The 128,222-nt window shown below is 32.2% G+C and overlaps 6 protein-coding genes, 4 long non-coding RNA genes and 1 pseudogene across 28 annotated transcripts; 4 read left to right on the forward strand and 7 right to left on the reverse strand.

The window, feature by feature from the left end:
• Positions 1-20,983: 20,983 nt before the first annotated feature.
• LOC107932774 (probable magnesium transporter NIPA6) lies at positions 20,984-24,946 on the reverse strand. Of its 2 annotated transcripts, XM_016864878.2 has the most exons (10): positions 24,816-24,946; positions 24,425-24,654; positions 23,793-23,849; positions 23,574-23,664; positions 23,321-23,481; positions 23,101-23,228; positions 22,855-22,992; positions 22,366-22,458; positions 22,132-22,249; positions 20,984-21,524 (listed from the first exon to the last, which is right to left on the reverse strand). In XM_016864878.2, exons 2-10 carry the CDS (start codon positions 24,546-24,548, stop codon positions 21,430-21,432), a joined length of 1,005 nt encoding a protein of 334 aa, XP_016720367.1. In that variant the 5' UTR covers positions 24,549-24,654; positions 24,816-24,946; the 3' UTR covers positions 20,984-21,429. The 2 variants fall into 2 exon arrangements, with proteins under 2 accessions (XP_016720367.1, XP_016720362.1); XM_016864873.2 differs by having other exon boundaries at positions 24,425-24,894.
• A 3,136-nt stretch (positions 24,947-28,082) lies between these two features.
• On the forward strand, positions 28,083-30,201 carry LOC121211358 (probable protein arginine N-methyltransferase 1). The gene is made up of 3 exons (XM_041084112.1): positions 28,083-28,197; positions 29,795-29,878; positions 29,996-30,201. Exons 1-3 carry the CDS (start codon positions 28,083-28,085, stop codon positions 30,199-30,201), a joined length of 405 nt encoding a protein of 134 aa, XP_040940046.1.
• A 2,668-nt stretch (positions 30,202-32,869) lies between these two features.
• LOC121210846 (eukaryotic translation initiation factor 3 subunit I-like) lies at positions 32,870-35,156 on the reverse strand (annotated as a pseudogene).
• A 2,302-nt stretch (positions 35,157-37,458) lies between these two features.
• On the reverse strand, positions 37,459-54,110 carry LOC107927750 (uncharacterized). 3 transcript variants are annotated; one of them, XM_041082602.1, is made up of 33 exons: positions 53,813-54,110; positions 53,538-53,714; positions 53,154-53,249; positions 52,812-52,881; positions 52,564-52,697; positions 52,156-52,296; positions 51,916-52,073; positions 51,461-51,611; positions 51,258-51,356; positions 51,007-51,084; positions 50,865-50,924; positions 50,610-50,767; positions 49,562-49,763; positions 48,573-48,692; positions 48,169-48,254; positions 47,963-48,067; positions 47,297-47,395; positions 46,406-46,494; positions 45,856-46,004; positions 44,972-45,115; positions 44,779-44,886; positions 44,207-44,317; positions 43,756-43,854; positions 43,536-43,646; positions 43,004-43,182; positions 42,434-42,875; positions 41,985-42,092; positions 41,709-41,767; positions 40,972-41,356; positions 38,741-40,285; positions 38,263-38,470; positions 37,971-38,162; positions 37,459-37,814 (listed from the first exon to the last, which is right to left on the reverse strand). In XM_041082602.1, the coding sequence occupies exons 1-32, from the start codon at positions 53,921-53,923 to the stop codon at positions 38,080-38,082; spliced, it is 5,865 nt and encodes a 1,954-aa protein (XP_040938536.1). In that variant the 5' UTR covers positions 53,924-54,110; the 3' UTR covers positions 37,459-37,814; positions 37,971-38,079. The 3 variants fall into 3 exon arrangements, with proteins under 3 accessions (XP_040938536.1, XP_040938535.1, XP_040938537.1); XM_041082601.1 differs by having other exon boundaries at positions 51,443-51,611; XM_041082603.1 differs by lacking the exons at positions 37,459-37,814; positions 37,971-38,162; positions 38,263-38,470 and having other exon boundaries at positions 38,878-39,353; positions 39,634-40,285; positions 51,443-51,611.
• An 11,441-nt stretch (positions 54,111-65,551) lies between these two features.
• Positions 65,552-68,261, reverse strand: LOC107939135 (translocon-associated protein subunit alpha). The gene is made up of 8 exons (XM_016872417.2): positions 68,127-68,261; positions 67,592-67,741; positions 67,446-67,496; positions 67,210-67,298; positions 66,747-66,824; positions 66,438-66,641; positions 66,014-66,085; positions 65,552-65,846 (listed from the first exon to the last, which is right to left on the reverse strand). Exons 1-8 carry the CDS (start codon positions 68,191-68,193, stop codon positions 65,799-65,801), a joined length of 759 nt encoding a protein of 252 aa, XP_016727906.2. The 5' UTR covers positions 68,194-68,261; the 3' UTR covers positions 65,552-65,798.
• A 17,760-nt stretch (positions 68,262-86,021) lies between these two features.
• Positions 86,022-86,498, forward strand: LOC107920697 (uncharacterized). Its single transcript, XM_016850522.1, has one exon. The coding sequence runs from the start codon at positions 86,022-86,024 to the stop codon at positions 86,496-86,498; it is 477 nt and encodes a 158-aa protein (XP_016706011.1).
• Positions 86,499-87,460: 962 nt separating this feature from the next.
• On the reverse strand, positions 87,461-88,158 carry LOC107927770 (uncharacterized). Its single transcript, XM_016858883.2, has one exon. It carries the CDS (start codon positions 88,029-88,031, stop codon positions 87,645-87,647), a length of 387 nt encoding a protein of 128 aa, XP_016714372.2. The 5' UTR covers positions 88,032-88,158; the 3' UTR covers positions 87,461-87,644.
• Positions 88,159-95,583: 7,425 nt separating this feature from the next.
• Positions 95,584-97,898, forward strand: LOC107927779 (uncharacterized). Its single transcript, XR_001692511.2, has 2 exons — positions 95,584-95,853; positions 97,427-97,898. It is a non-coding gene; the product is annotated as an uncharacterized lncRNA (long non-coding RNA).
• Positions 97,899-99,918: 2,020 nt separating this feature from the next.
• Positions 99,919-107,295, forward strand: LOC107927785 (uncharacterized). Of its 16 annotated transcripts, none has more exons than XR_001692514.2 (4): positions 99,919-100,081; positions 100,348-100,707; positions 100,790-101,151; positions 103,898-104,746. It is a non-coding gene; the product is annotated as an uncharacterized lncRNA (long non-coding RNA). The 16 variants fall into 16 exon arrangements; XR_005906085.1 differs by lacking the exon at positions 103,898-104,746 and adding an exon at positions 106,613-107,295 and having other exon boundaries at positions 99,924-100,081; XR_001692512.2 differs by having other exon boundaries at positions 99,924-100,081; positions 104,699-104,884.
• LOC121210847 (uncharacterized) lies at positions 100,868-103,891 on the reverse strand. The gene is made up of 2 exons (XR_005906093.1): positions 101,802-103,891; positions 100,868-101,737 (listed from the first exon to the last, which is right to left on the reverse strand). It is a non-coding gene; the product is annotated as an uncharacterized lncRNA (long non-coding RNA).
• An 8,470-nt stretch (positions 107,296-115,765) lies between the features above and the next one.
• LOC121210848 (uncharacterized) lies at positions 115,766-119,706 on the reverse strand. Its single transcript, XR_005906094.1, has 4 exons — positions 119,639-119,706; positions 118,984-119,075; positions 118,781-118,877; positions 115,766-115,817 (listed from the first exon to the last, which is right to left on the reverse strand). It is a non-coding gene; the product is annotated as an uncharacterized lncRNA (long non-coding RNA).
• Between the last annotated feature and the right edge of the window lie 8,516 nt (positions 119,707-128,222).

Genomic DNA, 128,222 nt, shown 5'->3' on the forward strand with positions numbered 1-128,222 from the left:
CTAACTTCAAAACAAACCCTAGAATTTACCAAGCAAATTTTCAAGAAAACATCCTTAAAATTCTCTCTCCCAAACCAATTTTCAAAGCCAAAAGAGTCAGAAATTTTCAAAAACATCCTTCAAGAATATCTCCAATCTCCTTTCCAAACAAAAGGTTTTTAAAGTCTTCAAAATAGGTGTGAGATCTAAACCTAAATCTTATATATAATTGAATTTTATAGGAAGTAGAGAACTAGTATATGCAAACCCAAAGAAGAAACCCCTAGTGCGTGAACCCCTGAGTATGAGCCCTTGTGCAAGCCTTTTAAGCAAACCCCCATTTTGCATGTGCGAACCCCTTACAAGCGATACCCCCTTTCCATGTGAACCCCTATAGGTCCAAGCCCATATGCGAACTTATGAGTGTGAACCCTAGAATATGCGAGCCCATTGTATGTGAACCCTCTTTTTGCATGTGAATCTGTACGTGCGAACCCCTGTTAAGTGAACCCATATGTAAAACCATATAGGATTGAAAACGCAAACTCTTAGAACATAGATGCTAACCCTAATTGTTTATGACATGCGAACCTCTGCTTATGCGAGCCACTTGTATAGTTGTGACATGCGAACTGCTTACATGCTATTACTTGCAAGCACTTTACTAATAATATATGTGAACTTATTTGATTTTATATGCGAGCCGTGATATCTGAACCATGTGTTTATTATATATGAGCCATGTTATGTGAACCATATATTGATTATATGCGAGCCTATATACGAACCCTAGAATTATGCAAGCCTATATGTGAACCCTAGGAACATGAGAGCCTACATGCGAACCCTAGGTACATGAGAGCCTACATGTGAGCCTATGTGTGAACCCTAGGAACTTGCGAGTCTAGATGCAACCCCTAGGTACATACAAGCCTATATGATCATGTGAACCTGTAAAAGTGTTAAATAATTAGACTGTTAATTCACATAAAATCCTATGCATGTGACACCGTGTTTTATTTGTTTACTTGCACCAATTATATGTTATGTGATAATGAGATAAATGTATGCTTAAATACATGCCTTATAATGCCAGTGTAGAATATTAAAGGCGGCATAAAATGATGATAAAAAGCATAAAACGTGCTAAATTTATGTGCATAATTACACGAAATCGGGTATGGAGGATGAAAGAGTTCTGTAGGAGATAATGGCAAATTAAGTCTACATTGAAAGTCAGTACTACATGAAGTAGGTGACAATGTCATCTAAACCGGACAAAACGGGATGGGAGATTTAAAATTCCATCAAAATTGAACCAAACCAGGATGATAGTTTAAAAAACCATCAAAACCAGGCAACCAGGATAGTAAGTTATTGTAGTAAAAGTCACTGCCACAAGCGACAAGTGAACGATCATTGTCATCAGAAATCAAACCAGATGGCTAGTTATTGTAGTGAGTTTTTGGAGTGTCGAGCAACACTCGAAGGCAGATAGGATGGACGAGTGGAAACTTAAAACATATGTTGCATCATATATTATAACAACCTATTTTCAGTTAAATCGGAACAGTGGTTTTAGGACCACAAATTTGAGTTCGGAAGAAAAATTATTTTAATATTATTTCATGGTCTGCATTAAGATATAAATGTCGTATGAAAATTTCATTAAGAAAATTTTACCGATTACATGTTTAATTTGATGAAAATGATCAAATTGCATAAAGTGCAAAAGTTGGATTCTAATAGCTAAAGGGATCAAATAGCTATGGAATTCAAAATTGGATGTCCTTATATGAAAAATAGACCATTTAGAGGATTTAGTAGATAAGTATGATTAGTCATTAATGGAAAATTAAATAAAGAAAAGGACTAAATTAGAAAGAGAAATAACAAAAGATGATAAATTAATTAAATAAGAAGTATCATCATTTTATATCATATTTCTCAAATTAAAGATATAAAAACCCTATTTATGAATGTTGAGCTCAAGCAAGCTATTTTGTCTTAATTAGGTATGAATTCTTTCCCGTTTTTAGTAATTTTTATATTTTCAAGATCGTAATAACTGAATCTAGTTATCTCGGGGATTAATTTGCAAAGTTATCAAAGTATAAAAGTTTTGACATAGATGAATATAGATGAATTATGATGTTTTATGGTAGAAAATGAAAGGTTGTAGATAGATAAACAACTTTTGTAAAGAGAATTTTGATGAAATTATGGTTTAGGGACTAAAAAAGATGTAAAATTCATGAAAAAATTTTGAATTTTATGAAATACATGGGCTGCTAGTGTTATATGTAAAAATCGGCTAGGCTTGGAATAAGTATTAAATTGCATGAATTTCATATTTCGAGCCTAGGGATGAAATTGTAATTAATCAAAAGTATAGAGGTAAAATGGTAATTTTGCCTAAGATGTGAATTGGATTGAATTGAACATGAATTGTATTAAATTGATGTTAAATTCATTCGTACAGATCCGGATTGCTCAAATACGGAGTTAAATTGAAGAAAAGAGAAAGTAGCGGATTAGTAGGTTTTGTGTACACGAACATTGTCGAGGTAAGTTCGTGTAACTAAATTGTATATTTATATATTTGAATTGAATGTTGCGTATGTGAATTGTGTAAATTTCCATGTATGAAAATTAATCATATATCCAACAATGTTCGACAAGTATAAAGTATTGATTATACAAATGAAAATTCGATAGATACAGGGTTCCCGAATTGGTTGTGGTCCTGCATGTGTTGTGGACACACCATAGCTCGAAAGAGCGTCTCGTTATTAGCTTTCATGAGCTTCTCGTTATATGGTTCTTACGAGCTTCCCGATTAAAGGCTCTTTCGTGAGCTTCTTGATTAATTGGCTCTCTGGAGCTTCCCGATATTGGCTCGCTTGAACTTCCCGTTAATGGCTCTCCGGAGCTTTCTGTTACATGGTTCACATGAGCTTCTCATTATATAGCTCAAAAGAGCTTTCCGTTTATGTGTTCGTATGAGTATTCCTGAATATGAATTGACAGATTATAGATTTGTACATTTTGTGTGTACTACCTGTGTATCCATCGATATTATAAACGGTTCAACGGGCAAAGTTCTAATATGAGATATCATGGGTCCAAAATGAATTGTTACCTGAATATATCTGAAATACATAAAAATGATATGTACATGATAAATGGACATAAGAAGTGAAAAGTTATGAACATGAAACATTGTTATTTGATGAGCTCATATATGTTTCTTGATACTCATGTGAAATACATGAATGACATGTTTGATAAGGATATATGTATAGGCTATTGGCCAAATTACTTTGGATGTATTTTGTATGCTTACCTTAAATGTAAATGAATGGTAAGTTAATTTCTCGTTATACGAACTTACTAAGCTTTAAAAGCTTACTCTGTTTTATTTCCTCTGTTTTATAATAATTAGGAAGCTCGTTGGGTTGGAAGCTTGGTAGAGATATCTCACACTATCCATCGGCCCATTTCAGTATATATAGTAAATCAATTTTGGTTATAATGGCATGTATAGGTGATGATCGTCAAATCGTGATAAGTTTTAAATTTATAATTGACCGTACTTGAAAACTAACTATTATCACGATAAGGCAAGCGCACCTATCAAACAGGAGTATAGTTTATAGCAAGACTGGGATGTCGAACCCATAGGAACTAAAAGTACCAGTATTAAATTTCTTTTTATTATCTAGCCTAAAATTAAGGGGATTTGTTTTAACTAAACTAATTAACTAAACTAAGAATGCACAGAAAGTAAATTGGGGAAATACTTTTAGGAAAAACTTATTGATTTGGACAATACCTAAGGGAAAATCCACCTAGACTTCACTTGTTATTTGACTCTGAATCAGACGATTTATTCACTTGACTTGATCCGTAGAAATCCCTAAGTTATATTATTATCTCTCTCGAGACTAACAACGTCTAACCCTAAGTTGATTAATTTAAATTTCTTTCTAAGTAAAACCCCTAGTGTTATATTAACTCGATCTATGGATTCCCTTATTAGGTTTCACCCTAATCCGAAAAAATTGTGTCGCCTTATGTTTAGGGGTGCAATCAACTCTACTTAATTATGCTAGATCTACTCTTAGACAGGGACTTTTGCTCCTCTAAATAAGTACATCAATACTTGAATCAATATCCTGGAATATTAAAGCTAGAATTAAGAACTCATAATTAAGAACAAGTCAAATATTCATCATATAATTCAGAAAATAATAACAAGATCCATCATAGGTTTCATTCCCCTTAGGTATTTAGGGGATTTAGTTTATAAGTGTAAAAGAAAACATCTCAAAAGAATAATGATAACAAAACATAAAGAAAACCCAAAAACTCCTAAAGGAAATTGAAAGGAGATCCTCAGTCTTGAAGGATAATCCGGCTTCTGAGATGGATCAGTCAGTTTTTTTGAGTAATTTCTTACCTTCTACTCCGTGTGTCTCTTTCAAGTACCTCATAGGGTGTTTATATAGGCTTTAGAATGCTTCAAAACCCTCAAGAGTGGCCTTTTTCCAAATAGGACTAGACTTGGGCTCGACAGGGACACGCCCGTGTGCGAGTGCTTCAAATCGTGTTAGAGTCTGTTGAATAGACACGGCTGTGTTGTCTACCCATGTAAGGAAGTCTAGGCCGTGTTAGATTCTACTAACACTACACAGGCGTGTGGTATACCTGTGTAAGGAAGTCCAAGTCGTGTTGATTTTCTATGTTGGCCCATTTTCTCCGTTTTTGGCCCGTTTCTCACTCTTTTTACTTTCCTATGCTCACCTAAGTATAAAATATGAAATTAAAGGATTAGGAGCATCGAATTCACCAAATATAAGGAGAAATCATCCATAAATGTGCTAAGCATGGGATAAAAATATGTATAAATGACGATTTATCAATAGGCAAAATTTGTCCAATGATGGCATAAAAATGTTTGGTTGAAACTAGCCATTGGTATAGCTTGTGTTTGGTATATTTTGATATGTATATATATATGTCCTTAACATGTTTGATGTGTGTTTGAAATGGATGAATGATGGAAGTCATATACGCATATTGGTGATGGTTTGAGATAACATGATTGAAGAATTATGCATATATGTATATATGGTCAATTAGGTAAAATCGAATACTTAAATATGTGGGGTGTATAACATGTATTAAACTTGAAATTGGCTTGAATTGAAAGTCTTATTTTGACTTGTAATTGTGCAAATTGTTGTGTTTAGGTTGATACCAAATTTGGGTGAGAAACATGGTTTGGAAATGGCCCATTTTTGTTCATACGGGCAGAGACACGGGTGTGTGTCTCAGCCGTGTGTGACACACGGCCTAGCACATGGGCAAGTGATTCGGCCGTGTGTTCCCTGCATCTTGTAAATTACAAAACAGAATACCAAAATTTATTCACACGACCTAGCACACAGGCGTGTGGCTTGGCCATGTGACCCCTACACCTATTAAATGTAAGTTGGTATGCTCACACGACCTAACACACAGGCGTGTGGCTTGGCCATGTGACCCAAGTCAATGAGCACCCTAATTTGGACATGGGTTGGGACACGGCTGTGTGTCCTACTTCGAATGCCCACATGGCTTGAAACACGAGCGTGTTGACCATGTGAGCCACACGGGCGTGCGTTCCCTTCACCTTGGAAAAAATTTGATATTTTGTGAAAAATTCTTTGAGTACCTGGTTTAGTCCCAACTTGTTTGTAATGCATAATTAGGGCCTCGATGGCTCATATAAAGGACAATATGATTGTATATGTTTGATTTCTGATATGAATGATAAATGATATGAAATGTCTAAATTTGATCTGTAAATTTCGGTAATGCTCTGTAATCCTGTTCTGGCGATGGATATGGGTTATGGGTGTTACATATATAATTTTTATTCATAGATTTATTATATGTTTCATGAAGAATGCTTTCATTTCTACTGAATTTTATATGCGTTATTTTTGTCAAATATACGTAATGATTTAGAATTTAGTCTCATACTAAGCCGTTATAAGTTCATTTCCCTTTCGTTCCCTCTTAGGTAGCACAAAAAACTAGGACTTAGAAAGGCATTAGAGGAACCTTGAATTAGGAGCTCGTTTTTCGTTATTATTGTTTTGAAGTTTTTATTAAAGTTTTCTTTAATTGTTTTCAGGATTGTAGTTATTAATTATTTCTCGCTTTTATATCTAGGGTGAAGTTGTTTAGCTTATTTATTTTAAGGCATGACACTTAGATAATACTTTGATATTTGCATGTTTTGCTTTTCCATTTAGAAATCCGTTACTTTAAATGTTTTTAAAATTCTTAAAAGCTTTGATAAGTCATTTCTTAAAAACCTTACCTTGTTTTCCAAAATCTTTACATTAATAATATTGTAATTGAATTGTTAAGTAAAACTAGTTTAAATTAAATGAATATTTTCCTAAAAACAAAAGAGTGATTTTTCATACAAATCTACGTAAGTAAGAGAGGCTTTAAAGGATCACCTCGATGATCGAATCTAATGCCTTTGACTTAGCCGAAACTCTTAGGCCGGGTCGGAGGTGTTACAATAAGGGTTAATATGCCGATTACCCCTGAACTTGTCCAAAAGTACCTAATTGGTACTTGAACCTTTTTTTGGAGCTAACTGATATTTGAACATGTATTTCGTTACCCGGATTTGTACCTTCGCACTAACACCGTTAATTTGTACTGACGTGGCACGAATGGCCAATCTGATGGTGGCACGTGGTAGCATTTTAGTATGACACGTGACAAATATAAATTAAAAATCATAAAAATTATATAAATTAATAAAAAATAATGCTTTTTCACATCAAGAATGAACCTGGACAACTAATTGTCCAAATACACTTGAAGTGTCCAGATTCATTCCAAATATATTTTTAATAAATTATCTGAATCCACATTCGATATTTGAATAACGAATGCAAATATCCAACTCCAAATTTGAGTAAAGGTTACAAAATACCTATCATTTTACTCTTAGCATGGCTCAAACTCTGACCTTTTACAAGGGAAGCTAGCTCAACCACCAACCAAAGCTAGTACTTAATTTTAATTATAATACACACAAACTACTAAATGATATATAAAAATTAATATAATTTTTTTAAAAAATAAAATAAATAATTAATATAATGATTTTAATTATGTTTATTTTTTTCATGAGAAAAATATATATTCTTTAATATTTTATTCAACTAGTCTAGATTTGTGATTATTCTTTTTATTATTTGATAACTCAATTATTTGAATCAATGCATTTGGACAATTTAGGGAATGCAAGTTTAAAAACTACAGTTATCCGAAACCAAATCGAATTCTATTTTTTATTTCATAAATAAATAATTTTGTTTTATTATATGAAATTAAATATTTTATATTTAAAATAGTGAAAATAAATTAAAAGTTCTTGAAAAAAAGTTAAAATATTCAAAACCAAAATTTAACATGAAAAATTCGACAACCAAACTGAGCTAAACCAAATTATGATGGATGCTTCAGAAAACCCTAAAACCCCAATCCAAACAAACCGATACCACCCCTAAATGTAACTAACTTTATGGTAGATAATAGAATATACCATTAACATTATATAATTAAGGCAGATTGGTAATGATGTGTAACTGTATATAGTATATGCATCTATGTTATTATAATGTACATTTTTATATTAATGATACGTAACCTCAAACCATAAACGTGCAGCTAATCTTATGTATAATTATTGTTATACTTATATCTCTAACTTATTTTGGACCTAGTAGGAACCCTCACTTACCTATAAATACCCTAAGTATCAATATAGTAGGGGGACTCCTTTCTGGCTCTCGGCTCTAAAACGGGTAAACTAGCCTTCTTCAACACCACTCCCTCTCCTCCTCCACTTCCATTGATATTGTGTATCAACAATTATAATATATATAATTAGCATTATATAATTAAGGTAGATTAGTAATGATTTGTAACTTTATACAACTAAGTTATTATAACGCACATTGTTATATTAAGTATCTTAATCCCTAATGGTATGTTTACTTCGATGGAATTAGAATGCGATTCCGGATCAATTCTGAGGACACTCATTCCACTATTTAGTTTAATTTTAGCTTTTGACTAGTTAATCTTCATTCCTATCCTATTCGTCAAAAACACTAAATTGGAATTCAGCGCCTCTCCCATATAATAACTATTCGTTAGAGATAAAAAATAGCTCAAAACTTTTTTTCTTCCCAACATACTCTTTAGAAGGTTTTATTATATATATATATGCATTGAAATATTATAAAATAATATTTTTTTATATATGTTATATGTTGAATTTTTTTTATTTTTCAATCTTGAGTTTGGAATTTTTTTTCTTATTATATAGTTTTATTGTCAAATAATTATATAGTTTAATATATTAATTTTTTTTAAATATATTTAATAATATTTTAGAATTATTGAATAAATATATTTCATATTAAAAATTATTATATTTTATATAATTTATATTAGACTTATAAAAAATATTTTAATAAAGTATATTGAATAATTTACAAAAAGTTTATCAAAATATCTTTTTATGTTATTAATAAATATAATGTATTTAAAATTTTATTAAAATATTTTTAATAATATAAAAATGAATAATATTTGATCCATTGTCAGTGCATAAATTTTATGCACCATTGTTGAATAATAACATGACACGTCATTAAATAAAACAAAAAAAATAGTAGAATACTTAAAAATAAATACTAATAATTTTATTTAAATATAATTAAATAATAATTAATTTTGAATAAATATTAATAACTCACAGATTTAGAATCTTGGGTTTAGTACAAGGGTAAAATTGTCATTTTCAACTTATTCCATTCCTATTCGATAATATTATTTTACCAACCAAACAATGTAATACTATTACCGGTTTACTCTATTTCAGCTCTATTCCATTCCTACAGTATAGCATTCCATTACAATTCTATTCCTTTCCAGCTAACCAAACGTGTTATAAGTTCAAATTTTGTTATAGTATCATTTTACTAAAAACACACACACACAAAAAAAAATCCCTACTTTAATATTTGTTAATATGTAAAGTAATGGTATTTTAGTAAATTTTCAATTGCGTTGTTGTTCAATTGACTCATCACCAATTCAATCTGGAGTTTAATATAAGATTACAAGTATAGATATTAAATAATAAACCCGTTGACAATAATATTATAAACAAAACTTATTTTAGAATTTGAAATTTAAAATCTAATTAATAAATAGTTTTTAATATGAAAATCTAAATACTATTAAGTATTATTATAATTTATACATTTTTTAATGAAAGTAAAAAAATTATTAATTTTCTTTAAAGTTGGGCACATAAGGATAAGCTCAATAAGTAATTCCTCATTTTTTAATGGTGTCGAAAACGATAATTTAAAACCTCATTTCTAATGTTCGAGTTCGTAAATATTATTATTTACCATTTACAAGTCTAATTTAGTAATATTTTAAATTATGGTCTAGTAATTTTATTGAATTGATAATCAATTAAGGTACAAGGATTAAATTGTAAAAGTGGTAAAAATTCAAGCACTATAGATTTTTATTTAGTTTAGGGACCAACTAGACTATTGGACGCATTTTTGTTATTGGATGGTGGATGATGATGCCATCCTCTCTTTATTCTTGCTTAATGATGATTAAATTAAACTAATTAAGGGTTAACTTAAGTTAATTAAGATTAATTAATTATTAAGCTTAGTATAAAAGGAAAATTTTAAAGAAATTAAATATTTTTCTCACTACTCATCTTCCCCACCATGAAAAGAAAGAAGAAACCCTTGTTTGAGCTTTCAAGCTTTAATCCTTAAATTGGTAAGTGATTTCAAGTCCTTTTTTTTGTAATTTTTATATTTTTGAGGTCTTGGGAGCTTGATTTAGCTAGCTTGTGTATCAATTTGTAAAATTTTAAAATTTTTATTGTTTATTTCTTGAAGCTTTTGGTATTAAACTCTTAGATTTTAATATTAGAAGTGAAAAATGACTAGTTTGTAAAGTTTAATTGCTAGTTTTTGAACATAGGGACTAAAGTGCATGAATTTTGAAATTGGTGTAGTATTTCTATAATTATTGTTAATAGAGGGTTACAGAAGGATGTAATTGAAATCGATTTCGAAATCAAGGCTCAAAATTGAAAGTTATGGTAATTTCGATTTTAGGGACTAAATCGAATCAAATGCAACACTTTAAGAAAATTTTGAAAAATTAATTTGAACTATTATATGCGTATAATAGGATGTTATAATATATTTGGAATTGATAAATTGAAATGAATTATCATATAGATCGGGAATTGAATCAAATGGAGGAAAATCGAGGAAAAGGCAAAATTATGGATTAGTCCTCGACATATTGTTTGCTGTTGTTTTTGTTAGGTAAGTTTATATGATATAGTTATATGTAATTGTAATATATACTTGAATTATGAATTTGTGTTGTGTGAATGTAATTTGAATTGTTCACGATTTGGTACAAAAAGGTGAAATATGAACTAAATTGTAAATGAATGATTATATGTACTAAGTGTGCCCAAATGAATGTAATAAAGGATAGGATATGATTTGAATGCGAATAAGGTTAATCACGCGCTGGTACTGAATATATGTGATGGTATGGAGTATGTGATTAACAGAGTTATTATTGATTATATCGGAATTCAGCATTTGTTATGTGTTGAAAAATATAGACATCACATATATAATAAGGGTAATTACATGTTATTATTTACTATAATGATAGGTTAGCCCAAATTAAAAGTGATCTAATTTGGTTAAAATTTTATTGGGCTTTAATTATTAAATAAAGTTAAAATTAGAACTGTAAACCAAGATTTATCATGTCTAATCATCAAGAATAAATTAAGAACAAAACTAGATGCGAAAGCGTACCTGAATCCATGAATTTCTTAAAGTTTTACCCGATCTTGGGGATTTGATCTTCCAACTTAGCACACAAGAAATTCAGAGAATATCTGCTCTCTTTTTCCTAATGATGGGATATTAGAAAGATATCTTGTGTTTAATTTGGGGACCATAACCCTAATATTTATAACATTGGCATATTAGTTCTAATCAAATTCTAATTAGCCCATCATTAATCAGAATTTGATTAGAATTCAATTACTAGAGCATCTACACATATTTGACCCATACTTAAAATTCTAACAAGTGGCATCTGAGCTTTGTCATGTTGAATCATTGAGAATGAATTGATTCTTTATTATTTTTGGATTGATTCGTTTTTTCTTTCTTAATTTTATGGATTTGATATTTTAATTATATATTATGTTGAATCTTTGAGATTACTGATAAATTTTTGGGTTTTGATTCTTTAAATAAAGTTTTAGGGTTTTATAAATATAATCTAGTTTAATATTTGCATATGCTATTCGAAAGATGAAGGTTTGTTTATTTATTTATAATCAATTGATAAAATTAATTTGTGAGATTTCTTTCTCTTCTTTTCACACAATTATTTTATAAATTTTGGTTAAAGTCATTATTAAATTAAAGTTACAACTTATAATTGGTTTTAAAAGTTAATTCACTTGATAATCGAATAAATGAATGTTGGTAAGATATTTTTTTCGCACTATTTGTTTTAAATTTTCTGTTTGTGGTTAAATATATATGGAATTATCATCTTTTATCTTTATTCATGATGAATTATATTCACCATTGAATTTAATTCATATATACGAATGATTACTTTTGTTTTCTGTTATAATTATTTTATATAAGTTTTAGTCCTTATGGAACCCGATTAAAATTAAAATATTTGAGATTTTTTTTTAAATATGGTGGCTATGAATTTTCATAAGTAGTTGCGTATGAATTTTCATAGGTAGTTGCGTATATAAAGACTTTTATATAATTTGGGATTCTTCTTATATTTTATGGTTATGGATTTTTTTTAAGTATTTGTGCGTATAAAGAAGTTTTATGATAATGTCTTTAGTCATGGATATAAATTTGAGTTTACATGAAATATGTAAGGCAAGCCAGTATTAATTTTATATTATTATAATTGTGTATATATTATGTGTGTATATATATTATATGCATTCAATGATTTTGAGGATTAATGTATGATTATAGTTTGTGTAAATAGGTGTTTATAACCATTATTCAATAAGATATCTTTTAGAGTTTAATTGGTGAAATTAAGTTTTGATGGATATCGTTGAAGTTGTTAATTTTTTTTTTGTTATGGTTATATATTCAATTTTATGGGTGTTTCGGTGCAAATTCATGTCAACTATATACATATTTAAATATTTTGGTTTTAAGTTTGGTTCTACAATCTTAGGTTTTGGCATCTTATGGTTCCAAATATTTAGTTAAATTATGATGATATGGTTTATTGTATGAATTGTGAGATATGCAAACTATTGTGATTTTTTTTTTTGAGATTTATTGGCTTGAAAATAATTTTTAAGTATTCATGTGAATATCTATTTAATCATAAATACAACTTTGGATTTACATGGTAAATTTAAAGTTTTTCAATTTGATAATGAATACATGTATATGCGTGAATTGCTTTGGTGTTTTTATCCATGCCAAAATTATGAATACATGTGCTTGTTAATTATTTGGCTTTGAACCACTACATTATTTTTGTTTGGTTTTGATATATATGGTTTTGGAACAAAAAAAAGAAAAAAGAAAAAGTCAAAAATTAAGGTTTTTTTTGTTGCATTATTAAGATAACATTGTTTTGGGTTATTTCAGAGTCTATAAAGTAATAAAAAAATAGTTTGACTATTAGGGAAATTTAAATTTGAATATTGGTATGTTTATATATTTTAAAATGACTTAATTGAAGCAAAAAGTCACCAAAGTGATTTCTTTGTATAAATTATTTTGTTTTAAAATATGAAAATTTGTGTGCATATAACTTAAGTTATGTTGATATTAATCAACCCAAATGAAGGTTAATAATATTACATATGCAACTATGGTGATAAACATGTGATGATTATTCGGCTTTACATGTGAGTAATAAATTGACCCAAAGGAAGATTTATTATTCGACATGTTCTTATTGTCAATGTTTGATTACTACACCAAGATATCACTTACAAGTTAATATTTTGTCCAAAGATGAAATATTAATGGAGTGTCTGATATCTTCAGATGAGGTTTACCTTTATTTAAATTATTTTGGTTTAAATTTGAAGTCTTATGTGAAGTTGTTTATGGTTTATGATTTATTCAACTATTATTATATTTGTCAACATCACTATATGTTGTTTTGGGATAACTATATATACATATATATATACTAGTATCTTTTAATTTGACTGACAGATGAAATTAAAAGAAATATTTCGAAACAACTAAATTCAAATTTTGGCTTTGGGTTTTAATTAAGGATGTCTAATATTTTAAATAGATTAGTTGAAACAAAATGCCGCCAAAGTGACCTCTTTTGTGTAGATTACTTTACTTAAAATATCAAGATGATTATATATTTTTGTGATTCATGCGTTTATTAATTGACCCAAAGGTAAGTTAATATTTGGCAGAATTTCAACGACATCTATGGTGATAAATGTGTGCCAATTATAAGGTATTTTATGTGAGTAATAAGTTAGTCCAAAGGTTAATTAATTGTTTTACATAATTTATTGTCAATGTTTGATTGCTACAACAAGAGTACCGCTTACTGTTAATATTACTGTCCAAATACTTGATATTAATGTTGTGTTTGGTATTTTGAGATGGGATTAGCCATTATCTTGAATTTATTGTTTACTTATGAATATTGATGTGAGCTTATTTTTATTTATTTTTTGTTCTATATTCAGCTAATTATTAAATAAAGTATGGATCAAATATGTGTAGATGCTCTAGTAATTGAATTCTAATCAAATTCTGATTAATGATGGGCTAATTAGAATTTGATTAGAACTAATATGTCAAGGTTATAAATATTAGGGTTATAGTCTCCAAATTAAACACAAAATATCTTTTCTAATATCCCATCATTAGGGAAAAGAGAGCAGTTATTCTTTGAATTTCTTGTGTGCTAATTTGGAAGATCAAATTCCCAAAATCGAGTAAAACTTCAAGAAATTCATAGATTCAGGTACGCTTCCGCATCTAGTTTTATTCTTTATTTATTCTTAATGATTATAGATCCTGGTTTACAGTTCTAATTATATATTAGATATTATTTAAAATTCTAACATTACGGATTATCAAGTTTTATATGTCTCTTTGGACACTCTAGTATGGTGGATGGACATATTTGTATACGATTTTATATGATAGTCTACGGGTCTTGCACTTTGGTGTCCTAGTGTGGTGTAGTTATTGCTTGGACCAACAATCTGGTGTGATGTAGTTACCCATGTATCTGAATTTGTTCATTAAAGTTCTTTGGGCTAAATGGTTAATGGAAAATGAAAAATGACAATGGAATGATATGAGTTTGGTTTACACATGGTTAAACGTTGATTGAATTATGCAAATGGTATTGAATTGTTGATTTCATGTGACTGGTATTGAATCGAACTGTAATGTTAAAAGTTTGAATTACTATAAGAATTGGTTATATAATGAACTCACATTGTTGATCTATGGTTGCCATGTTTAGGCAAAATTTTCAAGTTGATTAGCATATTGTATTAAATTGTAAAATGAGGTAAGTTATTGTTTTATGCCTATGAACTTACTAAGCATTCGATATGTTTATACCGTTGTTTCTTTTCCTTGTAGTTGTTAGCTTGCGGAACATGTCAATCGAATCGTATCAAAGCTCACACTATCCTGCTATCAACTCGGTAGTCTTTTAACCATTTTTAGCTCGATTATGTGTAGGAGTGTTCAAATTTCAATTAAAACAGAATTAATCGACCGAACCAATCTAATTCAGTTAATCAGTCAGTTAATCGATCGAGTTCGTTTAGAGGTCAGTTAAAGGTTTTGTAAAATTTCGATTAACAGTTAATTCGGTTCAAAATCGGGTAATTAACCAAACTTAACAAAAATATTATATATTATATGTATTAGGCTATTACTAATTCGGTTAATTCGGTCAAATGAACATTATCAATTTTTTATATGTTTTATACTTGTTTTAACAAAAAAAACATATAACTTTCGATTAATTTGGTCAACCGACCGAATTAATCGAAATATTTCAGTTTGGTTAACGATTAAAGGATTAAAACGTTCAGTTAATTCGGTTAATACTAGTTCGATTCAGTTTATCATTTGTGTAGTGGGCCAAATTTGCCCGACCCATGCAAACACAAAACAAACCAAAAAAATAAACCAAAAAAAAACCATAAACATAAAATAAATAAAATTATAACAGTCCATTAAATGTTTAAAGTCCAATTACATAGCCCAAACCCAATTACATAACCTAGGCCTATTTTTAAAACCCAGGACCCAAATACAGGCCCAATAGGCCCAATGTCTAAAACAAGAGCCAAGGCAGAAACCCTAGCAGCCTTGGCCTGCGCCGCAGCAACCCCGTACACTCCTCCTGGCACCACGCCCACACCCCGTACGCCAGCACACGCTCCCGTACACACGCCAGCGTGCACCCGTACCTGCAAGAAGACAAACGAAAACAACAGCAAATGCAAACAAAAGGAAAACATTGTATTTTTATTTATTTTGTTAATTCTTCCTCTTTCTTTTCGGCTATAAAAAGCCAGATTTTAATCTTGTAATAGGGTAGACATTTTACGAACATATTCACTAGCAATACGAAACAATACAAAAGCAAAGAAGGTGATTTTTCGAATCTGCTTACCCTTTTTCATCTTTCTTCTCATTTTCCTTATGATATTAACACAAACGAAATGAACACTCGAAACAACACCGATGAAAGCCCATCTGTTTCGAAAATATGGTGATTCGGGCGAGGGTTGTTTTTCTTTGTTTTTTTCGTTGTTGTATTTCGCTTGTTTGATAGAATAGCGTAGGATCTTAAGTTTTTTTTTTGTTAAAAGAAAAAGGAAAGGGGAAGTAAACTCACCGAACCACCGCGGGCGAGCTTTCTTCAGCAGGATCCGGCCTCCGCTTGCGCACTGTCGACCACCAAATCAAATGGTGGGTTTGGCGGCTGCTGAATGAAGCCCTAGCAGCATGCAGGCTCATTTCAAATAAAAGGGGGGGAGGTGTGTTAAGGGCTAATAAAAAAAAGGGTTTATAGAGGCTGATTTAAGAAACGGTGGCGTTTAAGGGCAAGAGGATCCGCGCGTCTGCCCATTTCCAGACCCGACCCGTGCCTTAGCGCATCAAATGGGTTAATTCGCAATGAACCCTTCCCCTTTTGTGTCGTGCTTTAATCAGCCCACATATTTTATTTTATTTTTTTTCTTAAATTGCCCCTGCGATTCGCGTGCATTTGCATTTTAGTCTGCACCTGCACACAGCGTTTTGGAGTCTGGAATAATTCCAGTTTTGATCCTTGTATATTTGTATACATTATGCGCTGGCCTTTATTTGTATTTACGAATTATCCTCCCATTTTAACGTGATTTCAATTAGGCCCTCTCCTTTATGTGATTTCAATTATCCTTTTTTTAGATTCACTTCATGTTTTGTTTTATTTTACTTGTGTTCATTCATTTGTATTCATCGTCTAACTTGCATCATTTACTTATTGTAATTTGGGTAACTATGCTTTCATATTTTGTATACTACCTCATGTAATTGTTTTCTTTATATACGCTATTGCACATATATATTTTTACTTTTTATTAAAGTTCATTTTATTTCATATATATATATATACACACATTGTTAACCTTATGTTATTTTGTACATATGTTTTCTTAAATTTATTATTGTAGTTTATTATATAGTCCTATATAATATATTTTCTAAATCATTATTATATACATATATATTTATAGATATCTGTACTTAATATATATATTATTAAATCTATGTATTTTATGCATGTAGTTTTTGTTTTTTTACATATATGTAAGCATATTCTTCAATTCATTATATAATTTATAATAAAATTAATTTCAGCTTGCATGTATTTCTATGTTTTTACAAATAATAATAATTATTTTTATTTTTTTTTTAAATTATTTATGTATACATATGCTTGATTTGTAAATCCATTATGTTACAAGAATTATATTTCATTGTACATTTTTTATTATCGTTTTTTTATATCTTATACATAAGCTAAAATTTTCTACATGTAAATTGTTAATTTTAGACCGAAATTCTTTAATGCCTTACATATTATTCGATTTGAAAATATTCCTCCTATAATATATATTTTAGAGATCGTATGTGTGCATCCTTAGTTTGTTCTTACAAATCGTTTTAAATTCATCAAGTCATATATCGTGTAATTTATGCATTCATTTATTCGTCATTATTTTAAAATCGTTTTATATATTCGCGTTGGCTTCCAAATGTTATCCTTTTTTTTCATGCATTATATAGGTTGTTTTATATCATGTTATGTGCATTATTGTGGTTCGTTATTGTTGCATATTATTTATTCATTGTCTTTTATTGTCGCGTTAATTATTCTCCATGCATGATTGTAGTCGGATTATATTCCTTAGGCTAGTTATATTTAATCCTTTTGTAGGGTTCGTTAATCGATTGTATCCCATACACATATTATCCCATGTCATTGTTTTCCGCTTGATTTTTTGAAATGTGGTTTTATAGAATCCAAATTTCATGATTAATTTCGTCTCATTAATGCGTTTTAAGTTAGTTTCACAATTATTAAAAATCCTTTAAAATGAAGGTGATATTCGATACTCAGTAATTCGTGGAATCGTGCCCTAACGTGTTGGGTTGCAATTCCTCGTTTGCTCAACGTAATCGAAGGTCCCTTTAGAATTTCACCCACGATTATTAAAAATCCCTTAAACGAAGGCAATATGCGATATTTGGTAATTCGCGGAATCGTGCCCTAACGTGCTGGGTTGTAGTTTCCCGTTTGCTTAAAATAATCAAATATCCCTTCAAAATTTCACTCATGTCTTCTAAAAATCCTTTAAAACGAAGGCAATACTCGGTGTTTGATAATTCGAGAATCATGCCCTATCGTTCTGGGTTGTGATTTCTCGTTTGTTCAAAACAATCGAATATTCCTTTAGGTATTCACTCGTGTTTATTAAAAACCTTCCAAAACAAAAACAATACTCGGTGTTTGATAATTCGGGAATCGTGCCCTAATGTGTTGGGTTGTGATTTCTCATTTTTTCAAAACAATCGAAGATTCCTTCGAAATTTCACTCACGTTTTCTAAAAAAACCCTTTAAAACGAAGGCGATATTCGATGTTTGGAAATTCGAGGAATAGTACCCTATCGTGCTGGGTTGCAATTTCTCGTTTGTTCAAAATAATCGAATATCTCTTCGGAATTTCACTCGTATTTTCTAAGTTGAGGCAATGTTCGATGTTCAGAAATTCGAGGAATCGTGCCCTATTGTGCTGGGTTTTGGTTTTTTGTTGGACCAAATAGTTGGGCATCCTTTTGTCAATTTCAAATTATAAACTTTCGGACGTCGAAACAAGAAGATTTTTGGCAACCAACTCGGGTTATTCAAATGTTATTAACAAGAACCACATTTCAAAAACGTTTTTAATTTTAGACATAAGGACAGTATTTAATCGATTTGGTACCAATTTTGGGCGTAATAAGGGTGCTAATCCTTCTTCATACGCAACCGACTCCCGAGCCCGTTTTCTCATATTTTCGTAGACCAGAATCATTGTTTTAGTAAACCAAAAATGTTTTATTAAAATAACCAAATTCTTAGGTGACCCGATCACACCAAAACAAAAGGATCGGTGGCGACTCCATATTTCTGTTTTTCAAAAGTCGATTCCCCCGTTTTTATTAAAATTAAAATTTTAAAGTAAAAGGGTGGTTTCGACAATTTGAACACCCTTAGTTATGTGGTATGTACATAGGTTTTGTCTGTTATCTAGAATGTTTGTTTTGGTTGAATGTTGAATAATGTTTGATCTTATGAAAGTCGATGTCAATTTGTATATGTGAGTTCGTAATATGCTAAGTTGTCTAAATGGTACCTAAAATTGCATATTTGAGCTTGACATGGTATGGAAATGGATGATATTGAATAACTTAAAAGCATAGTAGTATAAATTGAGTTTGGAATAAGTTGAATTGAAATGATTTGGTGACAAATTGAGGCTTATTGGTTTGGTTTATTGGAAAATGGTTAAATGCTTTGGTAATGTAATGATTTGGTATGTTTTAGCATGATTTTTGCATAAGAAAATTTGGTGTAGTTGCACTAAATGTGCAAGGTTTGTTTTGGTTTGGAATGAACTAGGTACCAAATGTAAACTTCGAAATTTTTCCTTTAAGGTATCGATACCTTAAGAAGGATATTGGTACTTTAGTAATTTTCTTAAAATTTCAAAACATTGAACTTTAAAATGGTATTGATACAAAGGTAAAGTATCAGTACCTTGATGACTGGTATCGATATATTAGGTTTTAAATCAAATTTTTTGAACATCCAAGCTCAAATTGGTATTGGTACTAGATGAGGGTATTGATACCTGATCAGAAATTTTGAAAACTTTATAATTTGGTCCCTTTCATGCTAGTGTCTATAAAAGAGCTTTTGTAAGCTCGATTTAGGCTCGGATTTAATTGTGTACATAATGTGAATGTGTCTATGACAAGATGGAATGTTTGAATGATTTATTTACAGTGTATTTGATGAGAGTTGCTCTGATAATGACTGTAACATTCCGTAACTCAGACCTGGTGTTTGAGTTAGGCGAGGGGTGTTACACGACATAAACCCATATCAAGTTAGGAAAAAAACTCTACAAAGCTTAAAATTCATTAAAAGAAAAACTAAAATAAAATTTCCCCAATCGAAGATTCTTTGGCCTCAGCCTTCGACTCTCAAGTCCCATTTATGATTTCCAAAAAGGCCAAAACCTAAAATTTCCCCAAGACCTCCCCAGCCCTTGACTCTCAGGCTATCCCAACCACTGTACAGCACCTGACAGGCACCGTCGACTATCAACCGTCAACCATTGACCACCGACCACCGGCCTTCAATTTCTCGTTTGACTAGTTAGTTTTTTTGCTCATTTGACAGTTTATGTGCATTCTTGTAACCTTGTTTCCATTTTTTTTTGGTTCTTTTAGTTTCATTACTTGTAAAATGTAAACCTATTCATGATTTTTTTAAAAGAATTTTGAAAGTTTTGTTTGGATTGTTATTTTGTTTTATTTTGTTCCTTTAAAATGAATAAATATAAAATAAATTAATTTTTTTATTTGATTTTATATTATTTTTAAAATTTTAATTTTTGCAGTTTCGAATATTCGAAAAATATTTCTATTCAATTCGGATTTGGATAGTAAAAGTTAAATATTTTGCAAATTCAAAATTTAAGACAAATTTGTGGATTCGATACTTCAAAATTTGCAGATGCCTAACCCATTGACATTCCAATGTTAACTTACTAGAAAATACCTCTAGAATGAATATGAGCAAATGAGTGTCCAAATTCAAATGTATCTGGACAATTATTTGTCCACTTTCATTCTTAACATAATTTTTAACCCAATTTTTTTATTACTAATTTACATATTTTAAAAGATCTTTTAATTTTTTAATTTTTGTTCCACATGATAGCATCGGATTGACTATCAATGTCATGCCAACACAAACTAACAATGTTAATGTAGAGATATTAACTTGGTTGATGGTAAATTCAAATACAAACTAAGCAAAAAAAAAAAAATTATGTACCAACCAAATACAAGTTTGGAGGCTCCATTTTAACCATTAGTGTTTCTTAAAAAGGACATCTATTTGCTCAGGCTCTCTTTTTCTAGAAAAGCCGACGTTGCTGCTGACTTGTAAAGCTGATTCCTGGAACCCAAAGGTTTGGACAGATAATCAAAAGCTTGATTTCAGTTCAACAAACTATATTAGTATGAAACATGGCAAAGATGTTTTGTATGCTTGAAACCTAGAAAAACACCAACTCCAAGACAGCGTTTTGAGTTATAACAATGAAAAAGAATTAACAAAACCCCAATCATTACAACACCTCAACCTCAACAAAATGCAAAAAGAACCGCTTTGTCTATCTACAAATGTAAGTGAAAATGAGATCACCACTGTCATATGGGAACCGATACCCAACTGCTCAACTCCTCCTTCCAAGTTCACAGTGATACAAAGAATTCCATATGCATTAATCCATTAACTGAATAGTTTGCAAGTCGTCAGGAAAAGGTATAGCACGAAAACTACCGTTCTGGCTTTGGCCAACACCTGCAAATTTCACAGGTTCACATATTTCTATCCAGGTCAACGGAGGGAGATCAATGCACTCGTCTTAAAAAGAATACTCATGGCTTGTAATACTCCGAACTGCGTAGAGTGATTAAATGTTCATCCTCAGGACTCTTCATCGAATCCCCACTAACATACCATGTAACTGTTCCTGCAATGTAAAAGCTCTGCCATAAGCTCAACCGAAAAGAGAAACATGCAAACAATGTACTTAGAATAATTGGAGAGGATTTTCAAATAGGTTGCGTAGAGAGTTGAATTAACTCCAGCTTTGCAGTCTCACTTTACCGTAAAAGTGCAACATGTATGGCTATCAATTATCAGGCACATAAGCGGAGTAGGATACAATTTTGCTCAAGCAAGGGAACAATACGTGGATGGGTAAATGGTGCTCTTACCTCCCATGGAATATGCCTACTAAATTGTAAGAAAGATGGATTTCTTATATACCACTTTGTCTGGCGGTAGAAATGATATACCAGATAAGATCAATAGGTCATTCTTTTTTGAAATTTTAAGGCTAACTGTAAACGGACTTGGAGCAATACCAAATCAACAATGATAACAAAACCAAAGGAAAATTACTAACAGCAGATGGTTGTTCACCAGGTATCCACTTCGTTATCTAATTAAAAGCTTAAAAAAGGAAAGGAAAGAGTGCAAATAATGAATGTATAGCTTCAAATTTTCTCACTCGTATATAACCGCCCAAAGAGAAGCAAAAAAGAAGAGAGTGGAATATAAATTTCTACACTTACCTACTGGAGGAGGTGGTTCCTGTTCTCTCGTGGCATGAAGTATGATAGTTCCAGAGAGCACAGTGATGAATCCACAAATCTCAGAGGCAATACTACTCACGTTTTGACCTGACCAATCCTGTAAAAAGGACAAGATAACACTCAATTTGTGCTCAGTTCCACTAGTTGTTGGTAAATCACAACCTCAATTAGGTGCCAGAACAAAGTTCAAGAGGGATGAATTAAATAATTTACCTTGAACATGATTACGCTAGCAATAATGGTCAAAGTTGTGAACATGACATAATATACCGGAGAAACAATCGCGGCATTGAATGTATCCAAGGCCTACAACAAAGAGACATACACATCAGTCACACACAAAAGCGAACCAGCCATCTATTAGAAAGATGAAATGCAAAATTCATTCAACAGAGGAGACTCTGGAAGAAGCTACACTTTGCATGTATATTTCTTAGTAGAAATATTTAAAAACTGTATGTAGTTCTCAGATAAAGAATAGGATATTGTCATCTAAATCTTCAATTATGAATTCAATTGATCAAGTTGCTGGACCTGACATGCAATAATTAATGCATCATATGAAAAAAGTATGCCAGCTACCCATGTAGAGGTGTGTTTTTCAGTACATGATGCATAGACCCAAATGTAGTTTTTTAAAAGGAAAGATTATATTTTAAAGGAACAGACAACCACCAAGGCATAAAAATCAATAATACAAACCTTGTTGAGGTAATTTAATTGTGTAATGACACAGATTGCGGCAACTGTAAGAAAAAACCAAGTTTGAGGATAAGCCATCTGATTTATCCCATCCAATGTAAGCTTTATAGCAATTCCAATGGCTTTGATGCTTACAACCTGTGATAGAAGCAAAGGGATACTTTTACATAGTGCATAGAACATGATAACAACTAAAATGGTCCTATTCAGAATTATCAATAGAAATTGATAGGGACATCTACATACCGTAAGAGAACCCATTAAGGAACATATTCCCAAATAAACCAATATGTTTGTCTGCCCATAACGAGGTTCAAAATGCAAAATCAAAGCTAAAACTATCGAAAGTGTAGCTGCAACATAAATTAGAAAGGCTGCCAACAGAAACATGTAAAAAGGTGCAATAATTAATTAATTGTTACAACTGATGAGCATTGAGCAATAAATAACAAGGGAAGGACCAAACCTGGTTGTGTCGCTAGAGTCCAAATTTCTTGTACAGAACTTGGGGTATGCTCTTGTGGTGCATGAATTACAATCACCACTGAACCTGCAATGCAGGTAATACATCCTAAAATCCCCATTTTCTGAATTCTTTCCTTCAACATAAAGTGTGCCAGACAAGCACTGTTCAAATTTATCAAGGTGCTTGTTAATGAAAATGGATAAATGATTTCCAATCAAATCCAAAGAAGTGACCACAAGCAAAAGAAGCATACCTCACAATTATACTTAGTGCCCCAAGAGGGGTAACTAGAACTGCAGGAGCGTACACATAAGCCACGAAATTTGCAACCTCCCCAACAATCACTATTTGTACAACAAGTTCACCAAAATGAAACTCAATAACCAATTTAAGGTGGAAAGGGATTTTTGCTTATATTGGAGGACAAAATCTAAAATAAAATAAATATTCTTATTTCAAGTAATATACTTACTAGTTATCATGCCAGCCCACCACAGTGGCTCGAGTAAGTAGGTATAACCGCCAACGCCTACGTTAAGCCACACAAATTTAAAAATAAAGTCATGTACATTGATAATACTATCTATTCTTATATTGCACAATTCAAAAGCTATGTATTGATCGACACAATGCAGTACTTAAGAATCAAAAACAAATCAAAACTTACTACTTTACACCATCAGATGATAAATATGTTAATGTTGTTGCTACAATTTTTTTTTTTTTTGAAATTTGGAGAAACTCTTTACTGATTAATGATCCAATAAAAATTGTTAAGAAATCAATTGTCATGAAAATATGAATTGATACGAACAATAGTGAATTGTTACATAAACTAACTTTCCATTTTTTTTTAAGAGCATAAACTAACTTCCAAACTGAAGGATTTGTATCTCAATATCCCAAATTCAATAATAAGTTCCTAACTAAATGCATTCAAGATTCATATCCATCGAGTTAATCCAATTAACAAAATCCTAGCGTTTCAGTGAGAAAAAACGGAGGAGTCAAATCAAAATTAAGCAAAGAAAAAAAAACTAAATTGAGTAAAAATTGGGAGCGACAGCTACGCAGAAAATCAGGGAGTAAATAGAAAAAACAGACCTGCGCGAGTACCCGAAGCCCCAGCACGCTTGAGCCCTTTCTTCTTCAAAATAAAACTGGACCCAATAAACGCGCTAGACGCCATTGCTAATATCAATCCCTTGGAATTATCGGAAAATCCCATATCTTCCACTATTTGATCACATCAATCAGTGGCTCAGTTGTTGTTGTTTTCCAAAGATCAAAATTGGAAGGTGGGGGATCCAATTCCCGCCAATCGGGTTTTGACTCTGTAAAGCAAACGTCTTAGTTGAGATTTTTAGTTTAGCTGAGATTTTCCAGAAAGAAAAAGAGAAAGCGAAAAATATAATAAAAGCAAAGGAGAGAGATCTAAAATCCCCCCCCCCCTTTCTTTATCTGAAAACAAACGAGACGAGACGACGACTCTTACATTCTTCAATTCATGTATTATTATATTTTTCTTTTTGGTCCAGCCGTGTCTCTAGTCGGAAACTTTTTTACGGCCGCCAAATAAGCAAAGTAAGTAGGTTAAATGATCCTCTGCTTCACACGTTTTCTACTAGCGTACACTTGACTTTCCTTTTGTCGCTGATTAGGATTACGATTTGATAGTAAGTTTCAAATAAAAATCTCTTTACCTCTTTTTATGTAGTTTTAACGAAAACTATGGCACTATTGTTTTTATTTGTTTATTGTTAGAGAAATTGTTGAAAATAATCATTTAACCCTTATCTTATTAATGAATTGTTAACTGAATGTATCAAATTAGCAATTTTTTTCACATAATAAGCATGATATTTTGTTGAAAAAATTATAAAAATTATACAAGTTAATCTTTTGACCCATTAACCCGGCTCGTGTGAAAAAAAATTGAAGCTTGCATCAATGGTGCCTCTGAATCCGCTCTATTAGGTGCTTCATCGGTAGGTTTTTTTATTTTTCTCAGACATTTTTCAAAGCTTTTCTTTAGCTGGATTTTGTTTGTAGCTTTAATTTTTGTTTACATTTATTATTATTAGATAATGAAGAGAAGATCAAAAAACGGTGGGTTCCGTTTTAGAGAAGATCAAATCTTTTTAAATTGTTAGCTCAAATCCATTTTTATTAATATTTTAAAATATCTTCTTCCTTTTTTTTTTTCTTTGGATATCAAAGAAAAACCGAAAAAATTAATGAAAAATATATTTCTGTTCACCATGTCCGAAACCCAGTCCAAATTGGATCTCCAGAACCTTGACCCGGATTAGTCCTTTCCAAACAATTCTCTTTGCTCAGTTTCTCAAATAACTTTGCCCGTAAATCCCTTCTCGACTCAACTCTTTCCATGGCTAGTTCTTCTTCACACCATTTTTCAAACAAATCCAAGTACCCGCCGATCCCATTGCAGGTCAAGTTCCGGATCAGGCTATTGGGGAGGCTACAAAACCCGGGTCGGATCATTATTTCTATAGGAGACCCGCACATGGAAGGGGAAGACCCGACCCGAAAATTTATAATAGCAGTTGGCTAGTTCTGTCTTACCTTTGCTGCCTCCTCCCATCAGTCTTTCCGATCCAGCGGTTGGCTAGTATGCCCATACAGATGTCGTTGAAAGGAAAGTAAAGGGATACATTGGCGACCACCATCATGGAAGATGACGAGGTTCGTTGGTTAAGCGAAAATCCCGGAATTATAGGGTGGGTGGTAGTGGCGATGGGAGAAGGAGGGCAGTGGAGGAATAGTGACGTCGGCCGCGGTTCAAGCGCGTCCAATGCAATCACAGCCGCCCTAGGACACGTGTAAAATATGTAAAAAAAAAAAAACACAAAGGTAGCAAGTCCAGTCCGCAATTCGTTTTTGAGTGAGTAATGAGATAGTTTAACCTTAGTTGTAATTTTCAAAAACAGTTTTTTTTTCTTTTTGTATTTTCATCATATTTAATTTAATTCTGTGGATTCTAAAAATATATATTTTTAAAATTTTTTAAAACATTTACACCATGTTTGGTTATGCCAATACACCCCTAATCGGTGGGCCCCATTTAATCCCACTTCAATCCTCTGTTTGGTTCAGGGTATTGGCTAATACCCGTCTATTACATTACACCTCTAATCCCCAAAATCCACACGTTCCTCTTTCTCAGATTAGGTGCTGCTTGAGTTTTAGACCCTGTTTTACCCTCCTGCTTCCCCTTTCCGTCTTCTGTTTCTTACTTCTGTCTTTCTTTTGCTGAAGATTACAATAGAATCGACGCTTGGCCTTCTCAACCTTTTATTTTCGGAGTTTACTGCAACTGGAAAGGTAAATTCATATTTCTAACTCTCTTTTGCTCTCAAATTTATATGGATTCCTGTATTTTAATTAGCTTAAGTTCCGAGTAGATTTCTATTTCTTAAAGGTTTTTGTTGCTGGTGGAAATTGGAACTCGATTGCTCTATTTGTGGACTGATGTAACCTATTCATTATCGTTTTCTTGAAAAACTCTATTATTGATAATCTGCTCTCAACTTTATCAGGAAAAACCAGTCAAGCCGAAGCCTGCACCTGCGGCCATCTCAAGCACAGCTTTGAAGCAAGCTTCAGGTTCTTTATTTTCTTAGTTCTGTATTTGGAAAGATCAACCTGCTTTTATCTTTTATTTGAAAAAAAGGAGATTCTATCCAGGAAATATTTTTTATATTTATGCCTTCTCTTTTTCTTTTTCTTTTCTTTTTTGGTAACAATAATATCTTATAGCTTAAAAGATATTCTATCCTTGATCCTTTTGTGAGCTATTAAGTATACTAAGAATTAAGTCACTGCAGATGCAGCTGAAAATGCAAGTAAGGAATTAGATCTTAGTGTACCTCCTATTCATGTTGATCCAAGTCAATTCAACAGTGTTCTCCATAAAGGAAAGGATGATGCTGACACAAATTGTTGGACTTCTCCTGGTGGTGCGGGATTTATGATAAGAGGACAGACATACTTAAAAAATAGTGCCAATGTGAGGTTTTCCTACCCTTGTTAATCATTTGACATGCATTTTTCATTGTTTTTATTTGTTCTGAGTGCACTCTTATCATCTTATATCATCAAAGCATGAAATTAAGAGTATCTGGTTTATTATAATGGAAAATTGAGATACAAATTGGAATGACAGTTGTCTGCTTCGTGTGTAGTTCTACTCATTCATTATGCTCTCATCCTGAGTTGATACATATGTTTCTATTGGTCAGTTCATATTGATTCTGTTAGCTATTGGTGTGATGCAGTTTCATTTACCTAATCTTGCCAGGTCTGGTTTCTAAATTGGATTAAGAAACCAAAATCGACTTTACATTTATAGTTTTACTGGTATTTCTGTCTTACCTTGTATTCTTTGTTTGGTTTCAAGGTTGAGACCCTCTCATTCAGTTCAGTAGTTGGAAGTTCTTTGTTTGAATCATTATTGTATTTGGCCCATTTATTAATTTTAGATTTCTTAATGTATGAGTTCTTTGATTGCTTTTAACTATATTTATCTTGCTTAATGAATTCTCTGCTGGACAAGTAAAGTTTCAAATACAGAAAATGAGGAAGCATGATTTTTCCTATGATGAAAATTTTCCTTTTACTTTATAGCTGACAGTCCTCTTCCATGGTTTTATTATATCTGTAATTTCTTCCTCGCATTCCTTGTTCTTGCCAATATTCTGTAGAGAATCAATTGAGTAACCTACAAGTCTTTTCGCAGATAATGGGTGGAAATCCCCTTCTCAAGCTCATAGCTGTTGATTGGTTCAAAGTCGATAAAGCAACAGATAAAATTGCATTGCATCCAAAGAGTCTAGCTCAGGTATTAAACCGGCTTCGTACTGTTTCCCTTTCTTTGAAGGTGTCAATGTTATGAAAGTCATGTGAAAGTTGCTTCATTCTTAGCAAATTTTCTGCTAGGATTGGTTTCTTTTTGTTATTTACATTTTTCAAATTCTTTCCAGTAATTTCTTTGCAGATTAGCCATGCTAATATAATTTTATGAAATCTTACTATGTGCATTTTACAGTCTCAATTTTGAGTGCTAAAACCTATAAAATGAACTTATGGCTTTCCTGGTTTCACTGTTTTTCATGCTATGGCTTAGCCATTGTTATGCTAAAAGAATACTCTCATTTTTTTATTTTAAGCAAAACATTATGTATTTTCTTGGTTTTGTTTATAAGATGCATCTTGTTCCTAGAAAGTCCCCTTTAGCCTTGCTTATGTTTGAATGAATAGAGATTCATGTATCAGGAAGTCAATTTGCATGCTTGTTACTCCTTTTTTACGTGAAATAAAAAGATGCCTTCAGTAGTGCTTTTATTAATTTTCCCCGAACTCGATTAGTATTTTAGACTGGATGAAACAACTATCGAACTTTTTGGTTATCTCAACAGTATTTAGTTCCTTCAATTTCCATTTCTCAAACCATTTATATTTCTTTATCTAACAATAAGAAACAAGGTGATTACCAACTTTCAACGCATCTCCCTTACCTTTTCCTTGATTTCGTTAACCCCATATTTCCCAAATCGTCTGTTTCTTGTCCTGTCTTTCTGGTATATCCACACAGCCATTGCAGCATCATCATCTGAACTGCAAACATCTTCTATATATTATGAGACTTAGCTAAATAGCTATTGAAATGCCTGGCGGATCCATAGATGTAAGAATTTTCTTTCAGTTTGCAGATTTTAATTCGAGAATGGACTGTTTCTACATAGGACAATTTAGCAAATGGTTTGCTACTCCTACAAGCTGCTAGGGACTTTATCATTTGTTTTGGGACAGCCACACTATCTATTCTTGCATCTATGTACTCCTAATGTTGCAGACAAATAGCACATCATATTCTCTATCACACTGAACAAAAATGTTCCTTCACTGTTGGAAAAGGCTGATTCGAGAATATTGGAGGCATCGTGAATGATTTTGCTTGATGGAAAAACATTTTTATGAATTATGACCTAACTGCTATTTTCATTTTCAGTCTGATGCCGGAAAAAATCTTCCATTTATCCTTGTGATTAATCTCGAGGTACGCATGTGGATGCATTTCTACCTCCTTTATCTGCATATTTATTTAAACAAAACTGTCAATACATTGGAAATTTTTACAATTGCATAAGATGGTTATGAAAAATGATTTCTATTTTAAAAGCTTAGTCCTGCAGAAAACTAACTATTAAAAGCTCAAAGTTGTTTGCTTAGGACAAATAGGTTTGGGATCGTTATTGGTAATGACACTTAAGCCATATTTCTGAACACAAAATGATGTTTTCATATGAAGAAATTCTAATCCTGAAATAGCCATGTAATTAAGTGGATGATACGAAGATTAAAGTTGAAAATTTTTAACAAATTGTATAGATTAAAAAACATATAAACATAGTATCAGGATCTATAAAGTCTTTTGATATCTCTATATTGCAGAGCGTGATGATTACATCCATGCTTTCGTTGCATATTTTGATGTTTCGTTTACCAAATGCCACAAATTGATGGGTTTCTCTACAGGTTTGTATCTACATCAAAATTCTCCATCCTTTGTCCTTTCCATTTTATCTACGAATAGAAATCAGCAAGCCAGCCTAGAAGAACTTTGCCTTGGCTAATGGCAAATACAAAATGCAGGACCAAGATCGCGAGCTACCCATTGGAAGCAAACAGTCCTATATCTAGAGGATGTGTTAACCATCTGTGAAGGGGAGACAATAATTGGGAGCATGACTGTTGCACCAAACAAGAAGAATCCCCGAGACGTTGATATAATGGTTAAATATTCATTGAGCGGACGACGTTGTGTGGTTTCGAGAGTTCAATTCTATAAGATGCGCTGATTTTGTTGCAGAGTATTTCATCACCACTACTAGCTGTAGGATACCTTGTTTGCATGTTCCTCAAATGTTTCACCAACATTTTTTTAATTCCTTTTCTACTTTCTTTTTTCTCGAAAGGTTTTCCCTGAGAAAGAAAAACACATAAGATGCATGTACTTCATTAACTCAATCCAACTGTTTTCTTCTCATGTATGCTTCATATTGAGTCTTGTGTTTTGTGCTGATGTGAGGGAGCATATATACAAATGACATTGGATGTATGACATAGGACTAAATAGATTTTGAGCTTTGACAAGCTGCTTATAAGCATTGTTTCTTATAGAAGAAACACATTATTGGAGAAAGCTTTTGAATCTCCCAACTATTGGATTTGGGTTTCTTTTTGACAATTTGTTTATTGTGCTTTTGTTTAGATGATGAGAAAGGAAAGTCAAGAATTATATTTACTCGTTAAGTTAAATGAAGATATTTGTAATTTAAAAAAATAAAAATTCAATATAAATTTAAAATAAGAGTTTAACTAAAAAATAAGAGTTAGTGGCAAAAATTAATAAAATTTAAATTTTAGTGGTAAAATTCAATAACATAAAAATTAAGTTACAAATTTACTCATTTTTTAAAAAAATAACGGCAAATATAAATAAAAATAAAGTACAGTGACAAATTTCAATATTTATCTATAGTATGATGATAAATTATATATTTTTATTAACTTATATTTAATAATAATTATGTTAAATTATATTTTATAGTATTATATATTATGATTTTAAAAAATTCATATAAGAATATTTAATATTCTTAATTTTATTAAATCATATATTTTAATTAAAATATATTTAATATTAATTATTTCAAATTATATTTTATAGTATCATATATTATGATTTGAGTAAATTCATATAAGAATATTGATTATTAAGAATTTTATTATAAATTATATATTTTAATTAAAATATATTTAATAATAATTATGTTAAAATATGATTAAATTATTTATTACTGATAATAATAATCTTATTAAAATTTAAATAACAATAACAATAATCATTTACCAAAACAAATTTATGCTAAGGGTATTCTAGTCATTTTAGTTTTTTCCATTATGCTATTACACCTCTATTCCATTCAACCAAACACAAGATTACTATTACGCCTCTATTCCATTACATTCAACTAAAATGGAAATATAATTTAAAATAATTATTATTAAATATAATTTAATAATAGAGGCGTAATAGTAATCTTGTGTTTGGTTGAATGGAATAGAGGTGTAATAGCATAATGGAAAAAACTAAAATGACTAGAATACCCTTAGCATAAATTTGTTTTGGTAAATGATTATTGTTATTGTTATTTAAATTTTAATAAGATTATTATTATCAATAATAAATAATTTAATCATATTTAAACATAATTTTTATTAAATATATTTTAATTAAAATATATAATTTAATAAAATTCTTAATAATTAGCAGAAATTTGTTTTGGTAAATTATTATTAACAATAAATAATTTAAAAGATAATTTAACATAATTATTATTAAATATAATTTAATAAAAATATATAATTTAATAAAATTCTTAATATTAAATATTCTTATATGAATTTAATAAAATTATAATATATAATACTATAAAATATAATTTAAAATAATTATTATTAAATATAATTTAATAGAAATATATAATTTAATAAAATTCTTAATATTTAAATATTCTTAAATGAATTTACTAAAATCATAATATATAATACTATAAAATATAATTTAAAATAATTATTATTAAATATAATTTAACAAAAATATATAATTTAATAAAATTCTTAATATTAAATATTCTTAAATGAATTTACTAAAATCATAATATATAATACTATAAAATATAATTTAAAATAATTATTATTAAAAATATAATTTAGTAAAAATATATAATTTAATAAAATTCTTTAATATTAAATTCTTAGAATTTACTAAAATCATAATATATAATACTATAAAATATAATTTAAATTAATTATTTTTAAATATAATTTAATAAAAATATATAATTTAATCAAATCATTATATTCCAATATAAATATCTTAGTCAAAATATGACTAATTTTCCGAAGCATGGGAAGAGGATTTATCTAGTAATTTTAAAATTTATCTCAAAAATGCTTAAATTAATAAATTGCAAAAAGAAAAAAGAAAAAATCGAGAGGTATTTGGGTCAGACTCAAGTTATTTCCAAAATGTGTTCGGATGCTTAAATTAATGAATGAAAAATCACATAAGCGATAAAGTGGCAAAACATTTGCATATTATACAGCTTTAAAGAAACTCAGAATACACAACAAATGATGTTTGCATTCTAAAATATGGTAAAAATATATTGCTTTAACGAAAATACAACAAAACAGATCCCAATACCATGCCCCATAAATCTAAATTTACCCACTCTTACTTCGACCAAGCGACCGTATCGATTTCAGCTTGTGCACTCCTATATAATTCCAGTCTCTTCGCAAGAGCGGATCGGCATTCCATGATTGCTGGATCCTCATTCAGTAATGCCGATAATCGTTTTTGCTACAAAACAAATTTCCCAGAAATCATTCACTGATCATCTGTTTCACCAAAATAAGTAATAGACGGTAAGTTGGTTAAGAGAGGACATTTCTCACCTCCAGTTTACCCAATTCCGTGTAGAAAAAGTCAAGCAGGCTTCTTTTAGCTTCACGGACTTGACAATAAACAATGGACTTTGGAATCGAGTGGGGCAAAGTAGCGCAGACCATATATACGTAAGACAAAACTGTATTTCCTGCTCATACATTGTTAGGATTTGCAGCAACAATGTTCAGCTGTCATTCTTGCACAAACCATAAAAAATGTATACTGCAAAGTTATTGGAAACAGAGGAAGTGGCAATTTGCAGCAACAATCTACAATACACTTTTCCTAGGATTTTCGAAGAAAGTCACATATAAAATACGCGTTATCCTAAAATATTATTGGCAGTAACATCGTTGTAAATCTTATTTAAGTAAATTTTACTAGAAGGAGCACACAATAAAGATCAAATGCATTTTACCTTCTCAATGTAAGAGCGAACCATGTTCTCAATATCTTGCACAATGCTCTCGGGCTGACCCTCTACATCTAGCAAGATAATCAATCAATTTCAGATAGTATCATACAAATTAATCAAGAATTTCACTGATCATGTTGCAGCGGAAAAGCTAAAAGGATAGGGTTTAAAGTGATAAAATGGTATGGCTATTATATTTGAATTTAAAATGAGAAAGACAATTGCACTTTGAATATTGCACTTCTTTTTTAGGTCACCGTGGAAATATATTGCAGACAACGAATAACAGTAATATAAGGCTTCAAATTTTCTAGGTGTAAATTTACTAGGCATTACAATATTAAACACCTTTAAGCCTTAGTGCTAGAAGTTTAAATGTTTCAAGTCCAGAAGTTATTACAATACTAAGAAACGAGTTACTAACTTCAAGAACTAGAAAAAGGCTATGTCAGATTTTTAATGCAGCTAACTAAGGAAAGATGCAGTTAGGGGCAAAGGGAATTGCATACAAGTTATGCTGCTCATATTTGTTCTTACTTACATGGTCGAGAAGTGGAGACATAGCAACAGCATTGACTGGACGTTCAGTAACATAGGTCTTGATAAGAGTCAACGTTCTTGTGTCCCATAGCTAAACATTTACAGAAAAATGTAAGAAGAATCATGCAGAGGAAATTTTAGCCAAAGAATAAAGAATCTGGGGTTATTTCAGAAAATAGCCACAAATGCTCAAAAAACTTGTGAGGTTAATAAGATGCATCACCTTGGCAGATTTATCTAAGGAACCAGTAAGGAAGTGTGAACAGTCTGCAGATTTTGTAAGTGATGTTATTGTCTTTTTGTGACCCGATTCCTTGTCAGCCTCCCTAAGTAGTTTTCCAGTCTAGAAGACAACATCGACAAATCCAACCCGAAAGATAAGATCATTTCCAATGTACAGATTAATAAAGGAACATGACAGAGGATATTGAAGAAAGATAATTAAAAAATAAGAAAAGATCTAGTTTGAAGAATATCAAGAAGTGAAAACAAATTATTACATCAGAATATTTTCAATGTCGAAGACAAACCGATCAATTGTGCAACATTATAGAACAAAAATAGCTTCCGTGCTCACAAAAAGAACTATTCATATCTGACAACAATTTACCTCAGAATCCCATATTCGAATTACGGCATCTTCTCCAGCACTAACGATAGTCCTATTGAGGGGTCCCCAAACAGCTCTGTTTATTTTACCTTACAGAGAATAAATCCATATCTGACTATTACAGCTAGTTTATCCCCTACAGAGAAATCCACCGACCTCGCAGGAGAACCGAAATTGAAAGTACATAATTGAGCTCCCGTCTGAACATTCCACAGCTTCACAGTTTGATCGGCACTTCCCGTAATAAGCCTCATCGAATCCCCTACAAGTTTTGAGGGAGGGGACTAAAAATTGGAACTTCAAGTTTAAAAACTATAAAATAAAATAAATAAAGAACAAAAAGAACTTACTTGAGACGTCGCAAGACCAAACGGCGCCATTATGGCCACGATAAGTGCCGATACGCTCGCCATTGTCGGCGAACCAAACAGTAGGGGTATGGTCCTTAGCGCATGAAAACAAAAGATCTCCATCTCTGTTGTACTTGAGAAACGTCAATGGCCTTTCATGACCTTTCATCAAAATTGGCCTCATCTTCTTCTTTTCTTCTTTTCTCGCCAAAAATTTAAAGAAAAGAAGAACTTGTCGCTTCTGTCGATGTTGTGAGGGAGAGGGTGGGTGGAGATGGATTTCAGTGATGACTGCTTGGGAGAGGCTTGGGAGGGTAAAAGAGTACCGATTAGGTAATACTTTCTTTTGGAAGGGATTTGCAAATCAGCGCTGCATAAGGGAAAATGGAGAATCCGTCCGCAGTGTAATAGGCCCGTATTAGGGTAATACAGCCAACCAAACAAGGTAATCAGTGGGGCCACAGATTAGGGGTGTAATGGCTAATCCATTACACCCAACCAAACATGCTCTTAGTTTCTTGTCGGGCCTTTTTTGAATTTTATCCAAACAGTCCACATCTTCCAAATCAGACCAGCATAGTTGACCTTTCTCTATTTTTTTTTCTTTGGTTTGGTAGAAACCTTTCTCTATTTTTCTTTTGGGTAAATTCCAAATATAGTCATCCAATTTTGTCTGTAGTTCTATTTTGGTCACTCAAATTTTCTAAATCAAATATTCTAGTCATTCTCTGAATGGTTGTCATTGGGTTTTTTATTGATCTAATAGGAAATTTAGTCTTCTAATTTTTACATATTTTATCAATTTAATCCTAAATCTAAAAAATTTAATAAATTTAACCTTCAATATTTATAAAATTTGTTATTTTAATTTTAATTCTGAAAATTTTAATAAATTTAGCCCTCAACATTTATAAAATTTTGTCAATTTAGTTCTAAATCCAAAAGTTAATAAAAAGGGAAAAATATTTAAAAACATCCATTTATATTTAAAAAGAAAAAAGAAAAAAGAAACGAGGTGCATGACAGAGTTCATATCTCTCATTTTTTCCCTCTGAAGGATGAAGCAATTCAATAAAAATAGACAAAAATGTTGGCAGTAGGCGTGTCAATAGGAGAGGTTGAATAGGAAAAAAGGGGCAACGGAGGAATAACCGATATCCAAAATCATCATAATATTTCAATAAAAAGGAGGCAGTTGCATGATATACCCAAGACAGATTTCTTTTGAAGGATGTAGCAATTCAATATAAGCAGACAAAACGTTAACAGCGGCCATGTCTTTACAGTGTGAATGGAGGTGGTGATAAGAGAGGAACAAGCACCATACACCTCCCACCAAAGTCAATATAACACTTAGGGCATGTATAGTAATACTTAAAAAAAATACTTTACTTATTACTGAATTTTTTTTTACTTTTTAAAAGTGTTTTTCAAAAACATTTTTTGTGCTTAATTATTTCTAAAAAAGAGAATTTAAAATTTTTAACTTTTTCTCTCCCAAAAGTACTTTTAGTATTTAATTATTTTTTCACCCTCAAATAATATAATACTTTTTTTTTCACAAATATTTAATGGTTATATTTAAATATTTAAAATATAATTTATATATTTTAATTAAATTTTATAAATAATTAATATTTATTGTTTAAAAATATTTAAAATTTATATTTTATATATTAAAATATTAACAAGTTATAATAACTTTTTTATATTCTTAGTAAAATATAATAATAATAACTAATTTAAATATTATTTAAATATATATTTGTTACTTGATAATAACATGTCTAAAATAAATTTTTTTTCTCAAAAGTACTTTTTGACAATAATGCTAAACACTCAAATTTTAAACTAAACTTTTTAAAAACACTTTTGTATAACACTTTTCAAAAACATTACTAAATTAGCCCTTTTCCAAACTTAAGCTTTTACCTCCAAATGATACACGCACCAAAGTGCACCTGCCGAGGAGTTCGTCAAAGCCGTTAATTCGAAAGCTCCATACAATCCACGAAATCTTTCCAGTTTTATCTCTTTCGATGTTAATTTTTTAAAAGTAATTAAAATTAGAATTAAATTGATAAATTTTATAAATGTTAAAAATTAGGTTTATTAAATTTTTTATAATTAAAACTATAAATATTCAACTAAATTTTAATCATTTTATTTAATGATATATGAAAAAATGCTATCCTAATAACATTAGACTAATATTTAGCATTCCTTGATCGTAATAATATTAGATTAATATTTAGCATTCTCAAAACTGCAAGATAAAAAGAAAAAAAAACTTCATCCAGTCACATAAACAATGATGATTTCTGTATTTATTTTTTTGAAAAATAGAAAAACACTCAAGAAAATATATTTAGTTGAAAATTTTAGAAGTATTTTTATTGTTCACTAAAAATGTTGCAAAAATACAAATGAAGAAAACCAAAGTTTTTAATTTTAAATCAATTAGCCCTCATTCAAACTCAAAACACTATTTTTTCAATAATTTTTTAGAATATTAAACCTGATACATGTTCGAAACCATATAAAAGTAATTTTTTTTATTTCTCATATTTTTGTTATCAAAAATTAGGTACCTAATAAGTTATTATTTTTATACTTTTTAATTTTAAAAAATAAAAAAATAAAAACTGTTTTCTGATAATGAAAAATGAAAAAAGTAAATGATTTTAGAAACGAAACAGAGCCTAAAAGTAAAATTGTTGGGATAAACCACTTTGCCTTGTACGGTCCGCTTTCTTTTACTAGAGATTCTACCGCTCATCGCATCTTCGCCATTACAGATTAATAAATAAAGCGGAAAATCACATTTAATTTGCATTAAAAAAAAAAAACTCCATAGACAGAATTTTTGTTGAATGACGAATCAGATAAAACCAATCCTATTCACAAGTATCCACTGACTCACGATGAAGTTTTGTGCTGCTCTGGAAACCATTTCATCATCCCACGTTTTCAACCACCTCTGTTTTTACACGCTTGAAGGGGGACCCAGCCAAATTAATCCACCCTCAACAGCTCAACTAGGAAAAAAAAAAAAGAATCACAACACTTGAGGATGACTGGGGGAGTATCTTCCTCGTCACAAAATAATCACTAAAGGAAATAAGAATGGCCAGGAAAAATGGCATCAATTATCAGTGAAACAAAGAACATTAAACATACAAAGATATACGTACCATCATCAACATGGCAACATTCGGAATATCTACAGAGTTCTCACATCACATTCTAAAAGCCTGCAAAGGTCCGTTGCGTCCTTTAAAAAACACCACCCATATACTTGGTTTATGGCAAACCAGGATACACAAGTGATATTATCTGACTCAGGGACTTCATTGATCCTTTGAGAAAAGCATGCCCCTCCGTAGCTGGAAACCAGAAACAAAAACCAAAAGGAGAGTTTCTTAATGATCCCTGAAAGAAATAAGTTTCATTGTTCTTATGAAAATGTTAGGAACATAACATTACCTTTCATCAATAGTTTGACTTCCTTTGAAACGTCCTCCACACGACCTAGCATAGGTTTTATTCCACAAATCTGTAAGACACAAAGTTCCAAGTACAAGGCCATCTCAATTGTTTGAAGCAGTAGGAGACAGACTTGATGGACCTCTGAATGAATCTGCTTAGATCTGTTAGTCTCACATAATTCCGTGACGATAGCAATTGCTTGGTCCTGTGCTCCCAAAGGACAAAGAAAAAGAAAATCCACCAACAGGTAATATTAATAAATGAAGTTTAGACCTCTACCCAGACCAGAACAGAACACTTTACTCATTTGACTTTTTCTTTTCTTTTTTATCCCCTTGACAATTTCAATACAGATTAGGAACTAGAATGATGACTGGCATACTATTTTCTTAAGCCTTGGGAGTAAACAACAATCATCACTTTCTGTCTCATAATTGAAAAGAATGGCTAACAAAAACCCATATCACAATCATACCTGTATCCCGTGTAAAATCTCAGGCATTGGAAGTTCTGGAAAATGAGCAAGATCAACATATCCCAACTCTTCAGCCCGTTTAGCAGCACCCTCAGCTTGTAAACAGAGAAATTTCAATAAAAGAAATGCAATCCGGTATATCTGAATGGCAACTGAGTCTGAGAAGTATGTTTGTGAAACATGGTTATTACTTCCAGTTGCTTGATCTTTGATAACAAGAGCAGTTGTTGATATCCCAGAAAATTTCGGTTTTGAGATGCAACCAAGGGGTGAAAGAGCAAACCATCCATTTTTGCTGTTTACAAATGAAGGTTTATTGCAGCAATCAAGCTCGTCCTTCAGAATAGGAGGGCATAAGAGAGGCGGAGTCCGGCTAGGAGCCTCTCCGAGGCGCTGGTTTCCACGGCTAATAAAGGCCAGGAGATGAATACTCATCTCTCTTAACTGTGAATCTGTATCCTTCATAGCCTTAACCCAAGTATTCCAATGTTGTGCCAAGATGCACATCAGCATGAGAGTTTGCTCGGTCTCCATTAGTTTAGAAAGAGAAGTCCAAGTCCTTTGTGCACGTGGTCTTTTCTTGTCATGATCATCAGATGGAAAATCTGGTGCACTGAGAAAATAAGAAATAAGATGGGCTTTCTCAGAAAATAAGTATGGTATCACATTGGCCACAATATCAATACTCAAAGAACTGTCTCCTAAAGAATGAACCATCGCTGTGATGACAGCTAAGCCAAGTCCCCAAATGAGTTGAGGCTTCTCTATTTTGTCAGATAAAGTGGAGAGTTTTTTGCCAGAATTAATAACAGAGGAAACCCGACCATCTGACATGTCAGCAAATAAAAGTTTGAGAGACGAGAAAAAACCAGCATTAAGAAGCATTTCAGCACCTCCTCTTACACGCGCAATGGTCAAGAAGAACTTCAAAAGAACGGGAACTGATCCAAAAGAATTCTTATCTTGAAGTTTCAGAACAACATGTTGTAACTGGAGATGTTTATGGATGATGGGAAACCAAGTATCAGGTGTCAAAAAACATTTTAGTGTCAAGTCCAAAGCAGTCAGGCAGAGGGAATGACATTCAGCAACAGTAACACAGTTGCACAAGATGGGTAACAGACCGAGGCTCACATTAGAAATCTCAGCAAACCCTTCAATAGATTCTTTGTCTTTCACACCAGATATATGGGAATCAAGCCAGCAGAACTCCATTGACAATAGAATCAACATTATCAAAAGCTTCATTGTGTTATTCACCCCACTAACCATCGTTCTAAGGTCATTTAGCATTTTAAGACCAGTGCCTGAAGTCTTCAAGAGGAGAAGACAAACAGACATGGACAGGCTTTTCCGAACAGATCTTGTGAGATGAAGAAGCAAGTCTGCCTGTGAAGTGAGGAAATCAAGGACATCTTCAGAAACATCAGGGACTCGAGACAAAGGTTCTAAAGTGTCAAGGAAAGTTCGGCATATATGCTCCATGCATGAAAAAATCAGCTGATCAGGAATCTTCCCTCCAACCTCAGTCATTTTTTCCAGCGACTGCAACAAAATGTATATTTGAAATAAATTTATAATGGTAGCAAGACAAACGGGAATGAGAATTGAAGGCTTTCCAAACCCAGTGGACAGAAATTCTGAATGATACAACATACAAATCATTAAGAGAAGATTAAGAAAACATTTTGAAGAAATTTTAGATGCCAGTACCTAAAAACCCAGAAGTTAAATCATCTTAACACTTCTTTCTTAATAGTTTTACTGAACTAGCTCACAACTCCATCACTTCTAGAACTTGCATTATTTTATCAACGCCGTGTTCATTATGTTTTCGGAGTTGTTGATACTTCCTATTTATTACTTTGCACTTCATTGCTACAACCCAGTCATTGGTAGGCCCAACCAAACTTCCCCAATATTTTATGACAAAGGTAATGAAGTCTAAACTCCATTAGTAAAATTCTAATTAACAAAAGTAGGTACAGAGTCTCAGAATAAATAAAAATCTAAAATAGTTTGGACATGGTTTCCCACAATGAACTCAATTATTATCAGCCTTTCACATATTATATTCATTGCTAATAGCATAACAGATAAAAACTATTTTAACCTATTTATTAGTAAATTATCATGATTTCCGAGATCCCCTAGAAACAGAAATAGTGTCACTCTCAGCATAGAAAATGTTCAAGCAGCAGAAATAGTTAACCAGAACTCAGAGGACTTACACTGTCCTCATACACGGTTAAGACGGTAATTAACGCTTTCAGTGAAGAAAGCTTCGAATTTCCAATCAACACCATTGAGTTTGCTTTCTGCATGCAGCTCAGCATTGTTTCTGCAATTCCTTTAGATGTTCTCCATTCAGAATAATCCCACATATCTAATCCCAAATCTGCTTGTATGCGTCCAAGATCAAACACATGGACATCATCAGCATTTGAAAAAAGATCAAGACTGCACTTGTTCTCATAAATCTTCACCATCTTTGACTCTATCAGAAACTGGGAAAGTTCTTTAAAGGGTCCAGCACTCATTTTACGGCCTTCAAGCTCTCCTTGCAGATGGTAATAGAGATCACTCAGTATTAAAGCTTTCAGCTCCTTCCCTTCGCTGAAAGAAAACCAACAACGAAGAAATCAGAAAAGGCATTAATGAAGTGAAAAAGAAGCACAAAGAGTTACCCAGTTGTGCTAACACATACGTCAACCATGCCATTGGTTCAGTGGCAAAAAGACATCCGTTGATTTTAAGTCTTGATTGACATTAGATTTAGGGTTCAAATCTGGACAACCCACCCCCTCCCTGATAAAAAAATGGCTAACCCATACATAGACCTTATAGAATCATTACATTTCGATTCCATTCATTTGCATCCTTGCTCACATGGATGGTGCTCCATCTAGAGGCAGAAATAATGCTAACATTTAAGTTCTAATAAATATAATAGATGTTTGTGCTTTACCTATAACCACGCAGTGAGTACTGGGCCAGTAATTTGGAAAAAGCAGGCTGAACAGTCAACTGTCAGCAGGAAAACACAACCATACACCAGAGTCAGACATGATGTGACATAAAAGATAAGTAGGGAATAGAAAATTTCCTATTAAAATTATGTGTGGTTTCAGTCTCTTAAGAAATCCTCAGAAGTAACATTTTAGAGATGAAGTGATACAATTAATCAGACTGTTTATCATTTTAATGGAAAGAAAAGCCACAATATATACAAAAATGCTATCACCTTTTTATACACATGGCGAATCTTCTCCACTAAGGATACAGACAAACTTCCAGCATCACCAGCTACTAGTTTTCCCATTATGTGCACAGTGAGTAAACTCAATGCGACCTGCAAAGTAGCTTCATTTTCAACATTACCAAATTTGATAAGAGGAGGCCCAGACAATATATCTAAGGCAAATTAAGCAACAGCTTATTCATCTGGAAGTGCATTTTTCTGCAATAATTATCTAAATTTAAAATCTTGCATAGGGTTACCATTGGTGTCAACTAAACCATTTTTCTAATACCACCTCAAAACATTATTGTTACAATGATAATCATTTCAGGCTGCCGACTAAATAAGTGCTTTCAATGTGAATGCCCATTATCCTATACCCTCAAGAAAAGGAATGTACGGACTATAGCTATACATGAAATATGAAAAATGAAAAAAAATAGAATGTTTACCTTTGCATGAAAATATATTTCATTGTCATATTTACAAGATGTATATGATTTGATCAAGCTTCCAAGAACAGAGCTCTTACACCAATTTGACAAGATACTCTTCATAACATTATTATCAGCTTCAATCTTCTTATTTGATTCAGAGGGATCCTTGACAAGTGATTCAGCATATAACAACTTTTTCATCAAGAACACATCATATGCCATTGTTTCCAAAATAGCAGATTGACATCGATATTTGTGTCCCAGGAGTGAAGCCTCTGATTCTTTTATGCTTTTGAGCACAGGAACTTCCAAGGCAGCACTTTGAAAGATAGAGTTCGATAATTGTTTCCAGAACTTCTCAGAGCTCTTCAGCCTCTCCAAAATAGTTGTATACTGACCAGCCCCATGCCACAGTGCCTTTAAGAAGTTAAGTGCATTCAGTAGTACACAGGGATTGCTGCAGATGATATGTTAGTTGATTCAGTTGTAACCATGTCACCAAACCAAACACCTCAAAATCAGCATATTCAGGGTAATACTAATTATAAGTAAAAATGAAACCAAAGGGCTTAGGCAACACAATACCTATTAATAACATCATTAGAGCTTTCAACAAATTGGAGAATGGCATTTACAAGACTACATGTTTCAGAGCCCAGGGAACCAGACAAAGGTTCATTTGTTGTCTGCTTCACACCACCAATATTAGCCAGTTGAACAGCTGTATCCTCCTTTGTGTCAAAAATAGCAAGAAGGAAAGCAGGCTGCACAAAGAAACCACCAACATAAGACGGTCTTGGTAAACTAGATCAGTAATATTAGAACATTGTGGTAGATCACTTGCCAACCCCTAGAACCTGGATCATGTTTCTGGTGTATCAAGAATTGATCAAGGACATAGGTATATATCCAGATTGTGAAAAAAGTAATTAAATCTTTGCAAGACCACATTCACAAGCCATCTAACTGAATTTTTAGTATCCATGAAAAGTTACAAGCTAGGAAGAGTTCCAAAAACAGATATAGTCAACCTCAAAAAAAAAAAAAACACTTCAAATAACCAGCAGAAGGAAAATGGTAGCCTTCAGAAGTAGTAAATGAATGATCCATGACTAACCTGGAAACGAGCTGCAGAAGCAAGCAAATTCAGTATGGCAATAAAGAGATCATCATTCAGTATCCAGTGTTCAAGTAGAATGCTATTAATAGAAAGCCTTAAATCTGCCATCTAAAAAAGGTGGTTAATCAAAATAGATTAGAAGAAAAAGATAGTTATTTAGAAGCCGCATAAGAAATTAGCTTATTAATAACTTTAAAACACGAAATAAAATGACAACCCGCTTGTCATCGGGACAGAAGCATGAATTTATAAAAGGATGTGGTTCCGCCATCTGCAACAACATCGCCAGTAGTTTAGCAGCAGCAACCTGTATCGCCTGCACAATCAAGTAACCTTGCATCAACACAATTTTAGCACATGGATAAACAAATTATAAATTATCTACTAAAGAAAATTACCATGTTGTCCCCACACCCACAAAAAAAAAGCCCTGAAAACATATATATTTAAAGAAGACAATTATAGAAATCAATCGTAGCATCCACATCTTAAGAAATTTATGCAATTATCCATTTTTTAACCTAATATCTTTATCAATCCATTTCTATAATTGAATTGAAATATTAAGTTAATCAATTTTTTGGTACATGCTGATTTACATTTTCAATGAGGATAAGCAACAACAAACAGGAAGAATTTGAATTGTGAAGCACATAAAGAATATTTACCGGATCACGAAAAAAGGATATCAATGATATGACAGCAGCAATAACAGATATTGGCTTGGTTGTTGAAGAGAGGACAGCTTGGTGAAAAGCTGGAATGCTTGATGTCATATCCTGCAGAGATAGCAAAAACTTTACCTTTTATTTATGAAGGTCTAAGCTGATTGACAAAATAAAATAAAGACTTCAGCAGTGATCACGTAAATTGTCAAGACAGAGCAACAGTGACTAGAAAGAAGAAAATCATAATGATCACATCATTATATGTGATGTATGATACCGTGAAAGAATATAAAAGCCTCCTATCCCAAGAAAAACACAACTTTCCAGAGCTGTATATCACCATGACCATAGAGTTCTAAAACTCCCTCTTCACCACAGTTAAAATAACTAAAACAAAATTTATATAGCTACTAAAACATGCAGCATAATGATCATGATTCATGAGAGCTTGAGAAGATGTGTAAAAACAACAATGCTAAAAGACTAAAACCATATGTATTTCCCATTAGATAAAAATCACATGTTATGTCCTGCCAGTAGTGCAAACAGCTCTATAAATTTCAAAACAATACCTTTGAGATTTTGGTAAGCATCACATATGAAATATCCAAAGCAGAACTTATAGCAAGTTGTAAACCCTGAATCTCGACCAATTCTATGAGGCGGTTGAGATAAAGTCTCTGTTAAATGGAGATTAGTAAGTAAAAAGTAAGTAAAATCCTAATTTGAAAATTAAATTAAGGGATAATATGGAGAATAGCAGACCTCCAAAGCTTCAGAAGTTGTACACATTATACGAAAGAGAGTGTTGTGGATCGAAGAATCATAGAGTAGCAAATCCCGTATTACATCAGTCAGCTTTTCAGAGGAAGCTGTTGCTAAAATGCACGTTTTCATCACTTCCAGCACCTAACGGAAGGCAGAAAATTAGAAACTAGTACTCCAGCATTTTAAAAGGTCCCTGTCCATTGTACAGGCTCCACTTGCTTAATTACATCATTACAAGCTGATTTAGTTGGGTATACAGACCAATAAGTCAGATTAACATTAAGAAGAACAAATCACTTCAGTTGAGATTTTACCAACTCAATCAGATAAATATCAAGATTGGTAGGAAATGCAGCTAATGCACAGTATAAGATGTAAAGACAGGCTAAACCTGATCATTTCATGACCAATAGGAAGAACTCAAAGACGCCTTAAGGAAAGAGGGTGGAAAGAATGTAGCCAACACAAGAATTTTGAAAATTGAATTCAGCACAAGGCAACAAGAAATTGTACAAGATCCATAGATACACAGATCATAATGGCATATTTAAGTCTACTGGAGCTGCTCTCAAAGCTTGAGAGAGTGCAACATTACTTAATCATTTGTTACTTACTAAAAATGGATGCTACATGTGTGCTAATGCGAATCATCTTCAATAATGAGAATTTTGAGTATATACATCTGAGATTTCAAACAATTAATTGCTATTCTCGGTTATTTACTCTACATCATCTAATTTGGCCATAAAAGAGAAATTTGTTCATTACCATCTCCAACATCATACATGCATTCTATAGGAATTAAAGACAACAGTCACTGTATTATAAAAATAAAGCCAACTAAACAAGTCTTCAGAGCTTACAGAAAAACCAATGCCTACCTTCAATGTTACTTTCCAACGAGTATTCTTCACTTTATATTTCCAGTACTCATGATTTACTAGAATATACTGGAGGGAAAACACAATTAAAGACACGACAATATCATCTTCTACACCAGTCCTTACAAGCTCCATGGTAAAATCCAGCACTGCAGATATCATTAGAAATTGGAACATAAGAACAAAACAAAAATACATGAGCAATTTGGGAACTACCACCAGGTAAAAACTAAGAAAAACAAAAGTTGAAAAGTCAATACAATATAAGCTCCGGAAAGTTCATCTATGTTAAAACTTCGTGTTAGACAAGTAAAACAGCTAAATGAAGCAGGAAAGTTTCAATTTAGAAATCAATTATCATACAAGTACAAAAGCACATTGAATAGTCACACACATGCAGATCATGTGGGAAAATGGGAAAATGAAAAAGAAGTAGATGAAGGGGCAAAATAATAATAATAATAATAAGCAAATCATATAACCGAAAGCTACACAAATTGAAAATTGCAAAGCATACTAACAACAGAGCTTAAACTGAGTGAATACAGACCCGATATTGTTAATGGGCAGTCATAATCATTCTGCTCACTATCGATTAAAAGCATCTTTGCCAACTTTCCAGATAGCAACCATGATCCACTGTAAAGAAAAGGCGAGACAAGAAAGAATTAGAAATCAGCAAATGTATTTTTAACTCGCATACTATAGTATATCTAAGTACAGATCATATATGTAAGAAGACAACAGGAAAACGCAAACCGAGAGAAGATGTAAACAAAAAGAAGAAAAATTAACAATCTTCAAAAATCAAAAGGACATCAATTATACCAATAAAAATTAAGTTCAAAATGCGAAAGAGAAAACAAAACAAAAAAAAATAAAGGAGAAGAGAGACAACCTCTCTTTTTCTATTTGAACTAGTTGGAGAGTGTGACCTAGGAAGAGGACTCATTTAAGTCCTGAATGGGTCTGGCTACTTAATTCTCCTCAAAACTGTTCTATGCAAAACCACACAATTCATGTAACCTAAATTGAGTGATTATAATTGGCACTACTTTGAGTTAGGCTTCATACTCTCAGCAAACATTCAACTATCAGTTAAAATTAACCCAAATTTTTCTCTTGCAATTGCACTCAATACTTCTTCATAAACTGGAAAATAACAAAACTAAACACATAAAAAGATAAAACGGAACACATATAATTCATGCAAGGTAGAGCTTGATGGATAGCTACAAAAAGAATGTAAGAAAAAGTGAAAAATATAAGGAAATCAATTTGGATATTTTCTAAAAATGAAATTTAAGAGAGAAAAAAAAGCCACCAAGTGAACAGTAATCAGTCCAACCTGAACTTAATGCTGGTTTATTTTATGAGCAGATTCCTATAAAATCTCAAAGCATTACACTACAATTCTCATGCTCCACTTAATAAGGCTTACCTTGATAGACCATTCCAACCTATGTTGAAGGTGCTTGAATTTGAAGCCACATCAAATATATTTGCTTTCAAGGCTACTGCAGCAACATTAGAAGGGCAACTGGCTCAAAACAGAAAAAGAATAAACAATGAATATGTGAACGAGTGATAGGTAACAATATCATAGAAATGCTAGACATGCTTCAATGAACAATGGCAACAAACAGATGCAGGTTTTGCATGGACACAAAACACAACTATATGTCAGATTGTAACACATTCTTGATCAGGGATACCATCACCTAGAATCCTTCTTTGCCAGAACTAAACTCTAACTAGTAAGACAAAGGCCATGCATGCATTGTTTCTACTCAAATAAAACTATTAAATTGTTACCACTAAAGGGTTGCTACCATGGCTACGATCTTCAAATTTTAACTAGGATTAATTAATGAGTGGAGATCATGTATACAACTTCCATTCATTTTTCTTCCACCTGGAACTGATGGGTGTGGCTTTCCCAAAATCGAGGCATTTTTAAATTATAGAACAACAAATAGAAGAATGCCAGCAACAACTCCAGTTTGGCTATCAGCAGCTAAACAGTCTGAAAAGGTAGTCTTCTACCTATTGAAACTTGAAACTTAATCTGCCATTTCAGCATTCGGAAAAAGATAAGTTCAATTACCATTTCAGCATCTTTGCCAATATTACAAAAGCCATGGACATCAATGCAGCACCACTGGGATTAGGAGACAAATTTCTAACCATATTGCTAATGATCTCAACCACCCTGCAAAAAGAGCAAAGACAAACTGTTTGATATATAGCCCACAAGAGATGCAAAACATAAAATAGCATACGAAGGTAAATAAGCCCAAGTTGCTTAATTACCACACATTACTTTCTATCTGCCCGTTCATGCCAGTTGCTTGGAGATGACAGATGTTGCAACTATCCATCAAAGCAAAACATACAGCCTATTCAAGTTGTTAGAAAACAAAGAAGTTAAGAATCCAAGCTAGGTACAACATTAATTTTAAGGAAAAATTAAGGCTAACAGGACAAACACCAACCAAAAACACAGGTCTCAATAATTTCACAATTTCAAAAATGAGAAATATTGAACACAGTAACTTTCACTGATAACAGCTACAACAAAATATTTTCAGAACTTATGTTATCCATGGCTATCTAGAGCTCATTGGCACAAAATATTTTCAGAACTTTTGTTATCCATGGCTATCCAGAGCTCATTGGCTATCTATTAATAACTACCAAAGGCAGGAGAGAACTACCGTGTTGCAGGACACCATTCGGCTGAGTAGGTCAAGGGTAAGAAATGCTTCTTCATTGTTTTCTAAGTATGGAATCTGGGCCAAACGAAGGAGCAGAACAAACACGGCCGATTTTGTATGCTGCAGAAGAAGATCAAGGAATTAGACTGGAATTGATATACCTGATTAATGTTGCTCAGACCTCTAGTCAAGTTTTGGAGTTTTATCAATAAAGAAATTCCTAAGGAATTATATAAGAGTACCATCATTACAGGTCAGCACACTATTAATCATATAGGCTATAGAAAACCTCATTAATTTTATTAGAAATGAGAAAAGCTATCAGGAAATAATGGATAAGAATTCATACATACATTATATATACACATACAGATTTGCATGCACATGTACACATACCAGTTAACAAATACCATCAAGTGGAACTTGTGAATTAATGTGATAAAAGAAAAACTTAATTCCAGCTGCTTGCTGTAGAGATATGATATATGTATTCAAGGAAATCAAATCAAATGAATATATTATGAGTCCATCTACAAGGTACAATTTTCACCCAAACATTATAATTGCATGTTGCGGGCCAAAGAATCAACTAAAAATATTAGATGTCACACTAAAATTTAATACTTATAAAAAACAAATATAGAAAAGAACAGATAAATGCGATATAGCTTTACAGAATTCTATATATAAAAAAATAAATTTCTAACGCTATAGATAACAGATATTGCATGTAACATAGTTTTATTTACAAAATATTCATAAAATATACATGGAGATAATTCATTTCTCTAGGATTTATGTTTTCAGAGATCCTTTGCTCCCAACTTCAGAAAAATAATGCTTAGCATTTTGGGGCAATTGTCCGCTAGTGTGCAGTCAACAAAAGTTAAAACCCTCAATCAAAACTTGTTCCAATAAAGTATAACAGAATCAGCATGGAATTATTGACAGACATCAAGAAAAATAGCATAAACCTCTCAATTATTTACCTCCCAGCGCACAAGAGCAGTTCTCCCATCAACTACTTTCAGAACGTGCCCATGAGTTCTACTAGGAATGTGCAAACCATCAATCCCAGGAATAGGCACTGGATGCTGAGTTTCAACAATTTGAGACACATTATCCAATGAGGATTCACTAGTAATGTCAAACAAAGACGATATACCAGTGGACTTATCTAAAAAGTTATACCTGTAAACAGCATAAGTGCAATACATGTAAGCGAAATGGCTAGTACTTGAACATACAATTCACCAAAAAGGAAATATCAGGAAAGAACTGCAGAGGTCATCTATGACATCCTACATAAAGGTGGCAGCAGGAAAATATATCTAAATATATTTTTCTCAAGTTGAAATTTCAATTGCACAAAAAAACCTAAAAATGCAAATAGAAGTTTTAAAACATGTCACATAAGTTGGCATGTTGAGTGTTGTACGAACTAACTCCTATCCAAATTAAATAGCATAAGCATCTCATCACATTATCTTCTCAAAGGTTGGATAGCTCAAGTGAACATAGTACAACAAACCAAAATCAATCAAACTCAGCTATAAGAAAAGGAACTACTTAACAAACATTAGACATTAAAAATATAAAGAGGCATAAATACATGTATGTGTTTCAATATATATGTCTTTTGAGGAGAATTATCCATTTTATATATATAAAAGTGATATAAGTTGGATCACAGAAAGGAAAGCTAGTTTCATATTGAATCAACTAATTCCCATATGAAATTAAATAGCATAAAACAAACTTAAGTAGTATCTTGTCACATTCTCTTTTCAGAGTTCAGATATCCTCTCAAGCGAACACTATAACACAAACCAGAGTCAATAAAGCTCTGCCATAAAGAAGAGAAACTACCTAAAAAACATATTAGGCATTATAAATATACAGATACATACATACCCCCATGTGTGTGTGAATGTGTGTCTGTACATATATGTATGTTGTGGTGCATTATCTCAGTTACATACATGTAACATTGAAAACAAATGAATCTCAAAAAGATGAAAGCAAACCCTCACTTACACACATTCTGCAGGCCAACTTCCCTCACATAGAGATGATAGAAGTCGTAGAAGTTCCACAGTCCTAAAAGGGAATTCACCCTCTAAGTTACAGAGAAGGCACCGAATAGGACCGTCGATGAAACTTGCTCTGTCCCAAAATTGAATACAAAGTGACTCCTGCAAAGTAGGTTAACAAGAAATTCAAATTAATAACCTATGGGCAACAGATAATAAAAACAAATTACTCAGAAGTAAATTCAATATACATCCAAACCTCTCCCCGATAAACATAGCAAAGAATACCCAGTATCAAATTAAGGGTACCATCCTCCTCCTGCAAAATGGACACACTGCAATAAATAAGAAATTCGGTGTAACCTTACAAGCTACTTTCATATATGCATTAAAGTAGTCACCTGAAGACTAATTTCATAAGATGCAATAAATGCAGAAATAAAAGTTCTCAAGACACTTCGATAACCTGCAACAGGTCCCTGAAAAAACAAGGGGGGAATCCATAATCAAATTAGAGAGCATCACAAGATGGGACCAAGAAAATCCAACAGTTGCTATGAAATCCACTGGGAAAAAACAAAAAAGGATGGGCTAAAGTGGAATATGAGACTTCCAGTAGATCTATACTATAAGAAGATAAATTGTTTCTTACATCTGATTCCTTCAAGATGCCACTTTGAAGGATTTCAAGGAAATAACTCAAAGATGAAGCTTCAAAAGCTTGGCGAACATACCCAACATGATCAATCTCCTGGGAAGTTGAACCAAAAACAAAGGCAATGTCATTATTGGAGATATTCATTCATGTAGCATATAAAGGAGGAAATAACCACACACCATGAATTCATTACTTTCCTCTTTTTGAGGGAGTGATGACATCAGACAAAGAAACACCGCCCAAGCAAGAATCAATGGGCCACCTTCTCTAATCTCAAAGACATCGAAGCCGGACATCAGAGCATCAATCTCTCGGACATCAGTCAAGGTAAAACCACAAGCTCCCTGCCTATGGAACAGGAAAATAAATGCTCCAACAACCAGATTATTTTATAAAAGAAAAAAGAAAAGGAAAAACAAATGAATAATTGAATATCAGGTAAATAAAATAAATTCCAAAATCAGCTTACATACAAAACAGAGGATTTTAGAATAATTACTTTTCTTCTCTCTCTTTCCGGGTTTTTCTTTTTTCTTTTCTCTTTGGGTTTGGATTATTTGGAGCTAAGTACTTGCGGTGTCTAGAATGTTTTAAACATTTATGGTTTGCAAAGAAAACAAAGATAAAAAGGAAGTAAAGGCTATCCAAAAACCTGAAAGGAATTTCATCATGAACCATTTGAAGAAGATTTTCCAGGTTCAGAGCTTCTATGAGGATAAGTAACAGCTGAATTTTGGCTTGATAAAAAGAAGATAGTGCTTCAGGTGATATTGCTAGCTTTCCAAAGTTATAAGACCCTGATAAGGTCCCCTGTGACACCATATTGCTCAGCATGTATAAAACCAGTAAAAATGTGGAAATTAATATCAAACAATTACGAATGATGGCATACCTTATAAAGCAAGCATAAATTTTTCCATCTTTCAGCAGTACAAGTACAAAGTGACTCATAATAAATGAGAAAAATAATGTCCAAAACCAAATTGTCTTCAAGTAGTGTCTCCTCAGCCCATAAGGTGAAAAGATCAACATCCTATAAACCATTCTCAAAACGAGCATTAAATGTTAGAAGCCTTAAACATAGCAGCAAATAAAATAAAACTAAACTAATATCCATTCTTGTATACTATCACCAAATGTAATGCATACACATAGTAAGAGTGCCGGAATACAACAAAAGGTGCATCCCACATGGTCAATCTCACAACGTACACATTCCTATGAACTGCCTATATTTCTATGAACTTGTTGCTCCTAGGTTTTTGTAGGGTTATTAAAAAACAACTTATATTACACGTACCATCTGCTCGGGATGACTGCAAGACATGAGAACTTCCAAGACAGATATTAGTTTTCCTTCCAATCCATCAGAAATCAGCTTTAGTGCTTCCTCCCTAATCAAACTCTCTTCTTTCAAGCTATTTCCCAAATATACTGCACCACATATAGCATTATAGTCATAAGAAGAAAACAAAAATCAATACCTAATAAAAAAAGTGGCAGAGCGATCAGAGAATAGAACAGCCTCATAAATCATAATTGCCTTACAAGCATGCATTAGGATCTGCCTTGTGCACTTCAACAAGCACTGGCGCTCAATAAAATACTGCAGCAATACCTTCAGAACAAAAGAGAAAACAGAAGGATATATAGAAAAGAATCAGACATCTTCATATCAGAGAATATAAGCTATGGCTAAATAGCGGATACCCCAAATATTTCCCATTTAGGACATCCTAAACAAACATCAAAGTCAAAAACTGAACACTGGGAGACACATATTGACAAAAAAAAAAACAAGCATGCATGTGTAAAAGGGGCATACATGTTTATGATTACAATAAGCATCCAAAAAAATCCAACATTACAGAAGATAAGGAAGTTACTAACCACATGAATGGGATCATGAACTATATAATTCTCAGCAACATTTCCGCGCTCGAGATACCTATCAACGAGAATGTACGACTGCACCTCATCCAAACACTGTTAACAAGGAAAATGAGAATTAGAAAAGGCGGAGCGCATGAATTCTTTCTAGTTGAGGAGATATTATTGACAACAAGTAATTCATCTCTTGAACTCTTTCTTCTTGAGGAGAAATTCTCAGTAATGGATCACTCATTTTCTTAAAATTGTTCACTTCTCTTAATCAATCAAACAATGGATTGTGCTAAGTAGTAAAATATAGCTTTAAGAAGTACAATAATTAAGAGAGAGAAGGGGGGGGAGAATGTTCAAATTGACAAAACGAATAGTGAGGATATAACTAACCAAATACGAGCTGACTTGCAAAGCCTTATCTCTGAAATCAGGCTTAACGGTCAACTCATGTGGACCAATCTTGATTTTCTCAGAGCTCATTAAAGCCTCCTTCGACTTCTCATTCGGCGATTTAAACCTAGCAACTGTCTCCACGAACCAATCGTGGTTTTCTTTCAACTTCTTCGCCTGCATAATTCGAAACGTGTAAAAACAACACCACATACGCAGAAGAACTATGCTCTAAAAGAAAAGCAAAGGAGAAAGAGAGTTAGTAGTAGATATACTAGGGGTTCCGGGAGGTCGTCGGAAGGAGAGGCATTCTCGAGGTCGGTGAGAAGAGAAGAGAACGGCTCCCACCAAAGAGAGTGATCGACGGACTTAGTGGTGGCCGCCATTGATGGTGATCCACTAGAACCCTAGCGGAAGTAGAGAAACAAAAGGAAATGAGCGTTTTTGTCTTCCTCCTGTGAATTTTGATTGAATTCTTTTTCGCGCTTCTTAGAAGGAGAAGAGGTTTTTAGGGTTTTGAATGGAGGGTTTGGATTTGACCGTTTGGGAGTTTAGGAAAGATCGACGTGATGCGCCAGCGCTTCATTTATAATTCATCTTGTGCCATGTAATTTTAAAGGTAACTTTTGCTATTAGTCCTCCATATATAATTTAATTTGATATTTTTAAATTTTTGTGCTTTTTAAAATTTTTCAAATAAATATATTATATCAAATTCTTTTATTAGGTTTATATTACATATAAGTTGTAAATATAATTTAGTCTTATTTTCTTATTTAATCATTTATATTTTATATTTTTAAATTTTAAAATATTAATTTATTTTCTGCTAAATACATTAATGAAATAATGACATTTTGTGAATATTATTTGAAAATAACAAACATGCATTGCATTTCAGATTTAATATGTAAAATTTTGAAAATAATAAAATTTAACTTAATTACTTTTTAAGTCATGCTTGAGATTTCAAAATATAAAAAGTATAAAATTTAAAAATTATCAAAATAAAATATAAAGATTAAATATACAATTTATGCATAAGACAATGAGTAATAGCAAAATTTTCCAAAATTTAAAATATCAAAACTCAATTCTACTGCAAATTTAAATAAAAAATGGAAAAAATGGGCTAACTAAACAACCCAAACCCACATGTCCGAATTAAAATACTAAATTGGTTTTGCTTGCTCTTCAAAATACTAAATTAAAATCATAAAATTATTAGTACTTTTTCAATAATAGAAAAGTTGTTCATTGGTTTTCTTTTCTGTGTTGTTCATTGGTGATCTCATTATCTTTACCCAATTGTACATGCCCGGACTCAATTCTTTTAAGAGATAAGTTTATGCAGTTTGAAAGAATTATGGATTCCAATCTTGAAAATAAAACATTTAAGAATATCAACAAGTGTAAGAATTTGGAGATCAGCATGATTAGCATGATTAATCAGGTTTATGACTTGACAGTGAGTAGGAAATACTTCGAAAAATCAGACTGTAGAATTTCAATAAAAGATATAGATATTTACGCTGAAGAATTATACTACCATTAATTGTTGGAGGCATTAATTATAAAAGTTCTATTTGAGTATAGATGTATACTCTATATGATCTGTTCTGGTCTGATCAAACGGGAATTACATGAGAAAAAAGGTATGTTCAGTGCTAAATTTAGTTATGGCGGTGATATTTGATTTGAAGATAAAAAAAGACATGGATCATTACTTTTGCAGTTTTCTCCAAGTAAAACAACATGTAGGCACAAGATAAAGCAAATTTCTACAATGTATGTAACATGCTTAATTACCTAGTTTCATTTTTTTTTGGCAATAATAAGAAAGTAAATGTAATAGTATTGCAATTGAGTATTACAAATACGCTCACTTTATATAGTATCATAAATAATAAATTAATAATGAATGTGTTATGAGCCTTAACGTAGGATCTAGCCATAGGTCTAGACGTGAGAGAATCCTTGCTCTGATCTATGGTTAATCAGAGAGGTAGATTCGTCTTTAACTGAACCCCCTCCAAGAATAACTTTTATGATAAAATAATTGTTTGTTTTTCTTTATTCAATATTGACAACCTTTTATATGCTGTTAATGACAATGGAAAGAGTCCTTATTGACATAAAATAAAGATCCTAAGTTATAATATGTAACACCCTAACCTATAACCGTCGCCGGAATAAGTTAAGAGGCATTACTAGACCTATAACTTAATTCAAAACAATCATTTAACAAATTTCATCTTATTTCAGTAACCATCATTCATTCACATCCAAAATGTACTTAAATCAAGCATACAAAGCTTTAATCATACATTGAGGACTAAATTATAACATATTAAAAATTTCAAAACCTAGAAAATTTTCAACTTTTCAAGTGTCACACGCCCTTGTGAACAGGCCGTGTGCCTCACACAGCATTAGACACGCCCGTGTGTCTAAGCCGTGGTAAGACAGGGCATACATACTGACTTGTTCACATGACCACCAGACACGCCTGTGTGCTAGGCCGTGTAAAAATTAGGGAGGCTACTGACTTAGGTCACACAGCCGACCACACGCCGGTGTGCCAGCCCGTGTGCCACACACGACCGATAGACATGCCAGTATGTCTAGGCCGTGTCAAAATTATAGGGTATACTGACTTTAATTCGTGGGGTACTCCAGGGGACACACGGCCGTGTAATATGACCGTGTATCACACACGGCTGAGACACACGCCCGTGTTTCTGCCCGTGTGGACAAAAATAGGTCATTTGAAAAGTCAAATTTGCCACCCTAAAACATAAGCATTTACATTCATATATGACCACATTTATGCAACTCAATTGGCAACCAAATTAACCAATTCAATACACATTATAAGCCATAACCAAACTTACCATTTACATATCCAAATACCTGTATAACCGCATATACAATTCATTCATCTAACATCTATATATCAAGACTTCTTTTGCATAATTTCATTCAAATATTATCATACCAAAACATACTATCATTAAGCATATATATGCAATCCAAATATGATACCAAAATAAGCCAAATCACATGGTTTAACTTATATACAAATTCATTCTCAAACCATGATACCAAAACATAACTATTACTATCAAACTAGCATATACATGTCATATTTACATAAGTTCATAAGTTTAAAATACCAATTGGAAATTGGATAGTATGATGTGCAACTCCGACTTATTCGAAACGAGCGAGCTAACGAACCCTATTAGACATAGAAAATGAAACAAAGTAAGCTTACAGCTTAGTAAGCCCGTATAATTCAAAATTAAACTTACCATTTAAAATATAATCAAAGCAATAATAAAATGCCAACAATTCAATTTAACCATCGCCTAATCACACATAATCATCACATGTTAATCATTTAACTAATACATAAATCATCTACTAAAATAATACTTCGTATCTTTCCAAACTCATACATCATATATATAACTTTAATAACATTTATAAACCGTAACTTGTCCGTATAACATTATTTAAAACCCTTTGAACCTATTAGGACTTCAAAGGATAACCGAGTGAACAATTTCAAAATATCCGTCAATTCATCATCATACATGCTCACTCGGGTCATGGTCGGTAAGTTATTACTGAGCTGATAAACAATAAGCTCTATTGAGCTGAACAGTAAGCTCTTTCGAGCTGAATCGGTAAGATCTAATGAGCTGAAACAGTAAGTTCTTACGAGCTATGGTGTGTCCGCAACAAATGCAGGAGCTAAACCATTACGGTAATTCCAATAACATGTCACTCGTATCCAATGAATTCAAATAGTTCAAACGGGGCTCGGTAACGTATACAATATAACAATAAGACATTCATATTTCAAATATCTCAATTATACACATTCTTTTCAATAATCGCAAGTATAGAAAAATTCAATTCTAATTATACGAACTTACCTTGAGTTGCTCGAATGAAAACTATTGTCTATTCGCCAACCTTTCTTTTTCCCCAATTTAATTCCGATATTTGCTTATCTTGATCTATATGATATCAAATTAACTCATTCAAACTTTCATTCAACTCAATTTAGCTTAAAACATTTATTTTGGCTAAATTACAAATTTACCCCTAGACTTTTAACTACTTTACAATTTAGTCCTTAACACATAAAAATGTAAAATTGCATAATTAAACCCTAACCCAAGGTAGCCGAATTTCAATGGGATTCATATTAGCCCATATTTTCATTTTATTCACATTTTCAACCACAACATTTCTATCTTTCACAATTTAATCATTAATTCTCATTTTTGTCAAAATCACTTTATAAAACTTGTATAACTATTAACAACCATCAATAATCTAACAAGAAACTTCAAAATACCTAAGTATTCAACAATGACATATCTTAAAATCTATAACAATTTCAAAAACGAAGGTATGGGCTAGCTAAATTAAGCTGCAACGAGCTAAAAAATGTAGAAATCATTAAAAACCGAGTCAAAATGAACTTACAATTTAATCCTACAATGGCCAAATGTTTTCAGGCTCTCCCAAACCCTATTTTCTCTTTTACAATTGGTTTAAAGAAGAAGATGACACCAAATTAAGTTTTTGTTTTATTAAATTAAACTTTATTAACCAAATTACCAATATAACCTTACAAAAAAATCATCCATATATCATACAATTCATGGACATGAATGTCCACTAACATTAACAAGGGTATATCATCAACTTAAGGACTTCTAATATAAATTTCATAGCTATTTAAGTCATTTAACTAATAGATCTCATATTTTATGCATTACGCAATTTTGTCATTTTACCGAATTGAGCATTTAAATAGTAAAATTTCTTTATGAAACTTTCAAGTAATTAATCTATCATGTTGTAAACCTTATTAAAATAATAAAGTAGATATTTTGACTTTGATTTTGTGGTCCTAAAACCACTATTTCGATTTGTCCTAAAAACAGGCTGTTACATAAGATCTTGACTACCAATATTAAACTTTATAAAGGAAACAAAAATAAAAATCTAATATAATAGAGGAAATAAATAAAACTTTAATTTGTTGTCGTCTCTATTTATATTCTTTCATTCTATGATATTGTTTTCCAATAAAGGCATCCACATCAATACTCCCCCTCTCGGAGTTGAGCTTGTCATCAAGCTCAAATTCAGGACAACCTTCACGCTTCACTCCCGTCAACCTCAATTGAGCCTACTACAAAAAATAGCTTTTGGAGTGGGTAAGGCTTTGCCATTACATACTAAGGGCAAGTCTTCTACCGTATGTGGTTGAGGTCCCTCGTATTCTTTGAGCAAAGAAACATGGAACTCATCATGTATCCTACTACTTGCAAGTAACTCAAGTGGATAAGCCACTATTTCTATCTTGCCCAAGACCTTATAAAGACTAAAATACTTCGAGAGGAGCTTGTAATGCTTCTGCTTAGTTATCATCAATTGTCAATATTATTGAAGTTGTAACCAAGCCCAATCCCCGAATTTAAAATTCAACTCTCTATGCCCCAAATCATAAGTGTTCTTCATTCGTTGCTGAGCTTGCAAGAGCCTATCCCTAGCATTTTGTAGAAGTGCATCCTTATCTTCTAGAGTCTTATCCACAACTTCAATCCTGGTAGAACTAGCAAAATGGGAGAGAACTCGAGGTGGATCCCTATCGTATACTAATTGGAAAGGGGTGGCACTTAGGGCAGCGTGATAAGAGGTGTTGTAACAATACTCAACCCATAGAACCCAATTAACCCATTGCTATGGGCAATCACTATAGAGGCGTTGCAGGTACGTCTCTATTGTTCAATTAACAACCTCTGCCTGACCATTAGATTAGGGAAGGTACACTGAAGAAAAAGCTAGCTTAGAACCACTCTAATGAAATAATTCCTTCTAAAACAAACTAATGAAAACCTTATCACGGTCCGAAACTATGGATTCATGTAAGCCATGAAGTTAGAATACCTCTACAAAGAAGATAATAGCAACATATTGATGTGTCGTTGAGAGCACCAAAAATATCTTAATCCTTGTAAAATAGTAAAAATAACAGTAAATGAGAAGTAGGGTCGAATCCTCAGGGACCGGATTGTACGAATGCTCGTTTCTTGAAATCCCGGACAATTTCTTGGCCAAGAAAACTCGTGTTCCTGAAAAAAAATAAAAAGAATTTAAGAATTTCGATCTGGAAAAATAAAAACAGAATTTTAAGTTTAATCGAAATTGCAAAATTAAATAAATTACGAAAATTAAAATGAAGAATAAAAATAAACAGAGTTTTGAAAAAGAGAAAGTTTCTTATGTGGCGAGATTCCAGCCTCCGGTTGTCTCGTTCTGCCTTGGGTTCAATCCTTGGCTTTTGAGTAACCCTTCTCGAGCAGGATAAGCCAGTTATAATGGAAGAGGATGCCTACGACCACCACCTCCAAGGATTTAGACTTAAAATTTGGCGGAGCCTGACTCTAGCCAATAATCGCTTTTGTGGGACTATCTTCTGCTAGATCATCACTTCCCAACGGTGAATACCACGCCGTTTTGTCTCTTGGATTCGCCAACCTCTAACGCAGAAAGCCAACGAACCGACTATGCAACCTTCCCAAAATGTACAAAGCGGCCGTTCCTTGCACAAGTTGAAAAGATCACCTATTAAAGGACATGGACGGAAGTGTCAGCCCCGTAATGCGGAGAAGCGACGAATACCCTGTTGAAAAGGCTAAGTGCGGGTTCTAAGCCTCATGAACCTTTTTGGGGAATTTTTGACAACCTTTGGCTAGATTGGTTTAGTGGCTCATGATTTTTAGGAAAGAAATAAATAAAATAGATGTGGGATTTTTATTGAAGAAAATATGGAGAGAACAAAAGACAGAGTTTTTGGGAGAGAGTGTGTTTTCAGGAAAAAGAGATGTTCAATATATGCCACTCCATCCCCTATTTATAGTACTAGAAAACCTAGTCTATTCCTAATTAAATTCTAAAAGATAAATACAAATAAATAAAGATAATTAAAGATAAATGAAAATAAATCCTAAAATTAAATCTAAATAAAAATCCTTAATAATTATCCTAATATAATTGAAATTAAAATAGAGTCTTGTGCTATAAAATCTCTTTTTTTGTATTTTAGTCATTGGGTCTTCCATGTTTGCATTTTTGGCACCACTTCTCTCTTTCTATGCATGTTGGCCCATTATATCTTCAAATTCGCACTTTTTTACCTTTAAATTTCCTTTTGCCTCCAATTTAGTCCCCAAAAGATAAAATATCATAAAATAACCCAAATTAGTAGGATCATACTCAAAATAAACATGCAATTAGCACATAAAATATATCGTTCTAGAGTATTATCACATATATATCAACAAACAGATGAGTCAAGGGTAAAAAAATGAGTTTATTTCGATAGTCTATCCACAACCACCATAAGTACATATTTCCCTTTAACATTGGGTAGACCTTCCACAAACTCAATAGAGATATCAGTCCAAACTTGTTGTGGAATTAGAAGAGGCTGAAGCAATCCTATGAGCTATAAATTCTGCCATTTATGGCGTTGACACATTAAACAATTCTGCACAAATTTTGATGTCACAAGCTTCATTCATTTCTAATAAAAATCTTAACAGAGACGATGTAATATTTTTAGTACCCCTTCATGTGTCATAACATGTATGACAGACATAATAGTGGAAATAAATAGAAAGGTAGGTATAAGGCACAACCTACCTTTGAAGAAAATCAACCCATCTTGTACAACCCAATTTGACCTCAATTCTCATTGTATAATTTATTGTCAGAGTTGTAATAATTCTAGACAAGCTTCTTTTTCTTGTCAGACTATATTAAGAATTTTAAATTGAGGGAAAGAAATTGTCATAAGGTGCATCAATTCCTCATCTCTTCTATATAAAGCATTTGCAACACTATTCAACTTACTCGCTGTATACTCCATTCAAAACTCAAACCATATTAGTTTACTGATCTAATGTTGTTGTGGGGATATTGTAAGTCGCTAGTCTAACAGGTACTTAAGGCTGAAGTGAGCAGTACGGATGAGGAAGTACCTACCCCAAAGATAGGGTCACCAACGGGTCATTACCTTTGCCAAACCAATTAATTCTCACTTGTATGCAGCCAACTTAAGGTGTCAATTTACAATCTTACAACTGAAAAAAGTAATGGGGTGTCTCTTTTGCTGTAATAGCCCCAAACCCATTCCAGAAGTATCATATTCAACCAAAAATTCCTCTTCAAAGTTGGGCAATTGCAGGACCAGAGCTGTTGAAAGAGAATTTTTTAATTTAGTGAAAGCAACATCAACTTCCATAATCCAGTTAAATACATTTTTCTTTAGAAGAATTTTCTGTAGTATCTTGCCAACCCAAGAAACCCTATAGAGCCTTGATAGATTGAAGATTTGGCCAATCAATGACAAATTTAATTTTAGTGTGATCAACCTTTACTCCACCACCATGGATGACATGACCAAGATAGGTTACTTAGGACTCATCAAAGAAACACTTGGATTTCTTTAAGAACAACATGTTATCTCGCAATAGTTCAAAAACTAGTCTTACATGATGCATATGTTTAGTCCATGTTTTGTTATAAATTAATATGTCATCAAAGAAGACTAAAACAAACTTAAGCAAATAAGGGTGGAAAATGTTATTCATCAAACTCTGAAATGTGGAAGGGGCATCGGTAAGCCTGAATGGCATGACAATAGTGCCTATGGTAGGTTCAAAAGGTTGTTTTTTTCCATATCTGTAGTTGCCATTCTAATTTGGAAATAACTTGACCGTAAATCCAACTTTGTAAAATATTTTGCTCCATGAAGTTTATCCAACAACTCATCCACTACAGGAATCAAATATTTATCTTTAACAGTGCAAGCATTAAGCTCACGGTAATCAACACAAAAATGTTTTTTTACCAAAAGTACTAGAGAAGAGAATGGGGATTTGCTGGTTGGAATGAGTCATTGTTGTAACATTTGATCACACTATTTCTCGATATCATCCTTTTGAAAATGTAGGTATCAATAATGCCTGACTACAATTGGTCTTGATCCTGGTTTAAGAGTTATGCGATGGTCACATTTGCAGTTAGAAGGCAACTCGTACGACTCTTGAAACAAATGTGCAAATTCGACCAATAGTTTATCCAAGACTATAGTAGTTAAATTCTATTCTTGCATTAGACTAAGTCGTGAAACTTCTTCTAGGAGCTACCCTTGCCATAGTATCTTCTTTCTATTTACTTTAAATTGCATAGTCAATGAGCTGAAGTCCCAAAAAAGTGAACCAATAGTACATAACCATTTTACCCTCAAAATCACATCAAACCCCTCTAATGGTATGGTATAAAATTCAACTTGAAAGCTGTCATTTGCAATTACGAACTGTACTGATTTGCAAATACCTATGCTAGGCACTCGTTCTCCATTTGCCACATAGATTTGCAACCCAATTTTTTCCATTCATCATATAACAACTTTGGCATCAAACTTTCACGTCGGAAGTTATGCATACTGCTCGAATAAATGAGTACTAACATTATTATTCTTGACACCTTTGCTATCAGTTGCATAGTAGATGAATTGCAAGTTCTGCTGATGGCATGTAGAGAAATTTCAAGATCATCTACCTCTTCATCATCTTCCTCACCTTCATCATCTGGTACTTCTATCCAAAATAACCATTTACATTTGTGGTCCATGGAATAAGACTCGTCATAATTATAATGCAACCCTTAACCCTTATTTTTGCCATTTTTGTTCGTGTAAATCTCTTAATAAATGGTGCAGAATAACCCATTTTGCTACTGTTCCTCACAGGTTTTGTTGTTTGTCCCCCTCCCTTTGTAAGGCTATTTTTCATTGAAATGATTAAATTACTGCCAATGTATTGGGAAGTTGGCAAATTCAGGTTGGTTCGAGACGACATTTTGGAAGAGACCTTTTGTTTACGTTCTAATGCTCGAGCCATATTCATTGTAGCTCTAAGGTTTTTCAGTTGCTGCATTTCAATATCAATTCTAAGTTCCTCTACCAACACGACAGTAAAGAGGTTTACTTATTGTCGAGGTTGAAGATTAACAGTCCTAGCCAATAGTGATTGAAATTGGCGTTAATATTCTTTTACAGTCCCAATCTATTTTAGGTTGGCAAGTTCCCCCCAATGGGTTATTACTTATAGGTGGTCCAAATCTCATATGAAAATACTCTTTGAAACGCCCCCAATCAAGACCTGCCTCATCTTCTTCCATTTGATCAAACTATAGTTGTGCCTCTCCTAAGAGATGGAATGCAACTAAGCCTACTTTGCCTTCTTCACTAGCCCGTTGATTGTTTGCATCTTTTTAGCCACCCTAAAGGATCTTCAACACCATTATAAGTGGGAACTTCCATCTTAGAGTATCGTGGCACCATAGACCCACCTTGTTGTGAATCTAAATTTTCTTTTTTTTCCCCCTCCGTTGCTGTCCTGTTCTTTATTATTTTTCTTTGTATAACTTTTCGTTGTCCTTTGGACCGAAAAAGATAACTCAGCCATTAGTTCTTTTAATGTTCGTCGCCTTGTAGCCATTTGTTCCATGAAAGCACCCAGCTTGGCAACCAAAGTCTCCTCAGTCACCCATGACAGAAGACTTTGATACCGAGATGTTATAAGTCTTGGCGTAGGATCTAGTCACAAGTCTAGACATAAAAGAATCCGTACTCTGACCTATGGTTAATTAGAGAGGTAGATTCGTCCTTGACTCCAAGAATAACATTTATATAAAATAATTGCTTGTTTTTCTTTATTCAATATTAGCAGCCTTTTATGATATTTTATAATAAATAAGTCTTGGTTGTATTAATGGATGATATTTCATGATAATGTGACACTCTCGGTTTAATTATTGTGTTTCTGATATAAAATTGACATATTTATTATTTATCATGAGTGTGTGCACATAAATTTTGAAATGATTTGGAATAGGAAAATCTTTATAAGATATCATTGCTATCATGACGCGATATTTAAGGTCCTATTATATTGAGTTGTAATGTTGTAATATATGGAAGGAAGCATGTGACTTAAACTATATACAACTACCATAAATCATATTTGCCGATCATTGTAGTATGGTAATAACAATAGGTGTTATTTTTTATGCATGCTCAATGTTTATTCTATTAAAAATTATGTTTTATCACATTGGGCCAAGTGAGAGAATGTAAGATTCTTTAGCCCAATTTTGCGTACCCAATTAAGTATAAAATAATGTGGCCCAATTTAAAGGGATTGAGTGTTTTACTTTAATAGAAGTTAAATCTTATACATTTATTCGATTACTTGAAGGACATGTCAAATTAAAAGTTGATCATTTTAAATTAATCATCCCTCTACCTATTAGGGTTACACAAACAAAATATGCATAAAATTCTAGTCTCAATCACTTAGGGCTTGTGTAATTAAGGAAAGATGTCAAGAGGGTTACTACCAACAAATTATAAATTGTTAAAAACATAATTAAAAATGTTAAAAAAAATTTAAAAAAAATTATAAAAACATTAAACTACTTAAAAAATACTAACAATTGTTTTCAATCATAATAAGAAAAAAATTGTTTCGGTAATTGTTTTCAATAATGATAAAAAGTTCTCAATTTCAAATAATAATAAAAATAATTGTTCTACTAAGTGTGCTAAATAATAAATCTATAAATTTTTTTAGAAAATAACATTTTTCTTTCGTTATTAAATTAAATATATATATAAATTTAAAAATAAAGAAAAATATTGCTTTTAAAACCAATATTTATTTAAAGCTGTATTTTTATTTAAAATATAACTAAAAGCTTTATATTAATGGAATCAACAATATACGAAACAAATATGAAATTAATGAGTAATTTAATAAATATGATGATAAATTTATGTAATAATATTTTTTAAGATAATATTAAAAATAAAAAATAAATAAAAATAATTATTTAAAAATCATTAACATCAGATATATATTTTAAAATATATTATTTGTCAAATATTTTTTACTTATATTTTAATATTATTTAAGTATCATTAAACATCATATATGTGATGCATTAATAAGTAAAATGGGGAAAATTTGCATCTGCATGCTACAACAGCAAGGTTTGTCTTTTCCTGGCCTAATTCTCAGACTACTGTCGCCCTCACTTCTAGAATTTCCAAACGACTTAGTAAGAGTTGAAATTGCCTAACTTTCACGAGCACTATTCCATCTACTTCTTCTTCTTCGATTTGGAAGATGACTGATTGTAAGCTGTTCCCTGAAATTTAAGACAAGCCAGCAATAGCATTGCAATTGAGACAATTAATAATTATTTAGTCTACATGCAATGAACTCATGATATTTGATATCTAATTAAACAGATTCAAAGCCAAAGCCAATTGCAATAGAAAACAATCGAATTGATGCATAGGTGAAGCCCATTACCTGAAGCCATTCATCCATTGAGGCATCAGTAGTCCCAGTTCCAACTTCCACTTTTGAAGCCGCCTTAGTTTTCTACCAAAATAATGAAGGCAAACATACTATAAGCACTTGTCCCTACCACTCTCACTCCTTATAAGTCGAAGCTTTCTCCAATGCAAGACAAAAATCACAAATTTTAACATCCCCACATTGTCAGTGCAATAACTCACAAATGGCTTAAAATAGGCCCATGCTAGGACAAACGTACATTTTCTTCCATGTATCCATGGATGTGCTCTTTTCTTAAAGATATTCGACACTATTTTTCATAATAATAATAATAAAAGCCTTTTCTAGATTTCATCTTATAAATAACTAGCCTTAAACATACATAGTTATTAAAATAAATTAATAGGACAACTACAAGGTGGCACAACGAGATTACCTGGGAGATTCGCTTAAACTGATCATGAATCCATAAACCAAGGAGAACAACAAGTGAAATCCCCAGGGTCACAAGAAAAACTGACTCGACACTGACGAAACCACCAGCCTCAACAACTTCAATGGTACCATTATAGAATGTACTTTGGTATGGGCTCTGGTTTATCTCATAGACAACCGTACCCACAAGATCAAAAGTTCTGGGCTGCATCAAAGCTCTAGACGTGTAAGCTTTTGTGTAACACAGCCCTTCTAACAAAAAGAAATTACATACAACTCTAAAGCATAAAATTCCCATGTAATTATTTACCTGTAAGAACTTGCTAAGAGCAAATATGTAAGGGAATGTAGCTTGCGTTGAAGGGGGTACAGATGCATTGTCAAAAACCTACATTTAAACAGACACTTTCAATTTAAATCCACAACATAGATGGTAAAACTACAAGATAATGAGGTGTATGATCAACTTGGTAGAAATACAGAAGCTTAAGATATTTTTCAAATAATTAAACAAGCCATTGATGATAAAGTGTAGAAAAAATTCAAAACTTAAACCATATAATAATTAAAACCCAACAACAAAGCATTATAATTACACAATGACCAATTAGAGCATGAATGTCTCAACTATCTTTGCAAGCTCAATCTCCAACCTTAAAGGACATGGTATTCAATTAAGAAAAGGTTTTGAGTTACTAAATAATATAATTAATCAAAATGGAATCTTGACTAACTGATAAATTAGGAATATTTGAAAATTAGTTTATGATTACCTGTGCTGTAAGATTTTGAACAAGCATGCGATGATCAAAAGGGAGATGAACACTGGCTTCGATTGTAATGATATTCAAAGGTGACTCCCCTGCAATTTAACGAAGTAAGTCGTGAATGATAAAAAAGAGGTAAACATGTAAGCATAGCCAACAATAGACAGATAAATTAACCAGTTTTAACACATCAAATTTTACTAGAAGATGAGCCAATAATGTTGTGTAGACGAAATAATTACCAACATTTTCCATCCCAACAAGGAGTTCTGTCTTTTCTCCAGCTGGAACCACTGCCCACGTAAAAACAAAAAAAGGGGTTACCAGTTAGAAATTAAATAAAACAAGCACATCGCTCTCTAATCATACAACATCACAAAGTCCTTACCTTTGGCACTATTTCTGGGGAAAAAACAGATAGTTTCAACTCCAGGAGCTGGCTTAAAATTGCTACCAACAAAATCCTGAACATCCTCACGAACAATCCCAAGCTTACTTCCTTCAACATCAGCCTCTATTTCTGACTGACACCTAACGACTATCAAACCAGAGGAAAATCATGTTACCCCATAATTTAAAAACAATAGTGACACTTATCAAACAAGAGTGAATAGGAAAAGCTGAAAGGAACTGTGAAAAGATACTGAAATATCAGTAGCCAACGTTTTTGTTTTCTTTCTTCCCCCTAAAAATTAAAAGAAACGAAACTAATTGAAATTTTACAGCCATGCAATGCAACCAGGATTACAAATCAATCATACATTAGAGAAATAAATCAAATTCACATGAATGTAATGAGAATATAAGTACTAAAAGAAACCGAAAGTAATTGTATCTCATGTCGACAGATCAAACAATCATGGAAACTCTAGATAAAATAAATAAATTGGTAAACACTAGATGTGGGAAATATGATTTCAAACCCTGAAACAAAGGAAATTGGAGGAGAAGTAACCCAAAGAAGAAAACCCTTAAAATTTTCATTGCCATTTCTGGGAGTTCGTTATTTTCATCAAAGAAAAATGAAAAAAAAAATGAGAAAAAGAAGTAATTTATATACCCAACAACACGTAGATTAAACAAAACTGTAGATTGGATCTTTAAATAACCCAACTTCATTTGCAATTGAACAACTTTTAGCTACGTCGTTTTCGTAGTTTAAGAGTATGATAAAACATAACACTTGACTATTTGAAAGATTATATAGATTTTTACTCAATTGTCTGAGGTAACTTGTTTTCCGTGGATAGGTGACACAGAAGGGCAGTTCGTGAAGGTGCATCAGTGCTCAAAGAGCCCTTGTATTTTTATGTGTATATTTTAACTTTAGATCATAGTAGTGGCATGTTTGGTAGTATTTACATTTTGAACCATTTACGTCATATGACTTGGTTGTGTATAAATGAGGCCATAAAGGCCATTTGGTTTTTGGTTTCTATGTATGTGGTTCGTTGTTTATGCTCATAACTTTAAAGGCTTGAATGTTATTATGTCCTAACTTCGAGTAGAAGTAGCATTTTCCCTTTTACTGCTTCAGAGTAGAACTTTGTTCTTAGGCTTATTATGTGTTAGTTTAGTCACTAAACAATATTTAATTGTATTGATATTATTATAGTTTTGTAATGATAAATTGAAATGAGTGAAGTATATGATATTAACACTTGTGTAGATAAAACCATGCCCATGGAACACATTAGACTATGCAAGGGAATTATCGAGAGTTATACTTATGAGATTTTTATGCATTAAAGATTTCACAATTATCATATTATCGAGATAAGGTATCATGGTGCTTTAAGTTCAACACATATTAAACCTCCATGCATAGGATGCCTATAACTAATCTCGTAAATTGAAGTATATGATACTTGGGGAAAACATATAAGTGCTTGTTATAAGAACAAATGCATTGAACATGACCCATTATGAGAGTTCTATTTGGTATTTCACTCAAGTGTCTATGGAAATACTCTCATGTGTTAGTAGTGTGAATAATCCTTAGACTTATGAGACTAGCTCACTTTGAATCTTGAGTGTTATACTTTGATTCACCACAAAATGGGTCCCTATCAACAAATGCTTAAAGTAGGATGTTTTGGGTATGGCATAATCCATACAAAGGTGATGGAATGGTCTAGAGAAGACCCATTGCCCCAAGTGATAAGAGGGGACAAATCTTATATGCTATTAACTCATATTAACCGTAAGTCATTGGCCAAGACAATTAATTTGGGTTAACACAAGGAGTTTGCAAGACTAACATGAATAAGAAAATGTAGACATCATACCATGACTTTAAGCTTATCGAGATATATGATGGAAGATCAAATTACACATAGATTTCAAACACCGAAAGGTTTTGTTGAAAAAATATTTTGACACTCTTCCAATAATTGGAAGTCACAATGAATTGTTAGATTTCTATTATAATCTATGAATATAATTATTTCTTAATTGAAATAGATTATATTTATTGTCGACATAGTTTAGAGAGTGCTTTAAAGGATAAATTATTTTGAATTATTTTTATTTAAAATATTAGTTATATATCTATAACATGATTTTATTACAAAAATAATGAATAATTAAAAACTAAAAAAAAATAAATAGAAAAAATAGGGAGTGCCATATTTGTAAATTTAGTGTGTGTATCTTGTCATATTATAATATCAGTTTTCTATCTCGTGTAATGCATGAGTTAAGTTGTATATTTCAATTTTAAAATTTTATATTTATTAGTTAAAAAATTTGTAACATATGATTGAGAAAGTGAAATAAATACTATAAATATTTAATTTTTAGAATTAAGATAATTTGTATTATGATAAATATAAATTTTGAATGTTTAAAATAAAATAAAATAAAATTAATTCTTGATATTCATTAAAATGATAAAAAAATTAGAATTTTAAAAAATGAACTTATTACCGTCTTTGTTTCATATATTCAATAAATACTTAAATAGTTGTTTCAAAATATTGATATTAGTCTAATTTTAGAAAATAAAATTAATAATTAATTAACTTATAAAATATCTTAAAAATACGTGTTTACTTGACAGAGAATCTTTTATTGCAATATTACCATAACAATAATTGTATAATAAAATGTGTAATATTTCTGGGTATTACACTTTTTGTATAAAAATAATAATAATCTTTTATACATTGTGTGTCATATAAAGTTGTCAATATTAAAATAGTTGTAAAACATGTGGTAATACGGATGGTTATTATAAAAAAAAGAAAAAGGTAAATTATTAAAGTAGTCATTTTTGTTTATCTCATATTACATTTTAGTTACTTATATTTAAAATGTTACGTTTTAGTCACTTATGTTAACATGTTGTAAGATTTTAGTCACTAAGTTGTTAATTGTCGTTAACGGTGTAACGGTAAGCTGATGTGGCACATTAAATCATCATTTCAAACAAATTTTAGGTTAAATTATACAATTAATCCCCGTATTTTATTTGTTATGAGCAATTTAATTTTTTTTCTGTTATGTTCTTTTAATATATTTTTTTTATTTTCCATTTTCTCATCTTTCTCTCTTTGTTTTCCTCATTTATCCGTGTCTTTTAAAGTAGTTTTTCTACGTTTTCCATTTGTCAAAATTAGTCCTTATACTTTTATTTTTTTTTGAACAATTTAATTTTTCCTTTTTATTTTTTTATTTTCCTTTTTTTCTTCCCATTTAGTTTTAATAAATGGAAAACATAAAAAAAAACTACATTAAAGGAGATGGAGAAGAGAGGAAAATAGAGGAAGAAGTAGAAGAATGAAAAAAAAAAAGAAAAATTAGAAGAACATAAAAGAAAAAAATTAAATTGCTCAAAATGTAAAACATATGTGGACTAATTGTATAATTTAACATATTTTTTAAAATGATAATTTAATGTGTCAAGTCAGTTTATCGTTACATCGTCAACAATAATTAACGGTTCAGTAACTAAAATGTTACAACACGTTAACGTAAGTTTCTAAAACATAACATTTCAAATATAAATGACTAAAATGTAACTTGAGGTAAACAAAAGTAGCTATTTTAATAATTTATTAAAGGAAAATAGTTGTAATCTGTATAATAATGGTGACTCCTTATAAATGTTATGTAAGAAGATAAATTTTAAAAGAAAAATAGTTGTAATATATATGGTAATGGAATTTTTTTTATTTATGACGTAAATGTAGTATAAGAATTGAATAGAATTTTGTGTAATTATTAATGTTAATAAAATTATGATTTCCATAATTAAGAATTAAGAATATATATATATATATATATATATATATTAGAAATCAAATGTGAATATAAACAACAATTAATACAATATTGATTTTAAAATTTAAAGACAACAATAATTACCATAATATTAGTTACCATAAATTCAAATGTAAACATAAATAAAATTGTTTAATACAATTATAATTAAAAAGGAAACATTTTGGAACTCAAAGAATTAACCTAGAATTCAATGTTTTCATATATACTCCCGTACATTCTTTTATAAGATATGATATGATTATAATTAATAAATAAATAATTTTAAGAAATCAAGATTTATTTTTTCAAACAATATCATTGTATTACATAATTTGGTAGTAGTATCTTTTTTTTACACATGTTTTAATATATGGGTTAGCAATAAATTAATTTAATTGGTAATATTTAACCATTTTCATGACTTATTTTTAGTAAAGAGGAGAGTTTTTTTTTTTTGCTTATTTTGAAAAAAAACTTATTTTTTCATAAGAGTTATTAACCATCTTTCTAATTTTAAATTTAAATTTGTACTAATTATTTTTTATTTTATGTCTAATAGATATTGAGGAATAAGCTTTTTTTCTTACAAATTTTATGTAGGGGATAAACCCGATTAAACAACCAATAAAGTGAAGAAAATAAGAATCGAAAAGATCGAACACACAATTTTTATGTGAAAAAGCTCCTTAAAAGAGGATAAAAAACTACGAGTAAAAGAAGATTTCATTATAATAAAGAAAAGTATAAAAGATGGAGATAATTAAAAGAAAAACCTGAAGTTCTACAAGAAAAACTTTTCAAAACAAAAAAAAAACAAAATTCTTTCAATCTAAATATTTTTGTTGTGTAAAACCTAGAGTAATTAAGGCCTATTTATAGGTTGAAATTCATAGCATATATGGCTACAACAACTCTAGATTAATTAGAGTTTAAGTGAGAAACTAAAAATAAAATTTAACTAGGAGAAGAAAAACCAAAATAAATTTTGGTCAAAATAAGAGGCATTGTCTCACAAATCTCCACATTGGCTCCTATTTGCACAAACTCCCTTGCCAAACCCTGTTATGGCCTTGACAGATTCTTTGTCAGATACTTACCAAGCCCAAACAATGCTCGAATTTTGAAACTGGAAAGCTCTTTGTCAACATGTCAGTCGAATTGTGTTCTGTGCTAATTTTAAGAATCTGAATATCTCTTGAATGATCATCTTTCGAACAAAATGATAACGAATGTCTATGTGCTTCATTTTCGTGATGTATTTGATCTTTGGTGAGATGTATGACACTTTGATTATCACAATATATGATAGTTTCTATTTTTTCACTTAACAAACCCCTTAACCAAATTGCTTTTTTTACTACTTCTGTAATTGCCATGTATTTTGTTTCAGAAGTCGACAAAGCCACTGTAGCTTAAAGTATCGCTTTCCAACTAATGACACAATTCCCAAAAGCAAATAAGTAACCTGTAAGAGACCTTCTTCGATCTAAGTCTCCTGCATAATCAGAATCAACATATTCGACTAGACCTTTTTGAGTTCTTCCAAACTCTGAGCACATGTTAGAAGTACCTTGTAAATATTCGAAAATCCACTTAACTGTATGCCAATATAACTTACCAGGATTGGTCATGTATCAATTAACAACATTAATAGTATGTGAAATATCGGGACGAGTGCATAACATTGCATACATCAAACTTCCAACTGTGCTTGAATAAGGTACTTTTGACATATACCTTTCATCTTCTTCATTCTATAGAGAATCTGAAATTGAGCGTTTAAAGTGTGCAACTAAAGGATTACTTACCAGTTTTGCATCTTACATCTCAAATCACTCAAGGATCTTTTTGATGTACTTTTGTTGCAATAAAAACAATTTCCCGGAATGTCAATCTCTCAAAATTTCCATCCCCAAAATTTTCTTTGCTACATCTAAATCATTCATCTTGAACTTAGAGTTAAGTATGGTTTTAAGACTATCAATTTCAAATGGATTATTAATCGCAATTAACATATCATCAACATAAAGCAGTAAAATATAAAAGAACCAGCATCAAGACATTGTAGTTAAACACAACTATCATACTTACTTTGAGAAAAACCAATACTCAACATGAATGATGTAACACCCCCACGCCCGAAACCGTCACCGGAGTCAAGCTTGAGGTGTTACTAAACTTATCTTACCTTTTAAACAACTCTAAACCACTTATTTTAATTTTTGGAATAAACTGTTTTTCTGCGTCATGGTTGCTTAAAAATTCATTTCTCGAGTTTCAAAACTCAAAATTAAGATCCGTAAATTTTTCTGAAACTAGACTCATATATCTATCTACTAATTTTTTCTAGAATTTTTGACTTGGCCAATTAGTACAGTTTATTAGTTAAAGTTTCCCCTGTTTCAAAACTCAACTACACTGACCTCTTCTTACTACGAGCCATGTTTCTTCCTATAAAAAATTCATATGACTAAGCCGTTTGTTTCTCTCAAAACTAGATTCAACAAGTATTCTAACCATATAAATTACACCTTCTAATTAGTTTTGTACAATTTATGGTGAATTTCCAAATTTGAAACAGGGGATCCAGAAATCGCTCTGACCCTGTTTCACTAAAACTCAGATATCTCATAAAATATAATACCTTTACCTGTTTTGCTTATTTCATAAGAAAATATACATAATAAGATTTAATTTCATATATTATTCATCTTCAAACTATGTTTCTGCAATTTTTAGTGATTTTTCAAAGTTACGTCATTTCTGTTACTTGAATCTGTTTTTAGGTTACTTTCACATTTTTCATAATTTTCATGTGATAATCATCAATCAATCATACATATTAATAAATATGTATATCATTGGCTATTTTATTAGCTAATCACTAGCAAGTATTTACACATCATTCATTATTCATATTATACCAAAAGTAGCTAAGTTTCTATACATGCCATACCCAAAACAAAACGTCTAGTTATACCGAGTTATTTCTTTGATAGTGTGATCGGCCTCCGACATTTCCTTCGATCCCCGAGTGACTAGATAAGTACTATAAGAAGAAGAAAATAAAGAGATTAAGCACTAGGCTTAGTAAGCTTACAAGCAAATAAATCACAACATTCAACATAATGGATAATTATGCATAATATCATCTAACATCATAAATTTCTTTACTTCTCAATTTGTATCTTCTTCTTTATTCCCTTACCTTCTTTCTTACCTGACCTTTCCTTTTTCATAAGTATAATCTACTTTTCCTTTGCTGTTAATTCACTGTAATTTAACTCGTATCCTGACCCGTTGAACCACTCGGAATACTAAGGATACTAGGGTCGTTCCTGTCTATCAATATCCTGCCAATGCCATGTCTTTAACATGGACTTACATGAATTATTCCTGTCTCCAATGCCATATATAATATGGACTTACATGGCTCAATCCTATCTCCAAAGCCATATTTCTAATATGGACTTACATGGCTCATTTCTATTCTGTCCTGTCAACTCTAATATCCTAACATTCCTAGGGTTCAACCGAGGCTTTCTAACACTTTTCCTCTGTCACTCCACCTTAAATTCGACTTTACATATTTTCATAACATAAGTATATAAATGCTGGAAATTGACAATAATAATGTAAAATAAAAGAATATTGCATTTATTTACTGTAACTTACCTTGATACAAAATGTGACTAAACTTTACAATTTAGTCATTTACTTTTTCTTTTCCCCGATCTACTCCCGAATTTCGTTCTTCTTGATCTATAATAGCAAATTTAACTTATTTAATATTCAAATTTATTAAAACAGTCCTTGACCCAAACTTTTGCAAAATTATATTTTTACCCCTAAACTTTCACATATTTGCACTTTTGCCCCAAGGCTCGTAAATTAAACTTCATCCTATTTTCTTATGTTTTATGACATGCTGATCATTTTTCCCTTCTATGGCAATATCAAAATCACACTCTAACATATACTTATGACTATTGGTATTTTTTTCCAATTTAAGCCCTTTTACTCGTCTTCACTTAAAACCGAGTAGCATAAGTTGTTTAACATAATTTAAAACCTCATATTCTATCATAAAATACCAAAATACACAAATTTCAGCCATGGGTATTTTTCCAAATATGAACCCTAGGCTGAATTATTGCTAGAATAAGCTTAATCAAGTTACTAGGACTCCAAAAACGTAAAGATCATTAAAAACGGGGCTTGGAATCACTTACTATGAAGCTTGAAAGTTGAAGAAACCCCAGCTATGGAGGAGAGCAAAAATCGGCAGAAACTAATTGAGAAGATGACCATTTTTGTGTTATTTTTCCCTATTTAATTCATTTAATATCCAAATGACCAAATTACCCCTCCTTACTAAACTTTCAAAAATTCCTTCCATGTCCTAATTTTTGTCCATGAACTTAAAATTGGTCAAATTGTTATTTAAACCCTCCTAATTAATATTCCAAAGTAATTTCATACTAAAAACTTCTAGAATGCAAGTTTTGCAAATTATTCAATTTAGTCCCTAACCTCAACTTAAGCACTTTATGCATGAAATTTCATCACGAAATTTTCACACAATCATGCAATCATACCATGAACCTTAAAATAATAATAAAATAAAATTTTCTACCTCGGATTTGTGGTTTCGCAACCACTATTCCGTTTAGGCCCTATTTTGGGATGTTACAAATGAGTCAAACTTTGAATACCATTTCCAATGAGACTGCTTCAAACCGTACAAAAACCTTTGTAAGAGAAAAACATGATCTTCTTTACCTTCAAATTTGAAGCCTTTCGATTGTTGCATGTAGATGTCCTCATCAAGGTCACCATGAAGGAAAGTAGTTTGTACATCTAACTATTCTAACTCAAGATTATTTTATGCAACAAGGGCCAAGAGCACCCGAATGGATGTATGTTTCACAACGGAAGAGAAAACATTATGAAAATCAACTCCCTCCACTTGATTGTAGCCCTTTGCAACTAGTCTTGCCTTGTACCTAATGTCGTTAGGACCCGAACCTTCCTTTTTTTTAAAAAACTATTTACAACCAAAGATTCTTATACCAATGTGTGGTTTAACTAGCCTCTAAGTCTCGTTCTTTTGAAGTGATTCCATCTCTTCTTCCATTGTAATGAGTCATTTTCTAGAATCAGAAGCTTGAATTGCCTCATAATAACATAAAGGATTGGTTGAATCAATGCTCTCAGCAACACTTAGAGTATAAGTTACTAGGTTTCCTTCACAATATTTCTGTGGTGGCTAGATTTCTCGCATTTTCCTATCACGACCCAACTTATAATTAGTTAACTAAAATGGTGAGGGTACTTAAGGGTCAAATAAAGCCCTAACAGATTTGAAACAGCTTCAAACTTGTAAGAACTAGAATTTTTTCGTGTTGTAGCGATGTTGTGTAACTCTTCGTCGGGACGAGACCTCTGTTCGTCGCATCATTGGGCATTTGCTTGTTGAGATGTCACCCTCTATTTTGACTTTTGACTTCACCTTGCTCAAGACACTCTGATTTGTTGTGTCTTTAAAAGTAAGATCCCCCTTTTCTAATTAAAACATGGCAGATTCATCAAACAAAACATCTCTGCTAACAATTATTTTGTTGGATTTCGAACACCACAAGTTAAAACCTTTTGTACTGGTAGAGTATCTCAAAAAGATGCATTTAACGACCCTTGGTTTGAGCTTTCCCTAGCTAACTTTAGCATAAGCAGAACAACAAAAAAATCTAGGATTACAATAATTTGGGGGATTACCTGACCATATCTCCTCTAAAAATTTATCGTTCAATGCTCGATGAGGAGATCGATTTACCAAATAACTTGCCAGGTTTACGGATTTAGCCCAAGATTCCTTCCTTAAGCCTGCATTAGAAAGCATGCATCGAGCCTTTTCTAGCAATGTTCTATTCATTCTTTATGCAACTCCATTTTGCCGTGGAGTTCCAACAACATTTCAATTTCTTTCAGTTTCTTCTCGTTTGCAGAAATCATTAAACTTTGACGAATAGAACTCAAGACCATTATTCGTTCTCAACAGCTTCAAGAATTTTTCAATTTATTTTTCCAACAGTATCTTCCACTGTTTGAAGGTTTCGAAGACTTCACTTTACTGTTTAAGAAATAAACTCAAACTTTTCTAGAGTTATTATAAATAAAATTTAGGAAATATTTATTACCTCCTTTTGAGATGTCATAAGAAGGACCTCATAAATCGGAATGAATGTAATCTAGAGTCCCTTTTGTTCTGTGAACTACTGAATTGAAATTAACTCGGGATTGTTTCTAAAAAACGCAATGCTCACAAAAACCTAACTTACCAACTTTTATGTTTTTGAGAAGATCTCTATTGTACAAAATTGTCATACCTTTCTCACTCATATGACCCAGTCGCATGTGCCAAAGTTTGGTTAAATCGAAATCAAAGGAGAAAAAGTCACGTTGTAACAACCTAATTTTTAGTGGTATCGGGAATAGAGATTTGAGATCACTAAATCCGATGGGTGAGTTGAAAATTTAATAAATTAATACCCATGAGTCAAATGTGAATATAAAAGCATTTTTGAATTAGTGAATTTGGTGATTTAAAAGAATTAATTAGGTAAATTGGGTCAAGAATGAGGTATCGAGACCTGACTTCATAAATCAAGCCATAAATATTTTTAGAAATATTTATGGAGTGTTGGTGAGGTAGTAATAAAATTTAGTCAGAAAATTTTGACGTTTGGGTGGTTAATTAAATAAAAATGACTAAATTGAAAAGGATGTAAAAGTTGCTAAAATGATTAAATAGCTCAATTGTCAAATGAGGAAGGACCTAAAGTGCAAATAAGCCCAAAGGAGATATTTTGGGGGGCAATAGCTAAGAAATATCAGGAAATGGGTGAAATAAGGGCAAAATTGGAAAATTGACAAAATTGGCTAAATAAAAATGGGACTAAATTGAAATATCTAGAATTCTCTTCATTTATCTTCATATTCATCAGCTGAAAAACAGCCATGGAGGAGGGTTCAAGCTGGTTTTCATACTCTAGCTTCATGTAAGTTTAATTCTTGCTTTCTCCTTGACATTTTTATGTTTTTGGACTTTTACAATTGGGTCCAACTTACTATTTCATTAGTTTTTAATTCCATGTCTAATTTTTGAAGTTGATATGGATGAGTGCTGGAAGTATATGATGATTTTTCATGGAGCTAGAGCTTTAAATTGTTTATATTCTGATTTTATTGAAAGAATTGAATAAAAAGTGAATGTTTGGGACCTAATTGTAAAAGAGTTTGAAGTTAGAGTTTTATGTGAAAATTATGAATTTCAATAGTCATGAAATAACTTATAATGTCTATAAAAAGTATTAATTAAGAAAATTATCTTAATCGAGGGGTTAATTGAGCAAGGACTGAATTGTATGAATTATGAAATTTGGGGTAAAATGGAAATCAAAATTTTGCACTAAAATTATTTTGGGCAGCAGCAGTAGTTTAACTTTGAAAAATCACCAAAAATTTTAGAAATCGAATTAGAGTATGAATAAAATATGAAATTAAAGCTTATTGAGTCTAGTTTCTTATAAAAGAAATTATGTAAGCAATGGAATTGTAAATCATGAGATACAATAACTTTTGTGAGACAAGGTCAGAATGATTTTGGGTTCCCCTGTTCTGAATTTGGAAAATCATCAAAAATTGGATAAAAATAATTAGAGGCTTAAATTTATATTTTTAGAATCTTGAATGAGTCTATTTTCAAGAGAAACAAATGAGGACATCATTCAAATCTTGTACAAGAAGATAATAAATTTTTAGTGAAGAAGGGTCGGAACTGTCAGACAGCAGAACAGGGGAGATTTCAATGAATAAAATGTATTAATTGGACCAACCAAAAATTATGAAATTTTTATGGTAATAAGACATATTAGTCTAGTTTCTGGGAAAATTTATGGATGTTAATTTGGAGTTCTGTAGCTCAAGATAAAAATAATTTAGTGACTATGACACAGATGGACAGCTTGAATATTCACATAAGTAGATAGTAAAAATTATGGATAATGTTACCTACAAGTGTGTTGTTTATACTAAGGATGTGGATGGAGAGGAGGAGGAGGAAAATATACAAAAATATATGAATGACTCGTGTATAAATTGATCACATGCCCGATTATAATCGATAAGTGATGGATTAGAAATGATATAATGTTTTATTTGGTATATTTATTATGAAATTATGATTATCGTTATAATACAAAAATTGAACTTGTGAGTTTATATGGCTAAATTTTAGTAATTATTTGTTACTTTTATGAATTTCATGATGTGTTATTTTATATGTATTGATGATAAAATCGTGAATAATGTAAAAGTATGAAAATTGAATAAATGATCAAATTGAGCATTTCAGTTCAGTGACAAGATGAATTGAAGGAAAAGACCATGGTTGGACCATGGCAACAAGTGATAAGTGATAGCTTCGGCTACACTTATCTGATCAAGGAAAAGTGAAAGTGATAAGTGATAGCTTCGGCTACACTTATCTGATCAATGACAAATGACAAGTGAAAAGTGGTAGCTTCAGCTACCTGATCAGTGAAAAGTGGTAGTTCCGGCTACCTGATCAGTGAAAAGTGGTAGCTTCGGCTACCTGATCAGTGAAAAATGGTAGCTTCGGCTACAAGTGACAAGTGATTTCCGTATAAGACCATATCTGGGATATGGCATCGGTGTGATATATGCTACTGTATAAGACCATATCTGGGATATGGCATCAGTGAGATATGTGATTTGTGTAAGACCATAGCTGGGCTATGGCATCGATATATGAATATGTGTAAGACCATAGCTGGGCTATGGCATCATTATGTGAAGATGTGTAAGACCATAGTTGAATTATGGCATCGAGAAAACGAAGTACTCAATTTCGTAAGACGTTCACTAATTTGACAAAGTTTGGTAAGTGTTACATGGAATTATGTGATACAAGGAAGTACAGTTGATAAGATACGAGTATAGAACATGGTTGATAAATGAATTCATTTGTGATTTTATAATTGTTCATCTTGAATGTACTGTCCATATGTATTGATAATTCAAATGTTTTAATGAATAAAATTCCGATATGGAATAAATTGAACACTAGACAAATAATTATGAAATCGAATTCGGAATTCATGAAAATGACGGTTATTGATATATGGAGACATGAGGTATTGATATATGAATATGGAAAATGTTTGATAAATGTGTTTATTCATAATTATAGAATTATATACTTCATGTATACTATTTGCATAAAGATGATATTTCAAATACTTTGGTTATTTAAGCTTAAATATGAAATAGTCTGAAATCAAGATAAGTTGTTATGAAAATATATTTAGATTACAGAGATATGGCTGATATATGTTGTATGATTACATAACGTGAAATTGTGTATATATATGAGAAATTGAATGAGAATTAAGCCCATACACGTTTTGTCATATCCTGATTTTGGGCCTAGTCGGAATGGTGGTTTCGAGACCAAAAATCTGAGATAGAAATAATTATTTTATAATTATTTTGAGGTCTATGATATGATTGCATGATTGTGTGAAAATTTCGTGAAGAAATTCTATGCATAAAGTGCTTAATTTGAAGTTAGGGACTAAATTGAATAAATTGCAAAACTTGTGTTCTAGAAGCATTTTGCATAAAATTGAATTAGATTATTAATTAGAGGTCCTTAAAGAGAATTTGTCCAATTTCTAAAAAAATCTAGACAAAATGGGCTTGGAAGGGTAAAAATTTAAAGAATAGTAAAAAGGGCATTTTGGTCATTTAGGGTAAAATGAATTAAAAGACAAATTTTAAAACCCAAATGTGTCCATCTTCAACCCCATGGCCGAATATAGCAAGGAGAAACCATGGCTAGGTTTTTTCAAGCTTCCAAGCTCGATTGTAAGTCCGTTCTAGCCTCGTTTTTAATGTTTTTTTACATTTTTGGAGTCCCGATAACTTGATTTAGCTTATGCTAGCAATAATTCAACCTAGGGTTCATAATTGGAAAAATAACCATAGGTGAAATTTGTGTATTTTGGTGTTTTATGATAGAATATGAGGTTTTAAATTATGTTAGACAACTTGTGCTACTCGGTTTTAAGTGAAAACGAGTAAAAGGGCTTAATCGGTAAAAATACATAATAGTCATAAGTACATGTTAGAGTGAGAATTTGATGTTGCTATAGAAGGAAAAAAAACGATCAGCATGTCATAAAACATAAGAAAATAGGCTGAAGTTTAATTTACGAGCTTTGGGGCAAAAGTATAAATATGCAAAAGTTTAGGGGCAAAACTATAATTTTTCCAAAATATGATTTTGGGTCAATTTGAATAATGTGCGTCCTAATTAGACTATATTTTAAATGATAGAGTAAGGAAAACTGAAATTCGGGCTAAAATGGGGAAAATACCAAGTTGTGGACGAAATGGTAAAAGTAGCCATTTTCGCATACGAGGTAAGTTCATATGTAAATGTTGGTAACATAGTTATTATTTTAAATGTTTTAATGTTATTTAAATGATATGATAATTATTATGAAATATTATACTTGTGATAATTGTTTGATAATATGTCAAATTATGTGATATACTTGGAAAATGTGAAATACTACCGAGTATCGGTATCGGCATTCCGTAGAAGATGGTTGAGACACAAGATTGGGAAAAAGGTCCCGTTGAACCTTAGGAACGGATTAGGATACAAGTGACATGTCACTGGGATATTTGGGCATCCAAACTCGTTGAGTTGAGTCCGAGTTCACTTATGGATGCGAATGTCCGAACTCGTTGAGTTGAGCCTGAGTTCGTGAGATGTAACTAGACATCCGAGCTCGTTAAGTTGAGTCCGAGTTCACTTATGGATGCGAACGCCCGAGCTCGTTGAGTTGAGTCCAAGTTCGCTTATGGGCGGGTTACATGGTAGCTTGGCTACATATGTGGCACTTATGTGCAAACTTTCCATGTATCCAAATTATATTCCAATGTGTTCAACGAGTAAAGTTCTACTCAAATGGAGGAATACTCGAGATGAAAGGGACATTTTGGTAAGTGTTGTGAAATTGATACTTTGAACAGGTATGTACTTAACCCTCGGGTTGAAAACTCAATATAACAACAATATGGTAAGATGATAAATGAAAATATGATATGAATGTCTTGGTGATGATTATGCAAATGATGTTTTATGTTTGCTTATATGGTTATGTTACTTGCTATTTACATGTGAACTTACTAAGCATTTATGCTTACTCCCTCCTTTTCATTCCTTGTAGTTTTGACAAGTTAGCTCGGAAATCGGGAACGGTCGGAAGCTCGCTCACACTATCCGTATACCATCTTGGCATAATGGCTTGTATATTTTGGGTATGGCATGTATAGCATTATAATCATTTTGTATATATGGTCTTATGATATGGTTATTGAGTGGTATGGAAATGCTTGATAATGATTAGCCATTGGAATGGCTAATCATGATCATATTTGGAGTTATGTATGTCAAATTGCTAGCTAATCCATGGAAACCATGAAATAGATAAATTTTACCATAAAATAGATTCAGACAGCAGTAGTAACGTGAATTTAAAAAATCACTAAAAATAGTAGAAATGGAATTAAATGATGAATAAGTTATGTAATCGAAGCCTAATGAGTCTATTTTCATATGAAAGAAACAAAACAGGTATATAAGTAATATTTTGTGAGATATTTAAGTTTTGGTGGAACAGGGTCAGAGTGATCTCTGTATCCCCTGTTCTGACTTTTAAAATTCACTATAAATTGAATAAAAACAATTAGGAGTTTTATTTTACATGTATGAAATCATTCTTGAGTCTAGTTTTATAAGAAACAAACGGCATAGTCATTGAAACTCTGTACAGGGAGCTATCTGATTCGTAATACACAGGGGTCAGAGTAGTTGAACCCTGAAACAGGGGAGCCTTTAACTAATAAACTGTACTAATTGGCCAGACCAAAAATTCTAGAAAAAAATAGTAGATAGATATATGAGTCTAGTTTCAGGAAAAATTTACGGAATTGGATTTTGAGTTTCGGAACTCAAGATATGAATTTTTAAGCGACTATAACGCAGATTGCCAGCTTGTCTGGAAGTTTTAAAAATAAATTGTTTGAGCTGTTAAATTGATGAATTAAATTTAGTAACACCTCAAGCTTGACTCTGGCGACGGTCTCGGGCGTGAGGGCGTTACACGTTTCTTGTTATTTATATGAAGTGTACGACTGACAAGGGTGATGAAGTTATAAACAAGAGTTACACGGGTTGAAAACATGAGCGTGTGACTCTCCAAAGTGTGAAAATTTTCTAAGTGTTGAAAAAGTTTCATATGTTTACGGCTTGGTCCCAAACCACCCTGAATGTATGTTTTGGGCCCTGTAGGCCCATATAAGGGACGTTAAATATAGGTATGAAAGTTTTTAATTTAGAAAAAATTTTATGGCTGATTGTTTTTACATGATTGATCATATTAAGTTTGGTAATGCCTCGTACCCTATTCTAGGCTTGGAATACGGGTAAGGGGTGTTACACGCGTTGTGCCATCGCGATGATTTCAGATTTTATTTAGCAATCGCAGCCTTACCAGTAATCGTTGACCCTTGAAAAATGTATAGGCTGCTCTTTTTCTTTCCTCTCATCATAACAAGAGCCCCATGAGAAACTTTAAGTCATTTGACTCAATGACTATCCTGCCGTTAGGATCCAAAATTTCCAATGAGATAAGATTTTTCTTTAAATCAAGAACATACTTGACATCTGATAGTGTCTGAATAATTCCATCGTGCATCCTAATTTGTACTATTCCGATTCCAGATATTTTACATGGAGAATTATTCCTATTAGAACAACTCCACCTTTAACTAAATTGTACGTAGAGAACTAGTCCCTGTTGGGACACATGTGATAGGAGCACCCTGAATCTAAAATCCATTCAAAAGTAAGATGAGATCTTTCGCTCATTGGCACCAACAAGAAATTATCACTTCTGTCATCGGCTACACTAGCATCAACAACATTGGCTTCCTGCTTATCTTTCTCATCGTTTTCGGCATCCTTTTTTATTTCATTTTGAAGTTTCCAACATTCTGCCTTAACATGATCTACCTTTTTACAATAGCCATAATATTTGTCACAATTTTTGGATTTGGACCTTACTTTAAACTTGTTTCGATCTATCTTTCTAGTTTGTTGTTTACCTCTTGCAATTAAAACTGAAGCTTACCCATCTGATTTTTTTTTTGGTCTAACTCCTTGTCGAGTTTATTCTTGCTCAGAAGATTCCTCTTCACATCCTCGAACGAGAGATGATCACTCCCATAAATCAAAGTTTTCTTGAAAGTTTTATAAGAAGAGGGCAAAGAGCATAACAACAACATAGCTTGATCTTCGTCACTAATCTCTGCTTTGAGATTTTTTAAGTCATTAAGAAGGGTAACAAACTCACTAATACGAGTTTTAATGGACTCACCTTTAACCATTTTGAACGTGTAGAGATGTTATTTTAATACTAACCTGCTGGCTAGACATTTCATCATATATAAGGTTTTTAGTTTTTTCATAACACAGACGTTGTTTTCTCCTTCAGAACCTCCTATAACACATTATTCGTGAGGCTTAATTGAATAGTGGATAGGGCCTTTTCATCGAGCTATTCCTATTCTGACTAATCCATATATGCGGGCTTATTCCCTGTAACGACCTTTTTCAGATCGTTCTGAACTAGTATTGTCATCATTCGAACTTGCCACAAACTAAAATTTGCAATTCCTTCGAACTTCTCAATATCGAATCTTGATGTTTCCATCTTTGAACTGGTTAATTGCGAAAATCAAACTAGCTTTGATACCAATTTGTAGGGGATAAACTCGATTAAACAATCAACAAAGTGAACAAAATAAGAATAAAAAATATCGAACACGCAAATTTTACATGGAAAAGCTCATCAAAAGAGGATAAAAAACCACAAACAAAAGGAGATTTCATTGTAATAAAGGAGAGTATAAAAGATGAAAAGAATTAAAAGAAAAATCCAAAGCCCTAAAAGAAAAAATTTTCAAAACAAAGAACAAAATTCTCTTAATCGAAATATTTTTATTATGTATGACCTATTTGTAAGCTGAAATTCGTAGCATATATGATTGCAACGTCTCTGGGATAATTAGAGTTTAGGTGAGAAACTAAAAATAGAGTTTAATTAAGAAAAAAAAACCAAAATAAATTTTAGTTAAATTAAGAGACGTTCTCTCACAGTTTATAAAACAATAACTTCGTTTGCAATAAAAACATAATGCTTTGAAAAAGTTGGGTGTTATTTCCCTTTGGCTTTATGAGCTAAAAAGATGACAGTTCCTTTGAAACAAGAATAAAATTTGATACCAGACGCTTGAGTGTCCCTCAATCTAATGAAAAATCAAAGTTGTTCAAAGGGCGTTTGCACTCAAAGAATTTATTCCAAAACCATATCTTATGGACTATATATATATCAATTATGAAAGCCAGCAAGCAAGCTTATAATAACCTATATGAAAGCGTTGGAATCCTAGCACTAAGAAACCACAGAGGAATGGAGTGGTTGTATCCTAGGCGAAGGGGTCCTCAGTGGAAACAAGGGTGGTCAGGCCAGACCCTACCCTCCATGTCTGCACCGCCTCTCCCATTGGTCACCATTTTTGGGATCGTCCTTGTCTTGCTTTGGTTCTCTCAGTATGCTGATTACAGGGCCCACTTACATAACTCCGCAATAAACTTCCAGCTATTCCTTATTCTTTTGCCGGTTCTGCTAGTCTTCTTCATGGTCTCATTTTCATCTAGTGGAAGGTTTGCGTTTTGGCAGCGTCGTCTTGGGCGTCACACTGTTCACCCATCCAGGGGTTCACCTTGGGGCATCGCTGTCTTGGTTGGTCTTCTTTTTGTGTTGCTTTTTTATCAGTCTTCGTTTCACTCCAAATGGTTTGGACCTCTGTAACTCAAATACTAGCTTTTCCCCCCTTATTTCAATATTAAAAAAATAAAAAAAAAAGCAGCAGCAAGTTCATAATATTTATTTATGATGAGTTTTGGTTCTGAATTTTCTCAGGGCTTAATTTATTTTAGTATCAAAATAAACATATACGTTTGACCCATGAACACAGTGCCACCCATCATTAAACTTGAGGGACATGTTTCTTAAAAATAGGTTGGAATGATTGACTAATTGTTCCCACCATCAAGGTTTCAAAATAGAAACAGATGGTAGTGGCATGACTCAGATATAGGCTAGAAATCAAGTGTGAAAACGACCCTTCATTTTTGGTAGACAAATGGCGAAATAACAGCACCATATAATCATAGAGTTGCCAAAGAAACGTGTATGTTGGCCATTAGGGACGGTGCCACTTTTTTCAATTTGGTTTTCCCATCCCTGAACATCATTCATTCAAAACGGGTCATGGTCCCACCTACTTATTGGGTGCCTTTTAATTTGTTACTGTTACATCGACGATTGGGACGGTAATGATTTTTTGTAACAATAATGATAGTTTTACCAGCAAGCACAAAATTCTATCTCTTTATGATCATAAATATTAAAATAGATCTCTGGAAAAAACAAAACAAAAAAGATAGATCAGTCTTCAGCAAAACTATAGTGCTATTTTTATATACCAAAGTATTTCATATGTTTCCTTTTTCCTTGAACTTTGACGAAAGAAATAGTTAACAATGGAATGCTACAAGAAAGAAAAAAACTTGGAATCTTGGACTTTAATAAATCATTTCAGACAATTCATGAAACTTAACTTCTACCCTCTGCTGATTAAATAGAGTTTTATTCAGGCAAAAAAAATTCTTGTCGTCAACTGAAATTATATCATTCAATTTTCAAAGAATCCAAAGTAGGGTCTGATTTTTTCTGGTAGAAATTATTTTAAAACCATGAGATACTCTGTGTTAAACAAGCAACTTCTTTTGTGTTTTGCAATGTTATTTACAATACAAAACTATCATACATGCTTATACTTCATCTGATAAAGGCAAACCCAGTTCAGTCTATCACATATCAAACACCTAAAAACCAACCAAAATAAGAAATTCACAACTAGTTTTTATCATGTATCTAAACACATATACAGTATCATACCAGCCAGCTCTCGCGAAAAACTGACTGATACTGTACCAAAATCAGCAGCAGCACAATGAAAGCAGCCACAATCCAAGGTGAGCTACCCTCGGAAGGACGCTGGTGAGTCTGGCGGCGACGTTCCCATGGCGATGAACCAAATAACATATCGGAAGTATCCATAGATGACACCCAACGAGCCAAGAGTATCAACACAACTGGTGTGGCGAAAAGAACCCAACTCAGTTGCTCTTCAGTGGTTTCCAGAACTGATTCATAGTTCACATACCATGATATCCCAAGAAATATTGATGTCACTGCTAGGATTAACAGAACAGGATAAGGCAAAGGGCTTAAAGAGAATGAATCAAGGATGGAGTCCCCTCTTCTATAATAGGCCATTGAATAAATCTGTGTGCTCTCTGGTGCGAGATTTAAAGTTTATAGCAAAAGTGGGTGCCTGAATTTGTGTGGTTCACAGCTTAAAATAAGTTGTCACAGGGTATATCTGAACGCAGTGCTCTATTTGTTTTTAATTTGAATTTCTTGGATTCAGGTTTGAACTTCGCAAATGTGGGACCTACCGGTTAAATTTAAATTGTTAAACTTTTCTTCTTAGTCTTCAAAATATTACAGGGTCGGTAACTATCAGTATCACTCTTCCTCTTACCCTAAATATATTGCCAAAGCCCCCTATACAATACATAAGCTGTCTATACCTTAACAAGCTATATATTTACAAGGCTAGACTTTTTATCTCACAACTCATGTGATTTTAGGCGATTTTTTCTTTTCAAATTTGTTTAAATTAGTCTAACTCTCGTAAAAGATGATTTTTACAAAATTTCTTTAAGGCACCAAAATATAGTAGAAGTAATCTATGAGACAAAAAAAGCTCGAAAGAGTAAAATTATAATGACCCGAATTTTATCGATGCTAAAAAAGTATATTTTTGGGTCTTTATTTCTGAAAAGTAGATTCATAAATATTTATTTAAAAATATTTACGAAGTTAAGTGAATAGTCAATTAAAGCTTAATTAAGAGAATTTAGCTTAATTAAGAAAAATTAAGTATAAGGATTAAATTGAATAAAGAATAAAAGTTTAATTATAGAATAAAGAAAAGTGAAGGGACTAAATAGGAAAATAAGCCAAAAAGGGGTGACAAATGTATGGTTAAAATAAGTTATATGTGTACAAATATAAATGGTACACATGTATTATACATGTGTAATTACTTAACATATAAGTAAAATAATAATTAAAGTATATTATATTAATATAATATAAAAAAGTAATTAAAATAAATGAAATAAAGAAAAAGGAAAGAAAGAAGGCCACGGTTAGCAGGGAAAGAAAGAGGAAAGAGAAAAGAAAAAGGAAAAGGGAAAACTAGGGATTTGGAGTTTGAAGTGTAAATTGGTAAGTCAATCAAACCCTTTTTACTTAAGTTTGATGTTTTAGAAGTTTTAGAACAAAGTTTTGATGAAATTAAGTTGATATTTTGAAGGTTATTAGATTTCTAGATATTATTCATGTTGAATAAAATGATGAATTATGAGTTTTATTGATAGGAATTTAAGTTAGAAGTGGGAAAAATGATTAAATTATAAAGAGAAAGTTAAGTTTTGACATAGTAAGGACTAAGTTGAAAGAAATTCAGAATTTAAGTTTCATGTTGAATATGAAAAGCTGGAATTTATTTTAAGCAAGTATAAAGATGAAAACTTAAGTTAATTTTGAAGAAAAAGAATGGTTATGGTGGAAGGACTAAATTGGAATTTATGAAAAAGTTACATGGAAATCTTAAGAATGTGATATTAATGACTTTGAATGAATGTAAATTTTTCGTAGCTAACGTAGCGCTGGAAATGTCATCGAAGAAGGGGAAAGAGAAAGTGGACGAGGATATCGAGTAAACTCGAGAATTACGGTTTGTATTTTTATAAACCGAATCTAATAATTATTTGTTGAATTTATTATTTATATGAATGGTAAGTATTATTATTATTATGGTATTGAATTGAATAAAAATTCATGAATTATTAGTGATTATTGATATTGAATAGAATATGTGAATATTGAGTGGAAAATTGAAAAATGTTTATTGCATTGAAATTGATTTGCATGTGGATTGATATGGAAAAATGTATTAAATTGGATTGAAACTAAATTACAAATGAAATTGAAAAGTTGAAAGTTTATTGAATACCCTATTAACTGTATCGGGCTAGTCAGATATAGTTGGCATGCCATAGGATTGGAAGTGTTCAGGGATATTCCGACTGTATGTCGATGAGACACTATATGGTCGACTACTGTGACTGTTCCGGATTCGTTTAGAAGAGGTACTGTTACTGTTTCGGATTTGTTCCAATGAGGTACTTTGTGTACCGCTACTGTTACTGTTACCCTTACGGTGTATTCCGACTTCTGCCGATGAAACACTGTATATTATCCTTGGTGTGTGGGTTAGATCCGTGTATCCGTCCAGGTCCGAGTCATGTTAATAGGGGTACTGAAAAGTATTAAAGACTATCTGCTACTGAATAATTGACTGTTACAGAATAAAAGACTGATACGGAATAAATGAATATTACTGATTAACCGATTATTACTGTTGACTGACTAGTACTAAATGATAAAAATTAATTGGTTGTTACCCAGGAATATTAACTGTTATTGAAATGAGATAGTACTGACTATTGAATGAAAGGTGAATAATATTATTACTCAAATGAATTGTAACTAAAAGTACTGAAAAACTAATTGTTACTGAATAATGGACAGCTACTGAATGTCTGAATGATACTGAACACAGGTTATTACTGAATAAATATGCAAAATCGACGGATATTGAACAAACATTGAAATTGTATACATTTCCTTGAAAGTGATTAACAAGATCTTAGCATTATATTTCAAAAACAAATGATTGAACTATTAGGAGTAATAGATTGAATTCTCAAGGTCCATTGATATATGATTTATTATTAACTTAAGTATCAGTTTATAGAAATACCACTGAGTTCATACTCAGCGTACGGTTTGTTTCTGTGCGCAGGTTAAGTTAAAGTTAGATAGCTGAATCAGCATCCCAGGCTGATCCCGAACTCAATAAGGTAAAGTATGTTAATTATTGATAATGGCATGTACCTAGGATGTCTTAAGTGTGTCATATTGGATTGTGATTGTAATAGTGAAATAAGTAAATTGATAATTGATAATAATACGTGATAACTGTTTAAAGTTAAGTATTGGATAGTATATAAAATGTGATTGGAATGGTTTAGTATTGGTATTGGTAAATGTTGTGGATTGAAATTTGCAGGATTGGTAAATTTTAAAATACAAGGTTCATTTTGAGTCCACATAATTTGTCACACGAGCGTGTGACCAGGCCGTGTGAGACACACGGTTTGCACATGGGCATGTTGTTAGGTTGTGTGTCCCCTGTACTTAAATTGTTACAACCAAGTTCGTACACGGGCATGTGCTTTGAATGCCACGGCCGTGTCTTAAAGTCAGTTTAGTACACGGGCAGGCCAAATGGACGTGTTTCATGGCCATGTTTAAAAGTCAGTGTTGCACACGGGTTGAGAACACGGGCGTGTCCCAAGCCGCACGGGCATGTTAAACTAGCCACACGGGCGTGTGGGATTGTTCAAAAGAAGAAAATTTAAAATTTCACGAAAAATTTCCTAAGCTTTCGATCGAGTCCCGGTTTGTTTAATTACACTTGTAAAGTATTGTGGACCCATTTATTATATTTAGATGGATAATATTGCATTTATACTTGTTTATGTGCAAATGTACTGTAATAACTGGTAATACTCTGTAATCCTGTTCCGGTAACGGGATGGGGTTAAGGGTGTTACAAAAATAGCCACAAAAAAGCAACGCACACAAGATGTTTGAGTAAATGCTCTCAATATATTATTTCACTCAAATAATACAAAAACAATGTATGGTTACAACTGAGGGGAGGCTCTCTATTTATAGTTGAGCTTCTCTAAAATTGACTAAATAGATCGAGTTACATTAACGGACGAGATTGAAGCATATCTACAATTAAGGGATTTACATGATCTCTTAGATTACAAAATCAAATCTTATCAGATTAAATATATACTAAGATTACTTTCCTTATTTACCAAGGTAGCCCTAATTTTCCATAATTGCTTCACTAGGCCACCAAGGCTTCAAGTAGATGGACTTCATCACTTTTTCTTTGAATCGGGCCAATTCGAGTGGGTCAAATGACAGGCTTCATGGGACGCTATTTGTGCTTTGGTCACGGGCTTCAAACTGTGGCCCAAGACATTCTCCCCCACTCATTATAGCAATGCCCTCATTGCGTCCTTGCAATGACACTGGTTTGATTCGCCTTGAAACTCGCTCGACACCTTAGTTCTTTCCTGACTACTCTTATTATCGGATAGTTTCGCCTCTCAGAACATTTGCCTCGAATTTTTTTGTCTCCTAACTTGAACCGTGCCACTTGTTGGTACATCTCGTTCATAAGAGCCCGCTGCTCTTACTCGCCCACATAATGAGTTGCCTTAATTGAGATCCCCTTGATTTGTATACATTGACTTCGACATGCCCAAATTGAACACTAGGTTTACTTTGAGCCTTACTACTAATTTTGGTTTGTAAGCCCATTGGCCCACCCACTTCAGAACTTTTAAAAGGCTCCAGTGTCTTTGCCAAGCTAAAGGTAAGTTAAAATGTAAAACACTACTTAAGTGTTTGAGATATACCTCACTCGCAATATGTACTAGTCTTAACTGCCCAGTTTGTATCACCATTTTACCCTAAACCCTAAACCTTAAACCCTAAACCCGCATTAGCTGTTCGATCTACCAAACCAATATTCCTCTCCTACAAAACATCTTCAGTTAGCTGGATTTTCGACAACACCTTGGTCCCAACCTTCATGTCTCGACTTACTGATATATTGCATTATGGTTGTCGAGGATCCAAGATATGCATGCAATCAACATAATGAGCCAAACCAATATTAATTTGATCAAGGAAGTTCAAGCCAAGCACGAAATCATAATCATCTAAATGAATTACCTTGAAATCTTTAATGCCCTTCCCCTGACCGATTTGTAGCTCAACTTTTTGTGCTACTCCCATAGTTAGGACCTTTTTGGAATTCACCATCTTGATTGTCTTGGTTGATTTGCTAATTGAAAGACCAAGTTTACCCACGACTTTCTCCGATATGAACAAATAGATGCTCCCGTGTCAACAATAGCACTATTTCTCTAGCCTGTGATGTTGATGTCCATAAATATCAACCCTATATGCTCGTAATCTTTTTTTGTAAGAACGAGCATCATTAATCTAAACTTTGATAACCTATCCACCTTAGGCTTTGCTTTATATTTTCCATTAGTTATGGCTAGCTTAGATCACTATGGACAGTCCCGCAACCTATGGGGACCACTACAAAAGAACCTATGTAGACCACTACAAAAGAAGCACTCTATTAGCTTTTTCTTACTCTCTTTGCCTTTCTTGGCTTCAACACTATGCACGATTGAACTAATCTTCTTAAGCGATTTTTTTGGCTTATCATCCTCTCTAATGATAGAAAATATGAATTTCTTCAGACAGTTATTTACCATATGAGGACCGTCGCAAATGAAGCATTTTATTTCGTTTCCCGTCTCCTTCGAGTTGTCTTTGGATTTTCATTTATCATTTTGTGGTTTCCCATTGCCATCGTTACCACTATTATCATTTCCATTGTCGCTATATCCTTATTCATCTTCCTCATAATCTCATTCACATTGCCCTTCTCATTGGGCTTGAAAGACTCAAATCTGTCATTCCTCAAAACAATTCAGTTAATGACTCCGCTATCACGGTTTTTGTAAGTTTCTGGACTTCTCAGCATTGTAACTCCTATTTTACCCATGGCTTCAACTCGTCCATAAAAGAGAAAAATGACTCTTTCTCGCTTAAATTTTTTTTTGAAAGAGTTCACTAAAATCTCGCACATACTCCCTAATTGAGCCATGTTGCGTAAGCCATTGCAATTTTGCTCGAGCCTCATCTTCGGCATACTCTGGGTAAAACTGTGTCTTGAATTTCTTTGGGAAATCCCCCCAAGTCCCAATTACGGATCTATCATGTCTCACATTTGTGAACTTATGACGCCACCATAACAAAGCAATGTCAGTGAAATACATAGCAATAGTGTTTTCCTTAGTAGCATAGCCCATGATGCCTTTATTAAGGAAATATTACTCCATACTCTATAAGAAGTTGTCCACATCACTTGAGGACCTTGTCCTTGTGAACTCTTTCGGCTTTGGGACATCTATCTCACGATTGAGTATTTGCCCCCAACACTCTTCTACCCACGACAGCTTGAAACACAACAAGCTCTCCCTCAAGCTCCTTAATCATTGTGCTCAAAATCCTCGTCATGGCAATTGTTTCCTTCTTCGAAGTCATCACCATGGCCTCGAGAGCATTATCCCTCTCCGTTAGCTTACCTACAGTGGAATTAAGTAACCCTTACATCTTTTCTACATTGGTATCAAGAGACTCCAGTACAAAATCCCTGAGTTGCTCCTTTATTGAGTCCAAATTATTGGTGCATCCCTCAACCTCCTCGAGCGTCTCCCTCATATCCCCCACGGACTCTTCGAGATTGACCACCTGATTTTCCAAAGTCGACTGCATGTCTCTCGTATGACTTGTTTTCCTGACCCTCTCACATGTCTCTATTGGCTCAACTTGATCGACAATTTCTTTCAACATCTTTCATGATGCCTTTGAAACCTTAGCTTTGATACCAACTGCAATGGGGCTAGACCTTTCGTCTCGCAATCCATGCGACCTTAGGTGATTCTTTTGCTTTAAATGCATCTAAGTCAGCCTAACTCTCGTAAAGTAAGGATTCTTACGGAATTCCTCTAAGGCACCAAAATATAGCGGAAGCAATCTCAAAGACAAAAGAAGCTCGAAAGAGCAAAATAGCTATAGAAAAGCAATACACACAAGGTGTTTGAGTAAATGCTCTTAATATATTTTTTCATTGAAAGAATTAAAAAAAAAGATTATTACAACTAATGGGGAGGCTCTCTATGTATAGTTGAACTCTCCCAAAACTGACGATATAGATTGAGTTACATTAACGGGCGAGATCAAAGCATATCTACAATTAAGGGATTTACAAACTAGATTACAAAATCAAATCTTATAAGATTAAATATCTGCTAAGATTACTTTTCCTATTTACCAACGTAGCCTTAATTTCCCATATTTGTCTTAATGGGCCACTAAGGTTTCAAGCAAATGAGCTTCGTCACTTATTCTCTGAACTGGGTTAGCTTAAGTGGATCAAATGAGTCCTATTTAATATGTAGATCTTTATGGGACGCTCTTTGTGCTTTGGTCACTGGCTTCGAACTGCGGCTCGTGACATATACATGTCAAATTGAATATCAGTTATTGTAGTGTTGAAAAAAAAACTTAAAATCAATAAGATCTAAATTAAAGTGTTTGAACTGATTTTGAAATATAAGTAAAAAATCGTAATATCCGATTTAAATAGACTTTATTTTTATTTAATGTATAATTAATTTTAATTATTTTACGTATAATAAAAAAATTAAAAAAAATCTATATAAAAATTATTCAAAATAATATCATATAAGAACTATTTTTTGTTTAAATAAAAATTTAATTTTAAAAAATATTTATGAAAGAGATTTCAAAATTTATTCCATAGCCTTGGAGCCCTTGTCAATGTGACAGATCAGTGGTGATACCATTAAGTAAATCAAGATTTACACCATGTTTGGTTGGGTGTATTGGCATAGCTATTACACCCCTAATCGTGGGCCCCACTCAATACGTTGTTTGGTTGAGTGTATTGGCCTAATACGGGTCTATTACATTACGGATGTAATCCCCAAAATCACCGATTTCTAATCCCTTCCTTGCGCTCAGATTAGGTCCTGATTCAGTTTTGCTCCCTGTTTTACCCTCCGATTCACGCTTCTGTCTTACCCAAAATCCACTGTCTTCTGTTTCTTCCTTCTACCTTTCTTCTCCACTCTCCTCGACGTCTTCTCCTTCTCTTTTTACCTCTCTTTGGTGTCACAACTGGACTTTGAACACTGATCAGAAAGCATCCTCCATCTCACGTTTTTCGTTCCTCTCCATCGGTGAAATTGTGTTCTGTCCATTGGAACCAGTAAGGAATATACTAGAACAATTCCTTCTCTTTTTTTGTGCCTTGCACCTGACAATACTGGGTTCCAGCACCCATGAGTGCACCTTTGCACTTTTGACAATACTGGAACAATTACGTTTTACGCTCTTTGTTGGTTACCTTATGTATTCTATGAACAATTATGGTCTAGATTTCTACCTTATTAATTACTATTTCCAATAGTAGGGCAAAGAAAGGGGGGAATGATGGGGTGTAGGGTTCTATGTTACTTGGACTGGACATAAGTGTTGGATACAGAAATGTGTGCAGCACAGCAATCTTTTTAAGCTTTCCTTGTATTTGAAGGATCATACCCCTATACCGATGTCTGATATGGATGTCGACATAGGTACTTTGAAAAAAATGAAGAGCCAGAGCAACACAATTAGAGTTTGGACAATATGCTCCTGTTGATTACTCTGGTTCAGGCTTTTACATCTAGTGGATTAGTTTTATAGCATCTTAGATTTGAATGTAATTTCCTTATGCCAAGGAGCTGTTGAAATTTAAAGTGAAGGAGGATCTGGTCTGTGAGAAATGATTAGATAGTAACCTTGCTCCCTGTCAAATGCCAACATTTCAGGATATGCTCATTTGATAAAGCATTGACACTTCAGCAGTATTTATCTCTTACAATTGTTTTGATTATTAAATATCGGTTCAATTTCTCTGTTTTGGTTAATCTAATTTAATTGAAATTTATCTGCATATGACTTGCTTGCAATTTTCCTGCTACAGCTACTTGCCATGTCATTAGTAGACATTGACATTTTGTTATCTAAAGTCTTTACCAATTTGGAAGATAACTGAGTTGCTGAATAAAGCGATGTGGATGTCTATTAAGGTCTTGTTGATTGTGATAAATGCTATGCGTGTTGCTTTTATATACAAAGCAGGTCTTTTAGTTTCATCTAAAAAGATGGCTCATAGTATTGTCAATTATAAACCAATTTTTTTCTGGTCCGATAAAGTCTACACCCAACAACATTTGCCATCATGTGTTAGAGATAGAGAGAAAGGAAAAAGGGAGGGGGCAGGCTTCATTAATTTATGAATCGAAAGGTATGCATGAGTTGGTCTATTCCTATATGCTGTCAACATACTGCACCTCCTCAATCTTGGTTCTGCATCTTCTTAGGCTCATTATGGCCACCATAGGAATAGCCTACTACCCTGAACTTTTGCCATTTGGTAGGTTTTGGTGGATATGATGGTTGAGTTGGTTATATTCTTCAGCCAGTTGGGATAGGTTTCCTCAGTTACAAGCTTATCAATGGTTCATGTGTTATCTGGAACTTGACTTGGTTATTGCCAATAGGTTTCTGGAATCTTGAAATCAGCTTCCTTTTCCGTGTTTGAATTAAGAGTGTATGTGTATTCACTGCATCCTAAATTGTTTTGCAGTTTGCATGCTATCACGGCATATTAGCATCATCTTCTGTAGGATACATGATAGACTGAACATTTTATTATAGTTTGTATACAAGTAGAATGCCAGTTGGTTCTTCTAAATCATAATCAGTTACTTTTCTTATTTTTGTATGTTCTCCTATAGTTCCCGGTGGTCGTGTCCATCAACTGCTGAAAACAAGGGTTAGTGCAAACGGAAGGGTCGGAGCAACAGCTGCTGTATACACAGCTGCAATTCTCGAGTACTTGACTGCAGAAGTGCTAAAACTGGCAGGTAACGCGAGCAAGGATCTGAAGGTTAAGCGAATCACACCAAGACATTTGCAACTAGCTATCCGGGGTGATGAAGAACTTGACACCTTGATTAAAGGAACTATAGCAGGCGGCGGTGTTATCCCGCACATTCACAAATCACTTATCAACAAATCTTTGAAGGAGTAGTTCATGTAAGTTATCTGTCTGTTTTAATCTGTACCCATAAACGTCAGTAAAATGTTTCAAGTCCTTGCTTGTTTCAGTAGATAATCATGGAGATTCAGGATTTAAATTATAAAGATGGATTCAAACAGCTGATATTTTGAATTACAAACTGCTCCCTGATATGCTTTTTCTTCTAATACCCTGTGTTAATAATATATTTTAATATCTAATAGTAAGTTTTATTTGCATGAACTTAAATTATACTGTAATTTGCTTGTATATTTACAAATTAAATATCCAAGAGGTATACAAACTACATAAAAGTAATGTCCATCCTATTCCTTATTGTAACACCTATCAACAGTTTTTTTTATATATCAATGATGAATTTCCACTTTTGGTATATTTAAGATTTAATCTTTATACTTTAATTTTTATATAATTTGGTATTTCAACTTTGATAATATCATTCGTTAATTTAAATATTTTATTTTGATTAAAACGATATCATGATTAAATTATCAAGAATTTTATGAAATTATATATCATTATTAAATTATATTTAATATTAATTATTCTAAAAGAAAATTTATTATCAAGAATTTTATGAAATTATATATTATTAAATTATATTTAATAATAATTATTTTAAATTATACAAATTCATATAAGAAAATTTATTAGTAATAATTATTTTAAATTTTATTAAATCATATATTTTAATTAAAATATATTTAATAATAATTATTTCAAATTATATTTTATAGTATCATATATTATGATTTTAGTAAATTCATATAAGAATATTGATTATTAAAAATTTTATTAAATCATATATTTTAATTAAATTTTATTTAATAATAATTATTTCAAATTATATTTTATAGTATCATATATTATGATTTTAGTAAATTCATATAAGAATATTGATTATTAAGAATTTTATTAAATTATATATTTTAATTAAAATATATTTAATAATAATTATGTTAAATTATATTTTATAGTATCATATATTATGATTTTAGTAAATTCATATAAGAATATTGATTATTAAGAATTTTATTAAATTATATATTTTAATTATAATATATTTAATAATAATTATGTTAATTTATATTTTACAGTATCATATATTATGATTTGAGTAAATTAATATAAGAATATTAATTATTAAGAATTTCATTAAATTATATATTTTAATTAAAATATATTTAATAATAATTATGTTAATTTATATTTTACAGTATCATATATTATAATTTCAGTAAATTAATATAAGAATATTAATTATTAAGAATTTTATTAAATTATATAGTTTAATTAAAATATATTTAATAATAATTATGTTAATTTATATTTTACAGTATCATATATTATGATTTCAGTAAATTAATATAAGAATATTAATTATTAAGAATTTCATTAAATTATATAGTTTAATTAAAATATATTTAATAATAATTATGTTAATTTATATTTTACAGTATCATATATTATGATTTCAGTAAATTAATATAAGAATATTAATTATTAAGAATTTTATTAAATTATATAGTTTAATTAAAATATATTTAATAATAATTATGTTAATTTATATTTTACAGTATCATATATTATGATTTCAGTAAATTAATATAAGAATATTAATTATTAAGAATTTTATTAAATTATATATTTTAATTAAAATATATTTAATAATAATTATGTTTAAATATGATTAAATTATTTATTATTGATAATAATAATCTTATTATAATTTAAATAACAATAACAATAATCATTTACCAAAACAATTTTATGCTAAGGGTATTCTAGTCATTTTAGTTTTTTCCATTATGCTATTACACCTCTATTCCATTCAACCAAACACAAGATTACTATTACGCCTCTATTCCATTACATTCAACCAAACAGTAGATTAGCTATTACACCTCTAATCCAATACACCTCTAATCCCAATACACCTCTAATCCAATACAGCGAACCAAACGCACCCTTAATGTAGTGGTCGATGCTGTTGTTCTAAACTTTTTTTTATTACTAAATTTCAGATTAGGCTTTTATTAATAAGAAAAGAAGCAGTTTTCATAGCAATAAAACCAAAAGAATCAGAAAGACAAATACCTAAAAATGGCCCAAAAATTAAAAATGGCCTAAATAATAGAACAAAAAAATATCTAGATATTATGCAGAATAGTCTAGAACGACAATAAATACGCCGAATAAATGCCCAATTAGAATATCTGAAATCTGTCTTGTCAGCTATCTATCATTTCTCTGTTCTTGTTTGATGATTTCAATACTCAGGAAAGCTTTTTCTTTCAAAAAACTGATCTTTTCTTTGATTTTCGGCATACTTAGGGACATTCATTTCTAGGTACACCTTCTCCTTTCTTTTTAAAGTTTCTGTTGCGAGTATATGAGCAAGGGCGATTGCGAATCTCGGTATATGTTTGAACATGAAATTTCTAGATCTATTTGTTCTCTGTTGAATATCATATATGAATGCTCCTATCAGTGGTCGGTCTTGACTCTTGTTTTTACATTTCTTGATTACTGCGAGGGACTCTCCTTTGATTATGATTGCTGACCATTTCTTTTCAACTCTTATTTGGACTGCTTTCCGACATGCAATTGCTTCAGCAGCAAAGGCGGAGACGACCCCTTGATGGATCTCTGAGCAAGATAAGAGCACTATCCCTTCTTCATTTCTGACCACAATACCTAAAGCCGAATGATTATAATTCCTATCATACGCACTATCGAAATTGATTTTAATGAACTCACGAGGTGGGTGGCTCCAACTTCTAGTCTCCTTCGTAATTACTGATTTTCTTTTTTCAAGACCATTAAGTTCAACAATGTAGTTGCTAATGAAGTTTACTATTTCCTTGCATGTACTAATTCTCTTTTCATGTATTCTTGTGTTTCTATCTCCCATATGGCCCTGAGTGCACAGCAGAAATTGCGGTATTGACAAGGGTAAACTGATCAAACACCCAGGTAAGCCACTATACAAATTCCATATTAGTAACCATGAGAATATTCTGGATTGACAATGTTGTCCAAACTTCCACTGTAACAGGACATTCACGAAATAAATGATCAATTGTTTCAGCTCTTTCTCCACATCGAGGGCAACTTGTATTGTTGGCTAATTTTCTATACTGCATTTTGACCTTTGTAGGCAGATAATTCCATGAAAATCTCCAGATTATAATCTTGATTTTTATTGATAGATTTAGGAGCCAAAGTTTTTTGTAAAATTTCCTATAGATGGTTTGTAAAAAGTAAGTTCTAGGATTTTCATCAGAAGTTTGTAATAATTTATAGGTGCTACGAACCGAAAATGCACCCGAAGATTCACCTCCCCAGACCAGAAAATCATCGTGAGTTACTCGGGCCAAGGGGATCCGGAGGATTTTTCTAGCATCTTATTCTGAAAAGGTATTATTAATTAGCTCCTTTTTACATATTCTTTCATTGCTATCGATCAACTTATTAACATTAAAATATCGCATAGAATTAACCACTGAAGATAATCTAAAATTTATTGCATCTGGAATCCGAGAATATCATTAATAAAGATATTAATACCTGTACCCACTCGCCAGCATAGTCCTTTTGCCAAAATTCCTTTAGCTGCCTAAATACTTTTCCATATATAAGAACTTGAATTTCTTGAATGAGAACTTAAAAATTGATCGTTCGAAAAATATTTGTCAAACACTCGCGTAACAGGAGAATTCTGATTATTAATAATCCTCCATCCTTGTTTAACTAGTAGGGAAATGTTGAACTAAGCCATGTTTCTAAAACCCATTCCCCTGTCTTCTTTTGGGGGACACATAAATTTCCATTTGCACCAATGTATCCCTTTCTTTCTCTTTCCTTTTTGCCACTAGAATTTAGCGAATATATTTTCTAATTCTCCACATAGACTTTGGTAGAAGAAAGCATGTTATAGCACAAGTTGGTATTGCTTGAAGTACAAATTTTATAAAAACCTCATTTTCCCCCATGTGATAGAAACCTTGTATTCCATTTTTCAAGCACAAATTTTATAAAAACCTCATTTTCCCCCATGTGATAGAAACCTTGTATTCCATTTTTCAATTATCTGCTTAACCCTATCCTTAAGATTCTGAAAAGATTCCATCCTCCATCTTCCTACCATATTAGGAAGTCCTAGATATTTTTTCAGATTTGTTGAGCACCTTACACTCATTACAGCCGAGATTTCTTTTTTGTTCCCCTCTGCTGTGTTAGAACTATAGAAAATCGCCGATTTATTAAAGTTCACGTATTGGCCGAAACATATTTCACATTCGTTCAAAATATCTTTCAAAATTATTGCTCCTCTATTTTTAGCTTCACCAAACAAAATACAATCATCTGCAAACAGTAGGTGTGATATCGTCGGTCCTCTTCTACTAGCCTTTACTCATTTTAACAAACCCTCTCTTATTAGCAGCCTTATCAGAGATGAAAGTCTTTTATTGCATATCAAAAAAATAAAAGGGTTAAGTGGGTCACCTTAGTATGTTTAAAACATTGCCTCTATTCCCATTAATGTTCACTACATAAGAGACTGTGGAAATACATCTTATAACTAATGCAACCCATTCCTCTGCGAATCTCTTTCGAAGCATTACATCCTTTAAAAAAGCCCATTCAACTCTATCATAAGCTTTGTTCATGTCTAATTTTACTGCCATGAATCCTTTTTTCCCTGTATGTTTTTGGCTTAATGTATGTAAAATTTCATTTCTTGCAACGCACTTGAGCACTATCAATACATCGTCTAATAAATTCTTAAAGTTGATTTGCTATTGTTTTGGCCACAATTTTGTAGATAACTATGCATAAACTAATATGACTGAAATTGACAAGAATTGTGGGGTTTGGGGTTTTTGGAATAAGCACTATATCCGTAAGGTTTAAAGAGTCAAAATCCTTACCATCATTTAAAATTCCTAGACAAAAAGTTTCAACATCTTTACCCATAATGTGCCAGAACTTTTGAAAAAATAATGCTGAAAAACCATCACAACCTAAAGCTTTAGTGGGCCCCATTCCTTTCAACGCTGAATAGACTTCTTCTGTCGTGTATGTTGCTAACAAAGCTGTATTGATATCAGAAGAAATATTAATGTTAATACCCGTTAAGAGGTGTGATAAATTCCCCACTCCATTATACGAAAATAAATTCTGGAAGTAATTTAAAGTGGCCTCATTAATTACTAATTCATCAGAAATTTCCTTTCCTTCATCTGATTCCAGCCTAGTAATTGTGTTAATTCATCTACAAACTAAGGCATATTTATGAAAAAAAAGCTGAATTCTTATCCCTTAATTGAATCCAACTGGCGCGTGCCTTTTGTTCCTAATACATTTCGTCTTTATCAATCTCCATGTTGAGTCAAATTCTAGTATCAATTAGCTTTGCCATTGTTTCATCATCCCTCTCCCTATCCATTAGATTTTTTAGTTCCTTTGTAAGCTTACTTTTTAAACTGTCTCAACCCTTCTTTATTGAGCTTGCCCATCTTATCAAATTGATTTGCAGTCTTTCAAGTTTTTCAAAGATCGATCCATTTGATACCTCCCATGATTTCTTAATTTCTCGTTCAATGGACTCCTCCAAGGTCCACCATGCCTCAAATTTAAATCTAGGAATCCCCTTATAACTTTTTTCATTATCTGTACTGATAAGAAGAGGGCAATGATCTGATGTCGAGTGTATTAAGTGATGAATATTGCCCTTTGGAAAGAGATGCATCCATTTTTCATTTGCGACGCCTCTATCCAATCTCTCTTTAATATTTGTTTTCGGTAGATTCCCTCTCTGCCATGTAAACCATACCCCCGTATAACTCACGTCCATTAATTGACATTCCTCTAAAACCTCATGGAAGACTTCCGTTCTTTTCTCCTCCCTCGATTGACCTCTATCTTTTTCAAAAGAATACATTATTTCATTAAAGTCACCATTTACCAGCCAAAGATGATTTTTTTCTTGACCCAAGGTCCTTCGTAAATTTTATGAGACAGTTTTGTTACTTACATAAGGTGAACCATAAAACATTGTAAATCTCCATTCTTCATTAACACTTTCCTCTTTGATCAACACATCAATGTGAATTTTTGAGAAAATTTTTAGACTAATCGTAATTTCTTCTTTCCATGCTAGACAGATTCCACCTTGCGAACCTTCCTCGCCTACGTCAATCCCATTCGCACGACCACATCTCCTTCTGATATTTTCTATACGTTTTCTATCTATTTTGGTCTCCATAAAGAAGACATTGGGGATTATGTTGCTTCAGCAAAAACCGAAGCCTCCGCACTGCCTGTGGATTCCTCAATCCACAGACATTCTAACATATATTTTTTATTGCATTCGGTCGGCTTGCCTTTTGGCAGTCGTCGATCTATTTTAGTTGGGAAAATAAATTTGTTTCTGATTTTCTATAGACAAAATTGAGCCATATTTGCTTTTTAACTCTTGTCCATCATGTTTCATTCTCTTTGCTTCATCTTCACGGGTCTCTTCTGTACAACAATCTTCAACTTCTATTTCTTTCGATTTTCTCTTTCTCAATATACTTTATTCACTATAATGGCTCATCACTTTCACTGAATCAATTCTTTTCCAACTAATTTTCCTGATTGGTTTCAAAGTTTCTTCACATGAAGCGTTCTTCCCATTCACTTTATTTTCCACGGTTGCCCCTTCCTCCTGCATCTTCTTCACTTTCTTTGCTTCTATTGATTGTAAATTATCTTGTACTCTCTGGACCATAGCGTTTTCATCCTCTTTTTGTGGATTTATCTCCTGAATCTTCTCCATAATTCCTATATACGAACATTGAGGTTGCATCTTCTTTGAGAGGGCATTAAACTTTTAACTTTCCTTTCCGAGTAAATTTGATTATGCTTTTAACGCTAAAGAATAAGGTGGAACATCTCTGATTTTGTTTTTTTTCTTCAGGTTTTATCCCAACACATTCTTGGAGACCATGCCCCATCCTTCCACTTCCAAAACAGAATGTCGGTAGTTTTTCATACTTAAAAGAGATCCAAGATTTTCTTTGGTTGTCTTTGGAGACAAAAATACCCCTACGAAGTGGTTTCTGCACATCTAATATAATTCTAAGATGACAAAACTTACCATTAATTTCAGATCTAAGTACGCCTCCAAAAGTAACCCCAATAGCATGCAGTAGATCTTTTTTATCAAATTCTGGCAAGCATGGCCCTATCTTGATGCAGAACGGGGATGAATTAAGCCTGATTTGACTTCTTTCCATCGGTTTAGTCAAACAATAAAAAATAACTAAGTTTTTACGAAATAACCATGGGTGACCTTCCAGAACTGTCTCTAAATCTTCTTCAATTTCAAACACGATCAAAAAGAGATTTTGCCTTGCTAATTGAAGCTCGAATTTTTTTCTTGTTTTCCATATACTCTTCATTTGTGCCCTAAAGCTATCCGGATTATAGGATTTCTCTGTCCATATCGTACAAATCAGAGTTGGCTTTTCGTTTGGTTCCACCAGAGCTTTTGATCGATAATTGAATGAGTTCTTCCGCCAAAAGGGAGATCTCGTTTCCTTCAAAACCGTTGTCGCCACCACTTTCCTTCATCCCAAGCCGTAGCAGAAACTGTTTTCGATAGGATTCTAAGCAAAGCACTCTTGGCTAGAGTTTTTTAAGTTTTGATGATTTTAAATGCTATTGTTGTTCTAAACTTAAAAAAGTGAGATGCACTAGATTTCCAATGGTTGGCAAAACAAAAACATAGATTTACTTGAATAGTGATGAAAGTCGAGAATTTCATATAATTTAATTTAATTAATTTTAGTTTTTGTATTTTTTAATTTAAAATATTAATCCCAACTCAAACAGTAGTAACTAAATTTGTTCAGTTAAACTCAATTATTAGTCTTGCACTATGCGTACAATTATAGAGTTCGTCCATATTCGTCAATGGGTTCATTCTAAGTCTATACTTTTTGAACTTTGAAATTTCAATATGATGTAAATGATGATAGATAATCCATTACTTAAATCTTTAGTGAGTAGTATGTGGAATAACAAGTTGACAACGCATGGCATAAGTTAACGAATTAACAACTCTTGTTTAGGGAGGATTGAAAGTTTAGAACTTAAAAAGTATAAAGAGTAAAAATGACTAAATTAAAGTATAGATGTTAAATCTACAACTTTCTATAAGAATAAGGAGTAATAGCAGAATGTGAGCTTGAGTTAAATTGGGTTGTCATGAATGGGACAATTTACATGATAGGAAAGCTGAGGCCCTTTCGGCCTCTGACATTCATCCTTTTCCATTATAGATTCAACACGCTTATCTGATCTGTCCCTTTTCCGGCTTTGTTGAATTTGTTTTGAAGGAATCGAAAATGAGTTGGAATAGTATATTCTCCAAGTAATTTAAAATGATGATTTCAGTCATAAAGGTTTGGTTTGAGATGCATTTGCCTCCCCTTCTGGGCTTTCTGCAAATATTACCTCTAAAACTAAACAACCTGCCCTCCCTCTGACTTTTACCTTTACAACTACATGATCAACACATTCAAACTTTAAGAACTGGACAATAATTGAGATGTAGCAAAATCCAGAAAACAAAAACAAAAAAACTTCAATTTTTTACACATCCATAGGCACTCTGGTTTCATTCATAACAACATCCAAAATTCATATCAGTCTTTCAGAAAGCAATATATATTGTTCTATGAATGAAAGGCAAACAGGTTTACCCTGGAAGATTTTCCAAAAATTTGTTCACAAATTGAACAGAAGAAGAAGTATATATATATATATATGCACACAATTTAGTTGATCAAAGACATTGGAACTCATACATAGAGGAAATAACATGTAGGATTACTAGACAAACCAGGGAGGGATCAGAAAAGGTAGATTCAGTAGCAATACTTCCATGTCGTACATCTTCCACATCCACAATAGTGAGGTTGCCGACAAGAATTTGCAGACAAGAAACGAACAACCACTAGTATTGCCAATGCTGCGAGCAAAACTAGCCATGTCATACTGTCCCCAGTACTTTCCATATCTATCTCAATTTTGATTAAAGATGATAAGGCAAGCAACATCAATGCAAGCGCTAAGAACAGCAGGACTGAGAAGGGTAGAGGAGACGAGGGACGATGGCATCTCCCACAATAGCAGTGTCCATAATGGCAGTAAGTCATGATCGAGAAGATCTTTCCAAGACTAGGCCTGAAATCAAAAGGTTAAGAGATTGGGTACCCAGATATTTCCAATTCGTTGATTTTCACATCTATTTCCGTTCAGATAGACTCAATATTCCATAATATACTGACACAAAACTAGGGTATTTTCTGTTTGAAATGAATGGATGGAAATGATGTGGTTATTGTAAGTATCTTGATCCACCACTGAAAAAGTGAAAAGCTAAGCACTTGGTGGTTGGGCAATCAATTGTTATCCTTTAGCCAACAGATGAAGACACTGAAACCATGGATTATTGCAAGAGTGTAACCTAATTCATTATGGACAAAAAAAGATTCTTGATTTGACTAATTCTTGCTGGTCCTATTTATGTAAAGCCCCAAAACCAGCGCCCCACAAGCATTTTTTTTTCTTCCCTGTTAGGCAAGGCAAGCACACTAGTAAAACCTAACAATATTAGGCTGATTGTTGATCTGCGGTATAAATTGGGAGTCAATATCAGAATAAGCATATAAAAAGACTAATGGAGAAACTAAGATGGTGGTTTTGAGAAGTTGATGGTTTAGACCATCATTCATGGCTGCTAATTTCTTCCAATAAGCAGCATAGATGAGGCGTGTAAAAGAATCAATGTCTGGGGCCAACAGGCAAGAGACAAAGGTACAATTCAACTAACAACAATAACTGCATAAGCCAAGCAGACTCGGCCAAGTTCCATACTCGACAATTGGTTCAAACGTCCCGTTAAATTTTTTTTATTAAAATAATTTAACATCCTGGAAGCAGGTAGGCTATTTTGCGTTAACACAATCCGTTTGGTGATCAGCCAAGTGTGGTAGAATGGAATATCAACGATTTGCAGCACCTGGCAACCGTATGCTGGATCAAATTCGTCACAATTGGGTCCGCTCTGCTTTTTTCAGCTTTTCGATTGTCAATCTAGTCGGATAGATTTTAATGAATTTAAATAATTTTAAAATTTTTAAGTTATAATTATTATAATTTAAAATATAATAATTTATGTACTTTTACTCGATAGCAACACAATTAAGATTTACCGTATAAAAAAGAAAACATAAATTATATATTTTAATAAAATTCTTTTATATAAAATGATTAAAGTGTTTATTGTAGGTAAATTTTATTATTATATGGTATATATATGAATTGACGAAAATATCATTTATTATTTATTATTATATTATATTAACAATTGAATTAATAGTTTTATTATCGAATTGATAATTAAACTGATTAAACCATCAATTTTTAATTTATCCAGTTGAATCGACAAATTTAATAAAATAAATAAATTATAAATTTAAAACTCAATCGCTTATAAATTTTGAAATCCCATTATAAAAATTTTACAAGCACATGAAAACTTTATATAGTCCATTTTATTTAAAATTTCCCACTTTTAAATATTAAAATAATATTTATTTCAATCCTTTTTATAAAAAGGAACTATCTCTAGCTGTGAAGTAAGAATTCAAATTTTAACAGTGTTGAAAAAATTAGTTTTTAGGGTCGAATTTATTAAATCGAATTAGTCGCACTACAGGAAAATAGACTTTTAGCGGCGCTTTTTTTAGCCTTTAGCGGTTAGGCGCCACTAAAACTTTTAGTGGCGCTTTCTAAAACGCCGCAAAAAACGCCGCTATAGGTAACGCCACAAAAATTTGTGGCGTTTATTGAAAAAAAACGCCGCTAGAGGTCAAGGATTTTAGCGGCGTTTGTGGGAAAAGCGCCGCTAGAGGTCAAGGATTTTAGCGGCGCTTTTTCTACAAACGCCGCTAATTTTGGCAGATTTGTAATATTTTTTTCACCAATATCCAGCCCTATCTGCATTAAAATCCAACCAAATACAACAAATATAATATAAAATGCAGCCAAAAACAGCAAATTTAACATAAAAATTACAACCAAAAACATTAATTCTAAATGATACTTCAAATTTAACTAAAGATATATGATATAATTAATAAAGTATAATTTAAAATATTTTTACAATAATGTTAAACGTGACAAAACTTAAAAACATTCTTACAATAAGAAAACTAATGTCTAAGACGGCGGCTTTTGCGATTGCTGAAACATATGCATCATCTACTGAAGCTGTAGCTGGAGGTCATCGTACTTTTTGCTCTGTTCTGCTACCATCGCTCGTGCTTCTGCCTCTCTCGCTGCAGCCGCTGCCTCCCTCTCTGCTGCCTTCGCTCTAAGTTGTTGCTGGAGTTCTTCATATTTTCGTTGAACCTCGGCAATTTGCTCAACCGTGTTCGCTTGCATCTGAGCTATCTGGTCTCTTAACCTCTGAACTTCAGCTTGAGCTTGACTTCCGAAAGGCATGTATTGCTGGGAGCCGGATCCAAAATATTGGGTCGGGGTAACACCAGATCCTTGAAATCGAACCCGACCGTACCTTTCAGGACCCAAAACTACAGTGATAATTCTGTTATCAATGTTCTCAAGATTAACAGAACTATCACTCGAAGCAATCGCTTCATATTCCGCCTTCTTCTCCTTTAGTTTCTCCTAAAAAATCAATTAAAGAGTTAGAAACGAAATATATAATAAAAAGAAATGCAACATAACTTAACATTATTTAAAACTACTAATGATGAATTGAATTAAACAATTATAATTAAAGATTATAAATATTTAGAATAAATCAAATATTATTAAGTGAATATACCATAATTTCTTCAGCTTCGGATGTCATAAGAGATCCATCTTTCTTCCTATGCGTAATCTCAAAAAGCTGAAGGCGTCCAACTTTTTGTCCAGATTTGACTTCCTACAATATAGTAGTAAGAATATTATTTAATAATAGAAAGTTATTAATATTTGAAAGAATTAATAAATTCATAATACCTCGGCCTCAGCTACAGAAGCAAAACTTCTCGACCCTGCCGTGTGCGTGAATTTTTGTTTTTGCCTACTGCTTGTTCCAACTCGCTCACGGTCCTACATAATAAAATTATTATTACGTATATAGTAAACACTATATATAAGAGTTTGGAAATATGCAATACCTCACCTTTCTTTGAATTCCAAAATCTAACCGCATCTTCCCATTGATACCTCAGCATTCTTGGCGGAACATTTCTTAGTTTTTCCTCGAGGCTTATGTCTTTCTTAAAATATTGTTTCTTTAAAGTGCTTTTATTGCCTTTCCATCTTTTACCTAATGCCTTCTTGATATAATCATTGGAGACTTCTAAAGCAAATCTCTCCTAAAAAAACATAAGTTTAGAATGTAAATATAAATGAAACTTAAACCAAAGTATTATAAATTGCATTCACATTTTGTTACCTTAATATTAGCGAGAGCCTGGTTTTTGTTACTATCAGGTATGTGATGCCATGATTCGTAGTTGATGGGCAACATATTTGCATTTCGTGCTAAAATGCCCAAATAGCCTGCTAAAAGTCGAGCTTCAGATCCAACAGGCTGACCATGAGTATTTCTACTTACTTTAACACGCTCGACAGGATCTAAGTCGTATAAATCTCTAAGTAGCGTACGTCCTCGAACTCTGCGCGTCCCACCACTTTCAACTGAAAAATGATATACTATTATTATATTAAAATTGACAAATAATTCAATAATAAAAGTCAACACATGTAAAATGAACATAACATTACTTTGAAATTCTTCAGGCTCATCAAGTGTCTCCGGCACATTCGAAGATCCAACAACTGTCTGCTGTTCACTATTTCTTTCTTTCGAATTTGGAGTATTCTGGACAATACTTAAATCTCGTACTCTTCTTCTACGCATTTTTCCTGCAATACACATAAAATAATTAAAGTTTTAGTAACAAATTACAACAATAGTAGTACATATAAAATAGTTAAATTATATAACATGACAAAGATTAAAATTATAATATTACATATAATTAAAAAATTGTAAAATCTTACTACATCATTATACGTAAATATCTTCATCCACATCATGTCGAACCCATTGATGTTGTGTATTAGTACTAGGGATATTTTCATCTAAGTTTTGTTTTGGAAAAGGTAATGTTTCTGATCTTTCGACGATGTCATCTCTACTTCCATTACCCATTTCAAACAAGTCTCTAGGGGTGTTCTGGAGTACAACATACCAACCCTCATCAGTTGGATCTTTCGAATAAAAAACTTGTTTCACTTGAGAGGAAAATACATATGGCTCGTCCATCAATTGTTGTCCAGTGTGAATCAAGCGAGAGAAATTCAACATTGTAAAACCAAATTGATCTTCTTTAATTCCTCGAGCAGTATTAACATCAGCCCAATCACACCGAAATAAGACAACTTTCCATCTGCCATAGTAATCCAACTCAATAATGTCGGTAAGAAGTCCGTAATACTCCACATTACCCACAACCGTATTACTGTCCCTAGCACTAGCATAACTTGTAATTGAAGAATTAACAACAACTCCACAATTTTGAGTTCTCCTTATTCTCTCACGATACTTTGTATGAAATCTGTATCCATTGATGAGGAAGGCACTATATCTTTTTATTATTCTGTTCGGACCTTGGGAAAGCCATTTAACTTCGTCATTGACGTCCTTTCCACTCCAAACCTATTGAATCGAAAGTAAATTGAATAATTAACTAAATTTCGGGATTATATGTAACTTATTAACTTTAGTTACATACCGTTTGACTTAACCATTCATGAAAAGATTCTGTGAATAACTTATTAATCTCTCGATGTTGCAATCTTTGAGAGCGTGCACGAGATCTCAAAATTTGTTTGTACTCACTATGTTAAAAACAAGTGTAATTGGTTAGAAGATAAACAAATCAAAATGACAAATATGTGAGGAAATTTTAGAACTTACTTGCGTAACGGTTCAACTAAATCGTGGTGAAAAAGTACATATTGATGTGCTTGTATCCACGATATATCATCTAATTCTGCAATTTCAACTTTGCCGATTGGTTCTCCATAACTTTGGAATAAATAAGTTTCGGCCAAGTTATGATCATTGAGCCCAGCATTTCTATTTGGTCTATTCAATCGTGTTTCAACATCTTCTAAATATCTAGAACAGAATGTCATGCACTCCTCTGCCAAGTAGCCTTCAGCAATTGATCCTTCTGGATAACGCTTATTGCGACAATAAGATTTCAATTTGCTTAGGAACCTAAACACGATATACAATATTTATCATAAGTTGTAACTAAATGTATAGACGCGAATAAATAAATACTTGACAAATAAATTAGCACCTTTCTATTGGATACATCCATCGATAAAAAACCGGTCCACCAAGTATTGCTTCGTGAGGGAGATGGATTACCAAGTGCACCATAATAGTGAAGAAGGAAGGTGGAAAGATCTTCTCCAAATTGCATAAAGTCAAAGCAGCTCGATCCTGTACTTTCTTAAGTTCTTCAACATCCAAAACTTTGCCACAAATAACTTTCATTATATTGAATAGTTCAATTATACAAGACGTCACATTTTTTGACATGCAGCACCGTAAAGCAACTGGGAGTAAATCTTGCATCAAGATGTGGTAATCATGTGATTTTAATGAATATAATCTTCGATCTTTAAGACTCACACATCGAGATATATTTGACGTATACGCATCTGGAACCTTTATATCCTTCAACACCATACAAAACACCTCTTTCTCTTTCTTTGACATTGAAAAAATAGAAGGCGGCAACCGATATTTCCCATTCGGAAGTACTTGAGGATGAAGATCATGCTGAATTCTCATGTCAACTAAATCAAGTCGACTCTGAAGATTGTCTTTTGATTTTCCATCGACATTCAAAATTGTCCCAATTATGTTCTCGCAGACATTCTTCTCAATATGCATGACATCAAGATTGTGGCGTAAAATATTATGCTCCCAATAAGGTAGCTCAAAAAAAATACTTCTTTTTTTCCACAAGTCTGCCTCATTAGGATCATCCTCTTCGTCAGATTCACCATCAGATTCATCCCTCGATATTCTCTTTGATTTCGTGTTAGGTGGTTGATTCATCTTCCCATAACTAAAGTTGATATCTTTTAACATAAACAAGATTTCAGATCCAACGGTCTGCTGAAGAGCTCCTCTGTACTCTTTAGTACCGTCAAATAGAGTCCTCTGAAATCTAAATTTATGATTTTCATCTAACCACCGACGATGGCCCATGTAAGAGAACTTCTTCCCATTGTACAACCACTTCGAACAAGTTTGCGTAGCACAACAAGGACAAGCATAACGTCCTTTAGTACTCCAACCCGATAAATTAGCATAAGCCGGGAAATCATTAATTGTCCACAATAAAGCTGCACGTAAATAAAAGTTCTCTTTTCTTAATACATCATATGTCTCAACACCCGACCATAATTGTTTTAACTCTTCAATAAGTGGCTGCAAATAGATGTCAATATCATTTCCGGGACCTTTCTCTCCAGGAATAATCATTGATAAAATAAACGAAGATTGCTTCATGCAAATCCATGGAGGCAAATTGTAAGGAACAAGCACCACAGGCCAAGTACTGTACGAAGTACTCATGATTTTAAATGGATTAAAGCCGTCAGCTGCTAGTCCAAGCCTCACATTTCGAGGATCGCTTGCAAAGCTTGAAAATTTCAAGTCAAATGATTTCTAAGCTAAAGAATCCGCAGGATGTCTTAATAATCCATCATCGGTCCGTTGATCATTATGCCACCTCATAGATTCGACCTTCTTTGACGACATGAAAAGCCTTTGAAGTCTTGGTATTAGGGGAAAGTATCGCAAAACCTTGACTAGCTTTTTTCTTAACTGTGCCCCACCTTCATCCGTATTCATATCTTTTGTATTCCCATTCATCCAACGAGACTTGCCACAAACATTACAACACTGTTGGTTCTTCTGATCACCCCAGTACAACATGCAGTCATTTGGGCAACTATGAATTTTATCGTACCTAAGGCCCAAATCTTTTATTAGTCTCTTCATATCTTGACAAGATTGGGGGATTTTTGCAAAAGGAAACATCTCTCTCAGAAACTGTAGCAGCATTGTAAAAGAATTTCCAGTCCACCCTCCCAAACATTTTAAGTGAAATAAACGAATGCAGAAGAACAATTTCGAATATTTTGATCCCTCGTAAAGTTCTTCGTTCATTTCATTAAGTAAATTGTAGAACTTCACCGCTTCTTCATTTAGCTCATCATAAGGTGCACTTGTTCCCGTTTCGCCAAAAACATTTCCACCAATATTACAATCATCGGATGCAATAAAGTCAGGTGGAAACGATTGCTTACCATGACTGTGCATATTAAATGCATCCCACAACAACCTTCCATGTCATCTTGTCTAACATACTGATGGTAATCAGTATCAGGATAAGTCGGATTAATCGTTGAAGAAGTTCCACTAGATGTACACTCTCCATGGAAAATCCATTTTTTATACCCTCGAATAAAGCCATCAACAATTAGATGTTCGTAGACAACTTCACGAGTATGCCAATTGATGTTGCCACACTTCTTACACGGGCAAAGAATCATATTCTCTTGGCTTGCATTTTGAAATGCAAAATTCATAAAAGTTTGTACTCCATTTCGACAGGCGTTGCTTACCCTTGACAATTTCATCCAACTCCTATCCATTTCGTAGTTCTTGTTGACAATAAATTACACAGGTAAGTTGTTTATTATGTAAGTCTTGATATGATATATTTTTATGTTTTATGTAAGTTATGTAGATTATGTAAGTTATGAAATTTGAACTTTAAACTATATGCTTTTAAGGAAATTATTGGATTACACTACATGTATTAGTTAAGTTATGTAAGTTGTTATGTACGTTATGTGAGTTATGTAAATTATGTAAGTTATGTGAGTTATGTAAGTTGTTATGTAAATTATGTAAGTTATATGAGTTATGTAAGTTATGTAATTTATTTAAGTAATGATCAATATTAATACTATTTTGATAAAAATTAGTTATAACTTTTAAAGACATTTAAAATTATTAAATATTAAAATCAAATATTATTAATATAAAAAAATAGTAATTTGAATATAGTAATTTTTTAAGATTCATCATACGTGGCGTTGTTACACCTAGGGAGGATCCATTATATCTTATAGCTCGATATAAGGCAACCCGTCAGGTTTCCAGCCTATATACTTTGAATCTTTAAAATATTTAAAAAAATATTGGAGAGAAGGTCAGCTATTGTTGTAATTTTAATGGACAAGCAAGCTACATGGTAATAAATATTCAATAGTAAATGAGCTCGATAGAACTTTTTTCAAGTCTTTTTGAATTTTTTAAGATTCATCATACGTGGCGTTGTTACACCTAGGGAGGATCCATTATATCTTACAGCTCGATATAAGGCAACCCGTCAGGTTTCCAGCCTATATACTTTGAATCTTTAAAATATTTAAAAAAAGGTTGGAGAGAAGGTCAGCTATATTGTTGTAATTTTAATGGACAAGCAAGCTACATGGTAATAAAATTAATTCATACTTAAGTTGAATCAAATAATAATTAAGTTGAACCAAATATAAAAGAACATGGAAATAAGCTATATCTATATATATATTACCTTGTGGATAACTAATTTCTACAAAAGAACATGGAAATAAAATTAGGCCCAAAAAAGGATCATGACAAATTGAATGGCAGATAACAGAAAACATAAGGCAGAAAACTAGATGGCAAATGTGAAGTAAGTAAAACGATCCAATATTTGAAAGGAAAATCAACAATTAAATTTGTACAAAATCGGAGCCCCAGAAGATTAATTTTTCCAACATCATCATGATGAAACTATTAATGATAAGAATTTTGAACTAAAACGTACCTTAATAATTTCAACAAGCTGGTCTACTCAACTCTCACCAAGAAACAGAAGCTGGAGTCAGGAAAATATTATTTGTTAATTATTTGAACATGAAAATGCATATAAATAAGCCAAGAAAGTATGCAATTCACATATGCTCGATAGTACCTAGAACTTGTATATACATTTAATAAAAGAATATGTTTTTTTTATATATAAAGATGCCACATGGCATTTTGTAATTAGTTATAAAGCTGCTGAATATATATATAGAGAGAGAGAAAATGGCATAAAAGAAGGGAGTTATAGATAAAGATAGAGATATGAGAGAAGAAGAATTTGGAAGCAAATGTGGCATTTCTTGACGTAAAAGCAATGACCAAAGCTGATGGAATATTGATGGTCAATGAAAATGGTGTGAGGTTTGAGTGGATGACCAATTCTGTTTCATTTCACCTTTCACCATACACTTCCTAACATTACATAATCTACGGAAATTAAAGAAACTTTAATTAATTTTGTTGTAATTAGATGGTAAGGATCCCGGATTTAGCTTCGGTAATTCATCCCACCTAATAATCACTCTTAAAATACTAATAATTCATTTGAAACTCAAATGTCAAAACTAAAGAAATATAACCACTCTTAGAAGCCAAGGTACTTTTACTAGCCTTTTACAAAATACTAAAACACCACCCACCCTTTTACTAGCCTTTTACAAAATACTCAATCACAAATTCCACCCATTGAAGTGTGGTAATTTTGCAAAGGTACACTCAATCACAATATGCCAATAACTTCTCATCAACATTTATACATTGTAGATTGAATGAATTTAGGATTGGCATAACAATGTCACCAGGATGGTATCCACAATCCTGAATACAAGGTCGGTATAAAGAAAGGAAGCTTAGTGGAATAATTAGCACATGCAGATGAAAACAAAACATTTAAGTTGCTGAATAAATTTTGTATAATAGTGTAACGACCCGAATTTTACCGTTACCGAAAAAGTGTATTTTCGGGTCTCCGTTTCTGAAAAATGGATTCGTAAATATTTATTAAAAATATTTACGAAGTCAATTGAGTGGTTAATTAGAGTTTAATTAAGTAAATTTAGTTTAATTAAGAGTAATTAGAAAAAATGACTAAATTGAATAAAGGATGAAAGTTGAATTGTAGAATAAAAGAAAATGAAGAGGACCAAAATGGCAATTATGCCATTTGTCCTAAGTGAGGCGGCATAAACATAAAAATCTGAGATTTTTTATGTGTTAAAATATATATATTAAATTATTATTATATTATAGTATATAATATTATATATTATATTATATAAATAAGTAAAGAAACATAAGAAACAGAATGAAAGCAAACGAAATAGAGAAGAAACAGGGGAGAAAGAAAGAAAGAAAAAGAAAAAGGAAAATTTGGGTTTCAAGGCTCAAAGTTTAATTTGAAATCTCGGTTAAGAAAGGACAAGACAAAGTCAACGGGAGTTAGCTCGAAAATTACGGTTTATATTTCTATAATCCGAACCTAATACTTAATTGTTGACTTTATTTCTTAATATGTATATTAAGTGTTTTGAAGTAAGAATTATTGTGTTTTGCAAATGAAATGGATTGATATAGTATGTGATGAAATTGTTGAATTTATATTGATTGAATTGGCGTATATATATAGATATATATATTGAATATTGAATATATATTGATTATTTGAATTGAATTGAAATATAAATTGTTTGAAAATTTTAAATATGAGATTTGTGATATTTGGATATTTGTTATTGAAAAGTGAATTGAATTGTATTGAATTATGAATTTATGTGATTAATTAAAATGTGTATTGATTGAAAAAAATTGAAAGTGAATTGAATACCCTATTAACAGTATCGGGCTGAGTCGGATATAGTTGGCATGCCATAGGATTGGAAGTGTTCAGGGATTCTTCGACCTCGAGTCGATGAGACACTGGGTGTCACTATATTTCTTCGGATAGATTCGATGAGGTACTGGGTACCAACTTTACTTCGGCTAGGCCGATGAGACACTGGGTGTCAAATATTGCTTCGAACTATCCGATGAGGCACTGGGTGCCATATTGGTGTGTTTGGTTGGATCCGTGTATCCGCCAAGGTCCGAGTCTTGTTAATAGGGGTAAATAAGTGAAAAGATAAGTCTAGTGAATTTGATTGATTGAGCTATTGGAATGAAATGAGAAATTGAATTGAGAAATGAAATTGAGATATGAGATTGAAAACATGAACCAAAAGGTTCATGAAATGAGTGAAGTTCAAATGGATGATGATTGATGTTAGAATGAATTAAAATGGTATATTGTTAAGAAATAAAGTGTGAAAACAAGTGAATTGTGAATATATTGTATAGAATTTATACGGTAAGTAAATGAAAAGAATTGAACAAATATGTTATTGTGTTTGTTATATGACTTGTATAGAATTTATATGGTAAGTAATTGAAAATTTATCTATAAAACAAATAAATGAATACTTATAATTGTTATTGTGATTTTAAGTTTAATTGTTATATTATTAAGTGTTCGGATTATGGAAATACCACTGAGTATACCATACTCAGCGTACGGTTTGTTTCCGTGCGCAGGTTTAGTAAAGATAGAACGTTGAATCAGCATCCCAGTTCGATCCTGAATTCATTAAGGTAAAGTGTGTTAATTATTGGTAATGGCATGTACCTAGGATGTTTTATGAGAGTCATTTAGGTTGTAGATGTACTCATGAAATGAGTAAATTATGGTTGGCAACGGTATGTAGTATGAATTTGGAAATTTACTAAAAATTCGTAGTGATTCTAAATTAGTCCCGAATTGAATTTACTGTTCATATTGGACCGCGAGGGCCCATTAAAGGGACGACATCTTAAAACTAGGATGCGTGTAAATATTTATTTTAATTAATGACCGAAATTGGACTGTACTGACTGGTAATGTCTCGTAACCCTGTTCCGATGACGGTATAGGGTTAGGGGGCGTTTCAAATAGAATCAACTAACCTCTTTATAAAAATCAAATAAGCTAAACTAGCTCAGTTGAATGCCTTCATTAATTTTCTTGAAATGAACACTACCTCACCAGTTTAGCTTTCTTCACCTGGAAAGATAATATTGATTGCTATTATCATCTTGTTCCTCAGGACAATCACATATTATCGAACTAAACAGCCATCAAATTGGTCCAGGTTTAAATGTTTTCACACCTGTGGTTTGAGTGTTAGCCTATGTGGTCTTCAACGAAGTAACGGCTACAAAAGCACTCTCATGTATTTAACGATGTCTAACAAAGGGTACTCTGCAGATCCAATCAAACACTTTATTAATGCAAAATGAGGAAGAAATATGAGACAGGAATCATGAAAAATGATGGAAATAAGTTGAGTTTTGCATGCTTATATCATATGGTTTAAATATAATTTCAAGCTCATATTGAAGTATACCAAATTCATCACATTTGCGAAGCTTCAAAAATTGACAAATTCTTAAAACAAAAATCTGCCATCCAATATGAGAATTTTGCACCACCGCAATTCTTAATGATGAGTTGCTCAAACTTTTTACTTATTTATTTGTTATTTTATTATTTGATATGCTAGGATTTGGATCAACTTTAAGCGGTTTAACTAACACCTTTAGTGAAAGGCAAAATTAAAAAAAAATGTTCAAAAAAATGGGACGCAACTTAGTCAATTAAACTTGTTGGTCAAAAAAAAATATTATAATTATACTAAAATCTCCTACCATTTAAAACTTTGAATATAACTTAAAAGTTGGCTGTCTTGCTATGGAACCCATGGTTATCTAATTAGGTTGCAAACTTAGCATAAGGTTTGCTTGATTATCAGCATCAGTACATACCTTAATTTGATAATTTGATGCCAAACTGCTAGAAAAGAGGCACTCCAATGAGTTTTATATGCCTGCACTTGAACCACCTACAACACCAAGGAAACAGATGCGAAAGCCATTACTGATCCTATCTATAATTACAGTAGTAACTAAAGAATATCAAGGCAATAAAAGATTTAAATCTACAACGTATAAAGACATCAATTGCTAAGGCATTGACATATTGAAATGGTCTAAAAGAACCTCAAAGGAGTATACAACGTATGGTGCAACTATTAAAAATATAAATATATATTAAACAAAATGACTTAATTGAAACAAATTATGATCATAGTTTTATTAACCATAAAATTTAGGAAAGTATGGTAAAAAAATATTCTTTAATGTTTATGTAAATTTTTTGGAAACACTAAAATCTAAATAGTATTAAATGCTTGTTTGTAATAATAACATGTATAAGTTACAAAATAAATTTATATTAAATTATGAAAATTATGAAAGTTGGTTTATGTTAAAGTTACCCTTAAAGGAAAGTTAGGACATTTAAATACAAATCAAACCTAATCTACAACATTATAAATTTAACCACTGAAACTTTGGATTATGAAATTAGTTACAATGCATTTAGTATTTTCATGAATTCAGTAAGAAGATTATTCCATCTTTTCTGGTATTGAACCGAATCTGACCTGGCCAACACTGTGTTGGTTATAGTATGAAGAAACTGAATCCTACTGAAGTACGTCCTGTTCTGATGCCGACATTGACGATGGTTCACTCCTTGCTCGTATTCTATTCTTTACTGTAAGCATTTTTGGAATTAGTGGCATGAAATGTTTGTTTCATTGTTTCATCGAGTAAACAACTTTGCATTCTCATGCATGTTAATTGATTCAGGTTATTGCTTAGCAAGAAAAACCAAAAAATTGAAAACTGACTCGAACCGATATGAAATACAAGTTTAAGAATCGCAATTATTCAAAACCAAATAGTGTTCTATTTTTTTACTTATATATAATTAATTTTAAATTTTTATGATATGAAAACGAATATTTTATATTTAAAATGGTGAAAATATTTTAAAAATTCTTGACAAATTATTTTGTCAAATTCTTGAAAAATTCTTGACAAATATACAAGTTGGTTTATGTTGTCGAAAAGCTTATTTGGCTTGAAAAGCAAGTTTGAAATGCAATGCTAAACAAAGATTTAATATTATTTCGGTTTTGCTATCTCTAGCAACCAATCTAGACTGGCCTCTTCATTTGTTGCTGGGGATTATACTAAAGAAATCAACTACCTAATAGAAGTAATTGCTAAGGAGTTTGAGATCAAAGACTTAGGATCATTAAAATATTTCCAAGGTATGAAGGTTGCGCATTTAGAGGGATTTGATTATTATAATTAAAGAGGAAACAGTGGCAAACTTGTTTTCATTTTTCTCCCTTGAATTCTAGCAGTTTCATGTTTATGGAACAAGAAAAATTACAGAGTTTTTCTCTTTGAAATTCTTCATCTCTCAATTCTATTTCATCTTTGCAATTCTACAGAAATAAGCTTATAATAGAACTTAAAATTTGAAATGAAAAAAGACAGACAACTCACCTCTGAACCTTTACAGATCAGTTTATTTTCGGGATGGGGATCTGCATCGAAGAAACCGATCTTTAGTATATCAAGCAAAATGGGTGTAAACATACAGAACACATAAAATAAAGCATACATTGTTTAACATCAAGATCAGTTGAAAATGCAGCAAAGACAACAAAGAAGTCGAAAGAAGAAAATTTAAGGCATACCCAGATCTTCCTTTCAGCAAAGATTTCTGGGTGTTTTTTTTCTCCCTCAGATCTAAACCTTTGATACTTGCAGAGAGCAATTTTGTGAGAGTGAGAGAAGCTTAGAATTAGATACAGAGGGGAGGAGTGGGAAATGAAGAGTGTGGGAAATTTAGGGTTTAGGGGCAATTTCGATTTAGGGGAGAAGGAAATTTTGATTTGGGGAAATTTAAGGGTTTCGGGTATGAAAAGGATGAAAAGGATGAAACAAAAATGGTGCGTTTTGCTAAAGATAATCACTTCACTAAATCACACTTGGAACGACGTCGTTTCAATTAAACATTTAGTGGCGTTTTACAAAAGCTTCACTAATTCTCAATTTTTGCGGCGTTTTTTACGAAAGCGCCACTAATTCTCTATTTTTAGTGGCGTTTTTGTAAAAACGCCGCTAATGCCTCTGCACACAAATCATAAAACGACTTCGTTTTGCCTGATTTGAATTTTTTTTTGCGGCGTTTTTTACAAAAACGCCACTAATGCATTTAAATTTTAATAGTTTAATTATTTCTTAAATTCCTTTTAAACTAATTTTGTTTACTTTCAAACAATATATCTAATTTGAAAAAAATTAAATTATATTGAATAATTATTATTTAAATATTTAATATTTAAATTTTAGGTAAATAATTTCTAATAATTATTTAAAACATGAAATGAATTCAAATAATATATATATATATTCAAAACCATTTATGATAAAAATGAACTTGACAACCTTGAGAAAAAATGAAAATTTTTAAAACATTGGGTTTTTATTAAGAATATTTTTAACTAGGTGTGACCAATACTTATAAAATTACATTTCATAAAATAAAATTTTAAAAAATTTCTTTTAAGAGATCATTATTATCTGCATCTTAAAATTAAAGTAAGACGAGTTTAATTTCGAGAGTCCATTACATGCAAAGAAAGTTATAGCATCTTGTAATACTCGGAAATTGATACATTATTAAACACATATTATTTTTTAGATTTTGAAATTATAAATTCAATTTCAATATTTAATCATGAGGCTATAAATTTTAAAGTGCTCACGAATTTTATAATTAGAATTTAATTTAAAAAATAAAAATAAAAATACTAATTTTATTTTATTTTATTTTTAAAATTGATTCAAGTTTAAGAATTTCATGTTAACATTTCGTACTCAATAATTTTATGAACCACCTCATCAAATTTCATACAATACTAAATCCATGCGTAATTATCTGGGAATATAAACATAGACATCGTAAATACATATATAAACATGAGATCAAGTATTTAATTAAACCACACTACGAGCACTCCAAAACCTAGATTCAACCAGAACATCATTTAATCAATTAACCTTAAACCCTAACACTAACCCTTATAACCTTAAACATTAAGACCCTAAACCCTAAATACTTTAAAATAGTACTAAACCCCAAACAACAAACTAATTTAAAACACTATACTCCAAATCCAAGATAACAAACCCGGCCCATACCATTAACTTAATATATATACTATACCATTGAACTGGCCTAAACCATAAACTTAAAATATATTCTACCATTGAACCCTAAACCATAGGCTTTAAACCTTAAATATTAAACCCTAAATCTAAAAATAAATTTAATCAATATTAAGTACTGCTTCCACAATTTATTATAAACATAAGCTTTTACATTAATATCTATATATATACACATCAACATCCATATGATTTTTTTTGGGGGGGGTTTAGGGTTTTGGAGTTTATGGATTAGTGTTTATGGTTTATGTTTTAAAATTTAGGGTTTAGGGTTTAATGTTTAAGATTTAAGGGTTTATAGAAAGCCATACAACACCGATTTTAACAACTTGGTAACTTAAATAAAAATTTGTAAATAGTTTAGTTATCAATTTGTAACTTTTCATAATTAAGTAACAAAAATGAAACTTTTTCATAGCTAAGTGATGAATAGTGTAGTTTATATTTTTTTATAAAGTTAGCTTTAAATACGAAAATAATTAAATCGAATTCAAAATAAAAATAAGAAAATAATATGAAAATTAAATCAGATCAAATCAAAACGAGTGTCGGTTACCCTACTAAAAAATGCCTGCTAAACTTTTTGCGGCATTTGGACCAAAAACGCCGCTATTAATCAGTTTTTAGTGGCATTTTGGACAAAAACGCCACAAAAAACTGATCAATTGTGGCGTTTTTATCCAAAACGCCACAATTGATCAGTTTTTAGTGGCGTTTGGGATAAAAACGCCGCAATTGATCAGTTTTTAGTGGCGTTTGGGATAAAAACGCCGCAATTGATCAGTTTTTAGTGGCGTTTGGAATTAAAACGCCGCTATTGATCAGCTTTTAGTGGCGTTTGGTGAAAAACGCCACTATTGACCAGTTTTTAGTGGCGTTTTGGCCAAAAACACCGTTATAGTTTAGTTTTTAGTGGCGTTTCGGACAAACGCCGCTAATGTTTATTATTTGCGGCATTTTTTGTTAAAACGCCACTAAAAGCGTCGCTAAAAGTCTATTTTCCTGTAGTGTCGAAAATGGGAATCGAATAATTACTTATCAAGTACAAAAATTTAAGGGTCAAGTTATTATGTGGGATTTAATTGGATCCATTAGTTATGAAGTGAGTATAATAGGAGAATTTGATTAAAAGACATTAAAGGGGCCTTAAAGTGTAATTTTGTCAAGGACCTTGAAATAATTAAACCTTTTATAGTTCATATCCCATTAAGTATAAATTGTATAATCAGTTCCCTCTAACTTATATTAAGCTTACTAACCTACTTGATTAATAATTACTTAGACTAATTAATTTGCTAATTACCTACGTATATATACAGAGATAGTGGGAGAGAGAAAGTAAAGGAAAAGAAAAAAAAGCTTCATTCCTTCTTCTTCACCGTCCACCTAGAGCAAGAAAACAAAACCCTCCTTTCATTTCCCAATTATCGTGGCTCATTACAACAAAATTGGTAAGTTTTCTTTTTAATTATAGTTGGAATATTGATGAATGGTACTTTATCATGAAAGCCCAAGCAATATATAGATGAATTAATAGGTTTAGATTTAGATTATTAGTGTTGGAAAGCTTTAAAATATTTGTTGTAGATAATTTAAGTTTGTTAGTTAAATTAGGTAACATGTTAGAAATGTGGTAGGTGATAATGAATCAAGCTTGATAACATATGATCATTATTAATAATGGAAATTGTTCTATTAACTTTGTCGAATAGAGTCAAGGATATAGTTGACATGTTATAAGGTTTGTTTTAGTCGGTAAGAGATTCAACGCTATGCATGTATATATTGTGATAGTTCTATAATGCCTTGGGGATTAAAAACGTATCACTAGCACAAATTCCCTGAGGATACGAGCATATTCTGATGTGGTTGGTGGGATCTGTAACAGTCCGATTTTGACCCTAGTTAGAATAGTGGTTTCGGGACCACAAATCCGAGTTAGAGAAATATTTTAACATTATTTTCTGTGTCTATTATAATTAAATTGACATGTGTAAAAATCTTGTGTAAAAATTTAACTGTTTGTGTGCTTAATTTGCAAAAAGGACCTAATCGCGAAAAAGGTAAAAGCTATGTGCTAGATGTTAAAAGTGCTTAATTGACTTGGCTTTAGAATTGTGAGGTCCTTAGGTAGTTATTTGACCAAAGTTATGATTAAATGACAATAGTGGACACTAGTGGATGGTATATTAATATTTTGATGCCAGGGTAATTTGGAAAAATGTATATTGAAGTAATTAAAATAAAATAAAACATGAAACAAAGCCATTATCATCCTTGTTCTTGCCAAAAATATAAAGAAAATAAAAGAAAAAGAAGCCTTAAGGGTTCGGCTAGGTTAAAGCTCTATTGAGGTATAATTTTTTATCGATTTTTGATAATTTCTACGTTTTTGTGATCGTTGCTTAGTGTACTATAAAGCTCATGTCTCAATTTTTGATTTTGTTAATGATTTTGAGTTATGCCATTGATGAAACTATGAGCTTTGTGATGTTAGTTGATGAATTATGAAAGGTATGTTTTGGGTTGACATATGTTGTCTTTGAATTTTTGATGAAATTGAGTAAATTGGGCTAATTTGTAAAAAATATTATTTTTAGGGACTAAAATGTGAAATAAATGAAATTTCAGGGCTTATATGAACACTATGAATATTCGGCTAGGCATGTTTGCAAAAAAATTTTGTGTATTTTATGATTTTGTGAAATAAGGACTAAAGTGTCAAAATGTGAAAATGTGAGGGCTAGTTTGCAAAATGCCCTAATTGTGTATATATGGATTGTTTTGAATGATTTGGTGAATAAAAGGGCTAATTTTGAATACATTTAGATCAAGAAAAGAGGAATTCAGATTTAGACCGAGGGAAGTCAAAGATGGTAGAATAAACGTTCAAGTCGACAACTTTGAGTACGAGGTAAGTTCGTATGTAGAATATGGCATTATAAGTACATATTTCTGTTTTGATTATACATAGATGTTTAAATAATTGACCTAAATGTATATGATGATGAATCGGAAGCTTTGGCACTAAGTGTGTGATTTAAATTAATTTTGGCACTAAGTGTGCGATTTAAACTAGCTTCAGCTACTTAAGGCACTAAGTGTGCGATACCGACTAAGTCTCAGTTATTTGAGATGGCACTAAGCGTGCGGAAATATTCTAGCTTCGGCTAACCTTATAGCACTATGTGTGCGGATGTTTAAAATACAAATAAGCTATGGAAAGTCTTATAACCTTCAACAAGAGGTAAGTAGGAAAGTGAATAAGTACGGGAAGATCCAGGTATGTATGATACCTAAGTGGTAGATAATATTATGTATGTGAATTTGATTGAGTTGATATGATCTTATGGATTGACATTGTGCAAATACTCATATGTTTCTTATAATGTTGATGATTTGAGTACAAGCTTACTAAGCTTTTGAAAGCTTACTGTGGATGTGTGTTTGAATTGTTTTGTAGATATCGAAGCTACTGCAAGCTCGGGGATCATCTAGGATCATTAGCACACTATCGAACTTCATTTTGGTACTTTTGAAAATGTATATATATTTGAAGTATGGCATGTATAGGCTAGTAGTTGTGGAAGTATGTTTTGTGATGTATATATATTTAGCCATGTGAATTGGCTAATTTGTGTTTAAACTCTTAGTTGATAATGGTTTATGATATGTGATGTTAATTTGAAATTGTAGTATGCTTAGTTGGATAAAGAAAATTGTAAGTGTGGTGAATTCATGGAATGATACTATATGATGATTTGATATAATCTTACATTATGTTCATTATAAATAGGTAATGTTTATAAGTATGTAAATGGTTGATAATATTACGGTATGAATTTATGTGTTTTAGCATGAAAAATTGGTTGATTGGATTGTACATATATGCTTGTTTCCATGCTTGTAGGTTGACCCAAAAAGGGGTGGTAATTTGGCTTAAACCAAGCCTGCATTGTTCCACACGGCCATAGAACACGAGCGTGTCTATTGGCTGTGGCCTTAAGTCAGTAGTTAGCTAAGAACTACACGGCCATAGCACACGGGCGTGTCTGTTGGCCGTGGGGAAAAGACAGTATATAAGCTCTGTTTTGGCACGGTTGGGTTTCAAGGGTGTGTCTGGTGCTTGTGTGAAACACACGGCCTGGTTACACGGGTGTGTGACCTCAACAAAATGGAAAAATTTTCTATGTGATGAAATTTGTGAATGTGTTTAGTTTAGTCCCGACCTCTTACTAATGTATGTTTATGGTCTCATTGACCTAATAAAGGGGCTCAATGTTTATGTTTGATCATAATATGACGATATTTGACTTTTGATTGTAAAGTGATTACGAAATGTTCTGATGTGTCCAGTAATGCCTCATAACCCTAATCTGGTGTTGGATATGGGTTAGGGGTGTTGCATGATCAGTGTATTTATGCTCGATCAACACTTTGGTGCGTATATTGGAGTGTTGGTGGATTGATCTGACTATGCTCGATCAACACTTTGGTGCGTATATTGGAGTGTTGGTGGATTGATCTGACTATCTATCCTTGAGTCTGATTTTATTAATAGATATTAAAATGTAAAAATTATATGTGGAACTTTTATATTATTGAAATGTGATCATGATGACAATATAGTATATGCTATTGATATTGTAAAATAGATGCAAATACTTGATTGATCTTTTTTCCGATGTCATTGCTAATAAAATTTCTCTATTTGATGTTTCTATACATGCTTTGATTGATCTTGGATCAACTCATTCATACATTTACACTACATTAGTAGCTGAAAGAAATATGCCAGTAGAATTGGCATAATTTAAGATTAGGGTAACAAACCTATTAGGTTAGCGTGTAATTATCAATAAAATTTGTAAAGCTTGTCCATTGAAAATCCGGGATTGTGAGTTTCCAACTAATCTGATGTTGTTATCTTTTGATGAATTTGATATAATTCTCAGTATGGATTGATTATCTTTGCTTGATGTTATGGTCAACTGTAAACAGAAAAAATATAATTGCAGTGTGGGGATGGTAAACTAATAAATGTTGAGGTAGAGCTGATACTTTGACGAATATTTTATCAATGATGACATAAAAAAAATGTGAAGCGTATTTAGCTTATACTTTGGAAACCATGGCATTGGGATTTAAAATAGAACAAATTTTGATAGTTCAAGAATTCACCGATGTGTTTCTCGAAGAATTGCTTGGTTTATCCTTTGAAAGGGAAGTTGAATTTGCTATTGAAGTAGTGCTCGAT

Source organism: Gossypium hirsutum, chromosome A12 (assembly GCF_007990345.1).
Source record: "Gossypium hirsutum isolate 1008001.06 chromosome A12, Gossypium_hirsutum_v2.1, whole genome shotgun sequence".
NCBI classification, from domain to species: Eukaryota; Viridiplantae; Streptophyta; class Magnoliopsida; order Malvales; family Malvaceae; genus Gossypium; species Gossypium hirsutum.

Bases quoted from the DNA above. Each gene is read 5' to 3' on its own strand.
- LOC107939135 (XM_016872417.2), bottom strand. From the start codon at position 68,193: ATGGCAATGAAAATTTTAAGGGTTTTCTTCTTTGGGTTACTTCTCCTC. The intron at 67,497-67,591 runs GTAAGGACTTTG...TTACGTGGGCAG, and splicing joins CCCCAGAAATAGTGCCAAAG to TGGTTCCAGCTGGAGAAAAG. The intron at 66,825-67,209 runs GTAATCATAAAC...GTTTAAATGTAG, and splicing joins TTCAAAATCTTACAGCACAG to GTTTTTGACAATGCATCTGT.
- LOC107927770 (XM_016858883.2), bottom strand. From the start codon at position 88,031: ATGGCCTATTATAGAAGAGGGGACTCCATCCTTGATTCATTCTCTTTA.
- LOC107932774 (XM_016864878.2), bottom strand. From the start codon at position 24,548: ATGGGATTTTCCGATAATTCCAAGGGATTGATATTAGCAATGGCGTCT. The intron at 23,665-23,792 runs GTAAGTATATTA...TTGTACAAATAG, and splicing joins GTGGGCTGGCATGATAACTA to TGATTGTTGGGGAGGTTGCA. The intron at 23,482-23,573 runs GTATGCTTCTTT...AAATTTGAACAG, and splicing joins GCACTAAGTATAATTGTGAG to TGCTTGTCTGGCACACTTTA.
- LOC107920697 (XM_016850522.1), top strand. From the start codon at position 86,022: ATGAAAGCCAGCAAGCAAGCTTATAATAACCTATATGAAAGCGTTGGA.
- LOC107927750 (XM_041082601.1), bottom strand. From the start codon at position 53,923: ATGGCGGCCACCACTAAGTCCGTCGATCACTCTCTTTGGTGGGAGCCG. The intron at 52,882-53,153 runs GTTAGTAACTTC...TTTGTTCTGAAG, and splicing joins TTCATGATCCCATTCATGTG to GTATTGCTGCAGTATTTTAT. The intron at 43,647-43,755 runs GTTGTCATTTTA...CACCTTTTTTAG, and splicing joins TCTGTCCCGATGACAAGCGG to ATGGCAGATTTAAGGCTTTC.
- LOC121211358 (XM_041084112.1), top strand. From the start codon at position 28,083: ATGGGTGGAAATCCCCTTCTCAAGCTCATAGCTGTTGATTGGTTCAAA. The intron at 28,198-29,794 runs GTACTGTTTCCC...TCTATATTGCAG, and splicing joins TCAGGTATTAAACCGGCTTC to AGCGTGATGATTACATCCAT. The intron at 29,879-29,995 runs GTTTGTATCTAC...TACAAAATGCAG, and splicing joins ATTGATGGGTTTCTCTACAG to GACCAAGATCGCGAGCTACC.